At 34.9% G+C, this 122,639-nt stretch overlaps 8 protein-coding genes and 1 long non-coding RNA gene across 13 annotated transcripts; 4 read left to right on the top strand and 5 right to left on the bottom strand.

The window, feature by feature from the left end:
- Positions 1–45,452: 45,452 nt before the first annotated feature.
- On the bottom strand, positions 45,453–47,288 carry LOC139852046 (uncharacterized). The gene is made up of 4 exons (XM_071841265.1): positions 47,276–47,288; positions 46,917–47,155; positions 46,743–46,868; positions 45,453–46,619 (listed from the first exon to the last, which is right to left on the bottom strand). Exons 1-4 carry the CDS (start codon positions 47,286–47,288, stop codon positions 45,453–45,455), a joined length of 1,545 nt encoding a protein of 514 aa, XP_071697366.1.
- Positions 47,289–50,346: 3,058 nt separating this feature from the next.
- LOC139852031 (replication factor A protein 1-like) lies at positions 50,347–53,049 on the top strand. Its single transcript, XM_071841250.1, has 10 exons — positions 50,347–50,523; positions 50,610–50,880; positions 50,996–51,083; positions 51,324–51,445; positions 51,548–51,635; positions 51,723–51,837; positions 51,940–52,103; positions 52,174–52,294; positions 52,497–52,807; positions 52,977–53,049. Exons 1-10 carry the CDS (start codon positions 50,347–50,349, stop codon positions 53,047–53,049), a joined length of 1,530 nt encoding a protein of 509 aa, XP_071697351.1.
- Positions 53,050–54,657: 1,608 nt separating this feature from the next.
- On the top strand, positions 54,658–60,636 carry LOC139852023 (uncharacterized). Its single transcript, XM_071841242.1, has 7 exons — positions 54,658–54,667; positions 54,749–54,889; positions 55,118–55,267; positions 55,407–56,957; positions 57,076–58,170; positions 58,554–58,694; positions 59,342–60,636. The coding sequence occupies exons 1-7, from the start codon at positions 54,658–54,660 to the stop codon at positions 60,634–60,636; spliced, it is 4,383 nt and encodes a 1,460-aa protein (XP_071697343.1).
- Positions 60,637–70,855: 10,219 nt separating this feature from the next.
- Positions 70,856–75,819, top strand: LOC139893926 (uncharacterized). Of its 2 annotated transcripts, none has more exons than XR_011774774.1 (4): positions 70,856–72,517; positions 73,251–73,355; positions 74,410–74,892; positions 75,045–75,819. It is a non-coding gene; the product is annotated as an uncharacterized lncRNA (long non-coding RNA). The 2 variants fall into 2 exon arrangements; XR_011774758.1 differs by having other exon boundaries at positions 74,400–74,892.
- On the bottom strand, positions 71,012–75,704 carry LOC139893782 (G-type lectin S-receptor-like serine/threonine-protein kinase At4g27290). 2 transcript variants are annotated; one of them, XM_071876998.1, is made up of 5 exons: positions 74,346–75,704; positions 73,264–73,520; positions 72,047–72,495; positions 71,811–71,961; positions 71,012–71,465 (listed from the first exon to the last, which is right to left on the bottom strand). In XM_071876998.1, exons 1-5 carry the CDS (start codon positions 75,610–75,612, stop codon positions 71,157–71,159), a joined length of 2,433 nt encoding a protein of 810 aa, XP_071733099.1. In that variant the 5' UTR covers positions 75,613–75,704; the 3' UTR covers positions 71,012–71,156. The 2 variants fall into 2 exon arrangements, with proteins under 2 accessions (XP_071733099.1, XP_071733154.1); XM_071877053.1 differs by having other exon boundaries at positions 73,264–73,436.
- Positions 75,820–79,640: 3,821 nt separating the features above from the next.
- Positions 79,641–79,997, top strand: LOC139886021 (calcium-binding protein KRP1-like). The gene has a single exon (XM_071869763.1). It carries the CDS (start codon positions 79,641–79,643, stop codon positions 79,995–79,997), a length of 357 nt encoding a protein of 118 aa, XP_071725864.1.
- Positions 79,975–83,457, bottom strand: LOC139886020 (G-type lectin S-receptor-like serine/threonine-protein kinase At4g27290). 2 transcript variants are annotated; one of them, XM_071869762.1, is made up of 7 exons: positions 82,061–83,457; positions 81,648–81,797; positions 81,424–81,536; positions 81,060–81,270; positions 80,737–80,974; positions 80,494–80,644; positions 79,975–80,395 (listed from the first exon to the last, which is right to left on the bottom strand). In XM_071869762.1, the coding sequence occupies exons 1-7, from the start codon at positions 83,358–83,360 to the stop codon at positions 80,090–80,092; spliced, it is 2,469 nt and encodes an 822-aa protein (XP_071725863.1). In that variant the 5' UTR covers positions 83,361–83,457; the 3' UTR covers positions 79,975–80,089. The 2 variants fall into 2 exon arrangements, 1 of the variants encoding a protein (XP_071725863.1); XR_011772233.1 differs by having other exon boundaries at positions 80,258–80,395; positions 80,744–80,974.
- A 10,615-nt stretch (positions 83,458–94,072) lies between these two features.
- LOC139852012 (secreted RxLR effector protein 161-like) lies at positions 94,073–94,837 on the bottom strand. The gene has a single exon (XM_071841231.1). It carries the CDS (start codon positions 94,835–94,837, stop codon positions 94,073–94,075), a length of 765 nt encoding a protein of 254 aa, XP_071697332.1.
- A 24,352-nt stretch (positions 94,838–119,189) lies between these two features.
- LOC139886018 (G-type lectin S-receptor-like serine/threonine-protein kinase At4g27290) lies at positions 119,190–122,313 on the bottom strand. 2 transcript variants are annotated; one of them, XM_071869760.1, is made up of 5 exons: positions 120,978–122,313; positions 120,651–120,901; positions 120,026–120,474; positions 119,789–119,939; positions 119,190–119,684 (listed from the first exon to the last, which is right to left on the bottom strand). In XM_071869760.1, the coding sequence occupies exons 1-5, from the start codon at positions 122,245–122,247 to the stop codon at positions 119,370–119,372; spliced, it is 2,436 nt and encodes an 811-aa protein (XP_071725861.1). In that variant the 5' UTR covers positions 122,248–122,313; the 3' UTR covers positions 119,190–119,369. The 2 variants fall into 2 exon arrangements, with proteins under 2 accessions (XP_071725861.1, XP_071725862.1); XM_071869761.1 differs by having other exon boundaries at positions 120,651–120,889.
- Positions 122,314–122,639: the final 326 nt, after the last annotated feature.

Raw genomic sequence — 122,639 nt, 5'->3', positions numbered from 1 at the left:
ATCTTGCACAATGGTCTCAGATACCCCAATGTCTTCTGTTGTGGGAGCAACATCTTCATTCTCACTTCTTTGCTTGATAGTTTCTTCTTCATCTGATTCAGATGACAGAGTCCATCTTCCAAATTCTGCTACATTTGGAGAAAGTTCACCAAGCATATCAGGCTCAGTGATAACAGTTTGATCACCAGTTGCACAACCTTCATCAAAAGTGATGTTGATTGATTCTTCAACCTTCATTCTTCTTAAGTTATAAGCTCTATAGGCTTTGAGATAGATGAATATCCCATGAATAACCCTTCATCTGACTTAGGTTCTATTTTACCAAGTTGATCTATTTGATTTAAAATGTAGCATTTGCAACCAAAGATCTTAAAATAATGAACATTAGGAGTCTTCTTGTAATACAACTCATATGGAGTCTTGCCATGCCTCTTTATAATTAAAGATCCGTTCTGAGTGTAACATGCAGTATTAACAGCCTCAGGCCAAAATCTGATACCTACACCTGACTGGCATAACATGGTCTTTGCAGCTTCAATAAGAGTTCTGTTTCATCTCTCTGCAACTCCATTTTGCTGTGGAGTTCTTACAGCAGAGAAATTTTGACTAATGCCAGTGTCTTCACAAAATTTAATTAAAGTAACATTCTTAAATTCTGTACCACGGTCACTTCTTAGTTGCTTAACAGACTTCCCTCTCTGAACTTGTTCTCTTTTTATAAGATTGATAATTTCATCTGGAGCATCATTCTTTGCATTTAGAAAAATAACCCAAGTACACCTTGTGTATTCATCAACTATTACAAGAGTATATTTCTTTCCACCCAAGCTACTAGTGCTCATGGGTCCAAAAAGATCCATATGAAGCATGTGGAGAGGTTCACTTATAGTAGCCAAGGTCTTTGACTTGAAATGAGCTTTTGTTTGCTTTCCCGATATACATGCAGAACAAATTTTGTCTTTCTTATATATCAGCTGTGGCAACCCTCTTAACAAATTCTTTTTAGATAATTCATTGATGTTCTTGAAATTTAGGTGAGAAAGTATTCTATGCCACAATCAATTTAGCTCTGGAGTGGTTTGAGAATACAAGCAAGTTTCTATACCAGCATCTGCAGAATCAAGATCCAAAACACAAACATTTTGCTGTCTCCAAGCAACTAGAATTGGATTTCCTTTAGGATCATAAATTATTCCATCTTTATTTCTGATTCTGATTTCATTGTCTTCATCAGCAATCTGACTGACACTAAGCAAATTGTGCATTAATCCTTCAACTAAGGCAACTTCCTTCAGAGTAACACTTCCAACTTTCACACTACCATAACCAACAGTTTTCCCTACAAAATTGTCACCATATCTTACAAATGGTCCTCTTTCTTCTACAAAATCCTTCAAATGCTCTTTGCATCTAGTCATGTGTCTTGAGCAGCCACTATCTAAAAACCACTTTTTCTCCTTCTGCACAAGACACAAAACTAGAAAAGAGTTAGTTACTTTTGGGAACCCACTTTCCAGTGGGTTCTGATGAGGAGTTTTTAACCCTCCACACAAAAGGTCTATCATTTATCCAGAGAAGTTTTTCATTGAAAGATTCCTTTGTATTTTTCCACAGACTCTTTGGATTACTTGTTTTCAACCATTGACTTACTTTTTCAAAAAATTTAATCCTTTTTATTCAGTTTTACTCAGAGTCTGTGTTGCAGATTTCCCTTTTAATTTCTTGTTTAACTTAGAAAATTTTCTTTTAAGTTTGGATATAACCTGCTTTTCATTTTTGATTTTAGAAGAAACTTGTTTGTCTGGATTTGATGTAGACTTGACACTTTCTACCATATCTAACTTGGCAGATTTATTCTTCCTTTTACTTTTCTTATGCTTTTTCTTAACAAATGCATGTTCTATCTCATCTCCTAGGTTTTCATCCATGATCCTTGAAGATACAAGAACTATCTCACAGTCATCATCTGATTTATTAGCCTTATCTAACTTGGTTTCAACTATTTCTGATTCACTTTTTGACACCCTGCATTCCTCTACAACAGACTCTCTATAATCATCAGTAAGTAATGTCTCAGACTTAGTCCTTACAAAAGCATTTGTAAGATACTTTTTTATCTCCATCTATAACTAGAAAAGCATTAGGTAGGATGGCAGGTTTAAATCTGTTTGGATCCTTATTAGAAGCAACATTAGAGTTAAACTCAAAACCTATACCACCATCTGATCCTACCCCAAGAACAGCCCTAACATCAGCAGGTATTTGTCTAGCAATAATCTCAGAAGTTGTTCTAGAGGACATAAACCAAGATCTACAAATTTTTTCATACCTATTTGCTCTTTCAGTGATCTTTTTCTTTTCATCATCAGAACTTAAAACTTGTTTCTTAAAACTTACTTTGTATGCATAAGGCTCAACCCTACATTGATTTAGTTCATCAATATGTAAGTCCTTTTCTTTTACTATGTTTCTAAGCTTATTTAGTTCTGATTTAAGTTTGCAAATTTCCTCTAAGCTAGATTTAAAGTCTAAAAGCAAATACTGAAACATGCTCAATTTCTCATTATCAAAGTAGTGAATAAAATTTTGAACCTTATAAGCAAGAGATTTATCACTATTTGATTGATTGTTGAGTTTTTTTTAGCAATCTTCAGGTCTTCCTCAAATTAACTGGAAGAGGTGCATTGCTCTTCAATAGCCATCAAACATTTGTCTTCTTCTTCATCTGATGAAGAGTCTTCATCATCCCATGTTTCGATAAACAAGGCTTTCTCATACTTTTTCCCTTTATACTTTTCTCCATCCTTCTTCAAATTCAGATACTTCTTTTTGTACTTCTTATCTTTGTTTAAGTAGAAACATGTAGCTTTTTTTGGATCAAACGTACTTTTCCCTTTTCTTGAACTAAACCTCTTCTTTTCAATTCTCTGAGTCAGCATTGCCATTTGTTCTTTTAGTTCCTGAACATTTTCATCTTCAGAAGTTTCATCCCTATCTTCATTAGAATCAACTTTGCATGAATAGCTTGAGAATAGCTCTTTATTTTTCTTAGTGGTAGCAATTAGAGCAGCATCAGAATCTTTTGCAACTCTTTTTGCATTAAGCTTCTTTTTCATCTTTGTTTCTTCAAAGTTTGACAGAATTCCATACAGCCCACTGATATCATAGCTATCTATTTTCTCACTTATAGTCATTGACGTGATTATAGATTCAAATGACTCTGGAAGTACATCAACAAACTTCTGACACAGTTCAGGTTGAGTTTTGACAATACCAACTCCTTCCAAATCATTGACTAACACTTGGAATCTTGAGTGAATATCAAACATTGATTCTTTTGGTTCAGCAGCAAAGTTTTCATAACACCTTATGAAATTTTTCTTCTTTTGATTTTTGACAATAGTTACCCCTTCAAAGTTATCAAGAAGAACCTGCCACATATCTTTAGCAGTTTTGGCATGTCCTATCTTTCTCAAGATAGGGACAATAACAGCATTACCAATAATACTTATGATCTTGCTATCTAACATGTATAGAGTAGCTTCTTTATCATCCCATTGAGTTCTGGGAGTTTTGACAAATTCTAGAGGCTTCACAATAGTTCCATCAACATTACTGACTTGCTCAGTCCATTTGCCAGGAATAATCGATCCTTCTGTGAGTACCATTTCCATTTCATCATGGATGGATCCAAGATACCAAAGTACTTTTAACTTTCAAGTTGTGAAGTGAGTCCCATAAAAAATTGGTACACCTTTTCCCGCCATAACAGGAGTAGCAATTGCAGCCGCCATTGTTTTTAAAGTTTTGTGTGTTGGAAAGTGTTCTAGGTATTTTTAAATCGTTTAAAGAATATCAAAAATGAATTTATATCTTTAACCACTCTGATACCAGTTGTTAGGTCCGATTAAACAACCCAGAACTTTTACAGTGATCAATTAACAAGATTTCCTTTATCAATTATATTAATCAACAAAGTAATCAAGTTGCGGAATAATTGATTTGTGAATTATAAGAATAAACACACGATGATAACAATAATAATAACAATTGAAAGAGAAGATTTGATTATATTGAAGTAATCGACATTTTTAGCTACAATACATATCATCTATTTATAATATGAATAGAGGAAGCATAATCCCCTCAAATATATCGTTTCCTAATCGACAGTTCTATTCGAATGCAGAGATATTCGCTTAGATGTAATCTCTTCATTCTTATCTTCAAAGATACACGCGTATTTGAATAAGGGTGTGTTTGTTTGACTCTTAATGGAATGGTTCAGTGCTGAATGTTGAATTATTTCTGACTTCTGAATGACATATGGTGCTGAATGGTTCAGAATTCAGTGTTGAATCATTCAGAGATGAAACACTCTCTTAACCATTAAGAGCCTAAATTTTCTGTAATTTTTTTCTCAAATCATATCCTGAACACTTAACTAACAAGTATATTGAATATATTATTCATGTTACACTCTGATAAGGTAATTTTACTCAGTTTATATCGTTCATTCTAAATGATTATCAAACAGCTTATTTTCATTCAGAACAAACTTTATTCAGAGGCTTTGAATCATTCAGATTCTGAACCATTCAGCGCTAAATCATTCAGTTTTATCAAACGCTCCCTATGTCTTCTTGCTGTCAGTTATCATTTTGAGTTTGTATCCTCATAAGCTTCTTGAGTCTGTATATATTTTGACTCTGTATTCCAGACTCTGTTCTTCAAACTCTATATTACAGACTTAAACATACTTAACCAAAATAGTTTGATTCATCAGATTCTAAACATATTTTTCCAACAATAGGGGGTAAATTTTCGGGTAATCAAGCCCTCCGAGCGCGAGATCTGGTACCGGGTGAATTGTGCATTATACGCACCCTCTGGTTACACTCCTTTTTTTTAAACAAAAATTCTACAAACTTAATTGTTAGCTATGCTATTGGTTCATTTTTTTCAGTCTTTATGAGTATCTCTTCTATCATTATTGATGACATATCGTTATGTGAAAAAACTTTTTGTATAATTTATGTATGTCTAAAATTTTTGTTTTCATATTTTATTTTTAAATACTCCGTATTACGTAGTATAAAACACTTAAAGTTTAAAAATAAGTAAAATATATACCTCTTTCTTGTACGGGACAAAGATTAAAACTTCGAAGTTCGAACCATATGTGTAAAGTTTATATACATTTCTCCGGTAAATAGGTTTTGATCTATATCGTAGAGACGTAAACTAGTTCAATAATAATAATAATAAATAAATATTAAATATTAAATATACAACATAATGCGGATTAATATATTTGTAAACTTTATATACGTTTCTCCGGTAAATAGGTTGCTTGTTGACTTTCCAACAGAAACTTCTAATTGAGCTTTATGCGATCATTTTTTCTACAAAGTCATTAAAATAAAACAACAATATAATAGTAGTATAATATATAGTAAGTAATATTTTATTATTATCAATTTATCATTAGCGTATTATATCGAAGGCGTGCCACATTTTGTCATTTATTTATTTACATCCCTACCAAAGAACCCGTCAACTATTGTCGTTCACATAGAAAAAAGTATACCAACTACTTGAACATCAAATGTGATTTGTGTTTCATAGTTTTATTTTATGTGCAAAAAGAAAGTAAAAAAAAATTAAAAACATTTATTATTCACGAGTTTTGATAGAAAGGGAAATTAATGAATGATTTTATTATAATTTTCATTTTCATTCCAATCTTTATGGAATGCAAGATTCTCACTCTGTTCATTTCTATTTATTCATAAAAAAGACGATGGGAACAAAATTTCTAGTTAGTATAACACCCTTTTTGACTCATTAATAATAAAAATAAATATTAAATATAATTTTTCAAATGAAAGGAATACAATAGTTTGCCCAATTTGATATTTAATCAGGACAGTTGTGACTTGAGTGTAATGGTTTGATTGTGATTAGAAGGCTAACCTTGAAGATCTATCTCTTTGTTAGAATGGTTGAGATGAAGGAGTGTTAGTGGTTGATTTGATGAGAGGATAACGAGTTTCTCTATCCCATATCTTTCATCTTGGGTATCTGTCTAGAATCTTTCTTCTAGTCTTCTCTATATAAGGAGTAAGTCAAGTTCATTAGAGGTAGTCCACTAAAAGGAGCCCACTAAAGGTAACCCAATAATATATGACTCGCTAATAGTACTCAACGGACTAAATAATATGGAGACCCACCAAAAGTAATCCATGTTTGGCCGGTTAAGAATGGCCAATGAGTATTAATTAATAATATCCATGTCATCAATATTCTATTGAAACTGAATGACAATATGAAATGTTACATGCACATTCTACATTAACAGTAAGTTTGAAATTTATTTGATCTTCTCGAGGATGATGTTATTCATTAATCATAAGTTATATTATAGATCCATTGATTTAGTCATAAATAGAAGTCTAGGGCTTCTAACACACGAAATATTTTGACTATGATCTTCGTGTCCTTCATTCGATTTCGGCTAAACCAATATGTAGGTTTCCAACATAGAAAAGATTATTGAGTTGGAGACACATAGCCGTGCTACACTTTATGATCTAAACGATGATGATGGTGTGTCTACTAAAGTTTAGCTTAACTCATTTTTTTTTTATCTGCAACACTTAGAAGCATAGTTCTAAGTGTGAAGTTTAGCAATTGAACATACACACACACATTGACATTGAACACAATGACGTTTATTCTAACTGAATTTACAATCTGTTTACAAATGAATAAATACCCAAATCTGTAAGAATCTAACAACCCTAACAAAATCTAACAAACTAAGAATCTAAGTTAACACTTTCAGTCCCTGGTACATTGTAATGTGCATAATGAACCTTGGACTTCAAGTTTGAACTATTTACAGAAAGCCCCTTGGACTTTTGTTTAATATCCTTGAGTTGACTTCCATACTCCTCCTCAAGTTGAGTGTTACATGGCAATGAAACACCCAACTTGCGTAGTAACTAATTGTGTGATCAACTCCAACAATCTTGGTAAAAACATCTGCAAGTTGAGACTTAGTATGAACATACTTAGGCTTAATTTTTCCAGTTGTGACTTGATCCCTTATATAATGACAATCCACTTCAATGTGTTTAGTCCTGGCATAAAACACTGGATTCGCAGCAATGTATATGGCAGCTTGATTGTTACAATACAAATCCACAGGACCTAGATCATTTAAACCTAAGTCATGCAGAAAAACTCACAAGCCAAGTAATTTCACAACATGTAAGAGCCATTGCCCTATACTCAGCCCCTGCAGAAGACCTGAAAATCACACTTTGCTTTTTAGATTTCCATGAAACAGGGGAATCTCCAAGAAGAATACAATATCCTGTTGTGGATCTTCTTAACATTGGACAACTTGCCCAATCTGAGTCACAATAGGCTTTAAGTTGAACAGCCTTATGACTTGCTAATAAAACACCTTAGCCCGGAGCAAGTAACAGATACCTTAAGAGGTGTTTAGCTGCTTGATGATGCACAGAAGTGGGATTTTGCATGAATTGACTTAACAACTGAACTGCATAGCATATATCTGGGTGAGTTATTGTTAGATATATCAGTTGACCAATCAATCTTCTCTACATTTCAGGATCATTTAATGGAGTACCTATGATCAAGAGGCAGTTTGTAGGGTTTGCAGTTTAGTATTCCATATTCTTGAAGTAAATCCATTGTATACTTCTTTTGACTTATGAATATTCCATGAGTTGACTTAGAAATCTCTAATCCCAGAAAGTAATTAACACTGCCTAAATCTTTCATTTTGAAAGTTGACTTGAGTTGACTTCTAACAAATTCAATTTCAATTGAGCTACTGCCAGTAATGAGTAAATCATCCACATAGACAAGAATGGCAGTAAAAGTTGTTTTATCCTTTTTGGTAAACAAAGAATAATCAGCCTTGGACTGAATAAACCCAAATGACAGCAATGCAGTAGATAGTTTAGCAAACCATTGTCTAGGAGCTTGCTTTAAACCATATAAAGACTTCTTGAGTTTGCAGACTTTGTTAGTTGAATTCAAAACATTCTGTATTGGCTCCCCCTTACCAACATAACCCAATGGCATTTTCATGTATACCTCTTCCAACAAATCTCCATGCAAAAAGCATTAGACACATCCATTTGACAAATATCCCAATCATACATAGCAGAAACAGCTAGTAATGATCTGACAGTAACCATTTTAGCAACTTGAGCAAAGGTTTCTGCATAATCTATACCTTACCTTTGCCTATTACCATCAACTACAAGCCTAGCCTCTTTTCTATCCACAGAACCATTAGCTTTAAGTTTTGTTTTGTATATTCAATGACACCCTATAACTTTCTTGCCAGGTGGCAAATCGAGTATCTCCCAAGTTTCATTTTTTTCTAAAGCATCTAATTCATCATTCATAGCTAAACACCAGGCTTGATCTAAAATAGCTTCTTTGAAATATCTTGGGTCAGATACTGACATTAAAGCAGTAACATAGGACTGAAAACTTGGTTCTAGAGATGGTGAAGAGATTTGATTTGCCATAGGTATATGATTAAGAACATCACTTGAAGAGGATATATCATAATACTTGTGCCATACAGGAGGAACAACAGATCTTGAGGATCTTCTTAGACTAACATTTTGATTAGAACTTGTTCCTGTGGTATTTGTATTATTTGCAACATTTGAAGTATCACTAGGTATAATATTGCTTACAACAGGCAGTTCACAATCAGCAACATGTGCAGGATTATCTTGAGGTAAAGACATAGGAATAAGATCAAGAAATAGTTTATAACTATCATCTTTAAAAGGGAAAATGTGTTCATGAAACACCACATATCTTGAAACAAATGTTGACTTAGTCAACAGGTTAAGTAACTTGTACCCTTTTTATTGCAAAGGATATCCAAGAAATACACAAGGTACACCTCTAGGACTAAATTTATCCATATTGACAGATGAATTTGAAGCAACATCAAAACAACCAAATACCCTTAAATACTCATAAGAAGGTTTAGATTGCAGAAGTACCTCATAAGGAATTTTATGTTGCAACACAGTAGAAGGAAATCTATTGATGAGATAAGTTGCAGTCATAACACAATCACCCCAATATTGTAGAGGTAAAGAAGCCTAAAATCTCAATGCCCTAGCAACTTCAAGCAGGTGCATGTGCTTTCTTTCAACTCTCCCATTCTGTTGTGGTCTGTGTGTGATATCGACTAAAAAGTCAGGTTTCACCCCGGTATTAAGGCCCAAAAACAAGAAAGATTCAAATTTTGTCGGCAAAATACTCACTTAGTCAGTTGGAATGAAGAACAAGTAATTACGAAGGCGGTGCAAAAAGAATTCAGAGAATCGAAGCTAAAACGAAGATTCTAGAGCGAAAACCGTGAAAGACAAGAAATCAAGTTACGATTCAGGAAATCAGGCTGACCAGACCAAGCAAACGGCCTGCCATACGGCTTTCCAAATGGCTTGCCAGTATGGCAAATGGCCTGCCAAATGGTCAGACAAATAGGCTCGATAAACGGCTTGCCTAGCAAACGGCCTGCCAAAAACGGCCTGCCAAACGGCTTGCCAGCCGTTTGCAGGAAAAAATCTTGTGTATTGAAAGGGTCTTTGTCATTCATTCCAACACACACTTCAATTCACTTCTTTTTCTCTCTTGTACAATATCCGTCATACTCTCAAGGCCTTCGACTCCGTGCGGGAAACCTAGTACCCGGAGAAGAACGCCGAAGATTGTATTAAGAGCGGTTTGGAGTTTTGAAGTTGTCACTTTTGTATTCGGAACTCGTTTAATCTACTGGTACTTCTATCCCTTATCTTTATATAATGTCTTCTATCATTATGTCTTGTGATATTTTTGCCATGATTAGCGAGTAGTTATCTTTAGTGTATGCTATGATGTAAGCAGTTATAATACCGAAATAATATTATGGTCTGTGTATGCTGTTGAAATGCTTTCTGATTATGCTTTAAACTCAATCGCTTTTCCAACTAATAGAACGTAGTTATTGGCTCTGTTATTGGGAAGTCGCAAAGCCCGATTCCGAGTACACTATCTGTGTCACCCCTTGGTAAGAGAAGTCTATCGGATACAACGTGAGATCGACCGAGGCACACCGGTTGTAGTAAGTCTATCAAGCTTTGAATTCCGACTGAGGACTCTTTCGTAGTGAAACATCTAACTAGACCCTTAGTACATTATGGGTCCCAGACCATGCTAGTGTAGTCCCCAAGCATATAAACTTCGTACGTGCATGCTGAAGCATAGCGGTTGTTGTAAGCTGTACCTCTGCTAAGTAAGGCCATGGAACCCGTTTAGTATTGACCAGTACACTGTACCATAACACGGTCTCAAGCATTGCACCCCACTTAAGGGATTCTTAGTTAATTAAGGAACTATATGTTTAGACACATAAAGGATTGGACCGTTAGGATAACCGAACGTGTTCATGGAAGTCAGCTTGACTTGGCCATGGTGTTCTTTATGGTTGAAGTCTTTTTAAGGGCCTAACTATCTTTTAAAACCAATCATTAACGAAAGCATTGAAACACATCACGTCTCTCGGATATGGTAAACCATGTATTCTATTATACTTAAGAAATTTTAGACTATTGTGGAATGTTAATACGTCACCCAACCGAGTCGCTCAATTGGATGAGCCGTCTGAACGTGTATGCCTGTAGTCAGACTGCACGGGCGTCGGGGGTAGGGACGTTGCTGTCTATTCAAAATCTTCAAGCCTAACGCAGTACCCAGTGACATGTCTTATGACAGGGGCGTTTAGGACCAGTGTAATGAATACAAGGCCTTTGCCTATTCATGAGCCATCATTCCATAATCTCGGCAGAATAACTGATGAAGTCATAGTATGCACTCACTTTAACCTTATCTGAATTATGAATTTTATCGCATTTACTTTATCTATCTTATAAATTAGAAAATACCAAAATTAAGTAACCACTACTCCTTCCTAACTATCTTAGTCTTAAATATAGGTTCGATTCTACTGATATCTCAAAAATACGACTCTAGGTCATACTTCCCTTACCCATACTAAGGAGTAGTACGATTTAGGCCCCGCTAAATATAAATTTAAAACAGTACCCCTCCCTCGAGTGGCTGATTCTTGCAAGCCGCGGCCCAAAGACACCGCGCGAATAGAAACCGTCCGTTTCGGCCATATCAAGGGAGAGTATAAGTTTTTGACGCCGCTGCTGGGGAACTGGTATCAGACAATACTGCTCTCTATCAAAATTATTCGCAAGCATTTAGTGGTGTCTAAGAAAGACAATTATACACGGACTTGGTTGTTGGATTTTCCGAACAGTCGCCAATTATATTAGGACCAAAAGGATCCTGCCTCTCCGTAGTCGGCCTGGCCACTTGGTTTATTGAATAGTTCGTGCGGAGCTCTGTTACCGAAATACTAGGGAATCAGTAGCCAGAACCAAAAACATATCCAACCATAGGATAGTTAGTTAATTAAATTAGATTACCTTAGATTACATTAGACTACTGTGACGACCCGGAAATTTCTGACCAAATTTAAACTTTATCTTTAAATGATTTAATATTTTCAACACGATAAGCAAAGTCTGTAATGTTGAGTCTCAAAGTTTTGGAACTATATTCATGTAATCAATTATTCTTTGACTGTTCTCGAAGATTCACGAACAATATATATATAACTTAATGTGCATATATATATATATATATATATATATATACATATATATATACATATATATACATATATATATATATATATATATATACATATATATATACATACATATATATACATATATATATATATACATATATATATATATATATATATATATATATATATATATATATATATATATATATATGATTTCAAGTTATTTAGTAAACGATAGTAACATTCGGTAATTGATTCGATTGATATTTAGATAAGTTAACTAAAACGTTTAAGGTGAACCAGTAAAACACTAATTTGCTACAGTATTTTCGAATTGCTACAGTACCCGAAAAGCTACAGTGTTTTCGAAAATCACTATTTACTACAGTAAAAAAACTTTGCTACAGTAACTTTGCTACAGTAAAACCCTATTTCAAAATGAAAATGTATATATTATATATATATTAACAAATAGCGAGACGATGATTTATAGAAGTAAATGACCAAAACACTCGAGAACCTGTTCGAGACACCATTTTCTCTCTCATTTCCAGAGTATCTCGTCACGATAATATACTATCTCAAATTCTTGATCTTATTCATCCGCTCTCCGAACCGCCAATCATCCCGGTGTAGTAGAAGAAGTCAACGAGCTTCGCGCTCGGGTAGTGGCTTTGGAGAATATGGTGCAAAGGTTACAAGCACCAGCAGCATCACTGACATCAACAGTACCACCGACAACAACACCAACAGTACCATTACCACCACCAACAACATCTGCATCGCAAACCTCAACTTCACAATCTGTTCCACGAGCATCAACATCATACGCACCGTAGTTACCAAGAAATACCAGCAACAATAACCGATGAAGTATTAACTCATTTCCCCTGAAGAAATTTTATGTATATTTAATATATATGAATTTTGAAATCAAAATAAATCTTTTCGTACTAAGCTATTACATGTGAATCTTAACTGGTAGGTACTACTCGGTTAGTTCATATTACTAATATGCAATGATGTACATCCTTTCTTAACAACTTAACCATTGTTAACTACAATCTCTGTTTCAACCCAATGAATTCTATTTCATAAAAAACCAAGTGTATTAATCAATTACATAATTGATTTTACATTTTCAATTTCGATATACTCGAAACTTTCCAGAAAACATCATCTGTGCCTTGTAAGGTTCACAAAAATTCCACGAGCACCAACATCCTTCAACGAGGAATATCAATAAGAATAAATAATGAAGTGTTGATTTCATTAGTGAAAAACTCCGTAAAGATTATGTAATCTTTAATGTTTTAGAGATTAATCATTTCTAAGTCAAGCCGAAAATCAAATGAGCTTAATATGATATTAACTCATTAAATCCGTATTACATCTGAAGAAATATACATACATATATTTTCATAAAGACTGTAATGAAAATTCTTTTGTACAAAATATTACTTGTGAAATCTTTAACGGGTAGGTAATTTCAGGGAAATATATAAGTTCACAATTAATATGTTATACTGTACATTCTTCAACTTTGATTCAAAAAAATTATTAACTATGCTCACAGTGATATATAATTGTTTCCATACAAATTCAATTACATATTCTGATATTGACGGATCAGAATCCAAGCCAAGATTTAACGGGTGACATCATTCTTACATCTCTACATCTTTCAAAGCTATACTTTGACTTCAAAAATGTGAAAGATCCTTTAGCATTGTTATTACTGAAAATAATATTGCAATCCCTTTTCAAAGTATCCAGTTTTACCACACTTTCAACCAGTCAACTTCGACTTTTCAGATTAACCTTATTATAACCTTGACATATACGTTCTTGTTACTTGGGAACCTTTCATGTTCCACCACATTAGCAGTAAATTTACCAACAACTTTATTAATCCTTGACCTTTCGAAAAATCCTTATACTCATTGAAACCCTATCATGTACTCATCCACATCTTGTAACAATAATTGCCATACCAAACACCGGGAATTTGCAATCAGTATTTTAAATCTCGCAGCATTTTCTACGACAACAGTTATATATAGATAACATCTATCTTCTAGACTTACATACTTCGAATGTGAAGTTTCTGAAAAACATCCCAAACTATGAACTAGTTCTCTGAAATTGGAAAAATGCTGATGAAGCAGCAAAAACTGTAAACGACCTTAACAGTTAAAAGTTTGATGATAAAGAATAGTATGGTGGTAAAGCTGAGAAAAAGAGAAGGTTTGGAACTGAAAAACGGATTGAGTAAAGTATGAAAGAGGCTGTGGATAAATCACAAAGACTGAACATGCCTTCAAAGAATCCAAATGATTCAGTGACTGCTGAAACCATTAGTAAGAACCTTACTTCTTATTCTAAACCTTCACAGACAGATTTTCTGCATCATCCTCTGATATTAGAAATTCTAAGATATCATCGTATCTTTCATTATAAATATCCTCGATATTTCTGGAGATATCTTCATACCTAATCTTATCGGAAATCATTCATCTCTTCTCACTATCTGTGTTACATCATAAAAGAAACTATTTTAGTTTTTAAAATCTGAAAAATTCGAAAAAAATGGATGTTTTGAAGTAATGTTGGGAACTGAAGCATGAGTTAGTATAATATAATGACACTTGATCAACGTGATTATATTACAGTAAGTCATGCTGAGTTTCTAATGGAACGTGATAAAGGTTCACAGATCACACCCTCATCATGAACCATGTTACATAACTCTTTCATTCTATTTAATCTCTAAATATATCAAGAAAATACTTTTCTTGATGATTCGGTCTTTTCCAGATATTCTGGTAATTTGACAAATCAAGATCATGTCATTACAATTTCTTTCTTAGAACATTAACTATGTTCATTCCGAAATGTATAGCTACGAATTCTGGACCATTATTAGCTTGACTTGAAGTCGGGAAGGAAAACCGAAAGCATGGAGCTCCTAAATATAAGGGAAAATATAAAGCCTGACAACAACACATATATTACAAACCGTTTATATCAATGCTTATAGCAATATAAAGACACGGGTGAATGAAACATACTATAACCCCAAGGTAATAGTAGAAGAAAATAACTTCTTCTGGTGGCAGATGAAAAAGAAGAATGAAGGATACGATAGCCAAGAAAATATCAAGAATCAGAACTGAATTAAGCATTTCACAATCTTTTGGAAGTATGAAATAAGGAAGAAGATGTAGGAGTGGTGAAAATAATGAAACGGAAGTGGTTAATTTATAGCGAAATATCAGACATAACAATCAAGGCAGATTACGCATTTAAAGGAAATCTTAATTTCCTTAAATTTCGAAGAATCAAATCTTATTTAGATTATGAAGATTTTCTATTCCTTAAATTCCGGAAATCAATCGTAACTACGTCAAAAGTTAAGACGAATCTCTATTCTTTCATTTCACTCTTTTACGATAACTTCTCTCATACGCTTCGAGTAATTGGATTGTTTTATCCATATTATTCAACGGTGATAAAATTCTATTTATCAACTCATATTCGTCATGAAAACATTTTTATTGTTAGCCATGACGACCTCACTCAAATTTTGGGACGAAATTTCTTTAACGGGTAGGTACTGTGACGACCCAGAAATTTCTGACCAAATTTAAACTTTATCTTTAAATGATTTAATATTTTCGACACGATAAGCAAAGTCTGTAATGTTGAGTCTCAAAGTTTTGGAACTATATTCATGTAATCAATTATTCTTTGACTGTTCTCGAAGATTCACGAACAATATATATATATAACTTAATGTGCATATATATATATATATATATATATATATATATATATATATATATATATATATATATATATATATATATATATATATATATATATATATATATATATATATATATATATATATGATTTCAAGTTATTTAGTAAACGATAGTAACATTCGATTATTGATTCGATTGACAAGATAAGTTAACTAAAATGTTTAAGATGAACCAGTAAAACACTAATTTGCTACAGTATTTTCGACTTGCTACAGTACCCGAAAAGCTACAGTGTTTTCGAAAATCACTATTTGCTACAGTAAAAAAAACATTGCTACAGTAACTTTGCTACAGTAAAACACTATTTCAAAATGAAAATGTATATATTATATATATATTAACAAATAGCGAGACGATGATTTATAGAAGTAAATGACCAAAACACTCGAAAGTTTAAGATATACTTCGAGTGGTATAGTTTATGGATAACTTAAGGCTATATTTTGACAAAGGTACGTGACACGAAACGTAAAATGCAAGTTTTCTAAATGTACGAAAGAACGTTCGAAAAACCGGAACCGGGACATAAGTCGAGCGATGATGTACGACTTATCGGAACTAAAATTACAAATCAACTATGCACGTGAATTTAATATAATATATAATTAATTATATAAATTATATATATTATATATATTATATATTAATATGTCGACAAGCTAAATGTTAAACAAGATGTGAGCTGGAAAATGTTCCCATGCGATCGCATGGGAAATGGTCATGGAGACCATACGATCGCATGGCAGTAGAATTCAGGCCACAAGTATAAAAGCTCGACTTCTGATTCAGTTTGCACACATCTTTCTATCTCTCTCGTATTATATATTATTATTATTATTATTATTATTATTATTATTATTATTATTATTATTATTATTATTATTATTATTATTATTATTATTATTATTATTATTATTATTATTATTATTAATCTTATTATTATTAATCTTATTATTATTAGTATTATTAATTAGTATTATACATAAAATACTACGACGAGGTCATGAGCGTGTCACTTTCAAAATGGATTTCGAGCGGGATAGAGCTAAGGAAATTATGGGTTATAATTATGGAGGTTATGGGTAATATTCGCAAGTCAAACCTTGTGTTTATCATCTCCGTTACGTCTACATACTTTCCTACAATATTGAATCTCAATATTGATACGTAAGCACTCATATTTTATCTTTTATATATTAATTGTGTATCCATTTCTAGTGCTCGAGTATATATGTTTATGCATGCTTGTATGCTAAATTTCGTCATTAGACAGTTTATGATGAATCACGAATTAAATACATATATTACTGATAAAAGGTATATGATATACATGTTTTTAGAAAGCTGGCGAAAAATCAATAACTTTTTATTTAGAAATCGCGTAATTTCGGTGAATGGATTAAAAGATATGTGATAATGCTAAAAACGAACATATATTTCATAGCATTATTCCTCAAGAAAGACAAGCTTTTAGTTGCAATTGTTCTATTTACAAGAGATATTCGTTTAAATAATAAAAGGTGAAGACAAAAGACAGATTCGACGAATTGAAGACGCAAACGACCAAAAAGCTCAAAAGTACAAAAGACAATCAAAAAGGTTCCAATTATTGATAAGAAACGTCTCGAAATTACAAGAGTACAAGATTCAAAACGCAAAGTACAAAATATAAAATTGTACGCAAGGACGTTCGAAAATCCGGAACCGGGACCAGAGTCAACTCTTAACGCTCGACGCAACGGACTAAAAATTACAAGTTAACTATGTATATAAATATAATATAATATATAATTAATTATATTAATTATATATATATTATATATATAATAAAAACCGTCGGCAGAGAAAGACTCCAAGATGTGAGCTGGAATTTCAAACTCCGCGACTTGCGGAGTTTGAAGGCAAAATTCACCGCGAGTCGCGGAGCCCCAAAATTTGAAAACGGCCTATAAAGCCAACCGAATTCTGATCAAAATCATCATCTTTTTCTTCTCTTATCATACGTAAAATTTATATATATATATATAATTTATATTTTAATTTTAATTATAATTCTAATAATAAGGGTATGTTAGCGAATGTTGTAAGGGTGTAAGTCGAAATTCTGTCCGTGTAACGCTACGCTATTTTTAATCATTGTAAGTTATGTTCAACCTTTTTACATTAATGTCTCGTAGCTAAGTTATTATTATGCTTATTTAAAACGAAGTAATCATGATGTTGGGCTAATTACTAAAATTGGGTAATTGGGCTTTGTACCATAATTGGGGTTTGGACAAAAGAACGACACTTGTGGAAATTAGACTATGGGCTATTAATGGGCTTTATATTTGTTTAACTAAATGATAGTTTGTTAATGTTAATATAAAGATTTACAATTGGGCGTCCTTATAAATTACCATATACACTCAATCGGACACGATGGGCGGGGTATTTATATGTACGAATAATCGTTCATTTAACCGGACACGGGAATGGATTAATAGCCACTAGAATAATTAAAACAGGGGTGAAATTACATTCAAGGGTAATTGGTGTAATTGTTAACAAAGTAGTAAAACCTTGGTTTACACGCAGTCGATAACCTGGTGTATTCATTAAACAAAGTATTAAAACCTTGTTACAATTCGAATCCCCAATTAGTTGGAATATTTAACTTCGGGTATAAGAATAATTTGATGAGGACACTCGCACTTTATATTTATGACTGATGGACTGTTATGGACAAAAACCAGACGGACATATTAAATAATCCAGGACAAAGGACAATTAACCCATGGGCATAAAACTAAAATCAACACGTCAAACATCATGATTACGGAAGTTTAAATAAGCATAATTCTTTTATTTCATATTTAATTTCCTTTATTTTATATTTAATTGCACTTCTAATTATCGCACTTTTATTTATTGTTATTTAATCGCACTTTTAATTATCGTACTTTTTAATTATCGTAAGTTTATTTTATCGCACTTTTATTATTCGCAATTTCATTATCGTTATTTACTTTACGCTTTAATTTAAGTCTTGTATTTATTTTATATTTTACATTAGGTTTTAACTGCGACTAAAGTCTTAAAATCGACAAACCGGTCATTAAACGGTAAAAACCCCCCTTTATAATAATAATATTACTTATATATATATTTGTATTTTTAATAAAAGTAAACTAATATAGCGTTGAGCTTTGTTTAAAGATTTCCCTGTGGAACGAACCGGACTTACTAAAAACTACACTACTGTACGATTAGGTACACTGCCTATAAGTGTTGTAGCAAGGTTTAAGTATATCCATTCTATAAATAAATAAATATCTTGTGTAAAATTGTATCGTATTTAATAGTATTTCCTGCTAAAATTAATAACTATTTTATATACACCTCGCATAACACCAAGTATTTTTGGCGCCGCTGCCGGGGAGCACTCTTAAACGCCGGAGGCGCAACGCTAATATAATAAAAAAAAAAGATTTTTATTTTACTTTTATTAAAAGTCGCTTTTGTAAAAATACGTTTTAATTATTCAAAAATATAAAAAGAAAAACAAAAATATAAGTATTTTTAAGATTTTGTTAAATATTTAAGTTTTATAAGTTTCTTTATTTTTATTTTAGTTTATAAAAATATAAGTTTTATTAACTATCTTTTATATATAAAAAAAAAAACAGAAAACAGAAAATAAAAATAAATAAATAAAGAAAAAACGCGTCGAAGATTAAATCTGTCAACTGAATTTCTGAACCCCGCGACTCGCGGGGTTTTCTTCATTAATTACCGCAACTCGCGGAGCCTTTCTGACAGGCGACAAAAAGCCCTAATTCAGCATTAATTACGGGTTATTTTTAATTATAATTATTATTTAAACCTAATTATTATTATTATTATTATTAGTTTTATTTTTATTTTTACTTTTTAATTTATGTATTTAGTATTAATTAGTTTTATTAAATTGTAAAATTAATAGTTTAATAAAATAAATAATATAAAAATAATATTTTTATAAAAATTGTAATTTTTACAACTTTTTGTATATTTTTATATTTTGTCCCTTTTTAATCGTTGTAGCATAACTTTTGTATTTTTAGCTCATATTTAATTTTAAACTTAGTTTTTGCTATAGTTATTTTTACTCCTAGATTTTTAGGCTTTGCCGTAGAATTCCTTAAGTGCTTTTTCTTTAGACTAAGATTTAGGTGCTTTAGAATTTTGCGACGCCTTTTTAAGTTTTAGTTTCTTTTTAAGTTATTTCCATTTGGGATTTAGTTTTTCCTGTAAGCTTTAATATTTTTAGACTTTTACTATGTACCAATTGTCATTCCAATTAGTAATTTCAATTTGCGATTATAATTTTAAGTTAGTTGTAGTAATAAGGTTAGGTTAGTTAAGTATTTTTAAGTTTTTATAAGTTTCTTTTATTTTTCCGTCACCTTTTATTTTTCAACCATTTTTTCTTTTTCGACCTTTTGCGACGAACTCTTTTTCTCTCTTATTTCTCGCTATTCTAGTTTTTAGGACTTAGAATTTTTTCTACTTCTTATCTAAATTTCTTAAAATTACGAAAATTTATTTTAAGTGGTTAAATTAATAGACATCAAAATTTTCTGGTTCGTAGTAATAGTTGGATTTGTACGTGGACCGGGTTATTGGAGCCAAACAGTCCTCAATTATATTGAGACCAAACGAATCCTGCCCCTCTGCTGCATCTTTTGGCTATTCGAAACGTGGGCAAAATCAGAAAAGTCTATTGATTGGATAACTTATTATAATTTTTCTTTCCTTTTAAAAACTAATAGGATATTCAGTGAATGCACCGAGCAAGACGTTCATCACCTTTTGTACGTTCACCACCTGTAACTCGATCAAGACATCATTTAACAAATATAACCGCCGTTGATTTTTCTTTAGAATCGTCATCCAGTCGACCAAGTACTTCAGTTCAAATTTCCGATAATCCATTTTTTGAACCCAACATCACAATTGAGAATCCGGAAAATATTCAGGAACGGTTCATAGATCCTGAACCACTAAACTTTCCTCCGGAGCCACCAATCATTCAAACAGAGATTGTTGAGGAACGAACCATTAAATCTGAATCCTCTAGTGATTCCGATTCAACAAATTCAATTATGGAGAATCTAGAACCTCTAAGTATGGAAGACCGAATGAGAGCTAAACGCACTGGCCAAGGTCACGCAATTACTCATCCAGACATTAATGCGCCAGATTATGAAATCAAAGGACAAATTCTACACATTGTGACTAATCAATGCCAATTTAGTGGTGCGCCGAAGGAAGATCCAAATGAACATCTACGTACCTTTAATAGGATCTGCACACTATTTAAAATCCGAGAAGTGGAGGATGAACAGATATATCTCATGTTATTTCCCTGGACTTTAAAGGGAGAAGCCAAAGATTGGTTGGAATCGTTACCTGAAGGGGCGATTGATACATGGGATGTTTTAGTTGACAAATTTCTTAAACAATTCTTTCCTGCATCTAAAGCCGTAAGACTTCAAGCAGAAATTGTTACGTTTACACAGAAACCAAATGAAACTCTATATGAGGCGTGGACAAGATATGGAAAGTTGTTAAGAGGATGTCCGCAACATGGTTTAGACACCTGTCAAATAGTACAAATATTCTACCAAGGATGCGACATCACTACAAGGAAAGACATAGATATAGCAGCTGGTGGTTCTATTATGAAGAAAACCGAAACTGATGCTTACAAAATTATTGATAACACTGCTTCCCACTCACATGAGTGGCACCAAGAAAAAGACATCATTAGATCATCTAAAGCAGCTAGAGCCGATTCTAGCCATGACTTAGATTCCATTTCCGCAAAGATAGATGCTGTGGAGAGACGAATGGAAAAGATGACTAAAGATATTCACTCAATACGAATTAGTTGTGAGCAGTGTGGAGGACCACATTTGACAAAAGATTGTCTCAGTATTGAATTAACAATGGAACAAAGAGAGAATATTTCATACATAAACCAAAGGCCTGGAAATAATTATCAGAATAATTATCAACCGCCAAGACCGATTTACAATCAAAACCAGAATTATAACCGAAATATTCCATACAACAACCAACAAGGTCCTAGCAATCAACAAGTATCCAATAATACTTACAATCAGCAAAGACCTAATTTTCAAAACAAACCACCACAACAAACCGATGATAAAAAGCCGAATTTAGAAGATATGATGACGAAGCTAGTTGAAACTCAAACGCAGTTTTTCACATCTCAAAAACAAACCAATGAACAAAATGCTCAAGCATTTAGAAATCAACAAGCTTCTATTCAAAATCTGGAACAAGAAGTAAGTAACCTAGCAAGATTAATAGGTGAAAGAAAACCGGGAAGTCTACCTAGCGATACAAATGCTAACCCCCGGAATGAAACAGCTAAAGCTATTACCACAAGAAGTGGTACAACACTTAAATCACCTGAAATACCTGTAACTTCTGATGAAACTATTCCTACTCCACAAGAACCACAACCTGATCAAGATAAGGAAAAAGAACCGGTAGTTGAAAAGGTTAATGAAAATAACACAGTTAAGGATAAACCTTATGTTAAACCATACCAACCACCACTTCCTTATCCGAGTAAAATGAAGAAAGAGAAACTTGAAGCCGAGCAATCCAAATTCTTGGATATGTTTAAACAGATAAATGTAAATCTTCCTTTCATTGATGTGATTTCAGGAATGCCTAGATATGCTAAATTCTTGAAAGATCTAATCTCAAATAGAAAGAAAATGGAAGAACTCTCGGCTGTTACTATGAATGCTAATTGTTCAGCAGTGCTGTTGAATAAGATACCAGAAAAACTATCTGATCCAGGAAGTTTCACAATTCCATGTTTTCTGGGTAGTCTTAGTTCAATAGAAGCATTGGCAGACTTAGGTGCTAGTATAAATCTAATGCTGTATTCACTATACACTAAACTAGACCTTGGAGAATTGAAACCAACCAGAATAAGCATACAACTAGCCGATAGATCAATAAAATATCCTAGAGGGATAATGGAGAACATGCTAGTTAAAGTTGGTACTTTAGTATTTCCAGTAGATTTTGTTGTTTTGGACATGGAAGAAGATTCTCAAGTTCCTCTCATATTAGGAAGACCATTTTTAAACACGGCTAAAGCAATGATAGACGTGTTCGGTAAGAAACTGACCCTAAGTATAGAGGATGAGAGTGTTACCTTTTCAGTTGATAGAGCAATGCAACAACCACAATCTACAGATGATACATGTTATTATATTCAAACTATAGATGCACATGCAGAATTATTAGAAGAATTTCCAGAATTACAAGGAACAGGAGAATGTTCTTTAGGAGAAGGTAATGAACCAATTGATGAAGCTGAAATGTTAGCTACACTTATAGCTAATGGATATGAACCAACAACAGAAGAAATTCAAATGCTAAAAGAAGAAGACAGATATCGATATAAATCATCGATAGAAGAACCTCCGAAATTAGAGTTAAAACCACTTCCAAACCATTTGGAATATGCTTATTTACATGGTGAATCTGAATTACATGTAATAATATCGTCTTCTCTTACTGAAAATGAAAAATCACAACTCATTTCTGTGTTGAAAGCTCATAAACCAGCCATTGCATGGAAGATTCATGATATTAAAGGAATAAGTCCTTCGTATTGCACACATAAAATCCTTATGGAAGAAGGTCATAAAACGTATGTGCAACGCCAACGAAGACTAAATCCTAATATGCAAGATGTAGTTAAGAAAGAGATTATTAAACTGCTAGATGCAGGTTTGATATATCCAATTTCTGATAGTCCATGGGTAAGCCCAGTTCAATGCGTACCTAAGAAGGGTGGCATGACTGTCATTACAAATGAGAAAAATGAGCTTATTCCTACTAGGACTGTAACAGGATGGCGTGTATGTATTGATTATAGAAAATTAAATGACGCCACCAGAAAAGATCACTTTCCCTTACCTTTCATAGATCAAATGTTGGAAAGATTAGCCGGAAATAGTTACTATTGTTTTCTAGATGGATTTTCCGGATATTTTCAAATTCCAATAGCACCCGAGGACCAAGAGAAAACCACATTCACGTGCCCTTATGGTACTTTTGCTTACAAACGCATGCCATTTGGACTTTGTAACGCCCCTGCAACCTTTCAAAGGTGTATGATGGCGATTTTTCACGACATGATAGAAGAATGCATGGAAGTATTCATGGATGACTTTTCAGTCTTCGGTAATACATTTAAATCATGTCTAGTTAATCTGGAACGAATGCTAATTAGATGCGAAAAATCAAATCTAGTACTTAATTGGGAGAAATGCCATTTCATGGTTAAAGAAGGCATCGTTCTTGGACATAAAATTTCAAAAGAAGGAATTGAAGTGGATAGAGCTAAAGTAGATGTAATTGCTAAACTTCCACATCCCACCAATGTTAGAGGAGTTAGGAGTTTTCTAGGGCATGCCGGTTTTTACCGACGTTTCATAAAAGATTTTTCTAAAATTGCCACTCCTATGAATAAACTCCTAGAAAAGGATGCGCCATTCATCTTTTCAGATGAATGTATCAAATCTTTTAATATTCTTAAAGAAAAACTCACTAATGCACCGATCATGATAACACCAAATTGGAATCTACCATTTGAACTAATGTGCGATGCAAGTGATTTTGCAATGGGAGCCGTTTTAGGACAAAGGATTGAAAAACGATTTCAACCTATATATTATGCTAGTAAGACATTACAAGGAGCACAAACGAACTATACAACTACTGAAAAAGAACTCCTTGCTATTGTCTTTGCTTTTGACAAATTTCGATCATATCTCGTTCTAGCAAAAACGGTGGTCTATACCGACCATTCTGCTCTTAGATACCTATTTTCAAAACAAGATGCTAAACCAAGATTAATCCGTTGGATCTTACTCTTACAAGAGTTTGATATTGAAATCCGAGATAAAAGAGGAGCAGAAAATCTCGCCGCTGATCATCTTTCTCGTCTTGAAAATCCCGAATTAGAAGTTCTGAATGAATCGGCCATACAAGACAACTTTCCTGATGAATATCTATTGAAGATAGATTATAAAGAAATCCCATGGTTTGCAGACTATGCAAACTACTTAGTTTGTGGATTCCTTGAAAAAGGATTATCGTACCAAAGACGAAAGAAATTCTTCAGTGATATAAAACACTATTTCTGGGAAGATCCACATCTGTTTAAAAGTTGTCCCGATGGAATAATACGCCGATGTGTATTTGGAGATGAAGCTAGTAAAATTTTAAACCATTGTCACACAGGACCAACAGGAGGGCATTATGGGCCTCAACTAACAGCAAGAAAAGTTTATGATGCTGGATTCTATTGGCCAACAATTTACAAAGACGCACACCTTCTTTGCAAATCCTGTGATGCATGTCAAAGGGCCGGAAAAATAAGTCAACGTGATGAAATGCCACAAAATGTCATCCAAGTATGTGAAGTATTTGACATTTGGGGTATTGACTTTATGGGTCCATTTCCAAAATCTCATAATAATCTATATATACTCGTAGCCATTGATTATGTATCTAAATGGGCGGAAGCACAAGCTCTCCCAACTAACGATGCACGAGTTGTAGTCAACTTTTTAAAACGTCTTTTTACAAGGTTTGGAACACCGAAAGCTTTAATAAGTGATCGGGGTACTCATTTCTGTAATAATCAACTTGAGAAAGTTCTTAAAAGAAATGGAGTAACTCATAAAATCTCCACCGCATATCATCCACAAACAAGTGGACAAGTTGAAAATACCAACCGAGCTTTAAAGCGTATTCTAGAGAAAACCGTAGGATCAAATCCGAAGGAATGGTCCATTAAATTGGAGGATGCACTCTGGGCTTTTAGGACAGCCTACAAAACTCCAATTGGAACCACACCTTTTAGACTTGTTTATGGAAAAGCATGTCATCTTCCAGTAGAAATTGAACATAAAGCATTTTGGGCTTTGAAGACATGTAATCTTGATTTACATGAAGCCGGACGTCTACGATTAAGTCAACTAAATGAATTAGAAGAATTAAGACATGAAGCATACGAAAATTCGTTAATCTATAAAGAAAGAACGAAGAAATGGCATGATAAAAGAATCAGAAGTTCAAAAGAATTTAAAGAAGGAGACAGAGTTCTTCTTTTCAATTCACGATTCAAGCTATTTCCTGAAAAATTGAAATCAAGATGGTCTGGACCATTCATAGTCAAAAGAGTTTTCCCATACGGAACGATAGAATTGATAAATTCAAATGGGATTGAATTTAAAGTTAATGGTCACAGAGTTAAACATTACATACATGGTCCGATGGAAGTCGACAACGAAGTTAATCACAATTTCGACACCACAGCTAACTAAGTGTGGGGAGAATCAAGTCTTTAAAGGATAATATGTATTTCTGTTATAGTTAGATTGTCTGTTTTCGTGTAGTTCTCGAAAATGGAACCCGAATGGTCTTTCCCTAGCAGACCCTAAAGAACTAGTCTTCTCCCCCCATTCTGAATTTTTATTTTTTTTAGGTTTTTACAAAATGAAGACTGCCTGTGAACTAAACCATGGTCTAATGCTACACGCTTTGATCACTAAACGTAATAATGACATACTCCCGAGTGAAATAGTATCAGTAATCAGAGAAAGAATGGACGGAGTTAGAAAAGAATCCAGATGCGAAGATAATAAGTTACAATTTGGTAAAGGAAAATCAAAATCCGCAGCGAAAAGAAGAGCACGACACCTAGAACGATGTCACAAATGCAGAAAATGGTCACATGGAGGTAAATGTTCAAATAATCAAACCTATTCAAATACCGAATTTGTTACTTTATGCAGAGACGGACCGTTCATATGTTTAGAAGAAAAGATACTGAATGCTCGAGGTTACGCCTATGTAGCCATGGAAAACCAATTAAACCGACTATCTTATGAATGGGATAGATCATATAACTAAGAAATCTATTTCACAGGTATGTCTGTACAGTTTTTATTTTTATTTTTATTTTTAACCTTTTGATAATAAACGCTAATTTGTTCGCTAAAAAGTATTAAATTGGTATTGAATAAAATTAGGTTTGGCGACCGAAATTATTGATATCATTCAAAAATTTATTACATCACTGCGAAATTTAACGTTTATTCTTAAGGTATAAATATCTTTAAACAATCAACCCAAAATATTTCAAAAATTCGTCATGAGTTAAATTAGGTCTTGGAACCGAAATTACTTTACCGAAAAGAGGGGCGCATATTTTTGATAATATTTGATTGATTAAAGTGGGATAAAAAGACAAAAAGATTTTTAATTTTATTTTTACCATGTTTTTAATCTTAATATTTAAATCTTAAATTAATATTGTAAACTCTGTAAAAACAATATATTTAAAATTGTAAATATTTGAAAAATTAATATAAGTTTGATATGAATTTATAAATTTTTAAATTAAGTTTGGTGTGAACTTTTAATTTTTAAAATATAAATTTTTAATTTTATGCATTTCAAATTTTAAGTTTGGTGTGAATTTTTAATATAATTTTGAATTTTATATTTAAGTTGTGTGAATTTAAAAACAAAAATTTACTTTATCTCATTAAGTTAAGAATATGATTTTTAAAATTCGTCGTAAGTTGAAGACTAGGTCTTTGAACCGAAATTGCTTTACCCGAGGGAGGGACGAGAACTTTTATTATCATTATTTTTAATCTTATTGATTTAAAGTATGCCAAAAACATTAAAAAACCCAAAAATCTTAGCTTTTAAAACAATCGCTACAAAAAGACAAATTTTAAAATTTTGTCGAAGGACGGACTAGGACATCGATCCGAAACGACCTCGTCCTAAATAACAAGGGAAACAAAATTTTAAAATTAAGTACTTAATTGTTTCAAAAATTAATGATTAAAAAAAAAAAAAAAAAAAAAAAAAAAAAAAAAAACTCCGCGGGTCGCGGAGTTTGGAGGGTAAATCCCCGCGACTCGCGGGAGGACCGGATTACAGAAAAAAAAATATAAGAGCTGCAACAGCTCAGTTTCACACTCCACACCCAAAAATACAGCTCGAAATACTCCGAAAAAACCCGAAAAACACCCCCAAAAATCCCAATTTTTAACCGTTAATCACCAAATTTTTTGCTAAAATCATGTTGAGAAGGATGCTATCTAAGAATTACTCAAGAAAAACGGTAAATTTCTACACCTAAACACCATTTAATTCGAAATTTGGTGTTCTTGAGTCATTTTTACCCCAATTTGATTTTGATGCTTTTTAGTGTAATTAGACTTAAATTGTTTATGTATTATGCTTGTATAACCTAGATTGATGCTGTTTAACATAATTAGAAGCCTTAAACTTCAAATTTTGAATAATCTAGGGTTTGTGTTCTTGAGCAATTTGGGGCTTTTTGATATAAACAGGTTATGGCCGATTTTTGTCATGAATTGTTGCTAAATTGAGTGGTGTAACATGTCTAGGTAGTTAAATGATCCAAACTTTGAGCCTAAACATGATTTTGAGAATTAAAGTGGACTTTTTCAAGTCTAAAATTCATGAACTTGATTTTTGAAAGATAATGCCATTTGAGACTTGTTTAATTGCTAGTAATGATTATTTTGACATGTTATTTGAGTTGAATGCTTATGAACTTGGCGAACATTTTCGTATATGCTTATATGAAAAAGTGTAGATTTGATAAAAATGTGAAAATGAGCTTAAGTTTGATATAAATTGATAATGTCATTGTAATTATTTTGATTGATGATTTTGCTGACACTAATGCATATTTGGATGCACAAAAATTGTGTTTGATGTGTTTTGCAGAATGAAAGGGGTGAATCTTCATCCCAAGCCCGCAATGCTCCTGCTGAGAATTTGGAACAACAGGAGGTGGATAACTACTACAAGCAGGATATACCTCATCCAGTCATGACCTTTTCCGATATGCACTTGGAAGAGTTGCACCCGAACCTGAGATTTGACAGACTTTGGATAGATTATCCAAAATATCAAAGGGGTTTGCATACTCTTCATTCCAAGGTTGTTGAGATACCGAGGGTCATAGAATGGGGACCCTTAGAAGCTGTAGAATTGGCCGGGCCAATTAGGGAATTACTTGTACAGAGGTATGGTAATTCTTCTTTTAATGACTGGATATGTTTATTCACCATACGCAGACCTGTATATAAAGTATGGTGTGAAGAATTGTTATGTAGTATAGAGTTAAATGATCGGGTAGCTAGTTTAACCGATCGTTCTTTTATTAGATTTTTGTTAGGCGGTTCGATGCACCACATGTCTTTACTGGACATGGCTCAGGCTTTACGTATATATACGCCTGAGGAATTAGCGTCTGCCGATTGTAGAGGATTGATACTAAACGGTAGAAAGATAGATGAAAATTTTGATACACACGGTGTGTGGAGTCAAATGACAAGCCATCACCGTTTCAAAGGGGGAAATTACTCTTATTTGGATATAGATAGAGCCGAATTAAGAGTGATACATAGGTTTTTAGCTAATTCGATTACACAAAGGGGTAAAAACAAGGAAAAAGTAAATGAACAGGATTTGTTTTACCATATGTGTATTCGAGACCCACAAAGCGCTGTAAGTATACCATATTGTGTGGGTTATTATTTATCAGCTATGGTTCGGGGGATGCGACCACATAGCATAATAGGAGGTGAAATTTTTATTACTTTGATTGGTGAATATCTCGGTGTGGATATAAGTCGGGGGGGATTATTAGTAGAAGAACCAGAACCCCGCGATACTATAGGTTTAAATGTATACCATGGTGCGAAAGTTTTGAAGAGGCGAAATAACGCCGCAGTACGATACCATGGTAGACATCCACAGGTGGAGAGAAACCAGCAGCAAGGTAATGTAGGAGGGGGGAATGAGATGCAAGAAATGCATAGGTTTATAGCTTCTCAGGAATACGAAAATGCTAGACAGAGAGCATTTGAAGATTGGCAAGTTCATCAGAACCAGATCATAGCTCATTGCCAACATATAGGTAGAAACTATATTCCTACACCAAAACCCGTCTTCCCTCCTTGGTCTATAGAGATGCAGCCACCATATCCTACGTATGACCCTGCCGAAGCATTCTATAGCACTTATGGTTATGCCTGGAACCCCTATTGGTACCAATATCATCCTTAGTTTACTTATTATTTTTTTTTTTTTTTTTTTGTAATTTGTAATTATTGATACCTTTAATACTTTTGTTAATATTGTAATCATTTTTATAATTATCTAACTTTTATTCTTAGATTTTAATAATTTTTGAATGTGGGGTAATATACCAAACTTCAAAAATATGTATATATGTTTGCAGTTTATCTTATGTACACAACAGGGTAAAACAACGCATTTTCAAAGACTGGCATTAAGTTCAGCAAAAGCAACTAATTTTGACGACAAGATGCAAAATATATGTGAAATAACAACAAGACGGAATGAACAAATGATGTGCACCATTTATCATTCAGCAAACAAACGCCAATATATTTGGAAACTTTGGTAAAATTTAATCATTTTCACACTAATCACCCTCAATAATTTAAATTGTTACTGATTTCTTGCAAATGAGGGCATTGCAAGATCTTAAGTGTGGGAAGGGGTTAAATTCTTTCGGATTTTAAAATTTTTATCTTAAACTTAAATTCTTTCGGATTTTAAAATTTTTATCTTAAACACTTGGTTACCATTAAAAAAACTAGTAAAGCAGTAGTTGTATTAGAATCTAGTGCTCTCTGATAATAAAGAACAGCCCTAGTCTTATATACTAACTACCCAATTCTAGTAAAAAATTTTTAAAAAAAAAAAAAAAAAATTTCAATTAAATGAACTCAAAATCATGTTATACATATTTATGAACGATAAAACTAGGTTTTAACACCGAAATTATTGTTACCTCGGAAAGGACATAAATTGAGAAACAAACTAAAATGTTAAAATTCATTTAAAATGGAATAGAGGACGATAAAAAGGAAAATAAAAAGCCAAGTGTGGGAAAATTTACCAAGTTATTTTAAACATATGTCACATATATCTGTAACAAATAACTGAAAATACTTTTGCAATGGACTAAACTAAACTGTTTTACCCGATGAAAGAAAAGAAGAGATGGATCTACATGATGAATCAATTCCATCATTAAAAGGAAGTAAAGTCTTCCGAAAAAGAAACGCGCTTCTTGATTTAGGTCATGAAGTTGTCGTCCAGACCAGCTGTAGGTTGACGAAAAATCTAGAAAAGTCATCACTAAAATCAGCAGGAAATCCACGGACCTCAGCATTAAACAGGGTCGCCAAGTGGTCAGATTTATCCTAACCATGAGAAGGATTTATCTCGTACAATGGGGGGGCACCATGCAAATTAGCTGGATAAGACTAATGAATCAGATCCCCAGAAAGGATAATCTCCTTAAAGATTAAAAATCAGCTTTTAAGACTGATATTACTCAATCCTAGAGATTGACCTTAAAGATTGAGAATTCAAACTCATGGAATTCAATGATATCTAAACTCGAGCTTAAACGAGAAAATATTTTGATCAAAATTACAAACCGATTTGTTTTCTGAAAACCCTATTTTCAATGCGTTCATTACCATTGAACGTAAAATCCTAGGAATTCACCTGGAATTCATTAGGTCACCTGAACCAAATCGGGTGTCAACCGTAAGAACGGTGGTTGCATAGTGGTCAAAGACAGGACCTTGTGCCAGACCGAAAAAATTATAAGGGTGAGCTTTACTATTGCTCCTACCAAGGATAGTAATTGCGTCCGACACGTTATAGACCATAATTAAAAGCATGTCAGGGGACATTGCCTTAACAGTTGCTTGTTCAACGCTTTCCTTTACAACCGGACGGTAGTTTACCGAAAGGTAATATACGGGACAAGTAAACTGGACGTGTTGCTTTCCAAATACAAGGTTAGCAAGTGGGTGACACAAAACCGCAAGTTTTGAGCTAAAATTTTCAAATCTGAAACCCACCAAACCCACAAAAATATTTTGCAAACACCGGTAAAGGGTTATTCCGGAAAACTTATCTAGGGTAAAAACTAGATTTCAAAAGATCAAATGTTTTCATAAAGATCCAATTTCCTTAATGGATCTAAATTTTTATAGTCATTTGGGACTGTAAACCATATCGTTACTACCATTGTTTATACCGCCGTATAGAAATCACTGATGTACAAAGTGTGAAGAATAAAGAAGTGATTCTAGTATTTCAAGACGATATTGCTTGAGGACAAGCAACGCTCAAGTGTGGGAATATTTGATAATGCTAAAAATGAACATATATTTCATAGCATTATTCCTCAAGAAAGACAAGCTTTTAGTTGCAATTGTTCTATTTACAAGAGATATTCGTTTAAATAATAAAAGGTGAAGACAAAAGACAGATTCGACGAATTGAAGACGCAAACGACCAAAAAGCTCAAAAGTACAAAAGACAATCAAAAAGGTTCCAATTATTGATAAGAAACGTCTCGAAATTACAAGAGTACAAGATTCAAAACGCAAAGTACAAAATACAAAATTGTACGCAAGGACGTTCGAAAATCCGGAACCGGGACCAGAGTCAACTCTTAACGCTCGACGCAACGGACTAAAAATTACAAGTTAACTATGTATATAAATATAATATAATATATAATTAATTATATTAATTATATATATATTATATATATAATAAAAACCGTCGGCAGAGAAAGACTCCAAGATGTGAGCTGGAATTTCAAACTCCGCGACTTGCGGAGTTTGAAGGCAAAATTCACCGCGAGTCGCGGAGCCCCAAAATTTGAAAACTGCCTATAAAGCCAACCGAATTCTGATCAAAATCATCATCTTTTTCTTCTCTTATCATACGTAAAATTTATATATATATATATATATAATTTATATTTTAATTTTAATTATAATTCTAATAATAAGGGTATGTTAGCGAATGTTGTAAGGGTGTAAGTCGAAATTCTGTCCGTGTAACGCTACGCTATTTTTAATCATTGTAAGTTATGTTCAACCTTTTTACATTAATGTCTCGTAGCTAAGTTATTATTATGCTTATTTAAAACGAAGTAATCATGATGTTGGGCTAATTACTAAAATTGGGTAATTGGGCTTTGTACCATAATTGGGGTTTGGACAAAAGAACGACACTTGTGGAAATTAGACTATGGGCTATTAATGGGCTTTATATTTGTTTAACTAAATGATAGTTTGTTAATGTTAATATAAAGATTTACAATTGGGCGTCCTTATAAATTACCATATACACTCAATCGGACACGATGGGCGGGGTATTTATATGTACGAATAATCGTTCATTTAACCGGACACGGGAATGGATTAATAGCCACTAGAATAATTAAAACAGGGGTGAAATTACATTAAAGGGTAATTGGTGTAATTGTTAACAAAGTAGTAAAACCTTGGTTTACACGCAGTCGATAACCTGGTGTATTCATTAAACAAAGTATTAAAACCTTGTTACAATTCGAATCCCCAATTAGTTGGAATATTTAACTTCGGGTATAAGAATAATTTGATGAGGACACTCGCACTTTATATTTATGACTGATGGACTGTTATGGACAAAAACCAGACGGACATATTAAATAATCCAGGACAAAGGACAATTAACCCATGGGCATAAAACTAAAATCAACACGTCAAACATCATGATTACGGAAGTTTAAATAAGCATAATTCTTTTATTTCATATTTAATTTCCTTTATTTTATATTTAATTGCACTTCTAATTATCGCACTTTTATTTATTGTTATTTAATCGCACTTTTAATTATCGTACTTTTTAATTATCGTAAGTTTATTTTATCGCACTTTTATTATTCGCAATTTCATTATCGTTATTTACTTTACGCTTTAATTTAAGTCTTGTATTTATTTTATATTTTACATTAGGTTTTAACTGCGACTAAAGTCTTAAAATCGACAAACCGGTCATTAAACGGTAAAAACCCCCCTTTATAATAATAATATTACTTATATATATATTTGTATTTTTAATAAAAGTAAACTAATATAGCGTTGAGCTTTGTTTAAAGATTTCCCTGTGGAACGAACCGGACTTACTAAAAACTACACTACTGTACGATTAGGTACACTGCCTATAAGTGTTGTAGCAAGGTTTAAGTATATCCATTCTATAAATAAATAAATATCTTGTGTAAAATTGTATCGTATTTAATAGTATTTCCTGTTAAAATTAATAACTATTTTATATACACCTCGCATAACACCAAGTATTTTTGGCGCCGCTGCCGGGGAGCACTCTTAAACGCCGGAGGCGCAACGCTAATATAATAAAAAAAAAGATTTTTATTTTACTTTTATTAAAAGTCGCTTTTGTAAAAATACGTTTTAATTATTCAAAAATATAAAAAGAAAAACAAAAATATAAGTATTTTTAAGATTTTGTTAAATATTTAAGTTTTATAAGTTTCTTTATTTTTATTTTAGTTTATAAAAATATAAGTTTTATTAACTATCTTTTATATAAAAAAAAAAAAAAAACAGAAAACAGAAAATAAAAATAAATAAATAAAGAAAAAACGCGTCGAAGATTAAATCTGTCAACTGAATTTCTGAACCCCGCGACTCGCGGGGTTTTCTTCATTAATTACCGCAACTCGCGGAGCCTTTCTGACAGGCGACAAAAAGCCCTAATTCAGCATTAATTACGGGTTATTTTTAATTATAATTATTATTTAAACCTAATTATTATTATTATTATTATTAGTTTTATTTTTATTTTTACTTTTTAATTTATGTATTTAGTATTAATTAGTTTTATTAAATTGTAAAATTAATAGTTTAATAAAATAAATAATATAAAAATAATATTTTTATAAAAATTGTAATTTTTACAACTTTTTGTATATTTTTATATTTTGTCCCTTTTTAATCGTTGTAGCATAACTTTTGTATTTTTAGCTCATATTTAATTTTAAACTTAGTTTTTGCTATAGTTATTTTTACTCCTAGATTTTTAGGCTTTGCCGTAGAATTCCTTAAGTGCTTTTTCTTTAGACTAAGATTTAGGTGCTTTAGAATTTTACGACGCCTTTTTAAGTTTTAGTTTCTTTTTAAGTTATTTCCATTTGGGATTTAGTTTTTCCTGTAAGCTTTAATATTTTTAGACTTTTACTATGTACCAATTGTCATTCCAATTAGTAATTTCAATTTGCGATTATAATTTTAAGTTAGTTGTAGTAATAAGGTTAGGTTAGTTAAGTATTTTTAAGTTTTTATAAGTTTCTTTTATTTTTCCGTCACCTTTTATTTTTCAACCATTTTTTCTTTTTCGACCTTTTGCGACGAACTCTTTTTCTCTCTTATTTCTCGCTATTCTAGTTTTTAGGACTTAGAATTTTTTCTACTTCTTATCTAAATTTCTTAAAATTACGAAAATTTATTTTAAGTGGTTAAATTAATAGACATCAAAATTTTCTGGTTCGTAGTAATAGTTGGATTTGTACGTAGACCGGGTTATTGGAGCCAAACAGTCCTCAATTATATTGAGACCAAACGAATCCTGCCCCTCTGCTGCATCTTTTGGCTATTCGAAACGTGGGCAAAATCAGAAAAGTCTATTGATTGGATAACTTATTATAATTTTTCTTTCCTTTTAAAAACTAATAGGATATTCAGTGAATGCACCGAGCAAGACGTTCATCACCTTTTGTACGTTCACCACCTGTAACTCGATCAAGACATCGTTTAACAAATATAACCGCCGTTGATTTTTCTTTAGAATCGTCATCCAGTCGACCAAGTACTTCAGTTCAAATTTCCGATAATCCATTTTTTGAACCCAACATCACAATTGAGAATCCGGAAAATATTCAGGAACGGTTCATAGATCCTGAACCACTAAACTTTCCTCCGGAGCCACCAATCATTCAAATAGAGATTGTTGAGGAACGAACCATTAAATCTGAATCCTCTAGTGATTCTGATTCAATAAATTCAATTATGGAGAATCTAGAACCTCTAAGTATGGAAGACCGAATGAGAGCTAAACGCACTGGCCAAGGTCACGCAATTACTCATCCAGACATTAATGCGCCAGATTATGAAATCAAAGGACAAATTCTACACATGGTGACTAATCAATGCCAATTTAGTGGTGCACCGAAGGAAGATCCAAATGAATATCTACGTACCTTTAATAGGATCTGCACACTATTTAAAATCCGAGAAGTGGAGGATGAACAGATATATCTCATATTATTTCCCTGGACTTTAAAGGGAGAAGCCAAAGATTGGTTGGAATCGTTACCTGAAGGGGCGATTGATACATGGGATGTTTTAGTTGACAAATTTCTTAAACAATTCTTTCCTGCATCTAAAGCCGTAAGACTTCAAGCAGAAATTGTTACGTTTACACAGAAACCAAATGAAACTCTATATGAGGCGTGGACAAGATATGGAAAGTTGTTAAGAGGATGTCCGCAACATGGTTTAGACACCTGTCAAATAGTACAAATATTCTACCAAGGATGCGACATCACTACAAGGAAAGACATAGATATAGCAGCTGGTGGTTCTATTATGAAGAAAACCGAAACTGATGCTTACAAAATTATTGATAACACTGCTTCCCACTCACATGAGTGGCACCAAGAAAAAGACATCATTAGATCATCTAAAGCAGCTAGAGCCGATTCTAGCCATGACTTAGATTCCATTTCCGCAAAGATAGATGCTGTGGAGAGACGAATGGAAAAGATGACTAAAGATATTCACTCAATACGAATTAGTTGTGAGCAGTGTGGAGGACCACATTTGACAAAAGATTGTCTCAGTATTGAATTAACAATGGAACAAAGAGAGAATATTTCATACATAAACCAAAGGCCTGGAAATAATTATCAGAATAATTATCAACCGCCAAGACCGATTTACAATCAAAACCAGAATTATAACCGAAATATTCCATACAACAACCAACAAGGTCCTAGCAATCAACAAGTATCCAATAATACTTACAATCAACAAGTATCCAATAATACTTGTTTACAAGATTGATAAAATGGATTTTTAAATATTACCAGCCGAGTAAATGAAATCTTATATAAGGCACGTCTCGTTTTGTTAAACTATTGTCAAAATTGACTTTTTGAAACAACTTTGGATAACTTTTGTATGTCGATCTCGAGCATTAGGATTGTGATACACTATGACCTGACCTAGCTTAATAGACATTTATTGACCAACATATGTTCTCTTGGTTGAGATCTACGGTTATTTGGTAATCCGAGTTTCAGTCACATTTTGGTGAATGACTTTATATGCTGCTAAGGTGAGTTTATAGATCCCTTTTTAAATGCTTTAAATATTTTGAGCTGAGAATACATGCAATTTATTTTAAACGCAATGAATAGAAGTACATACTTAATTCTACACTGAGTTTGAACCGAAAATCCCTTAGCTTTGGTAACTAGTAACTGCCAGTTATAAGAACTGGTGGGCGCGAGTAGTAGTATACGGATCCATAGGACTTGATATCCCCATCCGAGCTAGAGCACTAGCCTTTTAAAGGACGTATGCTATTTGAGAAGCGTACACGTTGGTTTGCGTGTATTATTAAGATGATTATACAAAGGGTACAAATTATATATACGTTAAGTTTAGTTACCAGGGTGCTCAATCTTGTAGGATATTTTGAAAAACGTTTCTGGATGAAACAATTGAAATCTTGTGGTCCACCTTTATATACAGATTATGCAAAACACTAAAACTAAGAACTCACCAACCTTTGTGTTGATACTTGTTAGCATGTTTATTCTCAGGTTCCTAGAAGTCTTCCGCTATTTGCTTATATGTTAGACAAGCTATGTGCATGGAGTCTTACATGGCATATTTATCAAGGAAACTTTGCATTCACCAAATCATCACCATGTATCTTATTTTGACTGCATTGTCAATGGAAGTACTATTGTAAACTATTATTTACGGTGATTGTCTATATGTAGAAATCATCAGATGTCGAAAACCTTTGATTTAAATATTCATTTATGGTGTGCCTTTTCAAAAGAATGCAATGTTTACAAAACGTATCATATAGAGGTCAAATACCTCGCAATGAAATCGATGAATGACGTGTTTGTCCATATGGATTTGGAGCGATCATCACAACTACCTTAGATTAAATTAGATTACCTTCGAACTAGATTAAATTAGACTAGTTTAGCTTACTTTAGAAATTTTGTTTATTTGCGAAAAATTAAAAACAAAAAGGCATACCCAGTGTATGACCCAAACCCGATCTAAACCAGGGCCGTTGTTATTCGTACCTGATCCAGACGCAATAATCTCTAAAGCGCGCAAGGAAGCATGAATCAGAAATCAAATGGCGTTACGCGTTACTTTAGCAAAAAATACCAAACCCTCGATTGAAGGTCGAGGAGGAACAATCAGATTTTCAGAGATTCAAGGACACTCGTTCGAGTTAAAACATCACATCATCCAGCTCATCCAGAATAGCTGTCAGTTTCATGGATTACCAAATGATGATCCTAATTCTCACCTTGATAAATTCATATCTCTTTCGAACTCCTACAAACAGCCAGGGATAGGACAAGATATAGTCCGACTATACTTGTTCCCCTATTCTCTCACTCATCATGCTCAAACTTGGTTCGAAGGACTGGAAAAAGATTCCATCACGTCATGGACGGAGATGACTACTAAATTCCTAACCAAATATTTCCCTCCTTCTAAACAAACCAAACTAAAGAATGACATCATTAACTTCAAACAAAGTTATGATGAATCTCTTTACACTGCATGGGAGCGATTCAAAACCCTGCTGAAGAAATGCCCTAATCACCAGCTAGAACGGTCAGCCCAAATCTGTACCTTCTACAATGGTCTTACGGTAAATCATAGGACGACGATCGATGCAGCAGCTCAAGGGAATCTGATGAACCAAACTACAAACGAAGCATGGGAATTGCTCGAGAACATGACAATGCATCATCATGACTGGAATAGTGGTAAAACAACTTCATCATCTGCCCCACTCGCTGCACTTAACAATCAAACGGAGGCCATCAAATCCCTCACGAATAAGATGGAATCTCTTGCTAAACAACTCGGAGAATTGAAGACGCAGCTGTAGCAGGTCAACCAAGCTCAGGCTTGTGTTAATTGTACCAACCCGCAATCCACTGAAGAATATCAAGTTGAGTACGAAAACCCTGACGGTTCAGTCTGTTACGTCCAATACCCAGCTCGTCCACCAAATCCCAGATTCAATCAACCACCTAGGGTTAATCAATTTCAACGAAGCAATCAGCCTTTTCGCTATCGCTATCCACCTTATCCAACCCAACAATCTCAATTGACCTACAATCAACCACTTCCACTCAGTGGTCCGCCAGTTGAGGAAAATTCCCCTACCACCCAGATTACGAAAGCAACTAACCCCACTCTCGGAGCTGATGATCAGTTGACTCAGTTCATTCAAGGACAACAACAGCTAAATCAGAGAACTGCATCCAGGAAAGATCAGACAGAGATACTAATGAGAAATCAATTGGCTCTGCTCAAAAGTCTGGAAACGCAGCTCGGACAGTTATCACAACGCCTTGAAACCCGACCACAGGGAAGATTTCCATGTAATACTATCCAAAATCCCCACATAGAAGAAGCAAAGCAAATGGATTTCGTAATCCCAGAGGAAGAACCACGGAGAAGGTCAGCTAGGCTCAAGAACAAATCGACATATACTCAGAAGCAGACCCCTGAAACCCCAGTTCGCGTACCCTATCCTGGAAGGCTACAAGAAGAACCATCCAAGCTTGATTCCTTCAAACTTGATGGAAGATTCCTGGACACCATGTCTTAAGTTCCCAACAAGAAGAGATACATCCGAAGGCTTTTCTCTACAAAGGAGAGGATACAGATTCTAACAAAATTCCACTGAGTGAAGAATGCTCTGCATTACTCAGGAACTCTCTACCGCCAAACCTAGGGGATACGGGCCGATTCGTTTTCCCGTGTTCAATCTACCAATCTAGAACCATTCATGCGCTAGCAGATTTAGGAGCAAGTATCAACCTAATCCCCTGCTCTCTACAAGAGATTAGAGTTAGGAGACTTGTCACCAACTAAAATGGCAATCCAACTTGCCGATCACAAAATTCGATATCCTAAGTGCATAGTTGAGAACGTCTTGGTAAAAGTCGATAAATTCTTGTATCCTACGGATTTTGTAGTAATGGATATTTAGGAAGACCTATACACACCAGTAGTGTTAGGAAGACCTTTCATGAACACGGTTAGGACTGTCATTGATGTGTACAATCAAACCTTGATCTTACGATTACATGGGGAGAGCGTTACCTTCAAAATTGACCGACCAACCGATCTTTCTGGACAGGCAGAGATGTTTGCTATTTCCACTAGACAGATCACTTCCGATGATGAGTCTTCACCACCGGTCGATGATATCGAGATGGGTGTAGAATCACAGTCTGTAGACGACCCAGAAATGGAAGAAGAGGATCCCAGCGAAGAAATAGAGGAAGAGGAGGAATCTGAAGAGGAAGAGGAAATGGAAGACGTAAAAGAAACTGCGACAATACCCGCTCCAAGCATTGAGCGTCATGAAGAAATAGTGAGGCTTGAGATGAAAGATCACGGTTTAATCATTCGATTCAAGAAGAAAACCGAAAAGGTTGAGGTTAAGGATATAGAAATTGATCCTGCAAGTATCAAAGTGGAGAATCAGAATACTGAAGAAACCCGTTCATCAGACGCATCCTCAAAAGAACAAGATACCGATGATGGCGAGGTAGAGCGATATGAAGACATTCTGAATAACTCACACTCTCCTACCGAACCAGATCAAGGGGAGCCGGACTCTTCTTCAGATCAGATTCCGGTTATATCCACACATGCATACATGATAACCTTCATCAATGATACCGATGAATTTAAAGATATTCTCGAAGCCATCCGTAAATCAACCATTGATTTTTCGCTATGCTTAACAGAACGAATTATGGCTATCCGAGAAGAACACAACCTCTATCTCCAAAGAGAAGACAATGATGTTGAAATCCTAGAAGAACGCATTCAAGACTTTATCAATTTTCTTCACGATCATATCTACCAAGAAGAAAGGCAACGAGAGCATAATTCAGTGGTTCGCACTATTCTTGAGACAATATTCTGTCGAGACCAGAAGATCATTTACTCTAAGTTTTATAACGCCTTAGCCGGATCTGCACTTCCGTTCTCGCGAAACCAACGAGCACTACTAACTCTCATCCGAAAGCATATGGATCTTTCCACCGGACGCCGGACTTATCACTCTGATTTGCAAATGATCGAGGATATTCACAGCTTTTTTGCTCTCTTGGAAATAGATAATTTCGAAAGCACACCAGACATACTAGTGATTTACGTAACAATTGATCACCATGCTGATCTGATTATCAAAGAGTTACGAGACGCTGTTACGGAGGAAGCAAGACGAAACAATCCGTTCTCTCATCTTGAACCAGACCGAGTCAACATTGCCACCTATATTACGAAGGAGCTATCACGTATCTTCCACGAATCCACAGATCCTAGTTTCACATTTAAAGATGGATGTCGGGAGATATACTCAATGACGGTGAAATTAATGCTCGGATCAGGATTGCTGTTCACTTCTTTTCAGCTTCTTCTCTTAACTAACTTGTGCAAAGCTACAAACTCCTATTGTGGAGACCACCGTTCCGAAGACTTCGTAATTCTAAAGATACAGTTTCTGACATTGTTTGAAGACCTCCGAAATGAGCATCCCATCAGAGAAACAATCACCACCGGTACTGCTTCTATGATTGACATTCATGGATCAACCAGCAGAGCTGTGGATCATATTCTCATCGGACTTCAAGACTTATCAAGAGCTGAAACTGCGCACTGCTTATCTTTCAGAAGATCTTCAAGAGAAGTACCGGATCTTCTACCACTATTGGTCCGACACTTTCTCAGGATTTACCCTCCAAGACTCACATTCCCTCACGAAGACCAAGATCACAACCATCAGCGAGGAATGTTTGCTTTTTAAAAGCATCACTACGGTCGAGCCAACGACCTTAAACAAAAGCGCTTCTCGGGAGGCAACCCGTGCAATAAAGTAGAGTAGAAGAATAAAGGATGAAAAATGAGCCGATAAAAGACGCAAGAATTGGAAGCCAGCCGCATCTGCTAGGGGTATTTCTTTCTTTTCGCTACTAGCTCAAGATTCAAACTATGCCACATCCTAGCTTATCACTAAGTGTGGAATAACACCCAATTAAAACACTAGACAAATATTCCCAAATCTTCAACTAAAACTCCTAAGTGTGGGATACACTAGGAACATTGAGGACAATGTTCGTCTAAGTGTGGGATGTTGGTATAATCTTTTTATGCTGTATTAATATAACCCATTACGAAGATTCCAAGTCCTTAAGCCAAATTTCAAAATATTTGCAAAAGAAACCCTTTTCGGAAAAGTATTTTTGAAAATCTAAAACGTTTGTCAATAAAAATAAGGCTTAAGTAGGGTGGAAATCTTGTTAGGTTGAACCAAATCTCTAATAGAGCATTGCATGACTAAGGCATTATCGACCTAAATTGATTATGGTGAGGCACCCCAAATAAGACCAGCATTCATCTTTAATGCTTCACTGTTTTCCGTTGAGAGTACCGATGTCTGTGCTCGGAATCAGAACTTGCTTTAGATCTGCATCTCCAAGCAGTGAAGTGTGATTCGGTTGTAATCAAAAGAGCTAGCCATTTATCAAAAATAAACCTTCCGCACCTCCACTACTTCTACTCCACCACCACATCCACATCATCTTTACTACTACTCAAAAAATCCAGAAAACGAGATTCCTTCTGAAAACCCGATGTTATAAACCTCTCAAGTATCATGGCAAAGGTCTTGAAAAAAGTTACCGGCAAAAAGTTTCTCGAGACGAAGTCTCAAAAAAAAAATAGCTCTAGAAAAGAGCAGAACTCAATAAGAGAAATGCCGAAGAGAAGAACTTGACCAAAAATAATTATCAAATGAAGAAAAGTTCAAAAGTGCTTCTCAAAATACTTCAGCACTCCTATCTATCCAAATCAAAGTCTGTATAAAGACTACATTACCCTTTTATCTCACCCCTCAAAAACAACTTCACTACCACTCCAAAATTCCTTTCCATCATTGACAAATGACCTATAAGCTGAGATTACTACCGTTCTCACATTAGCAGCAAGGATTTGAGCCTTTATCAAGCCTATGACGATGGGTGCAGCATGACTGTCTATGAATGTATTCATTTCTCAGATCTATAGGGAACCCTAAACACTTGAGTGATTTGAGTGATCCGTGAAAGCTAGCCTATGTCATGTAACCTCCTTGCATGCTTGGAGAGATAATTTCAATCATAACATAGATGACTCACCTTATCTTCTTGCTCTTATAATAAAAGCAAACCGCTTAGGCTATTAGAAAAGAAACGCCGAAAAGATTCTTAAAGAAATGAGAGTTTGCTTGAGGACAAGCAAAGTCTGAGTGTGTGATATTTGATATCCGCTAAAAAGTCACGTTTTCACCCCGGTATTAAGGCCCAAAAACAAGAAAGATTCAAACTTTGTCGGCAAAATACCCACTTCGTTGGTTAGAATTGAAGAACAAGTAATTACGAAGGCGGTGCAAAAAGAATCAAGAGAATCGGAGCTAAAACGAAGATTCTAGAGAAAGACAAGAAATCAAGTTACGATCCAGGAAATCAGGTTGACCAGACCAAGCAAACGGCCTGCCATACGGCTTGCCAAATGGTCAGACAAATGGGCTCGATAAACGGCTTGCCTAGCAAACGGCCTGCCAAAAACGGAATGCCAAACGGCTTGCCAAACGGATTGCCAGCCGTTTGCAGGCAAAAATCTTGTTTATTTAAAGGGTCTTTGTCATTCATTCCAACACACACTTCAATTCACTTCTTTCTCTCACTTGTACAATATTAGTCATACTCTCAAGGCCTTCGACTCCGTATGGAAAACCTAGTACCCGGAGAAGAATGCCGAAGATTGTATTAGGAGCGGTCTGGAGTCTTGAAGTTGTCACTTTTGTATTCGGAACTCGTTTAATCTACTGGTACTTCTATCCCTTATCTTTATATAATGTCTTCTATCATAATGTCATGTGATATTGTTGCCATGATTAGCGAGTAGTTATCTTTAGTGTATGCTATGATGTAAGCAGTTATAATACTGAAATAATATTATGGTCTGTGTATGCTGTTGAAATGCTTTTTGATTATGCTTTAAACTCAATCGCTTTTCCAACTAATAGAACGTAGTTATTGGCTCTGTTATTGGGAAGTCGCGAACCCCGATTCAGAGTACACTATCTGTGTCACCCCTTGGTAAGAGAAGTCTATCAGATACAACGTGAGATAGACCGAGGCACATCGGTTGTAGTAAGTCTATCAAGCTTTGGATTCCTACTGAGGACTCTTTCATAGTGAAACATCTAACTAGACCCTTAGTACATTATCGGTCCCAGACCATGCTAGTGTAGTCACCAAGCATATAAACTTCGTACGTGCATGCTGAAGCACAACGGTTGTTGTAAGCTGTACCTCTGCTAAGTAAGGCCATGGAACCCGATTAGTGTTGACCAGTACACTGCACCATAACGCGGTCTCAAGCATTGCACCCCGCTTGAGGGATTCTTAGTTAATTAAGGAACTATTTGTTTAGACACATAAAGGATTGGACCGTTAGAATAACCGAACGTGTTCATGGAAGTCAGCTTGACTTGGCCATGGTGTTCTTTATGGTTGAAGTCTTTTTAAGGGCCTAACTATCTTTTAAAACCAATCATTAACGAAAGCATTGAAATACATCACGTCTCTCAGATATGGTAAATCATGTATTTTATTATACTTAAGAAAGTTTCGACTATTGTGGAATGTTAATACGTCACCCAACCGAGTCGCTCAATTGGATGAGCCGTCTGAACGTGTATGCCTGTAGTCAGACTGCACGGGCGTCGGGGGTAAGGGACGTTGCTGTCTATTCAGAATCTTCAAGCCTAACGCAGTACCCAGTGACATGTCTTATGACAGGGGTGTTTAGGACTAGTGTAATGAATACAAGGCCTCTGCCTATTCATGAGCCAACATTCCATAATCTCGGCAGAATAACTGATGAAGTCATAGTATGCACTCACTTTAACCTTATCTGAATTACGAATTTTATCGCATTTACTTTATCTGTCTTATAAATTAGAAAATACCAAAATTAAGTAACCACTACTCCTTTCTAACTATCTTAGGCTTAAATATAGGTTCGATTCTACTGATATCTCAAAAATACGACTCTAGGTCATACTTTCCTTACTCATACTAAGGAGTAGTACGATTTAGACCCCGCTAAATATAAATTTAAAACAGTACCCCTCCCTCGAGTGGCTGATTCTGGTGAGCCGCGGCCCGACGACACCGCGCGAATAAAAACCGTCCATTTCGGCCATATCAGTGTGCAATAGAAGTCTGATGTTATATCCCATTTTGTGCCAAATAAGGTCCTAATTCGCCTTTAACAAACTCTAGTGAATTATCTGATCTTACAACTTTGATCACTTTCTCAAACTGAGTTTTGACAAATTTCATAAATGACTTGAAAACAGTAAAACAATCACTTTTATGAACCAAAAGATAGATCCATGTGGCTCTACTACAATCATCCACAATGGTTAAGAATTATATATACTTCCCTTCAGTTGGCACCTTATATGGTCCCCATATATAAATATGAACCAAACCAAAAATAGTATCACAATGTGAATCACTCATCTGAAATGGAAGTTTTGTTTGTTTTGCCATATATAGGACAAGTAACACAAACATTACTATTATCATTGATAAGTTGTGAAGATACAGAAGGAATATGTTTCAATTTTGAATTTGAAACATGACCTAATGTGTTATGCCACAAACTGTATGAAAGAACAAGTTCACTTGAGTTAGCATAACCTTCACTTATTAAAAACAAACAAGAACTATTTACAGCATTTGAAATGAGCTTAACAAATCTCTTTTCCACTTGTTGCAGAGGAACATTCACCAAGTAGTACAAATCATTCCTTCTCTTACCCATTCCCATCACCTTCTTGGTGTTCAAGTCCTGAATTATACAAAAATCAGAGAAGAAAATCACCACACAAGGTGTATCTCTTGTTAACTTTGGCACAGATAGTAAACTAAACCTGAAAGATGGCACAACTAGTACATCTTTTAACTTCATGTTATTATCTAATTCAATTTGGCGAATGTGAGATATAACAGAAGTATTTCCATTTGGCAACCTAATATAAGGTTGTAGTATCAAACTTTTAGGATTAACAAGATTTTTAGATATAGGTGTCATGTGATCAGTTGCACCTGTGTCTAAAATCCATTCAGTTAAAATACTAGAATTAGCCATAATATCTGCAGCAAAATGATGATCAATTTCATCATCTGTTTCTGCAAGGTTTTGTTGACTTCCAAAAGTCATTTGTGGCAAGCATTTCAACAATTGTTCAAACTGCTCAGAAGTAAACACCACACTATTTCCTTGAACACTAGCAGCCAAGCTTTGCACATTAGCAGCATATTTCTTGAGAACAAACTTAGGTTTCAAATTACCCTGTGACACTACTGCTTGCTTTGACTGCTGCCTGTGTTTATAATGCCACACAGGATAACCTACTTTCTCCCAGCACTTTTCAGGAGGATGCCACTTATAGCCACAAATTGAGCACTTATAATCCCTGGAAACTTGAGTTGACTTACTATAAAGAGCAGTTGTTTCAATAGCACTAAACAATTCCCTTTGTGATTCCTCTTGCTGTACCATAGAACAAGCAATCTCAACACTAGGAAGAGGATTCATAAGCAACATTTGAGTTCTAATTGCACTGAAATTCTCATCCAAGCCATTTAAGAACTGAAACAAATGTTGTTCCTCTTTCTATTGATTCAATGCAGTCAAGAAATTCACAATCTCAGGAGTAACATTTCCAATTCTAGGCAGTTCATTCATAGAATTAATTTCTTCCCAAATACATTTCATTTTAGTATAATATTCACTTACTAAACTGCCTTGTTGCTCACAAGAGTAAGTCTCCTTATGAAGTTTATACTTACGAGATTCATTGCTTAGAGCAAATCTTTTCTCCAACTGTCTCCAGATCTCTGATCCAGTGCCAACAAACATGATCTATTTGGCAATAGATTCAGTAACACTTGACATAATCCAGCTGATCACCATATTGTTACATGTGTCCCAAAGTTCTGCACGATTTGCATCATCTGCATGCCTAGCAACAGTTCCAGTTACAAAACCTAATTTGCGTTTAGTAGACAACGCAATCTCAAGAGCATGACGCCACGATCGATAATTCTGTGCACCGATTAACTTTTCCTGGACAGATAACGATCCAGGTCCATCTGATGGATGCAAGAACAAAGGATTCTGAAAAACTTGAGGATCGAAAAGAATCAACACTGCGGAAGCGAAATTAACTTGAATTGAAAGAGTTCGAAATCAAAAACACAACACAATTCACAGTAATCAGATTACTGTGAACTAGATTCGATTTGTGCGAACGAAGAATGCTAAACTACACTCTGATACCATGTGAAGTTTAGCAATTGAACACACACACACACACACACATTGACATTGAACACAATGACGTTTATTTCAACTGAATTTACAATCCGTTTACAAATGAATAAATACCCAAATCTGTAAGAATCTAACAACCCTAACAAAATCTAAAAAACTAAGAATCTAAGTTAACACTTTCAGTCCCTGGTACATTGTAATGTGCAGAATGAACCCTGGACTTCAAGTTTGAACTATTTACAGAAAGCCCCTTGGACTTTTGTTTAATATCTTTGAGTTGACTTTCATACTAAGTTTGCGAGGCTGCAAACATAATAAGACATTATTTTATCTTATGTCTTCAGAAAAAAAATTGTATGCGGTAAAAAGTCTGCAGTTGCGAAGACATAAGACATAATAAAGTATGCATAGACAAAAACAAACATCATCTAGGTGTTGATTTTTTAATATGTTTTTCTCTGAATATATGCAGATCATGCTGTCAACAAAATGTGGCATAGAGGTCTGTATGCTATATTGTGTAGATTGTTTATTTTTATGTCCACAAAATAACTTAATTATATACACAGAACTTAGAAACATTTTAAGTCTGCGAGGTTGCAACGGAATAAGATATTATTTTATTATATGTTTTCGGAAAAATAAATAAACTGAAGTAAAAATATCTACAAACAGGGGCGGAGCCAGGATTTGAGATTAGAGGTGGCTTACATGATTATTAAATATGGTACTAGAAATCAATGTACAACAATACTGGTTAAAATATGAACAATGATAGACTTTTTAAGCATATCTAAACTCTCATCTTGGAAAGCCAGCCTAATTTCTTCGGGCGGGAGGTTAACCTTGGTGAAATCGGTTATGGGTAGCCTCGGTATTTACTTTATGTCGTTATTTAATTGTCCCGAAGGTGTTCTTAAGAATCTTGAATCAATTAGGGCGAGGTTTTTTAGGGGTGGAAACGAGTCCACCAAAAAGATGGCTTGGATTAAATGGGACAAAGTCATGGCTTCTTATGATAATGGAGGTTTAAATGTGGGAAGTCTTAAAGCTTTCAACTTTGCTTTGCTTAACAAATGGCGTTGGCATTATCTTATTAATCCGGGTGATTTTTGGGTTTTGATTATAAAGTCGATTCATGGCAACAATTTTGACTCGATTCTTGGTAATCAGTTTAGTCCTTGGGCGAGTATTGTGTCTACTTGTTTGCATTCTGTTCGTTCCAACTTTTTGCCGACAGATTGTTACAAACTTAATGTAGGTAATGGACGTAATATTCAGTTCTGGCACGATAGTTGGTGTGGTGTCGAAAAACTCTCCACTCGTTTTAATAGACTTTTTCATTTGGACACCAATAAAGACGATTATTTAGCTGACAAATGGATTAATGGCGAATGGAAATGGGTTTGGTCAAGGGAGAATCTAGGTAGTCGGAACGAGATCTTACTGACTTCTATGCTTTCGGAGATCAGCACCTACACGCTATCAGACCGTATCGACTCGTGGACTTGTTCCTTGAATTCAGACGGCTTGTTCACAGTCAAATCAGCTCGGCTATATATGGACCGTGTTATTCTTCCTTCATCTTCGATTCCCACGAGTTGGTTTATGTTCATTCCTAGAAAACTTAATATTTTCTTATGGAGGTTTAGTTTAGATTCTCTTCCGGTTCGTTGGAATCTTTCTGCGAAAGGTATAGAGATCGATTCGATTGTTTGTCCGGTTTGCATCAACGGGGTCGAATCGAGGGATCATTTGTTCTTTGAGTATGTTTTGGCTCGTGATTTATGGCATAAGTTAAGAGTATGGTTCAATGTAGCGATGCCTTCGTTCGTTTCTTGGGATACTTTTATTTCTTGGATTGAAGGGATCCGATTATCGATCACAAACACCAATCGGATCATAGCTTCGGTGATTACTCTCCTTTGGGCGATTTGGCGTTTCCGGAACGGCGTTGTTTTTGATGAATCTTTTTGTAATAGGAGTAGTCTTTTTGACTTAATTAGATTATTTTCTTTTCGTTGGTTAAATCATAGAGGTCATTTAGTTTCTAATTTGAACTCATGGCTTGCTATGCCTTTGTAATTTCTCTCTTAGCTTCTTGCTAGAGAGCGCGTTTTTATATATTCAATATTATTTGGCCGTAAAAAAAAATAATAATAAACATATTATTTGATTATAGTAATATAGTAATATAGTACGCACATAAATTTTAAAGAAATTAATCTTTCGCCTTTTTACATATACAAAAATGGATTCTTAGGCATAATCTACCTACATCCTAAGATTGAGTCCTTGGAAGTAATAATGATTTTAACCACCCTGTTAACTAATGGTAAAACCTTAAATTAACTATAACACTTTTAACCTCCCTATTAAGTAATGGTAAAACCTTAAATTAACTCCTAATCAACCCTTAATTAAATCCCCTAACCTAATTCCCACACGTACAACTTTTCCTTATTTTTGAAAAAGGAGTTATTATTATTTATTCTTAATTTTTAAAAAACGATTTTCCTTATATGTATATTAATATTAATTAATATTAATATTATTAATAGAAAACTTAATTAGCAATTCCCTGTCGATCTGCATTACAGAAAAGCTAGAGCGTTTCATCCTTCTACCCTAAAGACGATCTGCTCATGTTCAACCCTAATATCGCCAATAAAGCCACATGTAATCAATATAACATCATCTTCTCATACCAATTGAGCATACATACATACGCCTCTCTATGTATACAGATTTATGCGTTTCAGTTTTCGTCGATTGTTTTTCCCCCTTTATGTCTAGATACCTAATACACGATGTTTGGGTTGATTTCATTCAGTTTCCAAAAAAAAAAAAAAAAAAAAAAAAAAAAACCCTAATAATGATTTGAGTAACTATATTGATTTCCATATCAGTTATAACTTTTGGAACTCCAGAGTTAATTAATCATTAAAGTACTCATATATCAACAAAACCAAACAACTTCTCTGCATTCATGTCTCAAAAAAACTGATAATTACTTCCCTCTTCTATAAATAATAATGCTAATCATGCATATCACCTACAAACAACAATGGCTACAAACACTAGCACTCACTTCACAAATGCTAAAGATATCTCATATGTGTATCTTGACCAGCTACAAGAAGGGAAAGATGCTCATGTCAGAGTGATGATTTGTCGCAAGTGGGACACCAACACTATCTATGGGAAATACATAAGTAGTGATTTTATTGTTTGCGATCAACGGGTAATAAATACTTCTCCTTATAATAAAAAAAATCCCGCTTATATATCTTTGAATGTCTTATATATCTCCTATGTAAATTGATGCAGGGAAACATTATGCAGTGTACCGCTAAGAGCAATGTAGCTCACTGTTTCATTAACAAGCTCCAAGAAGGCTGTGTCTATTCCATTGGCATGTTTTCGGTCATACCAAACAAAAATGAGTATCGAATTCTAAAAGATAATCAACTCATGCTTGAGCTCCAAGGTTCAACCTATGTTAGGAAAGACACAATTGATGTTGCTGGCTTTATTCGACACCCTTTTCAGTGTGTTGAATTTGAAAACCTAACACCTACGTTCAAAGAGTACTTAGTTGGTAAACTCCTATGCTATTTATTCATTATGTTTTTTAAATCTTATACTTTATCAGTATGTTTTTAAACCTTATACTTTATCATTCTCATATAAACTTTATATCCAAATTCATGTAGATGTCATTGGTTATGTTACCAATGTTGGTGAACCGAGCCCACAAAAAACAGGTGCTAAGACCCTTGATTTATTCCTTACAAACCAAAGGTTATGTCTCCTAAAAACCACCAACTTATTATTATTAGTAACATTTTTGGTTCTTTTTGTTATATAGAAGTGAGTTGTTATGTAGCACAGCTATTAACCACTGCACTCTAATCAGTTTTTTTGTTATTGCTTACCGCATCTTCAAATTTAACCTGACTTACAAAAGAGATTCACAACCCCCACTGAGCACATACAGGATCCGCTGCTGATAAATATCTAACTTCCTGATCACCTAAACAGGGGCCGCAAAATTAGAGCAACGTTATGGGGAAGTCTAGGGGACGATCTGGTCCAAAAGAAATCTAATAGTTGTGGATTGTACGCCATCATTCTGACTTCAGTGATTGTCAAAAACTACAACAGTAAGCTACTAAACTAAGCCTTGCAGACTACTCAATGTTTGGAAGCATACGTTGTGTTTCCGTGTTTTAAACATTACATTTTCTAATGTGCTTACTATACAGATGAGGTTTCCATCTCGAGCACTACATCAACTTTGATTATTGATGATGCTGAGATACCTACCTTAAAAGAATTCAAATCAATGATTGGGTAATGTTAAATCCTTATAACATATACGCACATGTCTTGAAGTATTTTTAGATTATACTAAAATATAGCTACTATGTTTCTATGTAGTGATGTGGAGGTCAGCGAGGACGTTCAGCATAATTTACCCGTTGTGCAATTGGGGGCTGTAAAGGAGGGAACACTAGACGAACTACTCCAGCTGGCACGCAAGGGCAAAACAGATGTACCCTTTTTTTTTTTTTTTTTTTTTTTGGGTTAAACATATTACACAATTATACACTGATCAAAGACTATGAAATTTACTCTTATTTTTTACCACTATTAGGTTGTCACCTTCAGATGCAAAGTGAAAATACAAAACATCAGGACTAAAAATGGTTGGTACTACTTAAGTTGCAGTATATGCAAGTGCAAAAAGGCAGTCTCCCGCCAGTCGGGAAATTTTTGGTGTGATTCGTGTGAAAAAACAGTGGATTTTCCAAGAACAAGGTAACCTATCCACAGTCCTAAATACAACCATGCCAAACTCTACATTTAAACGTCATTTTCATTATGCCAGGTTTAGGCTTCAGATGGATGTGACCGATGAGACTGCACAGGCTGTTATTGTCATGTTTGATGAGACGGCTGAGAAGTTGGTAAATGCGACCGCCCAATCTTTGTTGGATGACATGAACCAGGTATGTTTATGTACTATTTTTTCCCCGGATTCTGAATACTTATGAGTATGTATCGCTGTTGATGTTAGAAATATTACTGAAAGACCTTAAGTCAATACTCAAACAAGATAATCAGATTAAAATTTGACTATATCAACATGCATTTTAAGATTATTACTCTCTTTGTAGTCATTTTTTTTTTTAAATTTCTATGTATATATAGGATTCATGGACCTCGGTCTTGCCTATTGCTTTAGCCAATTTGATCGGCACCACCCACACCTTTGAGTTAAGGTCAAACACATATTACCAACACACAGGCTATGAGAGCTTCAACTGCAACAAAGTTTGCTCAGCCATCTTACCCGCTGACGAGGGAGCCTTACCCATAGAATTAGATCAAGATGTTACAACTCCAGTCGAAGATGGTTTTACTGAAACAACTGAATGCGAGGATTCGTCACCCACCCCACCTAAGAGAAAGCATAGTGTCAACACTCCAGCTAAGGACTTTGAGCATAAGAAACGTAGAAAGTAAGCCATCAATATGATTCAAACATATATTTTGTAAAACCTCATAAAAAAAATTATATATTACATACAGTAGTAGTAGTAATAATACTAATAGTAATAATACTAATAATAATACCACTAATAATAATATACTAATAATAATATACTAATAATAATAAGTTGGTTTTAGGTTCATTGTGGAAAGTTCTCAATCAGAAGATGAAAATAACGAGATCTCAACCGAGGAAGTTGATAAGCAGTGAAGAGAGGGGGTTTTAGTATGCATGAACAAGCTGTTTTAGTTTGCCTGAATAAAGCCATCTCATTGATGATGTTAGAGATTTGCCGTTTAAGCTCCTGAGTTATCATAGACTTTATGTTTCTTTTGTTTTCTACAACTTCATGTTTGCTCCGTTTTAAATAAGTTTCAATGATGTTTCTTCCCTTTGAATAAGCTATATCATTGATGTTTCTACTGTTTTGTTTTCAAGAACCTGGGAATCATTAGAATTCCCATTTTTGTCAGAAAGTTATGAAAGCTATTATGTTAATTTCTTTTTGTTGCCTTTATCTTTTATATAATAATAAAATAATAATAATAATAACAATAATGATAATAATAATAGTAATAATAATGGAGCTAATATTGTTTATGTTTATCATAGCTAGCCACATTTCTTCCATGAAAGATGAGATATAGAGTAGTAGCCACATTTGGTTAGATGTCGTTGTATGTGGAATTATCAGCATAGAAAGCCAATTTAGGAAATTAGTAGTTTTATATTTATAAGATATTCTCCTTCAAAAATTCTAAATTAACGCTTAAAACTCACTCAGCCAACTTCTCACACATTAGCCTAAGTACAATGATGCCATCACACATTAACAACCCATTCCTAGATCAGAATTCAAACAGACTTGGGATTTCAAAAAAAAAAACTGTACAAGAACTTTATCTGGTCCATTTTTGTTCTTTTTGAAAGTTTTTTGATGGAGATTCTCGATTACAAGCATGTACAATTAATGTTAGCGGACTTTACACTATTCTTTTATTGTTTCGTAGCCATTGATCATAGCTAGCCACATTTCTACCATGAAAGACGAGTTATAGAGTAGTAGACACATTTGGTTAGATGTCGTTGTATGTGGAATTATCAGCATAGAAAGCCAATTTAGGGCATTAGCAGTTTTATATTTATAAGATTTTCTCCTTCAAAAATTCTAAATTAATGCTTAAAACTCACCCAGCCAACTTCTCGCACATTAGCCTAAGTACAGTGATGCCATCACACATTAACAACCCATTCCTAGATCAGAATTCAAACAAACTTGGGATTTCAAAAAAGAAACTGTACAAGAACTTTATCTGGTCCATTTTTGTTCTTTTAGAAAGTTTTTTAATGGAGATTCTCGATTACAAACATGTACAATTAATGTTAGCGGACTTATTACTATTCTTTTATTGTTTCGTAGCCATTGATCCCTTCAACTGACTAAGATATAATTAATCATTAATTTTACTTAATTACTATAAATGAAATAATAATGATACACCCATGTAATATTAATTAATTATTGTTTCAAAAGAAAATGAAAAGCCTTAGTAACCTATTACTTTCATAATTTTTATTAATCTAATTAACTCTGTTGAAATGCGATGGAGTTAAGATATCATTAATTTTTCTTAATTATACTATAAATGAAATAATGAAATAATAATGAAATAATAATGTTACACCCATGTATATTAATTAATTATTGTTTCAAAAGAAAATGAAAAGCCTTAGTCACCTATTACCTTCTATATTTCCTATAATATCATCTTCTAATCTACAAGTACCTACAAGTATGTGTTCCCTACTACAAACACAATGTCTACAGGTTTGTGTTCAATATTTTTTTTCTCAACAAAATTTGTACACTACAGAGGCTATATGCATAATTCTAATAACTTTCTTGCAGCTCTATTGAATGATACCAGTGACATACCACTCACGGCCAACTTTCTACATAGTCCAATATTGATATACACATCAACAAACATCACATCACATGGGAAACCACAGACGTACTGCTGTCTCAAATTAGCAGAAACACAAACAGGTAACTTAACATTAACTTAGAAAATGCTTACTCCATTATTAGTTGCATATATAGTTCTAGGTTAATTGAATAATTGAGGTTCGTCATCGATTGCAAAAGACTCAGTGATACCACAGGGAAATTTATCAAAGGTTTTGACTTTTAGAAAATGCATTAGCAGTTAACTAAGATTGATGATAATCTTATTACCTATGTTTTGCTCTTATAACACCATGCTTTATGATACAGAATTATTTGTTGACATGAATAAAATGCCATCTCTCTCCAAGTTGCTACAAGGTTTTTTAAAGATTCATTCAGCAACAAATATTATGCCAGATGGAAAACTCCACTCATGGTGTGGTCTCAAGTTGGTCGACCAAACAACCCAAAAAACAGGTGGTACTTAAATTCTTATTCTTCGTACACATGTAGCAACTTACCATCAAAAAAATGACCGAGCAAATTACCATCTATGTTTTCCCTTCCTGCTACTATAAAATAAATTAGCTTGACATATACATTGCAATTCTTTCAGGCTCAAGGAAAAAACATTGCTCTAAAAAGGTCATTACAAAGAAAGCATCCAACTCTACAGGTTACTCACTTTCGTTATCTCTACCATTATATATCTTTACTATTGCTTCTAATTTTAACAAATTCAATTATGCACCTGTATATTTCTCTCCTAACAATTATATTGATTTGCAAGGTTTAAATGTGTCATACCATAACATTGGAGCTCCATCATATAAGTGTCCTACTTGCAATGCAACCATGTGGTATGAAGAGAGGACCAACAAAGCAAAAAAATCTAAGACTCCAACCTTTTCGCTTTGTTGTCAAAGTGGTAAAGTTCTCCTTCCTAAACACAAAGAAGCTCCTTCTCCTTTGAAAAACTTGCTTGATTATAATGATCCTACAACATCAAAGTTTAGAGAGCAAATCCGAATATACAATAGCATGTTTTGCTTCACATCGTTTGGCGCAAAAATAGACCACACTGTTAATCAAGGAAGAGGGCCTTATACATTTCGAATTAGTGGCCAGACATATCATAAAATTGGTTCATTGCTGCCTATAGAGGGAACTCAACCCAAGTATGCTCAGCTATACTTCTATGACACAGAGAATGAAGCCAAGAATCGTATGTCAGCTTTCATGGATAATGATTCTAGAGAAATCGCTGATGAAAAAATAATAGCGAACCTCATTAGCATGCTCAATGAATTTAGTGCTGTTGCGAAAGCATTTCGGATGGCTAGAGATTGGTGCTCTCAAAATACATCAGCAGACTTTCAGCTTCGATTACTTGGCAATAGACCAAGTTCAAGACAATACAACACCCCCCATGTATCTGAGGTGGCAGCATTGGTTATGAGCGACTTTGGTCAAAGTACTACCTCAAGAGATATTATTGTAAACAAGAAAAACTCTGCACCAAAAAGAATATCAGAACTTCATCAATTATACATGGCTTTACAATACCCTTTGTTGTTCCCTTATGGCGAAACCGGCTATCACGAAGAGATACCATATTATAATAATAATGGCACAAGGAAAACTAATCGAGGTTTTTTAACCATGCGAGAATACTATTGCTACAAGATTCAACAACGAGAAACTGAGGCCACAACTCTACTTAGAGGTGGACGCTTATTTCAACAATATTTGGTTGACGCTTACACGGCTATTGAAGAACAAAGACTCAGATGGCTAAGAAATAATCAAAACGAATTGCGTCTCGACCTATACCATAATATATGTGATGCGGTTACAAGAGGAGACACAAAAGCTGCATCGATCGGCAAGAGAATAGTCTTACCATCAACTTTTACAGGAAGCCCCCGATATCTGATGCAAAACTACCAAGACGCAATGGCTTTGTGTCCGGAATTTGGGAACCCAGATTTATTTATTACCTTCACAGCTAACCCTAAATGGCCAGAAATTGAAGAGATGATATCTTATATTGTTGGCCAGAAACAACATGATCGTCCAGAAACAGTTGCAAGACTTTTTAAAGTGAAGTTAGATGAACTAATGCAGGACCTGATGCAACATCACATTTTTGGAACATCTGTAGCAGGTAACGCAAAATAAAGTTCTACAACTTTTTCCCCTACCTTCCTTTTATTTTATCAATTTTATTCAAACCTTCCTTTTATTATATAAATGCAACCCTTATGACCTTTAACTTTGATCAGGTGTATATCGAATAGAGTTTCAAAAGCGTGGCTTACCCCATGCTCATATCCTAATATGGTTGCAACATCAAGACAAATGCAAGACCCCGGGTGACATTGATGATCTAATTGTTGCTGAAATTCCATCTCAAACACAGGATCCAGAGGGATACAAGGTTGTTATTGATTACATGTTACATGGCCCGTGCGGTGTCAAACACATGAATGCTCCATGCATCATTGATAAAAAATGTTCTAAACATTTTCCGAAACCATATTATGCGGAAACAACAATTGATGAAGATGGATACCCTAATTATAGGAGAAGAAATAATGGAGTGAAAGTTACCAAAGGTAAAGCTACATTTGACAATAGCTTTGTTGTTCCTTATAATCGCTACCTCTTGCTCAAATACAATGCTCACATTAATGTGAAGTGGTATAACAGATCTAGAGCAATTAAGTACTTATTTAAGTACTTGAACAAAGGGCCGGATAGAGCAACTATCGTAATACAAGAAAATATTTCAAACACGGGTGACACACAATCAGAAAAGATTGTTGAAGTGGATGAAATCAAAAATTACTTGGATTGTCGGTATTTATCTCCGTGTGAAGCGGTTTGGCGTATGTTTTCCTTTGACATACACTACTCTAAACCATCAGTTATAAAGTTGTCCTATCACTTACCAAATCAACAGACGATCACCCTCCGTGACTCAGAAACTCTTCCTGCCCTACTCCAAAGGGAAAGTATCAAAGAAACAATGTTTACAGAATGGTTTGAACTGAATAAACGAGATCTAGAAGCGAGGAAACTAACTTATGCAAAGATACCTACACATTACGTGTGGAAACAACAGGAGAAAATATGGGAACGTCGGAAACAAAGGGGGTGCATTGGTCGTATTGTATATTCTCACCCTGCATCAGGTGAACGCTACTATCTTAGGATATTGTTGAACATAGTAAGAGGACCTAGATCATTTGAAGAACTTCGGACAGTCGATGGAAAAATACATGAAACATTTAAAGATGCTTTCTTTGCATATGGTCTTATTAATGATGATAGAGAATGGACACAGGCGATATCGGAAGCAAGGCTATGGGTGTCCGGTGCACAACTTTGAGATTTATTTGTCACAATATTGTTATTTTGTGATGTAACCAACCCACTTAAGTTATGGGAACAAAATTGGGAAGCTTTATCTGAAGATATACTACATATAAAGAGAAAACAATTTAAGTTCCCGGAGTTAAACCTCACTGACTTCCAAAGAAAGAATTATTGTTTGGTTGAAATACAATCAGTTTTAAATAAAAATGGAAAATCATTATCGGATTACCAACACCTACCACAACCCGACCCTGCGTTGCTAACCAAAATGGACAACCGTCTGATTCGAGAAGAGTTAAACTACAATATAGAACAATCGAGGATAGAACACATGAACCTTTATAACTCCTTGAACGCAGACCAACTTTCAATTTATGAGAAGGTCATCACATCAGTATAAGAACAAAAGGGTGGGTTTTTTTTGTATATGGCCCTGGAGGAACTGGGAAAACTTTCTTATATAAGGCCATAATTTCGAGATTGAGATCAGAGAGCAAGATTGTACTTGCAGTTGCATCATCAGGTAACTTCTTTTATTTTTAAACATACTCTTAGTAAAGGCCTTAAATTAGTTGTTTGCACAATTTGACCAGCATTCTGAACTATCAGCAACTGGTCAAAACAAACCAATTTGGTCGGTTCGAGATTTTTTATAACTTTCGTTGTTCCTTTAAAGATTACCCAAAAAAAAAGTTTTATTCAACTTGATCATTACATAATTCTTTTAACATATTATACTAATTCATTTAATATAAGATTATACTCTGTTGAGTCACATATTTTTATTTATTAATGGGTTGATTAGGGTTATGTTTTGTTTTGGTAACAGGCCACATGCTTAAAAAAAAAACTTACACACGATATAATTGAAATTCCACCTTAATATGTAATGAACCTCTGGCATCACCATAATCAAAATTATCAGCTTATTATTGAATCACTTTTATATTTAGCGCAATTACTTTTTAACGCAAACGACTTACTTTACGCCTAAAAAATATTATGGGGTTGGGACGCGAAACTCGTACCTTTTGATCTGTTACTTGACCCGACTATTTTGACCCGACTACTTCGACACCTCTAAATGCTGATGCTCATAAAATATATTATTGAAGGCTATATGTCTCCCGAGTATACAAATAACCTATAAAAATAACATTGAACACTCAGGAATTGCTTCATTGCTGTTACCTGGAGGGAGAACAGCTCACAGCAGATTTGTAATACCATTGGAACTAATGGAAAATAGCACATGCGGAATAAAGCAAAACACACATTTGGCAGAACTAATGCATGAAGTCAGATTGATAATATGGGATGAAGCTCCGATGACTCAAAGGTACGCTTTTGAAGCACTAGACAAAACTTTAAGGGATATATTAGGGTACAAAAAAGGTATAAACAGAAGTCGGTTATTTGGAGGTATGACTCTATTGTTGGGGGGTGACTTTAGACAAATTTTGCCGGTCATTCCAAAAGGAAAAAGACAGGAAGTTGTTCAATCATGCATCAACAGATCAGATTTGTGGAAATATTGTCAACTTTTCAAACTTTCACGCATCATGAGAGTGAATGAATACACTGATAGTGGGGAAGTTGATACTCGAAAGCAAAAGTTCAATAAATGGGTTTTGGATGTAGGCGATGGAAATCTACCTGCAAAAGCGAAAGAAGGCGAAGATGAACCTACATGGATTCGCATTCCTGATGAGTTCATTATTAAATCAGGAGATTCTCCAATTGAGCAAATTGTAGAAAAAATATTTCCAAACTTCACCCAAAGACAAGCTGATGAAAACTACTTGCGTGAAAGAGCAATCTTAACACCAAAAAATGTTGATGCTGCTGAAATCAACATGCATATGTTTAACAAGCTACAAGGTGTAACCACCATCTATAAAAGCTCTGATGAAATTTGTAAGGGATCGACCGACAATATACATCAGGAAGAACTATACCCTATGGAATTCTTAAATTCATTAAATTTCCCAGGTATGCCACCGCATGAGCTCAGCCTTAAAATAGGCCTTCCGGTAATGCTCTTGAGAAATGTATATCCAAGCGAAGGCCAATGTAATGGGACTCGGCTCATTATCACTGATCTACAAAAATTTGTCATTCAGGCCAGAATCATTACCGGATCTCACATAGGGAAAACAATCATAATACCCCGAATCGTCCTCACGTCTACCAAGTCAAAATGGCCTTTTATAATGAAAAGAATACAATTCCCAGTTCGGCCATGTTACGCAATGACCATCAATAAAAGCCAAGGCCAATCACTCGATTACGTTGGTCTTTATTTGCCATCTCCTGTCTTCAGTCACGGTCAACTATATGTTGCGCTATCTAGGGTAACAAATCCGGAAGGCCTCAAAATATTTATGATGGAAGATAACGATAAAGAGTTGAAGAACTTGACCCAAAATATTGTTTACAAAGAGACTTTCAACAATCTACATTAATATTAATAGAGGTACTACAAAACTATCATCTACCCAAATTAATTTTGTTTTATTTAATGGTTTTAAATATTATTTATCAAGGGCTTATTAAACAATATGTTTGGTTTCATAATCATTCATGCCCTCTCAAAAGTTAGTATGCAATGGTGAGAGCCTTTGTCTACTCTCATACGTTAAATAAGTCTACAGTTCAATTTTTCTCCCTCTCATCAGTGCATCATTTGGTGACTTCTTTTGTAGGGATACAGTCACACCTTATTATTAGTTACCTGACCATGTTCACTGATTGCTCGACATATGCATCATTAACCTTTCAAGTTCAAACGGTTGTACGTGTTTTCAAGTCGTGAAAAGTGTAATTGGATTACAATGACTATTGAAACAATGATATGAAGACATACACGCCTTTAATAAGTGGAGTTTTAATGTAAACAATATTGGTAGTCGGAATAATGTAGCACATTTTTATCTATATTTGCTTTTACCATCTTCTCATCTATTTGACTGCACCCTATTATTATTGAGGTTAAAAATCATTAACTTCTTGCTATGTAACCACATGCTTTTCCTACGCAATTCCATCACCATACACAATGAAAGTTATGTACTTCATAGTTGTTCATATTCACATTTAAACATATAGTTTGTACTAACATGACATATTACATCTAAACAAACCCGTGCAACGCACGGGCTATACCACTAGTATTTTTTTAGTTTTTCAAATATGTGAAGCAATTTGTATGATAACACCGATTAAGTTATTACAACCCACCAAATATTATAGAAGTTTATTTACAAGGAGCTTGATTGACATACTTAAACTTGAAGGGTTATAACAATTTATATAAATTAGTTTAGGGGGTTTAAATGAAAAAAAGAGAGAAGAAATCACTTTCTCCCCCAAATCAATATGCAACTACTCCGTATTACACTACCCAGCTACTGCTCGAAAATCAACTTACAACTCAAAGAATTCTTCACTATAATACAATTAAATACCGATTATTGAACCATAGTTAGGGGATGCTGAGCACCACCAAGCCCCCCCTACTAGCTCCGCCTCTGCTACAAATGCATAGATATAAGACATTATAAGATATGCATAGTGAAAAACAAAGAAACCATACTTGCCTAACAGTCATTTAAGATGTTTGAATGTTTCCTACATGGAAGTAGGGATGAGCATCGGTACCCGAATTCGGAATTCTCGATACCGTATTCATACCGTACCAGTACCGTACTGAACCGGTACCGTACCACTACAATCGGTACGGTATTCGGTACTTATATATTTAAAAAAATTTGAATGCGGTACTTTCAATACGGTACCGGTATTCCCGATTTAGTACCCAGTACCCGTAATTTCCTTGCATTTTGTAGAGAAATATGCCTATCAAATGGAACTAGGGATGGCGCCCGCGGGTAACGGGTGCAGGTTCTATATACTCGCGACCCGCCTGTAGCTTTGTTTTTTTGCTCGTTAAGACCCGTTACCCGCCAGCGGGTAAAAAACTTTCGTCCATGCCCGTGACCCGTGGATACCCGTGACCCGCGGGTAATAATAATATACAACCTTGTTAATTTTTTTTTTTAGAAAAGTTAGTAAATTTTATTAATTAAAAACAATATGTACAATTAACATGTGTATAATGACGTGAAAGTAAGTTTTTTTACTTACATGTAATATTATATTTTTAATCATTATTGCATTACTTGTAAAATTCTTTTTAAATTGATAATTTTATGTATAAACTCGCGTACAATTTACAAAAAAGTCTCATGAATTAGCGGATCGGGTTTTACCCACGACGGGTAGCATGTATCCGCGACCCACCCGCGACCCGTTGGCGGGTATAATTTTTTACCCTTACCAGTGCCCGCGGGTAAGAATTAATGATTTACCCGCCCATCACGGATCGGGTACCCGCGGGTCACGGGTTTTTTCTCGCCCATTGTCATCCCTAAATGGAATTCTCTTTAAAGCGGCAGGAACACAATTTATATTTACATTAAAATTAAATACAGTGAGCTCATAATTTTCTTCACGACATTGAATTATGTCATTTCTTTTGACTTGGCTGTGCAAAACGACCTGAACCAAACCTCAAACGTGAAATGTGCTTAGCTACATAATGTGTGTGAGTTCTGCCAAAAGATAATAGAGTAATACACCAACCAAATCCCCCTCATATTAGGGTAATTGACTAAAATACATTTTTTAAAAACTTTTGTCACAAAATATACTTTTTTTAATTTTTTTTTTTTTGTTGCCAATATACACCATTGAGTCGACCACGTTTTGGTCGACCACCATATACCTTGGTCGACCATCTCATTTTTCAAGGTGGTCGACCAAGCTTCATTTCCGGTCGACCACCGTGTAAACATGGTCGACTACCTCTCATTTTTTCATGGTCGACTACCCTAACAAGAAAAAATGTGGGCGACCCAATACATGGTCGACTACCCAAAATTGGTCATAAAGATTTTGTGGTGTTTTCAATCCTAATCATTTACGGAGTAATTCAATTTCAATTGGATGAAAATAATAATTGGGACACCATGTTCATGAAGGAATGTATCTGTATCTTCTAAGGCCTTTGACCAAGTCTTCTTGTGTATGAGTAGCAGATATCCATATATGTGCTCAAGCTAACAGTACAGAGGTGGCTGTGAATGCTACTGTAACTACTCGGTAAATAAATATGAAGAAAAAAATAAATTTTTTTTTTGAGGTGTGGAGACATTAAACAAGCCGGAAAAAGTGTCACTAAAAACTGTTAATAGACTTCAAGCAGGGATTTTGCAGATTTCGGGATGCGTGAAACCTGAATCCAGGGAAGTCGACCAACTCATTGGTCGCCCGCGTTGTTTTTTTGCTTTGTGGTCGACCATGTGTAATTGAGGTGGTAGTCGACCATGTTTACATGGTAGTCGACCATGCTCTGAATGAAGTTTGGTCGACCACCTTGAAAAATGAGGTTGTCGACCAAGTTAAAAGGGTAGTCGACCATATTGTTGGTCGACCTAATGGTGTAAAAAGACAAAAAAAAATTCAAAAAAGTGTATTTTAAACGAAAATTAAAAAAAGGTGTATTTTGGCGAATATCACCTCATATTATCCATAACATGCAAGAGATTCGTTAGTGCAATTTACATGAATATTAGAAAAATGTTCGATATAATCCACCATATAAAAGAGATAGAAATTCAAGCATGGTCAATTGTATTACATTGCGAAATTCAATGTACTTTTTCGATCTATTACAAATTCACTTGAAACTTTTAGTTCGGTACCAAACAAGTATAGTACCCCCTTTTTACTATACCGGTACCGGAACCGTACCGGTACCGAACCGGTTATATCGGTACGGTATTCGGTACTCATATTAGAATAAAAAATAAAGCGGTACTAACCGATTCAGTACGATTCAGTACGGTTCGGTACCACATGGAAGAGGGAACCGATCCAATTTGAAAAATAACAAAATAGAGAAAGTGGGCCAAGCCTGACGTAAATTTAAGAAGGGCTTTCTGAAATCGGCCCAATTTTCGAACCACTTTGAACTGAAAATTTATCCGTACATTAACTGGTGACCGGAATCTCTCCCCTCTTCGCTGCTTGAGGGTGCATTCTCGAGATTTTTTTGTAAGGGAAAGGGGAGGAGTCGAATGGATAGGATACTAGTTGGCAATTCTTGAGTTTTTTTTTTTTTTTTAAAAAAGAAAGGAATGGGAAAGGGTGGGTTTGAGTTGAAAACTAATGGGTTTTTTATTCATATCACTATCCGCCCACTTTTGGCCAGATTTAAGAGGAAAAGCGATCTTACACATGTATTTTGACTATTTCTACCCTTAAAACTGAAGTATTATTTAATTATTTTCCTCAAGGTTACGGCTAAAGTCTTCTACGCAGCATGTTACCTCGCAGCGTGTATCAAAATTAACATATAGGCATCTGATCTCATTTATTTAAAAATTTGTTTTTATTAGATGGATAGTAAAAACAATATAGTAGGAGTAGTAATTACGTAGTATATTTCTTCATGTATATTTGATGTAAAATATTTCATGTGATTTTAACTTTTATTTGAAATTTGTTTATACAAGTTCTAACTAATTTGTTTTGGTATAACCTATCTACAACTAAATTCTACGATAGAAATATTTAGAAAGAATATTGTTGGAAGCTTCGACGAGCCCAACACACCCACTATAGAGGACCTAGGTTATACTCACTTACTACACCAACACTTTGACGTCGGTTAGCCTTTGATTTTATGAATCCTTAGTGCACAATAATGCTTAGGCGACAGTGTCGACCATATATCATTTAGGCGGTATAACCGACCATGTATCACTTAGGCGGCAGAGCCGACCATATAAGAAGAACAACACAAGTGCACTAAGAACTTAAACACAAACTGAGGCTTAACCGGGAAACTTAACAAAGAACACTTTTATTAATACAAAGAAACAATTACAATATTATGGACTCAACTCACACTCTTACTTCTTCACAACTTCTACTTCTAACTCTTCTTCACTTCTTACTTATTCTCTACTTCACACTTCACTTACTCACACTTCACTCACAAATGAAACTCCTCACCCATATTTATACTTGTCCATGGAAGTTTCTACACACTAGATATTTCTATGGATAAATATCTAGATATTTCTCACCTAAAATATCTATATTATCTAGATTTTTCTACATATAAATATCTAGATATTTCTTTTACATATTAATATCTAGATATTTTCTTATACATATTAATATCTAGATATTTTTCCATACATATTTACAAATTCCATATTATTCCAAATTTGCATTGTATTTTAACACTCCCCCTCAATGCAAATTTTCTTCCAACGATGACTTGCAGACCATTCCAAGTGCTTCTCTGAATTTTGTAAACTTTGGTTTACTTAGGCTCTTGGTGAATATATCTGCAACTTGTTCATCTGTCTTTGTTGGCACCATCTTGATCTCCCCTTCAAGGACCTTCTCGCGAACATAATGATAGTGCACTTCTATATGTTTTGTTCTTGCATGAAAGACTGGATTCTCTGCTAGACAAATAGCTGAAAAGTTATCGCAGAAAAGCTTTACTTGATAATCCGTTGATTGATGAAGATCTTCCATTAGTTGCTTCAACCACATAATTTCTTGTGCTGCTGATGCTGCCGATCGATATTCTGCTTCAGTGCTTGACAAGGATACTGTTGGTTGTCTTTTGCTGCACCATGATATTACTCCCGATCCAAGACTAAACATGTATCCAGTTGTTGACCGTCGTGTATCATAGTCTCCAGCGTAATCAGCGTCACAATATCCAGTCACGTGACATTCTTTTGTTTTCTTGTACAAAATGCCAAAGTTAATAGTGCCTTTAACATACCTTAAGATGCGTCGTACAACATCAAGGTGAGGCTTCTTCGGATTGCTCATGTATCGACTAACTACTCCAACTGCATAAGATATGTCTGGACGGCTTAGTGTGAGATAAATAAGACTTCCGACCATCTTTCGATACATGGTAACATCTTGAAGACTTTTTCCTTCATCTGCTCGTAGTTTTGTATTCGGATCCATCGGAGTTGAGATAGGTTTGCAATTAAGCATTCCGTACTTTTGTAAAAGATCCCGCGCATATTTCTGTTGTCCCAGAAATAATCCTTCTCTTTTCTGCTCTATTTCGAGTCCAAGAAAATGTTTGAGTTCTCCAAGCTCCTTCATATGAAATCTGATAGACAGATTCTCTCTTGTTCTTTGGATATCCTCATAGTGATCTCCCGTGATGATTAAGTCATCCACATATACTAGCACTATGGCTAGTTTTCCTTGATCTTGTTTCATAAATAAACTAGAATTTGAAGGAGCAACTTTGAAACCACTTTGTACTAAGAACTCGCCAATCTTCCCGTACCAAGCTCTTGGAGCCTGCTTCAAGCCGTATAGTGCTTTCTTTAATTTGCAGACATGGTCAGGATGGAACTTGTTCTCAAAGCCTCTTGGTTGCTCCATATAAATTTCTTTGTCAAGTTCTCCATGTAAGAAAGCGTTCTTGACATCCATCTGCCACAGCTTCCAAGATTTGCTAGCGGCTAAAGCTAGTAGAGCTCGAATTGTTGTGATCTTCACCACTGGACTAAACGTTTCTTCATAATCCAGCCCATATTGTTGAGAAAAACCTCTAGCAACAAGTCGAGCTTTATACCTTTCAATGGAGCCATCTGATCGAGTCTTCACCTTGTAAACCCATTTACAAGATATTGGTTTTACATCTTTTGGCTTTGGAACTAAACTCCATGTCTGGTTTTCTTTTAGTGCATTAATTTCTTCTTCCATCGCTTTCTTCCATTCTTGACTTTGTGCTGCTTCTTCATAAGTGGAAGGCTCAATAGGTATTGATTCATCCACATGAGCAGCATTGACATACCTCGGATTAGGTTTCCTCGACCTTGTTGATCTCCGTAATTCTTGCACGTGCTCCTCGGCATCCATTTGGCTTGGACGAACCTCTTCGGATGTAGATTGATGTACCCCAGTTTTCCATGGACTCGTTTCCTTAGAGTACAATCCACCTCCTTCTTTAATTGGATCAGATATGTGCTCTTTATGTTCTTCTTTTTCTTCTGGACCTTCTTCTAATCCATGAGATTCTGGAAGCTCTATCTTTTGAGGTGACCACCATGAAGACGCTTCATCAAATACCACATTTCTTGAAGTATGACACTTTCCGGTATTTGAATCACAACATCTCCATCCTTTTCTTGATTCATCATAACCGACAAAAATGCACCAAATTGCCTTCTTCTCAAATTTGCTTCGTAGATGATCTGGCACGAAGACGTAGCATACACATCCAAAAACTTTGAGATGGTTGACGGTTGGTTTGATCTTCCATAATCTTTTATATGGTGAAATATATCCCAACTTTGTTTGTGGGAGTCTGTTAATCACGTACGATGCCGTCCTCATACATTCGGCCCAAAATCTGCCTGGTACATTCTTACCATGAAGCATACTTCGACAAGTTTCGGCAAGGTGACGATTCTTGCGTTCCGCCACTCCATTCTGTTGTGGAGTATTGGGGCAAGTTAATTGCCTTCTGATCTTGTGCTTCTCAAGATACATATTGAACTCAGTCGATAAATATTCTCTTCCATTATCTGTGCGTAAGCACCGGATCTTAGTATTGAGCTCACTTTCTACCTTGTTCTTGAACTCTTTAAACTTCAGAAAAGTCTCCGACTTCTCCTTCATGAAGTAAACCCAAACATATCTTGAGAAGTCATCAATGAATGTCACCATATATTTCATACCTCCAAGTGATGTTTGTTTCACTGGGCCGAAGACATCTGAGTGTATGAGCTCTAGTGGTGTCTTGGACTGATGCTCTGACTCCTTGAATGGCAATTGATGAGCTTTGCCAAATTGACATCCAGCACATATTGTATCTGTTCGGATATCAATTTGAGGAAGCCCATTTACTAAGCGTTTCACCATCATGTCCTTTAACTTATTGTATCCCACATGCCCAAGACGTTCATGCCACAGATCAGCAGTCTCATTCTTTCGAGTCTTATCCACATAAGCTGTTTCAGCAGATAATACATAGACCGATTCTATTCTTCTTCCATGCATAACTGGATTGCCAACCACCTTTACTCTCTTGAATACGGATACATCTTCTGGTCCAAAGAGCACATAATTCCCTTCTGCTGTCAATTGTGGTACTGACAGTAAATTCTTCTTTAGGCCAGGGACAAGATACACCTTCTCGAGTTGGAGCTTATGAGAGCTGCCTTCATTTGGAATTATTGTCTTTCCAATGTGAGAAATAGATAACCTTGAATTGTCGGCTGTCAACACGACTCTCTTTCCTTTGTAATCATCCATTTCTTGCAGCTTCGTCTCATCATTGATCATATGATTTGAGCACCCAGAATCGATGATCCAATCATCTTTGTAGTTTATTTTTGACTTTAAAGTTGTTGTAAGAGCTTGATCATCCATGTCAGCTTCAACAGAGAGTCCAACTTCTGCATCCCATGTTTCCTCATTAATGGTTGCTTCGAATGTGACCTCTTTCTTCTCATCTCTTGCGGCGGACACATTTCCTTCGAAAGTTCGCCTTCTGGGGAATCTACAATCTCGAGCAAAATGACCCTTCTTGCCACAATTGAAGCATTCACCATTCTTTCTCTTATCATTTTCCCCGTATTGTTGGCGATGATCTCTTCTTCCTTGTTGAGCTCCCCCTGAAGTGTTGCCTTTTGATTTTGGGTGACCCTTCCACCCATATGTCTGACTTTCTTTCATCGCATCTTGTCTTCGAGATGTTGCTTTCTTCTTATTGGTGAAGAGTGCATCTTCTCCGTCTTTTATGGTTACTTCATTCATCTGCTTGGCTAATGCCTCTTGATTAGCAAATAAATTCTCCAGCTCTATTAATGATGGTTGAGTAGGCCATCCTCTCACAGCGGCTATAAATCCATTATACTCGGACCTTAAGCCGTGGATGATAATTCTCTTCATCCTTGCATCACTCACTTTCTCTTCAGGAGCAAGTTGAGATATCTACCGCAAATAGATTTCACCTTGGTGAAATACTGAGAAATAGATAGACTTCCTTGTGAGATAACTGCGAGTTCATTTTCCAAGAGCTGGAGGCGTGCTTCATTCTTCTTTGAAAATAATTTTTCAAAAGTTTCCCAAGCTGCCTTTGGTGTTTTCTCATCACGGATGTGCTCCAATAGATCCTCCTCGATTGTAGTCTTCAATATAAATAAAGCCTTCCCGGCCTTGATGTTCCATTTTCTCAAGGCTTCGGCATTTTCTTTCGGTGGAGGCGTTGTGTCACTGCCAGCAACTATTTCCCATAAATCCTGTCCTTGTAGGTAGGATTCTATGCAAGTCCGCCAATAACCATAGTTGTGGTTATTGAGACTCTTGATTCCACTGCTCGTACTTGCAAGATCTGCCATCATGACGTCCAACGTCCAATAAGCTTGGTCCCTGACCGATGAGCTTTCACAGTTCCTAACTGTGCTCCGACAGAATCTCCCTTAGAGCCTTGGTGAAAACAAGTCGATGTAAACGTCCAACGTTTACCGATGAGTACCTCCACTAGCAATGGTCCCTAACGACCCGCTCTGATACCAATTGTTGGAAGCTTCGACGAGCCCAACACACCCACTATAGAGGACCTAGGTTATACTCACTTACTACACCAACACTTTGACGTCGGTTAGCCTTTGATTTTATGAATCCTTAGTGCACAATAATGCTTAGGCGACAGTGTCGACCATATATCATTTAGGCGGTATAACCGACCATGTATCACTTAGGCGGCATAGCCGACCATATAAGAAGAACAACACAAGTGCACTAAGAACTTAAACACAAACTGAGGCTTAACCGGGAAACTTAACAAAGAACACTTTTATTAATACAAAGAAACAATTACAATATTATGGACTCAACTCACACTCTTACTTCTTCACAACTTCTACTTCTAACTCTTCTTCACTTCTTACTTATTCTCTACTTCACACTTCACTTACTCACACTTCACTCACAAATGAAACTCCTCACCCATATTTATACTTGTCCATGGAAGTTTCTACACACTAGATATTTCTATGGATAAATATCTAGATATTTCTCACCTAAAATATCTATATTATCTAGATTTTTCTACATATAAATATCTAGATATTTCTTTTACATATTAATATCTAGATATTTTCTTATACATATTAATATCTAGATATTTTTCCATACATATTTACAAATTCCATATTATTCCAAATTTGCATTGTATTTTAACAAATATTATTCGTAAAACTAATCTTAATTACTTTCATTTCTTTTCCTTCCCACTCGAGAATACATGTCAACTATTCTATATTACATTCATTTCCATTCAATCTCTCTCTTCTCATTTCCACTCCATTCTTTTCCACTTAAAAAAACTCGAGAACACAGCGTTAAAGTCGAAACTATGGACAATGATCAGGTACAAACCCTAGTTTATATGGAGTAATTTTTAACAATTTTCATTTTTCTTATTATTATCATGCTCAATGCTCAATTTTGACAGAAGATACTTTTTGTTGGAATACATTCAATTGCATCAGGTGTTGCCATACTAGGGTTATGCATTATTCATATGGAAATTATCTTAAAGGTATGCTAATTAGGATTTGCGGCAGATTCGAGTAGTATTTACTAACTGGATTTTAGGCCGACTTCAAGCTATATGCGATAAATTTGAGTTTTATAATAACTTCTGAGGTTGAATTTTGACTTTCTTAGTATGTGTTAAAACCGTTATAGCACTATTAGATTATTAGGAACCAATTTGCGTACTCGAATTGGAAAGAAAGGCCCAGCTTGCTGTTGCTACAGAGTATATATATTAAATTTAGTGTACAACATAGTTATTTGTTGCTTGTATACTTGCTAAATTAATATTTAATTGTACAATATATGTTCTAAGCAATTATCGAGCCTCTAACTCTGTAATTGATAGACCATTGATTGAACCTGCTGGATTAGCACTTGAAGAAGATAAGTGAGCTACTAATAAATCTCTTCCAATGAAAAATGCTGGTTCTTTAGGTGTCGGTAATGCACCCTCGTTGTCCAACATCCAAACCACAGATGACATATTTGATCTGTCTCCTGCATTTTCTTGAACACATAACAACCCGATCGCGACTGATCTTATAACTTCTTGTGGATGGCATGATTCTGCTAAATTCGGATCGATCAATTCTATCGACCTGCCTTCCTTGTATAAACCCCATGCCTGAATACATAGTAGAATATAATGTTCATTAGTTGAAGGTAAATTGTTACGAACGCTAACTTAAAATTGACATTTTATATCTATTCGAAAGGTAACATCAAATCCAATTATAGCCAATAAGTGAGTCTAAATTAGCTTTAAAATATGTAAACAAGTCTGGTCCAAAAATGAATTTTATTATATCTCACACTTATTTTATTGGCAAAATTTTAAATCTTACAATCTTGTCTTGCCATCATTGACAAATCTTGGATTTTATTTTTTTACCTTTTTTTTTGTCAAATTTGCCTCAAGTTTTTTGACATTGTGCAAGTTAAACAAATAGTTTGTCATTATTGTACTTACATGTGCGGTAAGGTTCTTTCCATCCTTGGGATGGATGAATTCTCTATTTCTCTTCCCGCTCACTATCTCTAACACCAAAACGCCAAAGCTGTATACATCTGACTTAATTGAGAAAAGACCATTAGCTACATACTCCGGTGACATGTAACCGCTGCATGCATATAAATGTTAATGGAACCAGTACTGTTGAATTCAATTGAAATAGAAGGAAAAGTTATTTAGAAAGGCATACTTACTATGTGCCAACAACTCTTTGTGTGTTGCCTTGGGTCTCGCTTCCTCCAAAACTTCGAGCTAAGCCAAAGTCTGATATCTTAGGGTTCATATTCTGATCTAACAGAATGTTGCCAGCTTTAAGATCTCTATGAATGATTCTTAATCGTGAATCGTGATGTAAATAAACAAGTCCTCGTGCAATTCCTTTGATGATGTTGAAGCGCTTTGTCCAATCAAGATGCACGATTTGGTTGTCACCAAATACGAATGAGTCTAAACTTTTATTGGGCATGTACTCATAGATTAATAACTTTTCATCTCCTTTTATGCAACAGCCAAGTAGCTTCACCAGATTCCGATGCTGAAGTCTCGATATGCAAATGACTTCATTCTTGAATTCCTCGACTCCTTGGTTTGAAGTACTGCAGAGACGCTTAACTGCAATCTCTACCCCATCCTCTAGCATACCCTGAAGTATACAATTTTTTAATGTGAGTAATCTCACTATCATATATTTATACTTGGCAATCGGGGCGGGGTGGGGTTTGGATCGAACTCAAAAGGGTTTGGGTAAAAATGGGTCGAACCCAAATGGGTCAGGTTTTTCTAAAGGACCCAAACGGGTCGAATCCAATCGGGTCAGGTTTGGGTCGAGACCCAATTTTTGCCCTAAAATTTTTTAAAATGAGATAAAAATCCTACAATGAGCATATTGGAAAATGAAATTAGAACGAAAAACTGAAACTAAAACGTGACTAAAAACTGAATCTCAAAAGCAAAATTGAAAGTTGAAACTGAAAATTAATAAGTGAAACTACAAAGCTCAACCCATGTTATCAATACGCAAGACCTGTTGGATTCATATACAAGACCTGTTGGACCCGTCTCTATTTATTGGACTTTATAGATTTAGACCCAATGGACCTATTTCTTTTTATTTGTCTAAGAATATGGGTCTTATGAAGACTTTGGGCTTGCTTTGCAAGGCATATCAATAAGCAAGACTCGTTGGACCCATATACAATTAGACCCAATGAACCCATTTCTTTTTATTGAGGGTCCTATGAATAGTTTGGGTTTACTTTTCCAGGCATACGTATATTGTACCTTTTGTTTAAATAACTTACTTAAAGTGTGTAGATTCATAATCTTTGCTGCCTTTCTAAATTGTTATTAGTAAATAAATAAAATAAAGTGTGTGTTTACATTTTCTTGATATTACAGTTGTATCAGTTACCTTATAAACGACTCCGAATCCACCCTCTCCAAGTATATTATCTGTTGAAAAACTGGCAGTAGCAGTCGATATTGTATTAAAGCTAAACAATGGTACTTCTTCATTTCCTCCTTCCACTGATTGCTCATTATTCTTCTTTCTCCGTACATACCACAACCATATCGAGATGAAGCCTATTAGAAGAACCCCAGGAACGATTACACTTAAAATTACTTTAATTTTTGCTCCATCTTTCTTTTTGGAAGTCGATAAAGCTACTGTATATGTATGAATGATATTAGCATAGAAACTAGTGTTTATTGACAATGTTTAGGAAAAAGTGTAGGGAAAAAGAAGGATAAAAATAACAAAATAAGAATTAACCGTAACCGTTTTTTTGAAGAAAATTAGTTTAAAAAAAACGGGCCAATGGTTTTATGCACTCCTTTAGTAAAATTTGTAGGGGAGAATGAGGAGGGCAATTTAAAAAAAAAAAAAAAAAAACATTGTAGCACAGTACTGCCCTTTGTGAGTACAGCCAGTGCTGCGCAACATACAAGTCGATAAAGCGTAAAAAGTTGAATAGTGAATGAATAGTAAGGCAACTATGGATCTTAATATATATAAAAGAAACCGGTAAAACGTTTTTGTGCAGGTGTTTAGTAAAAATTGTAGGGGTTAATGAGGGGAAAAATTAAAAAAAAAAATTATTGTAGATCAGTACTGGGCATTGTGGGTACAATAGTTTAAGCGCAACGTATTGTTATTGTTATTGTTATTTTAAATATCTATAAATATAAATATAAGAAATAGTTGGTGGGTATGATGGTTAATAATGAAGTAGACTAAGAAGTTACATTTTCCTCCCCTGAAGTTAAGCAAGGTTGTCAAAAGCTTAGTGTTGGTGCTTGTGGGTACAACCTTTTAGGCATAGGGTGCGGTCATTTTAAGCTTGAGTTGGGGTAGTATTCACCAATAGTAACCCAACTTTCTCCTTTAGTATATATGGGTAATGGGTAATGGGTAATGGGTAATGGGTAATGGGTAATGATGTTAATTTGAAATCATGTAAGATTAATGTAACATGTGATTTGTAATATTACCTAATAATTCAGATGAAGCCATTCTTACAAAAATATCTCGATCGTATGTTGGAGACTCTTGCAGGTCTATAAGATCTTGAAACCAATGCACGCAGCCCTTACCTCCTAAAGTGTTGTCGGGAATTGCATAAGCCATACAAGTACAGTTCTTTAAGCATTTTGCTTCACATTCTTCCAAAGTCATACTCATGTTGAACCAGGTACCTTCTGTATCTGGCAATTTTATATTAGAGTACTTGATAAACCCATCTGTTCCGTTTTTGCAATCTAAGGGTGTTCGCCTGACACAACCACCTGACCAATCAGCCGTGTTCCACACCTTTTGGTTCCTTGGCACAAATCTTTTCTCATCCACACAAGAGCAAGTCTGTTCCCTCGTATCTGCACGACAGGTTGCATAAGAGCTACAAATGTTATATGTATCACATATATCTCTTGGGTATTTTACATCAAGCTGCCACTTTTTACCATTTTCTGCCCATACCCAAGTTTGTTGCTCCCCAGAAGAATTCAAGGTGACCCTTGATATGAGAGAACTGTTTTCAACGTAATATTCAAAAGATTCCTCCTTTTCATTAATAACTACTCTGTATATCAAAGTCAAGTTTTTATCGTATTTAGAATACCCAGTAAGCCGGTAGTTTCTCCATGGTTCAATCCGAAGTTTGACCACTGCACCTTGTTTTACTTTGTTTTCAGGATAACCTGTTAAGTCAGGCCCCCGTGTGAATTCACCTGGAGATGGATCTTGACTACTTCTCCACGAGGTTAGATGCCAATCGATGCCCCTAATGTAATCTCTCCCTATCTTCATGTGATAAAGTAAAGTATCAGTTGGATAATCAAAACTCTGCCATATCATCTTCTTTTGTTGGTCCATCAAGACTAGATTTCCGGTGTCACGAAGCTTTGCTGTTGCCTTTGGTGATGTTGTTGTTGTGTTGGATGACCAAATCATGCTCATATTGCTCAAGATGACTAGGCTTCCTGGATCAACAATTTTTAGCACAAGTGGAGATTTACCCGGCTGGTTTCTGTTGGCAACCCAGACCACGGTTCTACTAGTGTCTTGCTTGTACCAAATACCAATATAACTCTTCTCAGAGTTATCTGGCGTGAAAAAACCAAGTTCGAAAATTTTGGTTTCTGAGACCAACGTGTCTCCTTCCGTCAAGAACTGTGAATTCGAAATGATATTGAATTCGGCAGTGTTGATTCTGTTTACTATAACAAAAAATGAAAAGAGAAATATGGATGCTCCCTCCATATTTAGCAATTAAGGATATAGTTGTTTTTATATGGTTGGTATGATTAATCAAATATGTTCAAGTCTCTCTTGTAGGTTCATTGCTTGTTTTTTTTTTTCACGCCTACTTTTGAATATATGTTTGTTTTGCATGATTTATCTTTGTGAATTTCATGAGGCTCGGCAACATCTCCCGACACTGTTGTAATAAACCTCGATTACTCCTGATTGATCTCCGATTACTCCTTTCCTTTTTAAGAGCAATCCGTTTCGATTTTTTCAAAATTCGTTTACTTAATCGGTCAACGTCGGTTAATGGGTCAGAATCGGATTTGTTGATCAAAGTCGGTCAAAGTTAAAATTTTTCAACAATTTAACATGAATTTAAACTAAAATTTTCAAGTCTTTGAACAAAATGAACGATTTTATATTAAAGTTTATGTGTATGGTTTTAATCTATATTTATTCATATAATTTTGAAATTTATTATTTGAATGTATAAAAAGTACAATCCGATTAATTCCTGAATTGCCGATTACTCTTTTTAATCCCCGACCGATTACTCCCCGACTAGCGAGTTTTGCAACCTTGTCTTGAGGTATGTATCAACTTCCTTTTTCTTATTATATCTCCATGTATGTATTGACCACCTGTTCATACGGATATCTATCTATGCACTTTTCTTTTTATGTCATATTGGCCGGAGGTGCTAGTCCTTCTAGAAGCAGTCTCTACCATCGAGTGAGGGAGGAATGATCCTCGTAGGTAGAAATTTTTTTTCTCTACTCCGGTTTGGAAAAATGACTTTCCTTTTATTTTAGAGTAGAGGAAAAATTGTTTACATTTTACCTCCCTATACCTCACATTTGTCCGTTGTTGTTCAAGTCTCTTTTGTGTCATTTAAATACACTTAGGTGGCCTGTTGTGAACATGTGTGAGATTGGCTGCGTACATATTAGCCATAATGGATATCACGATTTGGCTGCGTACATCTTAGTCAAATAAGACTCACCCTCAAGGGAGGACCTTAATAGGGGGCTAGGAGGGGTTCTAGCCCTTCTAAACATGATGAAAGCTCATAAAATTTACATTTATCAACAAAAACAAATTGTGTATAAAATATGTATAACATGAATAAGTGATGAAATTTGTAGGGATTTTCAGGGGTAAATTATGAAAAAGAAGGTTGAAAAGATGTTGAAGAAAGTTATGTAATAAGGACATGTTAAAAAAAGAGTGAAAATACTAAAATTTTCTTGCGTTTGATTTTTTCTTCATAATTAATGTGAGTTGATTTGATATGATGACTTCTAAGTCTTTTCTAATATATCAAGTTGGATTTTGCTAACGACGCAAGTACAATTCAAAAAGTGTCGCTTAAGTCATTTCGTAACCGTTCAATACAACACTTAAAAGCACACTAACGATAGTCCTAAATGTTGTCGTTAACAAAATCTTATTTAATATTTGATAACAAAATCTTATTTAATATTTGATTAATTTTCTAGTTTTTTATCTGTTAATACGTATTATCCAATATCAACTCTATTTAGGCAACAACAAACGTTGATTTATTGGCGACTTGACTGCCGCTTAGAGCCTAAATTGATTTACAGGCAGACTTTAAAACCCATGAAAATTTGATTCTGCCATTTTCATAGCGTCTCGTTTTATTTTATTTTAATTTATTTAATATTTATTTATTTTGGTCGGAGGTCCTCACGGAAGTAATCTCTCTACCCTGGAGTAGAGAGTGGGATGACTTTCTCTTTTTATGGGTGGAGAATTTTTCTCAACTCGTGGGTAAAGAAACGAATTCTCTTTTATTCTAGGGTAGAAGAACGATTGTCTACATCTCACCTTCCCCATACCTCGCATGTGTGAGATTGAATTTTGTTGTTGTTGTTGTTGTTGTTGTTGTATTATCCAATACACAATTTACACAATATACATAAAATCAACATCTAAATTAGTTTGATTTGCCTCTATGTAATTAGTACTAAATACTAGTTTAGTGATCCGTGAAATCACGGGTTTGTTAAATTATTTAAATTATAGAATTATTAGTTACAGCTTCATGGGATGCAACTTTCTTGATGGGATATTCTTCTTAATTCCACGAATATGTTTCACCCATGACTATTTCAAACACAGACTTGCAGTCAGTCATATAGACTTTTACTTTTCTTACTAACAAATCTCCACAATCCTAAGTTCCTAACTTGAAGTGCTTGTAACCCTTATTATATTGATGTAGCATCCACAATGCAATTAAATATAGCATTTGACGCCTTAATTAATACCACCATAGCTACTATACATACGTCTTTGAAACAATTCAAGCATATTTTTTCAAGTGCATCATTTCCCAACCTGGCCAATTTGACTTTTGAAGGTTAACACATTACAAATATGTTTCTCTTGCATCAATAAAACTAAACAAAATATGATTGGTAAAGTTCATATCTTGAAATAACTCGAATTAAAGTATTTATAGTTCTTTTGACAAATTCATAAACTTCTGATTGGTAAAACCTAAAAAACACAAGATGAGTTCAAACATAACAGCCTTGTAGCTTCATTACAGCCACTTTTTAACAGCCACGTGCAATGGAGTTTCTCTAAACTTCAAAGTAGTTTATTGTAAAAAAAAATATATGTCACTACTATTTAAAAAATTTGGAAATTTACGAACTTGACCTCCTAATAATAATGTGAAAACGTATAGACTACACCTGCAAATATCAATTTTCAAATAGCACTGTAAGATTCCATACCAAATTGAATCTTGATGCTTGATTTTAGAATCCATTACTCCAATCCTGCTACATTTCAAGAGCATCCATGGCTTGGTTCAACATAAATTACATCAGTAATGAAAATGTAATATACTCTCAGAAATTGTAGTTTTAAGGACTACTTACTATCAAATTTTGAGAAGTTTGGAGATCATCAACATCACTATCACTATTTTTTCTTGAAAAGCAACTACTACGTATTTCCTAACCCAACCAATTTTGCCCTCAATTCTAAACCTATGCACAAAATCTTCATTATCATTATAACAATAATAAACGAAAGGAACTTAAGTGGACCATATTCTATGGCCATTTCAGATTCACTTAATCTCCAAAATTCTTGAGCTTAACACTGCTTTCAGAATCCGAATGTTGAGACCGAGCCTTTGATCGCCAAGATTTTCCTTGAGGAAATTGGGCGGTTGATCCCTGTGGTTTACATGAAATGAGGTGTTTGGTCCCTGAACTTCATTTTCGATGTTATTGGTCCTTGTGGTTTACAAACGTCAGGTGGGTGTTCCCTAACAGGGACCAACCACACCCATTTTGTAAACACTACCTACATCCATAAAAAAAACAACCACAAGGACTACCCATGCCCGTCATATAAACCACAGGGACCAATAACATCGAAAATCGAAAATGAAGTTCAGGGACCAAATACCATATTTCATGTAAACCACAGGGGCCAACTACCCAATTTTCTCTTTCCCTTCTTGCTTTTACTTAGACCTCTTACATGACTCACATGCATATGATTTCCTAGCATTCCTTTTCCATGCAATTTTCTTTGCATGTAGTATCCTTGACAAAGCCCGCCAATTTATAACACATGTCCATGAGTCCATCCAGATTCAATTTCTAACATCATTATATTCAAGCACCCACTATGTTTAAATTAGTACTTCCACTCACTTGCCATTCTTTGAATCAGTTTATGGTCATGTTTGGCGCGAAAGAAGCTTTTTAAGAACTTTTAAGAGCTTTTAGCTTTTATGAAAAAGTTCATATTTTTATAAAAAGATCCGTTTGGTTAAAGAAGCTTAAAGCTTTTAGACATAGAGAAAAAGATAAAAGCTACTTGAAGTAGTGTTTAGCTTTTAGTTTATAACTTTTTGTCATTTTACTCTTTATTTAACGGATTCAGCTCCTATGCCAAATGAAAAAATATATCTAAAAAACTAACAGCTACCAGCTAAAAGCTACCAGTTAGTTTGGCCAAACATACCCTATAAAACAAGGCAACAATCAATGGCATCAAATGTTGTTAACCAATCTGGTTTCCAAGATTTGCTGCCAGTTATGGCGGATAAGTTAGGTGGTGAAGGTTTGATCGATGAATTATGCAATGGGTTTCGTTTGTTAATGGATGTTGATAAGGGTGTTATTACTTTTAACAGCCTCAAAAAGAACTCTTCTGTTTTGGGTTTACAAGATTTGAGTGATGATGATTTGATGAGTATGTTAAAAGAAGGCGATTATGATGGAGATGGCGCGCTTAATCAAATGGAATTTTGTGTTCTTATGTTTAGATTAAGTCCTGATTTGGTGGAACAGTCTTATTTTTTATTAGAAGAAGCTCTTGAACATGAACTTAATCAATTGTAATTGTAACTGACTGTACTAAATAATTACAACCATTTTAACATAATGAATATTCATGATTCATGAATAGATGATTTAGTAATTTACATATGTTATTATCGAGAATCTACTTCTGTAATAGTTAAATCGCTAACTGAACCTGCATTATAAGTGCTTGAAGTGAAATCTGCTACAAGTAACTCCCCTTGCATGTAAAACGCTGGTTGTTTAGGTATCGGTAGTGTACCTTCATCGTCCAACATTCGAACTACAGATGACATGTTTGGTCTGTCTCCTGCATTTTGTTGAACACATAACAACCCGACCTCAATTGATCTTATAACTTCAGACTTATCGCAGGATTTAGCTAAATTTTCATCAATCAATTCCATTGACCTTCCTTCATTGTATACACTCCATGCCTGATCATAATGTAGAAACAGATTAATGAATGATTTTATAATTAGATGTAGTATATGCTAATTTGGTGGTAATAACAGTTTTTGACTAGCGAACTTACATGACCGATCAGATTATTGTCATGCTCTGGATGGATAAATCCTCTGTTTTTCTTCCCACTCACTATCTCCAGAACTAAAACGCCATAGCTAAATACGTCTGATTTTATTGAGAAAAGACCATCTAGTGCATACTCTGGCGCCATGTAACCACTGCACATAGTAGATTTATGTATAAGTTATAACAGAAAGACTAATGAAATGAAAGACTAATTATAACCATCTAGTTGGTTATACTTGCTTACTACGTGCCAACAACTCGGTGTGTGTTTGCTTCTGTCTCATTTCCTCCAAAACTTCTAGCTATGCCAAAGTCTGATATTTTAGGGTTCATATCCTCATCTAGTAGAATGTTACTGGCTTTAAGATCTCTATGAATGATTCTTAATCTTGAATCGTGATGCAAGTAAAGAAGTCCACGAGCAATTCCTTTGATAATATTGAATCGCTTTGACCAATTAAGTACCATGCTTTGTTTTTGATCTGCCCAAATTGTGTGTTCAGATAAGTTTATGTATAATCTCTAAACTTAGAATTATAAGTAAGTTTGCATAGATATGATTCTCACCAAATATCAACGAGTCTAAGCTTTTATTCGGCATGTACTCATAGACTAACAATTTCTCATCTCCTTGAATGCAACAGCCCAGAAGCTTCACAAGATTTCGATGCTGTAGTTTTGAAACGGTGATGACTTCATTCTTGAACTCGTCAATTCCTTGGCCTGAAGTCTTGGAATGACGCTTAACTGCAATCTCTAGCCCTTCTTTTAGCACACCCTGATGATCACTCTTCACAACGTGAGTAACTTTGACCCAACCCAACCCAACCCAATTCTGACCCGACCCGTTCAAAAATTCTGACCCATTTAAATCAGACCCAAACCCGACCCAACCCACTTGCCAGGTAAAAATCATAGTATAATCGATTACCTTATAAACAGGTCCAAATCCACCCTCTCCAAGTACATTGTCAGTTGAAAAATTGGCAGTGGCAGTAGCTATTGTTGAGAAGCTAAACAACGGTAGCTGGCTTTCTGAAACACCTATACATTCGAAATATAACACACTTCAAGCATAAAATATTTTCAAAATATGTATCCATTCACAACAAAGGTTAAAATTCCCAGAATTTACTTATGCAAGCAATTTTTTACCTCCCTCCATTTGTTCAGCATGTTTCCGTTTTTTTCTTGCATACCACAACCACGTAGATAAACCGCATATGATCAGAACCACCGGAATGATTACAACTAACATTATTTTAACCTTTGCATCTCCTTTCTTTGTGTTACTTGATTGACCAACTGCACAATATCAGTGTAACGATAATGTTAATGAATTTTCAAACATGTAACAGAACAAAGTAATTCCTGGCTATGCTATATTGTTCAGAAAGAAAGTGTGACCAGAGGGTGCGCGTAATGCACAATTCACCCGGTACCAGGTCTCGCGTTCGGGGGGCTTGATTACCCGAGGTTTACCCTCTATTGAGAAGCCAATATGCTCGTTCATAGGAGGGTTTCCTCGTTAATAAAAAAAAAATAGAACAAAGTAATTTCACTTTTACCTATTTCAGAGGAAGCCATTTTTACAAAAATATCCTGGCCAACACCGGCTGCAGAATATACTCGAATGTCCTTAAGATCACTTAACCAAATCACACAACCCCTACTGCCTACATTTGTATCAGGATTCGCGTAAGCCATACATGAACAATTCTTTAAGCATTCTTCTTCACATTCGTTCAGACTCATACTCATGTTAAACCACGTATCCTCTGCGTCCGGAAGCTTCACATTAGAGTACTTAATAAACCCATCTGACCCATTTTTGCAATCTAACGGTGTTCGCCTAACACAACCACCCGAAAAATCAGCAGTGTCCCAACGCTTTTCATCTCGCGGAACAAATCTTTTCTCATCGAAACAAGCACACGACTGTGTAACCGTATCGAGACTACAACTTCCATACTCACCACATATGTTATACGTATCACATATATCTCTCGGTAACGATAAACTAAGTTGCCACTTTTTACCTTCTTCTACCCAAACCGAACTCTCCAACTGCCCCGAAGAATTCAACGCAGTCCTAGTTAACATACTACTATTCTCAAGAATATAACTAAACGAAACCTCACTTTTCGTAAGTACCACTTCGTACACAAACGTCAAGCTCCGATTGAACTGGGATGCACCTGTAAACCGTTGATTACTCCACGGCCCACCCCGGTATTTAACAACCGATCCTTGTCTTAATTTGTTTTCAGGATAACCGATTATGTCTGCGCCCCACGTGAGGCCACTTGGAGATGGATCTTGATTACTATTCCATGACGTTAGATGCCATTCGATATCTCTTAAGTAATCTTTCCCTAATTTCATGCCAGGTAAAAGTGTATCAGTTGGATGATCAAAACTCTGCCAGATCATCTTCTCTTGTGGGCCCACCATGACTAGATTGCCAGTATCTAGCAGCTTCACAGTTAAACTTATTGATGCTGTGCTAGTTGTGTTGGATGACCAAATGATGGTGCTATTATTAAACAGTACTAAGTTTCCAAGATCAGTAATATTCAACACAAGTGGCACTGCTGATGCATTTGTGATTGGGTGATCTCTATTTGCAACCCAAACAACTGTTTTAACACTAATCTTCTTGTACCAAATACCCAGATATTTGCTCGCCGTGTTATCAGGCTGGAAAAATCCCAGCTCGAAAATCGCTGCGGGCGAGACCAACGTGTCATTGTTGGTTAAAACCTGTGAGCCCGAAATGGTGCTTAATTCAGTAGCATGAATTTTGTCAAAGCAAAGTAATGAAAACAGAAGAACTAGGATGGATAGGTCCATCAAGATCCAGATCATTTTCAGAAAATAATGAGTTTAATTAAAATTTTCATGATTAATAAAAACAAAGCTAAAAAATATTTGATTAGGTGCAAAGTCAAATCATTTTCATCCATCTTTCTAAGATATCATTTAAATAATCTTTGTCGTCTTTTGATGGGTTTTTGGGTTGACGGTTAAAGGCACATGGTCATATGATATTCTTTGTCGTGCCGCGTGTGAATATATATGTGGGCCACAATAACGCGTGCTTCTGTGTATATACGTATATATGGTTCAATTTATCTTTTGGCCTTTTCGTATTTTTATTTTTAGAAACTTCATTCGTCCCATTTAATACGTAGTGTTTTAACTTTAACTTTATATAATTTTTTATTACTTCGTATATAATAATTAATAAAAGTTATATCAAATAAAAACATTTATAAAAATTAATTTGTTTATATAATATTTTTACTCTAATGTACACAACATAACTGAATTATATTGCTTTCGAACTTTTTTCTTTGGCACCACACCGTATGCTTCTAGTGAGGTTGAAGGTGCGACATCTTACAAAGAATAAAATCATGACCCAAATCATTAAATTATCTTGTGATGGTTGACCGAGATCTTTACAAATTAAGTTCTTTTATAAAATATATTAATACATGTTTATTATTATCTATGTTAACTTCAAAACACTTTTGATCCTTATTTAGTTTTAAAGTTATTTTTATGTTCGATATATGAAGAAATTTAACTTTTAAGTGATACTTCGTATCACATTTTTTTTTCTCTATCAATTGAGGCAACAGTAAGCATCGATTCATTGGCGACTTAACGGTCGTTTAGAGCCTAGATTGACTTGCATGATGGCTTTAAAACCTATGAAAATTTGATTCCATCATTTTCATGGTGTGTTATTTTATTTTTATTTTTATTATTCTTTATTTTTGTTTATATAGTATTTTTTTTCTATTGGTCCTCACCGAAGCAATCTCTCTACCCTGGAGTAGAAAGGGGGATGACTTCCTCTTCATGTGGTTGGAGAATTCTTTCTCAACTCGTGGCTAGAGAAACGACTTCTCTTCTATTCTATGGTAAAGGCAGGATTGTCTACATCTCACATCCCACATACCTCGCATGTTAGGATTTGTGTTTTTTTGTTGTTGTTGTTGTTGTTGTTGTCCGTATTACATATCTTGTAAGATGTTACCGTTTGATCTTATCTTCTTCATACGAATTACTATTTTGTTGATTGAAAAGCCCAAACGTTAATGGCTGAAAGGACTACAAATTCCATTTTTTTTTATTGAAGGCCACAAACCCGTTACCTTAAAAGCTGAAGCTGAGATCCACAATATGGAAGCCTTTGTGAAAATGGACACATGTTAAAGTATCACTATTAGCAAGGATTTACAACTTTTAACATAGTGTGATGATGCTTGATCCTGTCACATGTGGGGTATTCGGTGGATGTATTTAACATACATCCAACTTTAACAGGTTGAGTTTGGTAGGTTTTCAAAGAAAATGAGGAGTGATCTTCGCACACGCGTTTTTTTATCCATTCACACTTTTAGTTTAAACGTGACTAATTTATCCATCACAATAATTAACACAATCCACCCTCTAACTATTCTTACTTATGTGTAGTATAGTCATATTTAAACAAAAAGTGTGAATGGATAAAAAAAATGTATGTATGGATCACTTCAAAAAAAAAATACAAAGCTTTGAATATCTGTGTCAATTTACACCCTTTGACAAAGTTTAAAAACTTTGAACCTGCCTTTTACTTCATAATTGTTGTAAACAAGTCTTAAATACATACAATAAAGTTGTTTTTAGATTTTGAATACAAACAACTCGGATTTTCAATGGTCATAGCTGGTTACATACAATAATAATTCTTTAACAGATTTTCATAGTTGGCTGCATTTGTAATGTGAATTTTACTCCGTAATAAATTTCTCCGGTAAATTGGTGCTTGTTGACTTTCCAACAAAAAAACTTTCATACGAGCTTTACCTTATGCGACTTTCATACGAGCTTTACCTTATGCGGCCATATTTCTACAAAAACAATCAAGACGACACTATATATTATTAGCAGTAATATTTTATATTTTATCATTATCATTATTATTAGTGTATTACATCGATAGGCATGCTACATTTTGTCATTCACAAACCTACCAAAGAAACGGTCTAACGATTGACCTTCTATAAATTATTAGGAGTCCATACAAGACACATATGTAGCTTACATAGACTTGTATTATTTGCATTATCAACGATATCAGGGCCGGCCGTCTTTAAAATTTAGATGACAAGTGCGAGAAGATTAAAATATGTCCCTCTGAAAAATTGAAGTAACAAAACACAATACTTTTAAAGTTTTGAAACTTAGTCAAGCTTACGCCTCATTGTTGGGTTTTTTATTTAAGTTTCCAAATATGAGGAAAGCTTAGCCCAAGCCCAACAAAATAGGCCCAAGATGCTTGTTGACTTGGTCAAGTATCTTAGGCATTATTTGAATCAATTGTGCAGCTGTATTCAAGAGTGAGAGATTACAGAGAGTTGAGAGATCAAGAAAAAGAGTCAAAAAAACTCCATTTCCGTCTACAGTGACAGCAGGACAGAAAAGAGACGATCCCCGGAGATCTAACCGTTGGATCTTCATCAAATTTGGGTTGTGTCTTCCTGACATCAGTGCCAAGGTTTTCAACCGTTGAATTCGTCTAAAGAGGTCTGTAGCTCAAGTTACAGCAGGTCGAACAGTAGCAGAATTTTGGGTGATGTTATTACTCTTTTGTCTTTAATTTCTTCATATACTTGTTGATTATTGTTGTTCAAGAGTATGATGATGTTGTATACCTCTAGTTGATCTAGAGAAGGATTATTGTATTGCTCTCCTTGTTGATGATAGTGGAATTTAAGTGGCTTACGAGTCCCGTGGTTTTTACTCTCGATTTTGAGGGGTTTTCCACGTAAAAAGTCTCGCGTGTATTGTGTGTGCTTGATTATTCGTTATTAGTTGATTTGCTACTGATTTGAGGACTGATTTGGGTTGGATTTGGTATAGCTTATTTGTTAGCATCCTCACGGTTTCATACGGGTCGGGAAAGTGTTGGTCAAACGGGTTTGTTTCCGCTTTGTAGATTATCCGTTGTGATTATTTTCCCATCAAATTGGTATCTAGAGCTTAAGGTTTTTTTATTGACTTGTGTGAAATATGGAAGCTAATACAAGTAAAATGATTAGTTTAAATGGTTCAAATTATCATGTTTGGAAAGGCAAGATGGAGGATCTTCTTTATGTGAAAGATTATTATTTGCCTGTTTTTACTGAGGATAAACCTGAGGAAAAATCTGATGCTCAATGGAAAATTTTGCATAGACAAGTATGTGGGTATATTCGGCAGTGGGTTGATGATAATGTTGTGAATCATATTACTGGGGAGACTGATGCTAAAGCCTTATGGAAAAAGCTTGAGCAGTTATATGAACGAAAGACTGGGAATAACAAGTTGTTCTTAATTAAGCAGATGATGGCTTTGAAGTATCATGATGGGACTCCTATTACAGATCACCTAAATGCATATCAGGGTATTATAAATCAGCTTGCAGGTATGGGTATCAAGTTTGAGGATGAGATTCAAGGTCTCTGGTTACTTGGTACATTACCAGACTCTTGGGAGACTTTTAGGACATCTTTGTCCAACTCTGCACCAAATGGTACTATCACCATGGAATTGGCTAAGGGTAGTATATTGAATGAAGAGATGAGAAGAAAGTCACAAGGTTCCTCTTCACAGTCAGATATCTTGGTCACAGAAACGCGGGGGAGAAGTCATAGTAGAGGTCAGGGTAAAAGAGGCAATCATCGTAGCAGCTCACGCAAAGGCAAATTTGCTAACGTTGAGTGTTATAATTGTCATGAAAAGGGGCACACAAAGTGGTATTGTCCAAAGTTGAAGAATGAGAAGAAAAAGGCATATGACAAGAATAAACAAAAGAAAAGTGATGGTGGTGATGATGATAAGGTTGAAGTTAACGCTATCACAGATGAGTTCTTTGTTTGTATTGATTATGATATGATCAATCTTACTCATGATGACACGAGTTGGATTATTGATAGTGGTGCTACATGTCATGTTGCAATTTGTAGAGATCACTTCTCATCTTACACTCCAGGTGACTATGGATTTGCTAGGATGGGTAATGCCGGGTTATCAAAGATCGTTGGTATTGGAGATGTTTGTTTGAAATTTGACACGGGAATGGAGTTAGTTTTGCATAATGTAAAACATGTTCCGGATATGAGACTTAATGTTATTTCAACAGGCATTCTTGATGATGATGGTTATTATAACGGTTTTGGTAATGGTATTTGGAAATTAACTCTTGGTTCTATGATAGTGGGAAGAGGCAAGAAAGACTCAAGATTATACATTATGCGTCCAAAGATCATCCAGAACACTGTTAACGCAGTGGACAATGTTGATTCTACTGAGTTGTGGCATAAAAGACTTGGCCACATGAGTGAAAAGGGGATGTCTATCTTGTTCAAGAAGAATGTGTTGTCGGGTGTTAGTGGTATTGATTTGAGTAAGTGTTCTCACTGTTTGGCAGGGAAACAGACCAGAGTTGCGTTTAAGAGTCATTCTCCTTTTCGAATGGAGAACGTACTTGATCTAGTTCATTCGGATGTTTGTGGGCCTATGAAGACTAGGACACTTGGTGGATGTTCCTACTTTGTTACATTCATCGATGATCATTCCAGGAAGGTGTGGGTTTATACCTTAAAGTCAAAGGATCAAGTATTTGAAAAGTTTAAAGAATTTCATACACTAGTTGAAAGGCAAACGGGAAAGAAACTCAAGTGTATTCGGACTGATAATGGCGGTGAATACATTGGCAGATTTGATGCTTACTGTAAGGAGAATGGTATTCGGCATCAAAAGACTCCACCAAAGACACCTCAGTTGAATGGCTTAGCAGAGAGGATGAACAGAACTTTGGTTGAGAGAGTTAGATGTTTGCTTTCACATGCAGGGTTGTCCGATTCCTTTTGGGGTGAGGCTTTAAATACGGCAGTTCATATTATTAATCTAACCCCTTGTGTTCCTTTGCGTTTTGATGTTCCTAACAGGGTTTGGAGCGGCAAAGATGTTTCTTACCGTCATTTACGAGTTTTTGGATGTAAAGCTTTTGTTCATGTTCCCAAAGATGAGAGGTCAAAGCTTGATATGAAGACTAAGCCATGTGTATTCCTCGGCTATGGTGAAGATGATTTTGGGTACAGGTTATATGATCCAGTTCAGATGAAACTTGTACGAAGCCGAGATGTTGTTTTTACAGAAGATCGGATGTTAAAAGATGTTGAGAAGGCAGATTCAGTTCCTCAAACTAGTGCTGATCTTGTTGATTTGGATCCAGTTACTCCACAACATGTTGGAGATGATGTTCATAATGATGAACATGGTACTGATGATGATTATACTCCGGAGCAGGTAGAGATTCCAGTACCAGATATGCCCCCATTTGTCCCACTTAGGCGGTCTACCCGAGACCGTCATCCTTCTGTTAGATATTCTGCTGATGAGTATGTATTAGTTACTGATGGGGGAGAGCCAGAATGTTATTCAGAAGCAATGAAAGATGAGCATAAGAAAGAGTGGGGTGAAGCTATGCAAGATGAGATGAATTCCTTGCATGAGAACAATACTTATGAGCTGGTGAAGTTACCTAAAGGCAAGAGAGCTTTGAGAAACAAATGGGTATTCAAAGTGAAGACGGATGAGCTTACTTCACAACCAAGGTACAAAGCTAGGTTAGTCGTTAAAGGATTCAGCCAGAAAAAGGGTATTGATTTTGATGAGATTTTCTCACCGGTTGTGAAGATGGGATCTATTCGAGTGGTTCTTGGATTAGCTGCTAGTCTTGATCTTGAGGTTGAACAGATGGATGTCAAGACTGCTTTTCTTCACGGTGATTTGGATAAGGAAATCTACATGATGCAACCTGAAGGTTTTCGGGTTAAAGGTAAAGAAAATTATGTTTGTAGACTTCAGAAAAGTCTATATGGGTTGAAGCAAGCACCGAGACAGTGGTATAAGAAGTTTGAGTCGGTTATAGGAAAGCAAGGCTACCGAAAGACAACTTCAGATCATTGTGTTTTCTTTCAGAGGTTTGGTGATGATGATTTCATTATATTGTTGTTATACGTTGATGATATGTTGATTGTTGGTAAAAATATGAAAAGAATTGCGCAGTTAAAGCGAGAATTGAGAAAATCTTTTGCTATGAAAGACTTAGGACCAGCAAAACAGATTCTTGGCATTCGGATTTTTAGAGATAGAGGTGCTAAGACGTTACATATATCACAAGAGCAATACATTGAAAAGGTGCTTAGTAGATTCAACATGGAGAATGCTAAAGTGGTTAGTTCTCCTCTTACTAACAACTTTAAGCTAACAGATAGAGATTGCCCTTCTTCAAAGGAGGATGTTGAGGAGATGGATAAAGTTCCATATGCTTCGGCGGTTGGTAGCTTGATGTATGATATGGTGTGTACTAGGCCTGATATAGCTCATGCGGTAGGTGTTGTTAGTCGGTTTATGTCAAATCCGGGTAAGAAGCATTGGGAAGCAGTTAAATGGATTATGAGATACTTACGAGGTACTTCAAAGTTGGGTATCACATTTGGAAATGGAGAGCCGATGCTTGTTGGTTATACAGACTCAGATATGGCAGGAAACAAAGATAACATGAAATCCACTTCTGGGTATTTGATGATTTTCGTAGGGGGAGCAGTTTCATGGCAATCAAGGTTACAAAAGTGTATTGCATTGTCTACAACCGAGGCTGAGTATATGGCAGCAACAGAAGCGTGCAAAGAACTATTGTGGATGAAAAGGTTTCTACAAGACCTTGGGTTTAAGCAATCACGATATGTGGTTCTTTGTGATAATGAGAGTGCGATTCATTTGGCTAGAAATTCTATGTATCATAAGCGGACAAAACATATAGATGTGCGGTATCATTGGATTAGAGAACATCTTGAAGATGGTTCGTTTGAACTTGATAAAGTTCACACCGTTGATAATGGTTCCGATATGTTTACAAAGGCTTTAGCAAGTGAGAAGCTTATGGTATGTTGCTCGATCGCCGGGATGGCGATTCCTTCCTCATAATTGGAAAGGGGGAGATTTGTTGGGTTTTTTATTTAAGTTTCCAAATATGAGGAAAGCTTAGCCCAAGCCCAACAAAATAGGCCCAAGATGCTTGTTGACTTGGTCAAGTATCTTAGGCATTATTTGAATCAATTGTGCAGCTGTATTCAAGAGTGAGAGATTACAGAGAGTTGAGAGATCAAGAAAAAGAGTCAAAAAAACTCCATTTCCGTCTACAGTGACAGCAGGACAGAAAAGAGACGATCCCCGGAGATCTAACCGTTGGATCTTCATCAAATTTGGGCTGTGTCTTCCTGACATCAGTGCCAAGGTTTTCAACCGTTGAATTCGTCTAAAGAGGTCTGTAGCTCAAGTTACAGCAGGTCGAACAGTAGCAGAATTTTGGGTGATGTTATTACTCTTTTTGTCTTTAATTTCTTCATATACTTGTTGATTATTGTTGTTCAAGAGTATGATGATGTTGTATACCTCTAGTTGATCTAGAGAAGGATTATTGTATTGCTCTCCTTGTTGATGATAGTGGAATTTAAGTGGCTTACGAGTCTCGTGGTTTTTACTCTCGATTTTGAGGGGTTTTTCACGTAAAAAGTCTCGCGTGTATTGTGTGTGCTTGATTATTCGTTATTAGTTGATTTGCTATTGATTTGAGGACTGATTTGGGTTGGATTTGGTATAGCTTATTTGTTAGCATCCTCACGGTTTCATACGGGTCGAAAAAGTGTTGGTCAAACGGGTTTGTTTCCGCTTTGTAGATTATCCGTTGTGATTATTTTCCCATCACTCATCTCTACGCCAGCTTTTTTTAAATAATTACAATACAATTTGTAGAGAAACAATGTATTCAAATTACAACATACGAATGACCTAAATATTACGATTAAACAATTCGGACTTTTACATCGAATATTGCAATTAACTCCATTGTTTTCGTTTTTGTTTTCATCAATATCATTATTATTATTCTCTTCAACAATATTTTCGAAATCATTATTCTCTTCAACATTATTTTCTCTAACATTGTTTTCTTTAACTATATTTTATTCAAGGAAAGTTGTAAAAATTGACTAGGTTCTTGTTATTTCTTATTTATTTTATTTTGAGCACCAAATAATTATATATGAGGAGGCATAATTGTTTGTCAATTAACAAATAGATTAAAAATTAACACCAACACATACTTTTTTAAAGCAGCATCATTGCATCATACAAATATAGAATCAAAAGGCAGCAACAAGTATATAAACAAATCGAACCAGACAACTAGTTAAGCAATAAATTTATAAACAAATTACACGTCAACTCACACCCTCCATTTGACTTGCTTGAATATCAGCATAAAATGCTAAACATATTCATTGATATATTAAAATATTAAAGCTATTATGTTAATTAGAAATATAAATATTTCTTTCTAATATTGATTTTTAAATTCTTTTGTTTAATTTTATAGTTGTGTTTATTCTTTTTTATAAAGTTACAAATATGAAATATAAAATCAACTAGATTTAAGAGCCCGTGCATTGCACAGGTACTCTTAAGTAAAATAAATCTAAAATGTAAAATGTTATATCATATTACAAAATGATAATTGACAATATCAATATTATCCAATATCAATATAACTTGATATGTACTAAACAACTAAAATAATAGTAATATAGATAATAATATAGCATCATTTTTGTTTTTTGAGCAAGCAACTATGAATCAATAACATAAAGACTTGATCGCACAACTTCAGTTTCATTAACATTTAAGAGTCCGTGTGTTGCACAAGGACTCTTCAGCAAACAAACTTGAATCGTAAAATGTTATATCAATTAACGATATGATATGGACACTATTTTTTCACAACCAAATATACATTTAAGAGCTCATGCGTTGCACGGTAGCTTAAAAATAGTATTTGAATGCATTACTATTGGCATCAATAACTTGTATTACACAATTACAATGACGAAAGTAATTACTAATGAAATTGAAGTTGTCCGATCAAGTCATTATATTTTTTAAACTGTTTGTGACAACCAGAACCTTATAATTTGGACACACGGTTGGCGTAGAGTAAACAAAGTGGCATTTTACGAACACATCTTCCAATAGTCCTCCAAACTTGAATATCATGTTTAGTTATTCAACCTAACAGTAAATTCATCATACAAACCTAATAGATTATGCATTAACACAAATAGTTCCATGACCCGGTTTGACATATACCCATTTGGGTCTCGACCCAACCCAACCCGACCCGTTTTCCAGGCTTAATGACCAAGTAAATCATTCACCGTCTATTGTAATACACTCCACCTACACATAACATAACTTGTGTCGCTAATAAATTGTCACCAGTAAACATTTCATTAGAATAAACATCAAATGACAAAAATTCATCATCAATTTATATAACAACCAACTAAACATCAAATATTACTTAAAAATCAAATAACCTACCAAACAGTTGCAACCAATTTTAATGTGTACTTTCATCAACCAATGAACAATGTGTCCTTGTATGTTTATTACCCAAACTACCATTGTCTCTTACACTGTCCATCAACACCAAATGTGTGCTTCAAATATATTAACTATATATTAAATAATAAAATTAACTTTGCACAAACATTAACATACGCACAGATACTGCATGCATACTACAACATATAGAATCCCACAACAGTATAAAAAAATATTATCCTACCAAAAAAATACTTTCATATATCTATTTTTTAAAAATAATTTACTTGTCTTATAAAAGACATTTAAACTACTATTAGGGCCTACAACACATAGAATTCCACTACTGTATAAACAAATTGTTCTCCTACCAAAAAAAATGCATGAAAATATCTATTTGTTTATAAAAATATTGCCAAAGAAATTTAAATTACTATTAGGATCACTTTAGCAAGACTAACATTGCCTGATATTATGGTTGCCACTGTCATTAGCATATTATAGCTATACCACCTGCAAAAAATAACATTAATCATCTCAAAAGATAAAATCAAATCATCGTCATCTCAATTATAACATATTATACACTCAGACATTATATTATAACACTAATCTAAAATGCAAGAGACAAGGCACTAATACATGTACATTTATACATATCATCACTAACTTATTATATTGTTGAAACTACAATAAAAGTTCGACTTTCAGTGAAGAAATTTGGTACCAGATTATAAGACAGAATAGTAAAATTTAAGAACAAGAACTTATTGGAAATCCTTCTCCAATTATAGAAAAACTCTTATTACAATCTCCTTATTACATCCCTATTTATAGTTGATTAACCTTATCCATTAAGTTAATCAAGTCTAGTCTAGAATAATCTAGGATAACCAAGTCTAGAATAAAGTAGAAAAGTAAAGGAAGAAGCAAAATTGAAAACAATGACGGCTAGCCCACTTGTTATCCGTTCACATGTTCCACCTCCTCAAATCCATTTGAGATATAATTTCACAAAATAAACCTCTAACTTATTACTTTATGTCAAGATTGGTCCAACAATCACCCCCCCAATCTTGACCTTGAGTAATCATTTATTTCTTTGAGTCTTCAATCCTTTGAACCCCAAGAATCTCTCCCATTTCAGCAAACTTTAACTTCGGCAATGCTTTTGTAAGAATATCAGCCCGTTGCTGATCCCCACTGATGTGTTCAACTTTAATCTTCTCCATTTCAACACATTCTCGTATGAAATGATACCGTGTGTCGATATGCTTACTTCTTCCATGAAATACCGGATTTTTCATCAATGATATTGCTGACTTATTATCAACTTTGATCAGGACTTGTTCTTCTTTTCTTCCAGTTATTTCAGCTAAGAGTCCCCTTAACCATATTGCTTGACAAGCTGCTGCAGTAGCAGCCATAAATTCTGCTTCGCAGGATGATAAGGCCACTGTTTGTTGTTTTTGTGAATTCCAAGCAATAGGTCCATCATCAAAGTAGAACACTAATCCAGTAGTACCCTTTCCATCATCTGGGTCCACCGAGAAGCTGCTGTCACTAAATCCAAGTAGGTTATTGCTACCATTCCTTCGATAGTGAATACCCAGGTCTACTGTACCTTTCAAGTACCTGAGAATTTGCTTAACAGCTTGAAGATGAGTAATTTTAGGAGTTTGCAAATACCTACTTGCATATCCCACCGAGTATGCAAGATCCGGCCGTGTATGAGTTAAATACCGAAGGCATCCAATTGTTTTCCGGTATTCAGTTGCATCAACACATTTGCTGCCATCATCTTTCATCAACTTCAGACCTGGTCCCATTGAATATTTGGTGAAATTGCACTCCCACATTCCTGATTCCTCTAGGATTCTTTTAGCATATCTTGATTAATGAATTTTTATTCCATCTATGCCTTGTATTACTTCGAGTCCGAGATAATAAGAAAGTAAGCCCAAATCACTCATCTCGAATTTATCTTCCATTTGCCTTTTGAATTGTTTGATTTTCTCCAGGTTATTACCCGTTACAATCAAATCATCAACATAAATTCCTACCAAAGGTGATCCTTCTTGTGTTCTTTTTGTGTATACAGCCTGTTCAAGCTTACACCTTCGAAATCCATATTCCTTTAGAACTCCATCTAATTTTGTATTCCAAGCACGTGGGGCTTGCTTCAGGCCATAGAGAGCCTTTGACAGTCTGTACACCTTTTGTTCCTTCCCCTTTATCACAAACCTTCCGGTTGAGATACGAAGACTTCTTCCTTGAGGTCACCGTGTAGAAATGCTGTTTTAACATCTAGGTGATGAACATCCCACCCTCTTTGGGCTGCCAAAGCTAGAATAAGTCTAACAGTCTCAAGTCTAGCTACGGGTGCGAATACCTCGTCAAAGTCTACACCATGTGTTTGGATGTAGCCTTTGGCAACTAGTCGTGCTTTATGTCGTGTGACATTTCCTTTTGCATCCCTTTTAATTTTGTATACCCATTTTAGTCCAATAGGTCGGTGTCCTTGAGGTAGATCCATTAACTCCCAAGTATTATTCCTTTCAATGGAAGCTATTTCACCTTCCATAGCTTGCTTCCATTCTTTATGTCTTGTAGCTTCCTTGAAATTTGTTGGTTCTCCTTCGGTAAGAAGAAGATCATATATATCACTTTGATTTTTCCAACCTCGAGGTGGTGTATCATCATATGTCTCCTCTTCTGCCATAGATGGATCTGACTCATTGACTGTATCTGTCGGGAGACGAGACAGCATAGGTCCTCGTTGTTTTACTGTTGTTTCAGGACTGCTAACATCAGAATGTGTTATGCTTTCCTCATTGGTCGATCTTCCTTGACTTGAGGAGTTGCTGCTTTGTGGGCTATATGAGCTACTTGGGCTGCCTGGTTCAGTAGGCCCATTTTCGGAATTTTGATCAGCCGAGAAAACTTCACCGGGGTTTATATGTATCACGAATTCTCCTTTGTGATTAGGTTCTTGATTGTTTTCTACTCCGGAATGCCAATCCCATTTGCGTGCTTCATCAAATTCCACATCTCGACTGATTACTATTTTCATCTTCTCGGGATCATACATACGATGTGCCTTAGTTCCTGGTTCAGTTCCTAAATAAACCATAGGAATACTTATGTCATCAAGTTTTTTTACTTGATCTGAAGGTACTTTCACATATCCAACACATCCAAACACCCGTAAATGATCAAGATTTGGTCTTCTTCCTTTTAAAGCCTCATACGGTGTTTGATTTTTCAGAATCTTCGTGAACAACCTGTTTAGAATATAAACCGAGTGACGTACTGCTTCAGCCCAGAGACTTTGTGGCATATCCATTGCTTTAAGAATACTCCTTGTTGTGCTCATCACTGTTCGATTTCGCCTTTCAACGATACCATTCTGCTGTGGCGTGTAAGGTGCAGTCAACTGTCTTGTGATTCCAGCATAATCACAATATTGATTGAACTCGTTGGATGTCAATTCTCCTCCCCGATCAGTTCTAAGGACCTTTATTTTCCTTCCATATTGATTTTCAGCAATCGCCTTGAATTTCTTGAATTGCTCAAATGCCTCTCCTTTGGTTTTTAACATGAAAGACCACATAAACCTGCTGTGATCATCAACAATCAGCATAACGTACTTGTTTCCCGCTTGGGTAGCAGGGGATATGGGTCCGCACATGTCTGCATAAACCTGTTCCAGTGGATTTTGGGCTCTAAAAGTCGTCTGGACAGGAAAATTTTGTCGTGAATGTTTCCCTGCTAAACATGCTTCACACATCTGTGTAGGGTGATCAATAACCGGCACTCCATCCACTAGATTGTTGGTCCCTAGCCGCTTTATTGTATCAAAGTTCACATGACCGAGACGGGCATGCCACAACCATGCTGGATCATCAATCTTGGCATGTAAACAGATTGGTGTCCCAACCTCGAGATTAATTTTATACAACCGATTAGGGGACCTTTGAACCTTCATTAGCAGCGATCCATCTACCTCAAACATATATAAGAAACCATGTTTGATCAAGATTACACAACCCCCTTCTTCAGCTTGCCCAAGACTAAATATGTTAGTCTTTAAGTATGGGATATAAAGTATGTCGGTCAACAAACGTTGTTCACCATTCTTACATGTTAAAAGAATAGATCCTCTTCCTTCTATATCCACACACGAGTTATCCCCAAATCTCACTGTACCGCCAATATCCGTATCAAGTTTTGAAAACAGTCCTTTGTTTCCTGTCATGTGGTTTGTTGCTCCAGTATCTAAGTACCACATGTTTTCTCCACCATCATGTGACTCATACTTTGCTGGAAAAACCTTCTTTTCACTTAGATGAATTACTTCCTTCTCGCTTCTTTGATTGGTTGCGGACATCAATAGTGCAGGTCTGTCATCATTAGCCACTGGTAGTTCGGTTGATCTAGCTTGAGTCAAATTTGCTTGTTCTCTTTTCTTTCGTGTTGGACAATCCGATGAGAAGTGTCCAAATGCATCACATCGAAAACACTGCAGCTTTGATCGATCTTTAATTAAGTTTTCAGTTATTTGTCTACCAGCAAAAAAGTTTTGTCCGCGGCCTGAACCCCTTCCTCGACCACCAAACTGTCCACGACCTCGGCCCCTACCCCGGGTGTCTTGGCCATTCCCTCGACCTCGACCAAAGTTGTTTTCCCTTTTCTTTCTTGAGTCCCATCCTTCATAGGACAACAGAAGTTGGTCATGGCTGTTATTTGTAGTCTTTAGACTGGTTCGTTCTTCGTAAGCTTTTAGCCTACCCACAACTTCCTGGAATTTCACCGTTTGAGATCAACCAGTTGTTCGATAGTGGCTGCCATATTTAAGAATTTTTCTGGTATGGCAGTTAATATTTTTCTCACCAACGTGGTTTCCTCAATGACGGTTCCAAGTGCAGCTGATTTTGAGGCAATTCCAGAAAGTTTTGCTGCAAAATCATCAATTTTTTCGTTATCTTTCATCCTTGCTGCTTCAAATTCAGCTTTAAGAGTTTGAAGCCTAGCCTCCATCACTCGTTCAACTCCAAGGTGACGGGTCTTGATTGCATCCCAGATTTCCTTCGCATGGGTGCAACCTGCAACTTGAAGAATCAAGTCTTCAGGTAAAGACTGATACAGATAAGCGATTGCAGCATTATCCTTTTTCTGATCGACATCAGTTCCAGGTTCAATTGATTCCCAGATTTCATGTGCCTTAAAAATCGCTTTGATCCTAAGCGACCAGATGGGATAATTGGTCGCAGTTAGGATAGGGCACTGGAACGTAAGATGGCTGGTATCCTTGATTGCATCCGAGGTATTGATAATATCCCCCATGAATCTGGTCTTCGATCGACGCTCGTATTTTTCTGTCTTAGAATCTGGTGATTGATCTAGTCCTTTTGATCAACAACACGATCCCTTTTGTAACTCAGCTCTGATCCCAATTGAAGAAATTTGGTACCAGATTATAAAACAGAATAGTAAAATTTAAGAACAAGAACTTATTGAAAATCCTTCTCCAATTATAGAAAAACTCTTATTACAATCTCCTTATTACATCCCTATTTATAGTTGATTAACCTTATTCATTAAGTTAATCAAGTCTAGTCTAGAATAATCTAGGATAACCAAGTCTAGAATAAAGTAGAAAAGTAAAGGAAGAAGCAAAATTGAAAACAATGACGGCTAGCCCACTTGTTATCCGTTCACATGTTCCACCTCCTCAAATCCATTTGAGATATAATTTCACAAAATAAACCTCTAACTTATTACTTTATGTCAAGATTGGTCCAACATTCAGCTACTTCACCTGCACATGATTCTCCTTTAGAACTAATAATGATTCTCCTTTAGAACTAACAGGTGTAGAACACATGGATTTCTGCCTTACTTGAAACAATACAAATACCCTACAAATAATAGATTATGTGTGTATAAAATATTACCTACTATGAATCAAATGACATATTTAGATGATAAAATGAGTAGTTTAACATAGGATAAACAACATACATAATCATCAGAGCGCATAAAAAACATTATTATGAACGATAAACTCCAAACAAAAGACAAAATATCTCAGTTAGTACAAATTTAACCCTTACCCATTTTGCCACCTAATCCCCAAAGACCCGACATTTGTCATACCAATACATTATGGGTTTCAACTATCGTGGGGGCAACAGGGCCTAACATACAAAATAAGATTATAGAATTAAGAAATAATATGAGGTACCTTCTGCAATATAATGCACGATTGCCATTTTTATGCACCTGGAAGATGAGATAACATAAGTTAAAAATTAGTCACAATTTGAATATTTTGAAGTAGCGCATAAAATTAATATTAATGTATCAATAAAATCTAACTTGTCTCGGTTAACTCCAGGAGTATCAAAAGCAACGTGAGCCATTAACCCCATCCTGTAAATACCCGGGTCCTGAAAAGTCTATTTTCACCCATCCACCTCGTTTGGTCAACTGAAAAATACGGATTGCAAATAAAGATATCAATAACCACATGTCAAATTGGAAAAAAACTGAATCAACAGTACACATATAACAGTATAATAACAACATTTACGTGACACACACTGAGTTGAGACGCATTGGATATAAGTCAAGCAGTGCAACACAAAAAGGATACAGTTATGTGCTTGTTACGTAAATTAACGAACATCTTGGTATTTGCATTTTATAAAACGGCCAATTTAAGGTATAATATGCAGCCATTAAATTAACTTATAGAGGACATTTTAAGAGCCCGTGCGTCGCAAGAGATCAAGAGATCGGGAGATTAACTTATAGAGGACATTTTCATTGCATTTAAATGAGAATAAGAGATCAAAACTTGATGGAGCCGCACGGGCTCTTAATGAATTCACCCACAAAAGTACTTGTGACATTGTATGTATTCTTCGTCATCCATCAGGTCATCATTAGTAATAATCTTCATCCAAGATCATATGCTCATTTAAATGCTATATGCACAAACGTTTCAAAGAACAAATAAGAAATGAGTCATTTTAAGTACCTCAGTTAAGCACAAAACTTTAGTTGTAGTCTCATTAGGTGCTTTAACCCCTGTCCCTGGTCCAGGAAGATTATAACCACCAATATGCATTGCCATTTTCTACATACCAAGTATATACTTAAATAGTTTAGTTAAATTGGTATGTGTTGTGAACTTAATAAATTATACAGAAAACAATGAATATTACCTGCATAGCGAATTGCTACTGAGCCTGGGCCATTATTGTATCTTGTCCTGTTTTCATCTATCCACTGCTGTACAAGCAGATACATTATAACAATCACCCATTATAGTTTGACTTAGAAGGTAGCATTCACTAAAAATAAGCTTTGGTGGAACTTTTTAACACATCTGACCCGTTATAATTTTACACCATAATACTTTGTAACAAACCATTTTGATCTCCTAAATATTAAGACATAGTGTCATAGTCCAAAACAACTCATTCACAAGTTATGGGTCAGAAATGTTACCACTACAAAAGAATTATGACACTGGATGATTTAAAAGATCATACCTATTTGGGAAGGCTCTTATTGTCTTCTTCAGTTTGATGTGTTTCAAATATGAATAAATTTGTTCGTTGAGAGCCAATGTACCACAACAGATCCTGCTCCACACTTGTGAATTCTTTTTTAGAAAAGAAGAGAAAGTTCAAGCGTTTTATTAATGCTATTAATGTTTGAAAAATGTAGTTTTGAAAACCGAAAAAAGAAGATTCGGTTCAAGCGGCCGAGTAATGCTTTCTATATAATCTTTAAGGTATTATGCTTCTACTATATATAGTTGCTTATAATTGTTTTCTATCGTCATTATGCTTCTACTATATATTTTTTCATACCAAAAAAGACTTAAGAGTACCTGTAAAGGTGATTACATTCACCCAAATCACGATAGAAAACCGAAGCACCTACACAATCAAAGCACCAACACATATAAGATGACAACATAAGTAAAAGTGGGAGCAGAAAATAAAATTAAATATCAAAAAAGGCAGACGTAAATAATAAGCAACTAAACATATAATTATGACAATTGCATTACCTATGTGTCTGAAAACTGAGATTTATATTATAAGGAACAAAGAAAGTAGAATGTCCTCCTGAAGAAGTTTGCGTAACATTGATGGGAGAAGCAACTGCAAGTAAAAAAAACCCAACAATCAACAACTAACAAAGCAAAACAAACCATAACTATCAGGAAAGGTACACAAGCTAGAATAAAAATGCCAAAAAATAAAAACATTTAAGCAAATAACAAACATACCATTAGCAACCACAAATGCGTGCTACCTGAGTAGCTGCCACCAGCAGTCTCGTTCAAATAACCATTAAACCTTACCAACTAACTGTCACCAACTTAGGTTGAAGATGGCAAACAATCATCACCAACATCACCATCAACAAATATAGGCTCATTAGACCAGAACTGAACCTCGTTAGCAAAGGTAGCAAACACAATTGAACATCACTTTATCAACCAAAACATCTTATGTAAAAGCAGAATATACGATTTTACTTTAATGGTCTTCATGGTCACGAATAGAATCGTTGTCATCCAAGTCCGGAGATCTTCAAACAGCCTGTATCAATAAAAATCAATGGAATGGGACAGTAATAGAAAAAAGAGAAAATAAAATTTGTATTTTATGAACATTAAAAAACTCCAATGAGGCAATGATTCACACTATATCACCTTGTCACCATGGCTTAAACTTAATCTTAGTAGATTCTTGGTACTTATTCAAATGGTACAGAAGCTTTTGCAATGAAAAAAATACGGTATTACATATACATTCCCAAAATAATATGGTTCAATTAAATGGAAATAATTAATCTAGTTTTAAATATGCAGTTCAGCAGTAAATTTAGGTCAAAAACTGAACTAATAAAACATCAAACATTCAATAATACCTGAACGAAATGCAGAAAATGAACATAAAAAGCCCTTATGGCTCAAAGTTGCAACTTCTGATTTAGGGACCTCAGATGAAAAACCTGTTTTAAATTGATAATCCATTTAGGATCTTTTCGAGACTTGATAAAACAACCAGAAAAGGAAAAAACAGAACCTTAAGAAGAAAAATAATAAGATTCATCCATCACAAAATCGATATATGAATATCAATATTAATAAAAATTAAACAAAAACCATAACTCATTAATCGATACGTCTTGCTAAAAAAAGATGGTCGCTGATGATTAAAATCTGTTGATTAATAGATGTAATCGAATGTACCTGCTTTGAGTGATTTTTGAAATCGCAGGAGATGAGATCGAAGGAGATTAGGGTTGCGGTGGATCTGCGTAAAGAGTTAGAGAGAGGCCATAAACTGCTTGATTCACTTGTTTAGGGTTTTCAATTTTGATTTTTGAGAGACATAAGAGCTTGTACGTGATTGAAACGTAGTTTTGATTTAATATGTGGTTTTAGGGGACACGTGTTATTATCTTGTAATTAGTGAAAATAATTTAAAATTAGGAGAAAATAGATAAATGTTTAAGGGATCTGGTAGCTTGACAAGTGCACTTACACTACCGAATTAGTAATATAGAGGATAGAGGATTCATGAGTATGTTTGGTAAAACTAGATGTTAACTTGTAACTATTAACTATTAACTATTAACTAGTAGTAGTTTGTATTCAAATGCTATATTAACTGTTAAAATAAATAATAAAATTATTCAAAATGCTATATTAAATAATAAAAAAAATCTTCAGTGTAAAAGCATTAAGCTTTTTATCCAAATAAAGGTATTCATTGGATCAAATCTTTATCATTATTCTAAAACCTTTTAAAATTTGCAAAAAGCTCTTTAACTATAATAATGTATATATTCAATTAGAAAAAATCCAATTGCTACTGTTCATTCACTTTTGATTAATTTTGTAATATATATATATATATATATATATATATATATAGGGCAAAGATCAAGCGCTAAGTGGTACTTGGTGGGATAAGGGAATAAGTGATTTTGTGATTTTTATATCTTTTTTTCTACAGCTCCGATTTAAAAAAAAAATTCCGTGATCTACTGACATTGTGTAGATTCAGAATTTTTTTTTCAACTGGAGCGTTAAGATGCATCTGATGCATGTTATCCGTTGTTTGATGCATGTTAACTGCCTTTCATGCATCAGATGCATCTTAACAAAAAATAAAGAAAAAATAACTTTTGATTAAAAAAGCAGTGTTTAGGGTTTAGTAATTAGGGTTTAGGGTTTAGAAATTAGGGTTTTAGAACGAGTTTTAATACGGACGGTTTAGAGTTTAGGGTTTAGAGGTTAGGGTTTAGTGTTTTCGGGTTTACGAGTAAACCCTCAACCCTAAACCCTAACCCCTAAACCCTAAACTCTAAATCGGGCTAAATCCTAAAAAAAAAAAAAAAAAAAAAAAAAAAAACTCAAAAAAACCTCAAAACACGTTAACATGCATCACATGCATTTTAAGCTCCTGTTGAAAAAAAAAATTATGAATCTACACAATGTCAGTAGATTACGGAACTTTTTTTTTTAAATTGGAGCTCTAATGTAAAAGATATAAAAATCTCATTTTACTTATCCCCTTATTCCAAATATACCACTTATCCCTTGATCTCCCCCTATATATATATATGAGTGTAAATATTACAAAAAGCTGTTTTGGCTGGATAGTTGACGTCTATATTAATCCTTGAAAGAATCCAGGTTCAACTCCTGGCCTAGTACCCCTTTTTTCATATCATATATGCATTTTAACCCTGCACTATTTTTTTAGTTTACAATAATGCCATTCTTTCTTAAATTTAAGTATTTTGGTTATTGTAGTGACCCGAACTTTTCCATGTTTATATATATTAATTGAGATTGATATTTACATGATTAAATGTTTCCAACATGTTAAGCAATCAAACTTGTTAAGACTTGATTAATTGAAATAGGTTTCTTATAGACAATTGACCACCCAAGTTGACCGGTGATTCACGAACGTTAAAACTTGTAAAAACTATATGATGACATATATATGGTTATATATATAGTTAACATGATATTATGATATGTAAACATATCATTAAGTATATTAACAATGAACTACATATGTAAAAACAAGACTACTAACTTAATGATTTTGAAACGAGACATATATGTAACGATTATCGTTGTAACGACATTTAATGTATATATATCATATTAAGAGATATTCGTACATCATAATATCTTGATAATATAATAATTTAAAATCTCTTTTGATATTATAAACATTGGGTTAACAACATTTAACAAGATCGTTAACCTAAAGGTTTCAAAACAACATTTACATGTAACGACTAACGATGACTTAACGACTCAGTTAAAATGTATATACATGTAGTGTTTTAATATGTATTCATACACTTTTGAAAGACTTCAAGGCACTTATCAAAATACTTCTACTTAACAAAAATGCTTACAATTACATCCTCGTTCAGTTTCATCAACAATTCTACTCGTATGCACCCGTATTCGTACTCGTACAATACACAGCTTTTAGATGTATGTACTATTGGTATATACACTCCAATGATCAGCTCTTAGCAGCCCATGTGAGTCACCTAACACATGTGGGAACCATCATTTGGCAACTAGCATGAAATATCTCATAAAATTACAAAAATATGAGTAATCATTCATGACTTATTTACATGAAAACAAAATTACATATCCTTTATATCTAATCCATACACCAACGACCAAAAACACCTACAAACACTTTCATTCTTCAATTTTCTTCATCTAATTGATCTCTCTCAAGTTCTATCTTCAAGTTCTAAGTGTTCTTCATAAATTTCAAAAGTTCTAGTTTCATAAAATCAAGAATACTTTCAAGATTGCTAGCTCACTTCCAATCTTGTAAGGTGATCATCCAACCTCAAGAAATCTTTGTTTCTTACAGTAGGTTATCATTCTAATACAAGGTAATAATCATATTCAAACTTTGGTTCAATTTCTATAACTATAACAATCTTATTTCAAGTGATGATCTTACTTGAACTTGTTTTCGTGTCATGATTTTGCTTCAAGAACTTTGAGCCATCCAAGGATCCATTGAAGCTAGATCCATTTTTCTCTTTTCCAGTAGGTTCATCCAAGGAACTTAAGGTAGTAATGATGTTCATAACATCATTCGATTCATACATATAAAGCTATCTTATTCGAAGGTTTAAACTTGTAATCACTAGAACATAGTTTAGTTAATTCTAAACTTGTTCGCAAACAAAAGTTAATCCTTCTAACTTGACTTTTAAAATCAACTAAACACATGTTATATATCTATATGATATGCTAACTTAATGATTTAAAACCTGGAAACACGAAAAACACCGTAAAACCGGATTTACGCCGTCGTAGTAACACCGCGGGCTGTTTTGGGTTAGTTAATTAAAAACTATGATAAACTTTGATTTAAAAGTTGTTATTCTGAGAAAATAATTTTTATTATGAACATGAAACTATATCCAAAAATTATGGTTAAACTCAAAGTGGAAGTATGTTTTCTAAAATGGTCATCTAGACGTCGTTCTTTCGACTGAAATGACTACCTTTACAAAAATGACTTGTAACTTATTTTTCTGACTATAAACCTATACTTTTTCTCTTTAGATTCATAAAATAGAGTTCAATATGAAACCATAGCAATTTGATTCACTCAAAACGGATTTAAAATGAAGAAGTTATGGGTAAAACAAGATTGGATAATTTTTCTCATTTTAGCTACGTGAAAATTGGTAACAAATCTATTCCAACCATAACTTAATCAACTTGTATTGTATATTATGTAATCTTGAGATACCATAGACACGTATACAATATTTCGACCTATCATGTCGACACATCTATATATATTTCGGAACAACCATAGACACTCTATATGTGAATGTTGGAGTTAGCTATACAGGGTTGAGGTTGATTCCAAAATATATATAGTTTGAGTTGTGATCAATACTGAGATACGTATACACTGGGTCGTGGATTGATTCAAGATAATATTTATCGATTTATTTCTGTACATCTAACTGTGGACAACTAGTTGTAGGTTACTAACGAGGACAGCTGACTTAATAAACTTAAAACATCAAAATATATTAAAAGTGTTGTAAATATATTTTGAACATACTTTGATATATATGTATATATTGTTATAGGTTCGTGAATCAACCAGTGGTCAGGTCTTACTTCCCGACGAAGTAAAAATCTGTGAAAGTGAGTTATAGTCCCACTTTTAAAATCTAATATTTTTGGGATGAGAATACATGCAGGTTTTATAAATGATTTACAAAATAGACACAAGTACGTGAAACTACATTCTATGGTTGAATTATCAAAATCGAATATGCCCCTTTTTATTAAGTCTGGTAATCTGAGAATTAGGGAACAGACACCCTAATTGACGCGAATCCTAAAGATAGATCTATTGGGCCTAACAAACCCCATCCAAAGTACCGGATGCTTTAGTACTTCGAAATTTATATCATATCCGAAGGGTGTCCCGGAATGATGGGGATATTCTTATATATGCATCTTGTTAATGTCGGTTACCAGGTGTTCACCATATGAATGATTTTTATCTCTATGTATGGGATGTGTATTGAAATATGAAATCTTGTGGTCTATTATTATGATTTGATATATATAGGTTAAACCTATAACTCACCAACATTTTTGTTGACGTTTTAAGCATGTTTATTCTCAGGTGATTATTAAGAGCTTCCGCTGTCGCATACTTAAATAAGGACGAGATTTGGAGTCCATGCTTGTATGATATTGTGTAAAAACTGCATTCAAGAAACTTATTTTGTTGTAACATATTTGTATTGTAAACCATTATGTAATGGTCGTGTGTAAACAGGATATTTTAGATTATCATTATTTGATAATCTACTTAAAGCTTTTTAAACCTTTATTGATGAAATAAAGGTTATGGTTTGTTTTAAAATGAATGCAGTCTTTGAAAAACGTCTCATATAGAGGTCAAAACCTCGCAACGAAATCAATTAATATGGAACGTTTTTAATCAATAAGAACGGGACATTTCAGTTGGTATCCGAGCGTTGGTCTTAGAGAACCAGAAAATTGCATTAGTGTGTCTTATCGAGTTTGTTAGGATGCATTAGTGAGTCTGGACTTCGACCGTGTTTTCTTTAAAAATGATTGCTTAACATTTTTGTTGGAAACTATATATTTTTAACATATGAATATTATGTGATATATTAATCTCTTAACGTGTTTGATATTATGTGATAGATGTCTACCTCTAGAACAAGTCCCATTGACTCACCTAATAATAATGAAGAGTCAAATGTAAATTGGAATGATTCGTGGACTGATTCACAAGTTCCCGAAGAGGAACCGGAAGAAGAGTCGGAACCGGAAGAAGAATCGGAACCGGAAGAAGAATCGGAACCGGAAGAAGAAATAGAACCGGTGGGGGAAATAATAAAACGGTTAAGTAAAAGAGAATCCTCAACCAACCGACCAAGGTTAATTATGGTCAATGGTGTTTCCGCCAAGGAAGCAAAATATTGGGAGGATTACCAATTCTCCGATGAATCGGATTCCGACGAGAATTCCGATGATGTTATAGAAATAACCCCAACTGAATTTAAAAAGGCAAAAGAAAATAATAAGGGAAAGGGCATAAAAATAGAGAAATCTAATTCCAACCCCGATGAACTTTATATGTATCGTCAACCCCCGAAGTCCTTAAGTTGTAACAATGACCCGGGAACCTCTAAACCACCAGGTTTTTCTAAACCAATGTGGACAACGACGGCTCGTATTAGGGGAACATCATATATCCCTAGAAACTTGGCAAAACGAACCAAAACCCAACAAGAAGAAACGAGCGAGTCGGAATAAGATAGTTGTATTCGTGTGGTGTAATATATGTAATATAGTGTGCTTATGCTTTATGATATATGTAAAAATTGCTTGTATTAATAAGTATTTTTTTTTATGAATCTAACTCTTGTCTATTTTACAGTTTAAAAACACAAAATGGATAGACAACCCAATATTTTAAGAGACCTACCCGGAGACATGATTGATGAAATCTTGTCTAGAGTCGGCCAGAATTCTTCGGCACAACTATTTAAGGCGAGATCAGTTTGTAAGACATTCGAAGAACGTTCCAAGAATGTCTTGGTTTATAAGAGACTTTCGTTTGAAAGATGGGGGATATCACATTGGGAAACCCATAAGTTACGATGTGTTTACTTTGACGCATATATTGCGGGGAACCCAAATGCTATTTTACGCAACGGGTTAAGAAATTATTTTGACTCAATATATCCGAATATTGGACTTCGTGATTTAGAAAAAGCGGCTAACATGCAACATAAAGAAGCATGTTATGCTTACGGATTAGTAATGTTCGCTTCTCACCAAAGTGAGAACAAGAACATCGGGCTACAACTATTAAACAAAACGTTTCCACAAGTGACGGAGTCGGTAATTGGGGTAAGAAATGAGGTTTTTAGATTATTACGGGACTGTTGGACATTACGTAACCCTCGTCCCTTTGATGATGTTACAACACGCTGTCTTATCAACGGCCATAACGGTTATGTTGCACAAGACCAAGGATGGAAAGTAGTCCTAGTAAAACCAGAATGCATGACTTGTTTCTGGACGTATGAATTACGTGTCTTTATTGCCTTTGCTGAACGACTTGTGTACTAGCTAGAATTATCTTCACAACTATCTTGTATCAAAGTTATTGTGTGCTATATTTCATGCTTTATGTAAAATAAGCGGTATTGTAAGTTTGTAAAATATTGTATAAAAGCTTGAACGCGAAATATTATTACAATCAGTTTTTCATATAGAATTGTAGTAGTTGAATTGTATATTAGCTACTAAGTATGAACTTAACGGGTAGGTACTACCCGAATTTAAACTTATAAAACGCTAATATGAAGAAAAAGCTTTTATAAATGAGTTCATATTATGCTACGAAATACTATTAACTACTCTTAACATTCTGTATGATTAACTTGTTCCATTTGACTATTTTGAAGGAAATGGCACCGACTACTCGACACACCGTGAATATGAATGAAGAGGAATTCCGTACTTTTCTAGCTTCAAACATAGCCGCAGTACAGGCTGCGCTACATACCAACAATAACCTTGGATCTAGCAGCACAGGAAATCGTGTAGGATGCACCTACAAAGAATTCACTGCCTGCAAACCTTTAGAATTTGATGGAACCGAAGGACCGATCGGATTGAAACGGTGGACCGAGAAGGTCGAATCGGTGTTTGCCATAAGTAAGTGTACTGAAGAGGACAAAGTGAAGTACGCTATGCATACCTTCACAGGTTCTGCGTTAACATGGTGGAATACCTATCTAGAGCAAGTGGGACAAGATGATGCGTACGCACTACCTTGGTCAGCATTCAAGCACTTGATGAACGAGAAGTACCGTCCCAGAACTGAGGTCAATAAGCTCAAGACAGAACTTAGAGGGTTACGAACCCAAGGATTTGATATTACCACATACGAAAGACGATTCACAGAATTGTGCCTATTGTGTCCGGGAGCATTCGAAGATGAGGAAGAGAAGATTGACGTGTTTGTGAAAGGATTACCAGAAAGAATCCAAGAAGATATAAGTTCACACGAGCCCGCCTCCATACAACAGGCATGTAGAATGGCTCACAAACTCGTGAACCAAATTGAAGAAAGAATTAAAGAACAGACTGCTGAAGAGGCCAATGTGAAGCAAGTCAAAAGAAAGTGGGAGGAAAACGGTGATAAGAATCACCAATACAACAACAACAACAATTACAACAATAATCGCAACAATTATCCCAACAATCGCAACATCAATCGCAACTACAACAAACGGCCCAACAACAACAACAACAACAGCAACTACAACAATCATCCCAACAACAATAATAACCGCAACAACAACAACAATCAGAAGCAGCTATGCCAAAGGTGTGAAAAGAATCACTCGGGGTTCTGCACCAAATTTTGCAACAAGTGTAAAAGAAATGGTCATAGCGCAGCGAAGTGTGAGGTCTACGGACCAGGGGTTAATAGAACGAAAGGAACAAATGGTGTCGGAACGAGTAATGGCGGAGCAAGTAGTGTCGGAGCAAGTTATGCCAATGTAGTTTGTTATAAATGTGGAAAACCAGGCCACATTATTAGAAATTGCCCGAACCAGGAGAACACGAATGGACAAGGCCGTGGAAGAGTTTTCAATATTAATGCGGCAGAGGCACAGGAAGACCCGGAGCTTGTTACGGGTACGTTTCTTATTGACAATAAATCTGCTTACGTTTTATTTGATTCGGGTGCGGATAGAAGCTATATGAGTAGAGATTTTTGTGCTAAATTAAGTTGTCCATTGACGCCTTTGGATAGTAAATTTTTACTCGAATTAGCAAATGGTAAATTAATTTCAGCAGATAATATATGTCGGAATCGAGAAATTAAACTGGTTAGCGAAACATTTAAGATTGATTTGATACCAGTAGAGTTAGGGAGTTTTGATGTGATAATCGGTATGGACTGGTTGAAAGAAGTGAAAGCGGAGATCGTTTGTTACAAAAATGCAATTCGCATTATACGAGAAAAAGGAAAACCCTTAATGGTGTACGGAGAAAAGGGCAACACGAAGCTACATCTTATTAGTAATTTGAAGGCACAAAAACTAATAAGAAAAGGTTGCTATGCTGTTCTAGCACACGTCGAGAAAGTACAAACTGAAGAAAAGAGCATCAATGATGTTCCCGTCGCAAAAGAATTTCCTGATGTATTTCCGAAAGAATTACCGGGATTACCCCCACATCGATCCGTTGAATTTCAAATAGATCTTGTACCAGGAGCTGCACCAATAGCTCGTGCTCCTTACAGACTCGCACCCAGCGAGATGAAAGAACTACAAAGCCAATTACAAGAACTTTTAGAACGTGGTTTCATTCGACCAAGCACATCACCGTGGGGAGCTCCTGTTTTGTTTGTCAAGAAGAAAGATGGTACATTCAGGTTGTGTATCGACTACCGAGAGTTGAACAAACTTACCATCAAGAACCGCTACCCACTACCGAGAATCGATGACTTATTTGATCAACTACAAGGCTCGTCTGTTTATTCAAAGATTGACTTACGTTCCGGGTATCATCAAATGCGGGTGAAAGAAGATGTTATTCCAAAGACTGCTTTCAGAACACGTTACGGTCATTACGAGTTTATGGTCATGCCGTTTGGTTTAACTAATGCACCAGCTGTGTTCATGGACCTTATGAACCGAGTGTGTGGACCATACCTTGACAAGTTTGTCATTGTTTTCATTGATGACATACTTATTTACTCAAAGAATGACCAAGAACACGGTGAACATTTGAGAAAGGTGTTAGAAGTATTGAGGAAGGAAGAATTGTACGCTAAGTTTTCAAAGTGTGCATTTTGGTTGGAAGAAGTTCAATTCCTCGGTCACATAGTGAACAAAGAAGGTATTAAGGTGGATCCGGCAAAGATAGAAACTGTTGAAAAGTGGGAAACCCCGAAAACTCCGAAACACATACGCTAGTTTTTAGGACTAGCTGGTTACTACAGAAGGTTCATCCAAGACTTTTCCAGAATAGCAAAACCCTTGACTGCATTAACGCATAAAGGGAAGAAATTTGAATGGAATGATGAACAAGAGAAAGCGTTTCAGTTATTGAAGAAAAAGCTAACTACGGCACCTATATTGTCATTGCCTGAAGGGAATGATGATTTTGTGATTTATTGTGACGCATCAAAGCAAGGTCTCGGTTGTGTATTAATGCAACGAACGAAGGTGATTGCTTATGCGTCTAGACAATTGAAGATTCACGAACAAAATTATACGACGCATGATTTGGAATTAGGCGCGGTTGTTTTTGCATTAAAGACTTGGAGGCACTACTTATATGGGGTCAAAAGTATTATATATACCGACCACAAAAGTCTTCAACACATATTTAATCAGAAACAACTGAATATGAGGCAGCGTAGGTGGATTGAATTATTGAATGATTACGACTTTGAGATTCGTTACCACCCGGGGAAGGCAAATGTGGTAGCCGATGCCTTGAGCAGGAAGGACAGAGAACCCATTCGAGTAAAATCTATGAATATAATGTTTCATAATAACCTTACTACTCAAATAAAGGAGGCGCAACAAGGAGTTTTAAAAGAGGGAAATTTAAAGGATGAAATACCCAAAGGATCGGAGAAGCATCTTAATATTCGGGAAGACGGAACCCGGTATAGGGCTGAAAGGATTTGGGTACCAAAATTTGGAGATATGAGAGAAATGGTACTTAGAGAAGCTCATAAAACCAGATACTCAATACATCCTGAAACGGGGAAGATGTACAAGGATCTCAAGAAACATTTTTGGTGGCCGGGTATGAAAGCCGATGTTGCTAAATACGTAGGAGAATGTTTGACGTGTTCTAAAGTCAAAGCTGAGCATCAGAAACCATCAGGTCTACTTCAACAACCCGAAATCCCAGAATGGAAATGGGAAAACATTACCATGGATTTCATCACTAAATTGCCAAGGACTGCAAGTGGTTTTGATACTATTTGGGTAATAGTTGATCGTCTCACCAAATCAGCACACTTCCTGCCAATAAGAGAAGATGACAAGATGGAGAAGTTAGCACAACTGTATTTGAAGGAAGTCATCTCCAGACATGGAATACCAATCTCTATTATCTCTGATAGGGATGGCAGATTTATTTCAAGATTCTGGCAGACATTACAGCAAGCATTAGGAACTCGTCTAGACATGAGTACTGCCTATCATCCACAAACTGATGGGCAGAGCGAAAGGACGATACAAACGCTTGAAGACATGCTACGAGCATGTGTTATTGATTTCGGAAACAGTTGGGATCGACATCTACCGTTAGCAGAATTTTCCTACAACAACAGCTACCATTCAAGCATTGAGATGGCGCCGTTTGAAGCACTTTATGGTAGAAAGTGCAGGTCTCCGATTTGTTGGAGTGAAGTGGGGGATAGACAGATTACGGGTCCGGAGATTATACAAGAAACTACCGAGAAGATCATCCAAATTCAACAACGGTTGAAAACCGCCCAAAGTCGACAAAAGAGCTACGCTGACATTAAAAGAAAAGATATAGAATTTGAAATTGGAGAGATGGTCATGCTTAAAGTTGCACCTTGGAAAGGCGTTGTTCGATTTGGTAAACGAGGGAAATTAAATCCAAGGTATATTGGACCATTCAAGATTATTGATCGTGTCGGACCAGTAGCTTACCGACTTGAGTTACCTCAACAACTCACGGCTGTACATAACACTTTCCACGTCTCGAATTTGAAGAAATGTTTTGCTAAAGAAGATCTCACTATTCCGTTAGATGAAATCCAAATCAACGAAAAACTTCAATTCATCGAAGAACCCGTCGAAATAATGGATCGTGAGGTTAAAAGACTTAAGCAAAACAAGATACCAATTGTTAAGGTTCGATGGAATGCTCGTAGAGGACCCGAGTTCACCTGGGAGCGTGAAGATCAGATGAAGAAGAAATACCCGCATCTATTTCCAGAAGATTCGTCAACACCTTCAACAGCTTAAAATTTCGGGACGAAATTTATTTAACGGGTAGGTACTGTAGTGACCCGAACTTTTCCATGTTTATATATATTAATTGAGATTGATATTTACATGATTAAATGTTTCCAACATGTTAAGCAATCAAACTTGTTAAGACTTGATTAATTGAAATAGGTTTCTTATAGACAATTGACCACCCAAGTTGACCGGTGATTCACGAACGTTAAAACTTGTAAAAACTATATGATGACATATATATGGTTATATATATAGTTAACATGATATTATGATATGTAAACATATCATTAAGTATATTAACAATGAACTACATATGTAAAAACAAGACTACTAACTTAATGATTTTGAAACGAGACATATATGTAACGATTATCGTTGTAACGACATTTAATGTATATATATCATATTAAGAGATATTCGTACATCATAATATCTTGATAATATAATAATTTAAAATCTCTTTTGATATTATAAACATTGGGTTAACAACATTTAACAAGATCGTTAACCTAAAGGTTTCAAAACAACATTTACATGTAACGACTAACGATGACTTAACGACTCAGTTAAAATGTATATACATGTAGTGTTTTAATATGTATTCATACACTTTTGAAAGACTTCAAGACACTTATCAAAATACTTCTACTTAACAAAAATTCTTACAATTACATCCTCGTTCAGTTTCATCAACAATTCTACTCGTATGCACCCGTATTCGTACTCGTACAATACACAGCTTTTAGATGTATGTACTATTGGTATATACACTCCAATGATCAGCTCTTAGCAGCCCATGTGAGTCACCTAACACATGTGGGAACCATCATTTGGCAACTAGCATGAAATATCTCATAAAATTACAAAAATATGAGTAATCATTCATGACTTATTTACATGAAAACAAAATTACATATCCTTTATATCTAATCCATACACCAACGACCAAAAACACCTACAAACACTTTCATTCTTCAATTTTCTTCATCTAATTGATCTCTCTCAAGTTCTATCTTCAAGTTCTAAGTGTTCTTCATAAATTTCAAAAGTTCTAGTTTCATAAAATCAAGAATACTTTCAAGATTGCTAGCTCACTTCCAATCTTGTAAGGTGATCATCCAACCTCAAGAAATCTTTGTTTCTTACAGTAGGTTATCATTCTAATACAAGGTAATAATCATATTCAAACTTTGGTTCAATTTCTATAACTATAACAATCTTATTTCAAGTGATGATCTTACTTGAACTTGTTTTCGTGTCATGATTTTGCTTCAAGAACTTTGAGCCATCCAAGGATCCATTGAAGCTAGATCCATTTTTCTCTTTTCCAGTAGGTTCATCCAAGGAACTTAAGGTAGTAATGATGTTCATAACATCATTCGATTCATACATATAAAGCTATCTTATTCGAAGGTTTAAACTTGTAATCACTAGAACATAGTTTAGTTAATTCTAAACTTGTTCGCAAACAAAAGTTAATCCTTCTAACTTGACTTTTAAAATCAACTAAACACATGTTCTATATCTATATGATATGCTAACTTAATGATTTAAAACCTGGAAACACGAAAAACACCGTAAAACCGGATTTACGCCGTCGTAGTAACACCGCGGGCTGTTTTGGGTTAGTTAATTAAAAACTATGATAAACTTTGATTTAAAAGTTGTTATTCTGAGAAAATAATTTTTATTATGAACATGAAACTATATCCAAAAATTATGGTTAAACTCAAAGTGGAAGTATGTTTTCTAAAATGGTCATCTAGACGTCGTTCTTTCGACTGAAATGACTACCTTTACAAAAACGACTTGTAACTTATTTTTCCGACTATAAACCTATACTTTTTCTCTTTAGATTCATAAAATAGAGTTCAATATGAAACCATAGCAATTTGATTCACTCAAAACGGATTTAAAATGAAGAAGTTATGGGTAAAACAAGATTGGATAATTTTTCTCATTTTAGCTACGTGAAAATTGGTAACAAATCTATTCCAACCATAACTTAATTAACTTGTATTGTATATTATGTAATCTTGAGATACCATAGACACGTATACAATGTTTCGACCTATCATGTCGACACATCTATATATATTTCGGAACAACCATAGACACTCTATATGTGAATGTTGGAGTTAGCTATACAGGGTTGAGGTTGATTCCAAAATATATATAGTTTGAGTTGTGATCAATACTGAGATACGTATACACTGGGTCGTGGATTGATTCAAGATAATATTTATCGATTTATTTCTGTACATCTAACTGTGGACAACTAGTTGTAGGTTACTAACGAGGACAGCTGACTTAATAAACTTAAAACATCAAAATATATTAAAAGTGTTGTAAATATATTTTGAACATACTTTGATATATATGTATATATTGTTATAGGTTCGTGAATCAACCAGTGGTCAGGTCTTACTTCCCGACGAAGTAAAAATCTGTGAAAGTGAGTTATAGTCCCACTTTTAAAATCTAATATTTTTGGGATGAGAATACATGCAGGTTTTATAAATGATTTACAAAATAGACACAAGTACGTGAAACTACATTCTATGGTTGAATTATCGAAATCGAATATGCCCCTTTTTATTAAGTCTGGTAATCTGAGAATTAGGGAACAGACACCCTAATTGACGCGAATCCTAAAGATAGATCTATTGGGCCTAACAAACCCCATCCAAAGTACCGGATGCTTTAGTACTTCGAAATTTATATCATATCCGAAGGGTGTCCCGGAATGATGGGGATATTCTTATATATGCATCTTGTTAATGTCGGTTACCAGGTGTTCACCATATGAATGATTTTTATCTCTATGTATGGGATGTGTATTGAAATATGAAATCTTGTGGTCTATTATTATGATTTGATATATATAGGTTAAACCTATAACTCACCAACATTTTTGTTGACGTTTTAAGCATGTTTATTCTCAGGTGATTATTAAGAGCTTCCGCTGTCGCATACTTAAATAAGGACGAGATTTGGAGTCCATGCTTGTATGATATTGTGTAAAAACTGCATTCAAGAAACTTATTTTGTTGTAACATATTTGTATTGTAAACCATTATGTAATGGTCGTGTGTAAACAGGATATTTTAGATTATCATTATTTGATAATCTACTTAAAGCTTTTTAAACCTTTATTGATGAAATAAAGGTTATGGTTTGTTTTAAAATGAATGCAGTCTTTGAAAAACGTCTCATATAGAGGTCAAAACCTCGCAACGAAATCAATTAATATGGAACGTTTTTAATCAATAAGAACGGGACATTTCAGTTATTTTGTGTTTTGAATAAACTGGAAACTGTTCTTGTTTCATCACCTTAAGAAGTTGAATTCTGGATGCAATTAATATGTACTTTTTCCTAACCCTAAATTGCCAATTCAGAATTTGAACCATAGAATGGGAGACCTCGGAACTATGTAAAGCTAGTTTTAGTTGTGTTATTTAGACCACTCGTTATGGTTGGTACTTCTGGGGGCAAAGTGTGGGATAACGCCCCGCAACAAGTAGTCCTATTAAGATTGTATTATTTATATTTTATATTTATATGTATATGTATGTATATGTATAATACAAACACAAAACCTCCAACCATACTACATGTTGATTTTCTATTATCATAGATATTATTTACTTTGAATTTTGATTTAGATTTTATGTTCTTTTTATGACATTTGTGAAACAGATAATCTAAATACTTAGAATGCCGAACATAGACATTGAAGGGATCTTGAAGGATCTTCCAAAGATGGGCGTATCCCCAAAACAAAGATTGTATGCACTCTGGGTCCCGCTCTCGTTCTGGTGTGATGTAAAAGCTACTGAGAGCAGGGATGAATGTTGCCCGATTCAACTTTTCACATGAGACTCATGAGTATCATCAAGAGACGTTGGATAATCTTCGAATAGCCGTGCAAGATACTCAGCTTCACAGTTAAAATCATTGATGTTGTGCTAGTTGTGATGGATGACCAAATCATGGTGCTATTGTTAAACAATACTAAGTTTCCTAGATCAGTATATTCAATACAAGTGGTACTGCTGATGCATTTGCAACCCAAACATTCGCAACCCAAACAACTATAAACATTCGCTATAATAATGTTTATTTACTTTTTTTTACTTTTACTTTACCGTGTATCTTTTAATTACTTCAAATAATCATTTTTAATTCTTTTTTATTGTTAACAATTTGCAGTTACTCATGAATCATGTCGAATTGTCACCAAATCAGACTCAGAAAATGGAATCATTGATAGTGTCGACTATCTAAAAGGAGACAAGAATTACTAATGAAATATATAACTTGGAAAAAAATCTATCAAACACATTCTCGGAAAGTCTTTTGTTGACAGAGAAGAGATTATGCTGGTATCAGTCCAATTATAAAAATAACATGTTTGAGCAAATTGACAATTGATCAAATTGGCAAGTTATTTGCTATGGAAAACTATTCGACATTCATAATGTTATATCTTTTAACATTATTTTCTAATTTACACATGTGATCTATTTATTTCATGGAATGTTCTAATGCTATTTGTTTTGATTTCTTGCAGGCATATAGATTACGAGTGTTTATCTTTAAGTGATTCAAATAGCTTTTGTTCTCTAATACAATTTATCAATATGTTAACAAATTACAATCATTGTGAAAAACTCGATCAAAAAATTAACTACAAACTAAACATTTTTTTTAGTATTGCAGTTTTTAACTTTACGTTCTTTGTTTTTTTTTTTTTTTTTCAAGTTATAAGTTGCTTGGTTTATTATTTATAAAACTGTTTTAATTTATTAACATCTCACAAATACTTGCATAAAATATAATTATTTTGAAAATTCGATTTTTAATTCATCCCTAAAAAATCTCGCAAATTCAAGGATCTTAACCTAGTTAAGAGGTAACTAAAAGTCCATTTTTTTTACCACTACTTCGCGAGGTGATAGAGACGCTTCGCGTCGGGTGGGTTTAGGAATCGATCCATCCAATTTGGGGAAAAAAAAGAGTAAAGAGAAAACAAAGAAATTGGCCGACCCGGATGTAAATTTAATACGGGCTTTCCTAAATTGGCATAATCTGTTAATTAACCTTTGAACAGAAAATTACGTAACTGGTGACCGCCAACTCTTCTCTCTTTGCCGCTTGAAAGTCGAAATTAAATTCAGAAGGGACAATGATCAGGTACAAATACAAACCCTAGTTTATATTATTTTCAACCATTTTCTCTTTTTCTTATTATTTTAGGCAGTTTTGAATGAAGAATTATTTCTATTGGAATGGAATACATTCAATTGCATTAGGTTTCCCCCTACTAGGGTTATGCGTTTCTCTTTAGAAATTTATCTAAATGGTATGCTAATTAGGGATTATTATTCGCAGAAATTGCATAATAAATATACGATTGTTCGTATTTACTTCGGGATTTTAGGCCAAATTTATGCTAAATTAGGGCTTACCTGCTTTAATTTTGATTGTTACAAGAACTTATGAGTTTGAATTTTGACTTACTTAGTAAGTATTTGTCACAGCCGTTATATTCAAACGTACAACGTAGTTAATCATGTAGTATTTATGTTTATATACTTGATAACTTAATATCTAAATTGTACAAATATATGTTCTCAGCAATTATCCATAGACAGTATGTGATGAATAAACTTAACTATGGTTGTTGTTGTTGGCTCTTTAATTATATTGTAAATTCTGTAAACCAAAGGTCACCTACCTAGCATCTAATTGTGTGATTGATAGACCATTGATTGAACCTGCTGGATTAGTACTCGAAGAAGATAAGTCAGCGTCTAATAAGTCCCTTCCAATGAAAAATGCTGGTTGTTTAGGTGTTGGTAATGGTACTGCACCCTCGCCGTCCAACATCCGAACCACAGATGACATGTTTGGTCTGTCTTCTGCATTTTTTTGAACACATAACAACCCGACCGCAACTGATCTTATAACTTCATTTGGATGACATGATTCTGCTAAACATGGATTCATCAATTCTATTGACCTGCCTTCGCTGTATACACTCCATGCCTGAATATATTGTAGAAATTGATGCTTATTAGTTAAAGGCAAATTGTGAAGAATGCTAACGTAAAACCAACAACTTGTCTATTGTGATATATATAATAACTTACATGTCCAGTAAGATTATTTCCATGTTCGGGATGGTTGAATCCTCTATTTTTCTTCCCACTCACTATCTCCAACACCAAAACGCCAAAGCTAAATACATCTGACTTTATTGAGAAAGTACCATTAATTACGTACTCCGGCGACATGTAACCGCTGCACACATCTAAATGTCAATAAAAGCAATACAAATGAGTTGAACTAAAGTAGAAGGATAAGTTATCTAAAAAACGCATACATACTATGTGCCAACAACTCTCTGTGTATTTCCTTGGGTCTCGTTTCCTCCAAAACTTCGAGCTAGCCCAAAGTCTGATATTTTAGGGTTCATATCTTGATCTAGTAGAATGTTGCCAGCTTTAAGATCTCTATGAATAATTCTTAATCGTGAATCCTGATGCAGGTACACAAGTCCTCGAGCAATTCCTTTAATTATGTCGAAGCGCTTCGGCCAATCAAGATGCACGGTTTGGTTTTCACCAAATATGAATGAGTCTAAGCTTTTATTTGGCATGTACTCATAGATTAATAACTTTTCATCTCCTTTTATGCAACATCCAAGTAGCTTCACCAGATTACGATGCTGAAGTCTTGATATGCAAATGACTTCATTCTTGAACTCCTCAATTCCTTGGTTGGAAGTCGTGCACAGACGCTTAACTGCAATTTCTAACCCATCCTCTAGTACACCCTGAAGAATACCCTTTTTATGTGAGTATTTTCACAATCTTCTATCTACCATTTGTTTAAACCACTTAAAATGCGTAGATTCATAATCTTTGCTGCCTTTCTAATTATTATTAGTAAATAAATAAAATAAAGTGCGTGTATATACAGTCTTGTTATTACAGTGTTATTATTGGTTACCTTATAAACGGCTCCAAATCCTCCTTGTCCAAGTATATTTTCGGTTGAAAAACTGGCAGTAGCAGTAGCTATTGTAGTAAAGCTAAACAATTGCAAGTCTTCATTTCCTCCCTTTATTGATTGCTCATTATTCTTCTTTTTTCGTACATACCACATCGAGATGAAGCATATTAGAAGAACCCCGGTAAGGATTGCACTTAAGATTACTTTTATGTTTGCTCCATCTTTCTTTTTGGAAGCTGATAAAACAACTGTATGATATTAGCATAGAAATAATGTTAGCTTGCAATCATGTAACAGTAATGTAACAAGTGATTTGTATTTTACCTAATTCAGATGAAGCCATTCTTATAAATATATCTCGAGCATTTTCAGGAGACTCACGCATGTCTATGAGATCACTGAACCAATGCACGCAGCCTTTACCTCCTAAAGTGTCGTCGGGTAATGCATAAGCCATACAAGTGCAATTCTTTAAGCATTTTGCTTCACATTCATCCATAGGCATGCTCATGTTGAACCATGTGCCCTCTGTGTCTGGCAATTTAAATTTAGAGTACTTTATAAACCCATCTGATCCGTTTATGCAATCTAAGGGTGTTCGCCTAACACAACCATCTGACCAATCTGCCATTTCCCAACCCTTTTGGTTTCTGGGCACAAATTTTTCCTTATCCAAACATGCGCACGACTGTTGTCTTGTGTCGAAGCTGCACGTTCCATATGAACCACACATGTTATACGTATCACAGATATCTACTGGAAATTTGATGCCCAGTTTCCACTTATTACCTTCTTCTGGCCATGCCCAATATTGTAATTCCCCAGAAGAGTTTAATGTGAACCTTGATATGATAGAACTGTTTTCTATGTAAAACTCCCTAGACATCTCGTTTTCATTTATAACTACGTTGTATATCAGAGTCATGTTCAAGCTAAATATATACCCAGTAACCTGGTAGTTTCTCCATGGTACACCCCGAAAGTTGACCACTGCACCTTGTTTTAGTTTGTTTTCCGGATAACCGTGAGTGTCAACCTCCCAGGTGAATTCACCCGGAGAAGGATCTTGACTACTTCTCCACGAGGTTAGACGCCATTCGATGCCCCTCGAGTAATCTATCCCCATCTTCATGTGATATAGAATAGTATCAGTTGGATAATCAAAACTCTGCCACATCATCTTTTCTTGTTCATCCATCAACACTAGATTTCCGGTGTCATGAAGCTTTGCTGTCGCATTTGGTGATGTCATCGTTGTGTTTGATGACCAAATTATGTTGTTATTGTTAAAAATGCAGAAAATTCCCGGATCCACTATTTTTAATACAAGCGGCGATACTCTGGGGAGCGGGTGGTTTCTGTTGGCAACCCAAACCACAGTTCTAACTGAGATTTGTTTGTACCAAATACCAATATATCTGTTCTCTGACTTATCTGGTCGGAAAAACCCAAGTTCAAAAATTCTGGTTTCTGAGACCAATGTGTCTCCTTCTGTCAAGAACTTTGAATTCGAAATAATATCGAGTTCAATAGTGTTGATTTTTTGTATAAATATAACCAAAACCGAAAAGAGAAACATGAATGCTCCTTCCATTTTCAGCAATTAAGGATTTAGCTGTTTTAATTTGGTTGTTATTTTGTTTTTAAGAGCCATCACCAAGTTGACCTATTGTGAACCTCTTAAATATGAAAGAAGGCTGTCATAGGTCAAATAATTAAAATTAAAATTAAATGTTCCTTTGTTTTTTCTTCAAATACCAGAGTCCCATCACATTCATCGAGTAATTGTATCCTTGAATTTTTCTCTGATATTTTTATGATTAAAATTAAGCTAGTCTTAAGATATTTGGTGAATCAAATCAGAAAGTGATCTTTCGGTACCTGTTCGCTTTCAGTATTTCGGTACCGGTTCGCTTTATGCTAGTTTTGCATGCGAAGTTTGACTCTGGTTTGTACAGCTTCATCAGTTGTTGTATTGATACTTGG

This window comes from Rutidosis leptorrhynchoides, chromosome 1, assembly GCF_046630445.1.
Source record: "Rutidosis leptorrhynchoides isolate AG116_Rl617_1_P2 chromosome 1, CSIRO_AGI_Rlap_v1, whole genome shotgun sequence".
Lineage (NCBI taxonomy): Eukaryota > Viridiplantae > Streptophyta > Magnoliopsida > Asterales > Asteraceae > Rutidosis > Rutidosis leptorrhynchoides.
This window is presented reverse-complemented; position numbering and strand designations above follow the sequence as displayed.

Excerpts from the sequence above, each read along its gene's own strand:
- LOC139852023 (XM_071841242.1), top strand. Across the intron at positions 55,268-55,406 it reads CCAAACAACCCAAAAAACAG|GCTCAAGGAAAAAACATTGC; the intron begins GTGGTACTTAAA and ends CAATTCTTTCAG. Across the intron at positions 58,695-59,341 it reads ACTTGCAGTTGCATCATCAG|GAATTGCTTCATTGCTGTTA; the intron begins GTAACTTCTTTT and ends TTGAACACTCAG.
- LOC139886018 (XM_071869760.1), bottom strand. The coding sequence starts at position 122,247 with ATGGAAGGAGCATTCATGTTTCTCTTTTCGGTTTTGGTTATATTTATA. Across the intron at positions 120,902-120,977 it reads AATGGCTTCATCTGAATTAG|TTGTTTTATCAGCTTCCAAA; the intron begins GTAAAATACAAA and ends AATATCATACAG. Across the intron at positions 119,940-120,025 it reads CAGAGAGTTGTTGGCACATA|CGGTTACATGTCGCCGGAGT; the intron begins GTATGTATGCGT and ends AGATGTGTGCAG.
- LOC139886020 (XM_071869762.1), bottom strand. The coding sequence starts at position 83,360 with ATGATCTGGATCTTGATGGACCTATCCATCCTAGTTCTTCTGTTTTCA. Across the intron at positions 80,975-81,059 it reads CTTAGACTCGTTGATATTTG|ATCAAAAACAAAGCATGGTA; the intron begins GTGAGAATCATA and ends CAATTTGGGCAG. Across the intron at positions 80,396-80,493 it reads ACAATAATCTGATCGGTCAT|GCATGGAGTGTATACAATGA; the intron begins GTAAGTTCGCTA and ends CATTATGATCAG.
- LOC139852031 (XM_071841250.1), top strand. The coding sequence starts at position 50,347 with ATGGCTACAAACACTAGCACTCACTTCACAAATGCTAAAGATATCTCA. Across the intron at positions 51,838-51,939 it reads CACGCAAGGGCAAAACAGAT|GTTGTCACCTTCAGATGCAA; the intron begins GTACCCTTTTTT and ends TACCACTATTAG. Across the intron at positions 52,808-52,976 it reads GAGCATAAGAAACGTAGAAA|GTTCATTGTGGAAAGTTCTC; the intron begins GTAAGCCATCAA and ends AGTTGGTTTTAG.
- LOC139852046 (XM_071841265.1), bottom strand. Across the intron at positions 46,869-46,916 it reads GGGACACATGTAACAATATG|ATCATGTTTGTTGGCACTGG; the intron begins GTGATCAGCTGG and ends ATTGCCAAATAG. Across the intron at positions 46,620-46,742 it reads GTGAGCAACAAGGCAGTTTA|AAAGAGGAACAACATTTGTT; the intron begins GTAAGTGAATAT and ends TTGAATCAATAG.
- LOC139893782 (XM_071876998.1), bottom strand. The coding sequence starts at position 75,612 with ATGGAGGGAGCATCCATATTTCTCTTTTCATTTTTTGTTATAGTAAAC. Across the intron at positions 73,521-74,345 it reads GGCTTCATCTGAATTATTAG|TAGCTTTATCGACTTCCAAA; the intron begins GTAATATTACAA and ends ATACATATACAG. Across the intron at positions 71,466-71,810 it reads GAAAGAACCTTACCGCACAT|GCATGGGGTTTATACAAGGA; the intron begins GTAAGTACAATA and ends CTATGTATTCAG.
- LOC139852012 (XM_071841231.1), bottom strand. The coding sequence starts at position 94,837 with ATGTGGGAGTGCAATTTCACCAAATATTCAATGGGACCAGGTCTGAAG.
- LOC139886021 (XM_071869763.1), top strand. The coding sequence starts at position 79,641 with ATGGCATCAAATGTTGTTAACCAATCTGGTTTCCAAGATTTGCTGCCA.